This window comes from Cinclus cinclus, chromosome 22 (assembly GCF_963662255.1).
Source record: "Cinclus cinclus chromosome 22, bCinCin1.1, whole genome shotgun sequence".
Lineage (NCBI taxonomy): Eukaryota > Metazoa > Chordata > Aves > Passeriformes > Cinclidae > Cinclus > Cinclus cinclus.
The window spans coordinates 1886697-2028670 of record NC_085067.1 but is presented as its reverse complement, the minus strand read 5'-3'; the positions used below and the strand labels follow the sequence as shown (position 1 = coordinate 2028670).

General features: G+C 43.6%; 4 protein-coding genes across 5 annotated transcripts in view; 2 read left to right on the top strand and 2 right to left on the bottom strand.

Moving 5' to 3' along the window:
* Nucleotides 1-6461, bottom strand: part of BCAS3 (BCAS3 microtubule associated cell migration factor) — a 298217-nt gene extending 291756 nt beyond the window's left edge. Inside the window, exons 1-4 of the mRNA XM_062507332.1 lie at nt 6297-6461; nt 4807-4894; nt 2110-2164; nt 691-763 (exon numbers count right to left, since the gene is read on the bottom strand). Coding sequence (XP_062363316.1) covers nt 691-763; nt 2110-2164; nt 4807-4877 — 199 coding nt within the window. The 5' untranslated portion in view covers nt 4878-4894; nt 6297-6461. The remainder of the gene's footprint in view (nt 1-690; nt 764-2109; nt 2165-4806; nt 4895-6296) is intronic.
* A 1984-nt stretch (nt 6462-8445) lies between these two features.
* PPM1D (protein phosphatase, Mg2+/Mn2+ dependent 1D) lies at nt 8446-28208 on the bottom strand. The gene is made up of 6 exons (XM_062506851.1): nt 27664-28208; nt 23363-23591; nt 21105-21229; nt 14890-15080; nt 12955-13194; nt 8446-9858 (listed from the first exon to the last, which is right to left on the bottom strand). The coding sequence occupies exons 1-6, from the start codon at nt 28106-28108 to the stop codon at nt 9313-9315; spliced, it is 1776 nt and encodes a 591-aa protein (XP_062362835.1). The 5' UTR covers nt 28109-28208; the 3' UTR covers nt 8446-9312.
* An 8609-nt stretch (nt 28209-36817) lies between these two features.
* APPBP2 (amyloid beta precursor protein binding protein 2) lies at nt 36818-55328 on the top strand. Its single transcript, XM_062506952.1, has 13 exons — nt 36818-36958; nt 45687-45775; nt 46407-46558; nt 47083-47206; nt 51320-51488; nt 52168-52257; nt 52684-52751; nt 52830-52935; nt 53245-53369; nt 53509-53594; nt 53929-54119; nt 54498-54663; nt 54859-55328. The coding sequence occupies exons 1-13, from the start codon at nt 36818-36820 to the stop codon at nt 55110-55112; spliced, it is 1761 nt and encodes a 586-aa protein (XP_062362936.1). The 3' UTR covers nt 55113-55328.
* Nucleotides 55329-78830: 23502 nt separating this feature from the next.
* On the top strand, nt 78831-141746 carry USP32 (ubiquitin specific peptidase 32). Of its 2 annotated transcripts, none has more exons than XM_062507340.1 (34): nt 78831-78906; nt 98170-98297; nt 101979-102084; nt 102610-102728; nt 105579-105738; nt 113005-113136; nt 114389-114496; nt 115267-115382; nt 116817-116879; nt 118409-118492; nt 120741-120802; nt 120913-121015; nt 122309-122354; nt 123584-123759; nt 124464-124604; nt 126261-126420; nt 128594-128748; nt 128999-129080; nt 129560-129634; nt 130126-130264; nt 130523-130628; nt 131067-131240; nt 131730-131904; nt 132528-132679; nt 133269-133380; nt 133562-133773; nt 134100-134284; nt 134640-134726; nt 135640-135760; nt 136436-136627; nt 137158-137449; nt 137881-138284; nt 138576-138668; nt 139391-141746. In XM_062507340.1, the coding sequence occupies exons 1-34, from the start codon at nt 78849-78851 to the stop codon at nt 139562-139564; spliced, it is 4692 nt and encodes a 1563-aa protein (XP_062363324.1). In that variant the 5' UTR covers nt 78831-78848; the 3' UTR covers nt 139565-141746. The 2 variants fall into 2 exon arrangements, with proteins under 2 accessions (XP_062363324.1, XP_062363323.1); XM_062507339.1 differs by having other exon boundaries at nt 122309-122501; nt 126261-126378.
* Nucleotides 141747-141974: the final 228 nt, after the last annotated feature.

Sequence of the window (141974 nt, the reverse complement as noted above, 5' to 3'; positions counted from 1 at the left end):
ACTAAAGAGCAACCAAAGTGCTCTGCATTGTCATGCTGGAACAATACTGAAATATATTCTTTCATGCAAACTCCCCTGTTAGAGCTTCACAAAGAGAAAAACTTTAAAATTTAAAATGATGGAGAAAACTTTTCTGGATAACAACACGGTCTAAGAGAAAATGGTGATTGATTCCCCATTCAGACCTGAGCTTTTCCACCTGTTTATCCCTGCTCCCTTTTTTTTAAAGGAAGGTTAGGGATGGAATGAGAGAGCACCTGAATCAGGGTTATTGGAACTAGAAATTACCTCTGATCTCTACGTGGCTTTATGGCCATCTTTGGCCAGTTAAGGTTTTTTTGCTTGTAGGTTTGTTTTTCTTTTATTTTTTAAAAATCTCAGGTATTCCCTTTTTAGGTTCATATAACAGAACTCTTTAGAATATTCTTTAGAATCCTAGATGCTGTGTTTCAATTTATTTTATACAGTCTGCTCTGACTGGGCCTGAAAACATTCTCTTTCTGTCTCTGATGCTTCCATGCTTTCAGTGAGCTTTGTTCATTCTCTCATGGTTGAAAATGTCATTTAAGAGGGGTTTTACTCAAGAAAATCACAATCTTTATGATTATTCTACTACAGAGAAAGCTGACTGGAATTACTGCACATGCACCCACAACTCACAAGAACAAGTGAGAGAAAATGAAGCCATACCATTTAAATCTGCATTTTCAAATCTGACCCAGACGATTTTCTCTTTTTCTTCTGGTGGGGTTCCACTGTAGGCCTGAACAAAAAGCAAAAGGGTTGAAATAAGGAACATGAACAGTGTTTTTTCTCCCCCTGTAAGAAGGAACTTAATTAAAAACCATAAACATGATTCATGGAGCTTATTGTCACCAGTACTCAACATAACCATGCTGAGCATCACTCACTGATGGAGGAATGACAAAATATTTATAACAATCAATCTTCTGGGGCAGGTAAGAAATGCCACGTGTCTTAGAGTGAGTTAATAAAATTAAACACTGTGGCTTCCACAATCTTTAACTTCAGCAGTGTTGGAGGTTCTCACCTGAGGTGTTTTATCATTAAAATTCTCTTTAATTCACTTAAAAGCTGTGCAAGCCAGACTGAGGAAAGAAAGAGACCTTTACTCCACAGTTTATATTACTGACACCTTTCAGTTGTTTGTGACAACTTTAATACAGCCATTTAAAAGAGAATAAACTGCAATTCCAGCAGAACAGATCCATGTTTCAGTCCTGTGTTCTACAGATTCCCATAAAAAGATGAGATACAAAAAGAAATTGTGGAGTGAGACTTGCAGTGTTTCCAAATTGGAGGTTTTACAGTCCTCAGGAGAAGCTGTGGTAGCAGGAACGTGAGCAGCAGCAGAAATGCCATCACTTCCAAATGAATTATAACAAAATACTGAGCACTATTTGGGATTAAATATGAACACGTCTTGTATAATCACTTTATACATGCCAGAAAAGCAGTAACATGAACTAAAAATACAAATGTGAAAAATAAGTGTGGGGTTTGCTTCTCAAAACAAATCACATTCCACACTTCCAAGGCAAACTGATTTGTCAAATAAAACACAGACTGTGTCCTTTAACCAGAGAGGGGGAATGGGAGGCTGTGGATTGCAGCAGTCTCTTAACTGAAACTTTAAATATGTTAAATTTAACCCTGAGTTCAAAATGCATTTCATAAATTGATATTACTGAGGGAATTGTTTTTGTATTATCAGGGAATAAATGCACTGGGAATTCCTAAGAGGAAATTCCTGAGGAAACAAGACACTGAGTAACCAAGATAATCCTTGGAATCAGAATCAGGATCATTTCCTGAAGATACAGTCAGTGTTCCCCCACCATGGACTACAGCTTTCCCAAAGAGTAAAACAAAATTAGTTCCCTTCTGCTACTGGGAGGCCCACGGGCAACCAGGAAGGGACCATTCCAGTGCCATATTTATTATATATAAATATATTAAAATATATAAATATCATTTATTTATTTGCTTATTAGATTAAATAATAAATTTATAAAACAGAGTGAGGATTCCTGACACTGCTTTTTGTGCACTGAAAAAAAGAAGTAGTTTTAAAGATTCACACCCTACCTGTGGCACAACATCTTGGAGGAAGGTAACAACACTTTCCATGTACGACTGTTCCCTGGAAAAAAAGGAGAATTTTAGCAAAAGGAGTTCAGAAATGGTCATGAATATATTAATTTAACTCAGCAAAAGGAAGCATGGGCAACCTTCAGCACGTAGGAGAGTGCTAAGCATGCAATGCAGGCACTTAATTTTACTGCCAAATTCTGATAATATAAATTGTGACCTGTAGGAGTGAAAGCACTAAGTAAGAGTAATAAAAGTCTGTGAAAAAGCCAAGTGGTACCTGCTGATGGAGTAACTGCTTGGGGGGAAAGCATAAAATCTAAATTCAAGGAATAAGCCATGCTCTCCACATCAGAGGGGCCTGAAGTGGTACAGGGATTTGGAAATGATTCCTCAGGATTTTCTCTACTTGATTAGGCTCCTACAACATGAAAATGAGGATTCAAACCACGACTGGAGCTCTCCTGGTGGCACAAACAAACTTCCAGAGCTCCTGTGCACGATGGACAATGCTGCAGTACAATGGCAGTGCTCAGGGGCAGGGGAGGGAACAAAACCCTCCCTAATATTTTCAGGTAAGATTTGATAGCTTGGGAAGCTTTACTCTTTGGAATTTCACCAGCAGCATCGACTGGGGGTGGTTTATAGTGCAGGGTACATTTGCTGGGGCAGATTTGAAGAAATGCTTTGAGTAGCCTGTCCCTGCAGGAGCAGTGAGCCCCCGGTGTAACTGCTGAGTAACCACAGCGTGGGCTGAGAGCAGCACACAGATGGTGCTGGAACAGGGCACAAAGTTGGTGCTTTGTGCCATGAGGAACACTTGAGACACGCTGGCAACAAGAGCTACCTTCAGAAAGTCTGAGATTATTTAAGAAAAGCTTTGGGGTTTGCTTTAGGCAACAGCTCTGAAATTAACTTCTATGCTGTCGCAATTTTTCCTGTGCTAACTCAAGATTTCTCATAGCAACAAAAGAGAACTGTAAATTAGGAACTCTGGATAGGCAGAAGTGCTTTTTTTCTGAAGCTGTGTGAGATTGTTTTAATGAAAAGAGGAGTGTTCAGCACCAAAAAATGAAGCAGTCCAGAGAATTTAGAACTATACAGAAGATACTTGAACCCAAATGATGCAACAGAGAGAAATCTAAAATATGAAGATTTACATTGCAGAAAGCCTAGTCCAGCCCATGACCAAACCAGCAATGCCAGGATTTCTGCATCCCAGATTGTCCCACTCAGCTTTAGGCTGAGGCTTTACAAATGAGCTGTGGTTTCTTCTGTGCTGATTCCTCTCTGATTTATGTAGGTCACCCAAGCTGCCTCTGCACACCTGTATGCAAATGCCTGGCCACAGGTAGAGTATTAAACACAGTGTCTGAAACTGTCCTGGGAATGCCAACCAGCCAGAGTCATGCTGCCTTCATGGCTCAGCTCATGGAATACACTTTTCTCCCCTCTCCCCAAGTACATCTGATGTTTGGGAGGTGTTTTATTCAGAGTGTGTGCTCTTAAATCTCTCCTGAAGTTGAAAAAATTCCAGGGAGATGTCTTTAAAGTGGTTAAAAAAAAAAAAACAACCCACATAAAAAAGCCCAATCTTCCTTTAATAATGATGTAGAAACTTAACATGAGCAGCAGAATGCTGCTGAGTGCTCAGCACACACAGATTCATTTTTGAGGCACGAACAGATACCTCAAGAACAAAACACCATGTTTAAAAAAAGAACAGATAATCACCTTCAGAACAGATCATCAACTTCTTACAGTGTTTTTCTATTATAACACTTTTAAAGCACATTTTGAAAATCGTGTTACAGAGAAGAAATGCATTTGTTGAGGAATTCTGCCACATTAAAAAAATGGCTGCAAGACAAAGCTCTAACACAACTTTTTGTGCTACAACAATTAGTTTCTTGTGCTCTTCAATAAAAATGAAGTGAATCTTATTTCTGGACGTACACAGTTATCTCCAAGGGCACAGTAACACCCCCTGAAGTGGACATTTCCATACAGTGCCATTTTGTAGCAGAACAAGCATCCCAAGGAAAAAGAAAAATTGCTACAAAACTCCTTTAACAGACAAAGAAAAGACCATAAAACCTCCAGGCTGTCTTACAGCCAAAAAGCTCTTTTGCCATGAAAGCATCCCCATGTGAACACAGTGAAAATCAGGATGCCCAGGCACAAAAAGTGGCTGTCAGGTGCTCTGACCAGAAGGATGGAGCTTCTTCCTTTTTTCTTGGTTTTGTTCTTTTAAGTAAAATAATTTCTCCTTCCTGGAAGACTTTAGTGACAGGCTTTGTATGGTTTAATATTTCCACTCCTGGCACAAGGTGTTGTTGAAAAGAACAGCAAGAAAGGATCACATGTAGCACATCCCTCTGGCCTAAGGAAGAAGTTGGCATCACTTTTCTACATTTCAATGTTTGTACAGCAAAATGGTGCAAACAAGAACAAAACTTTGCAGTAATTAGCATTTAAATATACAGCTTTGATATGCAATTGCAAAGGATCCCATTTAGGGAGACAAATGCCATGTGTTGACTTTATTGGACAACGCTCAACGCAACAAAACTGCAGCGTCAACACAAGCTGGCTTTGGGGGGGGGAAAAAAAACCAAACCAGCTCAGGTTGGGTTCTTCCACAAGAAAATCAAACCCTTTTCAGCAAGGGCTGTTCTTCTAGAAGGTTCTTACGTGGCAGCTTGAGGGCGAACCACCACTCCTCCAGTGCAGCGACTGGGGCGGCGCGGGGACTCTGTCGCCATCGTTCCTGGGCACACACCTGCAACGAACACAAAAAATTTTTTACTCAAATTTCCACAGGATTATTTCTTACACAGGTTCTTGTTGGTGTATTCTTCAAGGTGGTAAGAGAGAAACTTGGCGTACACAGACCTGTAGAGCTCTTTACAGCACTTTTGTTAATGAAAGACAATCACGCACCAAGCGGGCAACTTCTTCAATCACTACAGCTCCTGGAATGTTTGTGAAAACAACATAACTAACCCCAAAGACCTGCATGATAAAGTGCAAAGTTATCTCACACTGTGCTAGGTGATCTTTAAGGAGCTCCCCAACCCAAACGTTTCATTCTATGATTCCATGATTAAAGATAGTGGTACAGGTATGCAGTTGTCATCACCATTACACAAACCCACTATTTACTAGTGGGCTGCTGTCTTGGAAAATAATTATATAAAAATAATGTGCAATCACAATTGCAGTGTACTGTACTCCTGCAAATATGGGTTACACTGCAGCTCACACATTCTACTGATTTATGTCAGCTCTTTGCGGTATTCCCAAACTTTCCTTCACACTTCTGTTCTCCGGGGGGAAAATTCTGTGTAACATTCCTAAAGGCAGAAAGCACCTGAGGAGCACCACAGATCTTCAGAGAACCCCCTCAGCTGCTCTGTTGTGTCCCCCCACCTCAAACCACTTCATAAAGTAAAAGAAAAAGCCAAATCTCCAACGTGTGTCAGTTATCAGCATCATTTCACATCGGGCCAGACTTTGTAAGGGCCAGCTCATTAAGGGAGGCAAGATAACCACTTAGAAATTAGTAGCAAAATAGTAATTAGTAACAAAACGTTCAGCAACACAACAGCAGCCTGACACACACGCCGAGGAACCTTGAACGGCCAAGTGTTACGGCAAGGATGAAATCACCGCACGGACACCTGCGCCTGCCGTGCCTTGAGTGCCAACACCTTGTGCCGCCCCACCCTGAGGGGAAGGGAGCACCGGGACAGATTCCAGCTCCTGGTCCGGGCCTGGGCACAGCCGCGCCTCAGCTCGGGGCACCTGAGGAGCCGCAGGACCTGAGGGGACCGCCCGACCCCTCAGGAGCCCGACAGCGGCCGGGCCGGCCTGGGCACCCTCCGCCGCCGCTATTGAGCAACTCCACACCCAAACACCGCGACCTGCCCGGCCTCTCTCCCGCCGCCGCCCGCTGAGCGGGGCCGCGGCCTCCCGGAGCGCGCCCATCCCGCCGGCCGCCCCTCACTTTATGCGCCGGCAGCTGCCGGGGGTCTCCCAGGCCTCACCGGCGGGCCTGCCCTGCCCGCCTTTCGCCGCCCCCCGCCCCGGCCGCTGCCCGGCCTGGCCTGGTCTCCCCGCGGGACCGCTCCCAGCCGCCGCAGCGCTGCCCCGAGCGCGCCCCCGGTGCGGGCCGCCCTCACCTGCCGGGCTCCCGGCGCCACTGACACTGTTTGGGACCCCCGGGCAATGACACCAAGCGCACCGTGCCCGCAGCCAATCGCGGCGCGCACAGGGCGGGCCGCGCCTCGCTCTCAGCCAATCGTCGACAGCGCTGCCCGGCGGTGGGCGGGGCGCGGCGGGACGCGGCCGGGGCGGCGAAAGGCGGGCGGCGCTGCCCCCCCCGGCGCGCGCCCCGCGGCTTTGTTTACATCGGGGATCTCGCGAGAGCCGCCGCGCGCCGGGGCCGGCCCCGCGCACGTGGGGTAGGGAGGGGAGGGGGAGGCGGGACCGGAATGGGCGGGGAGGGGCGTGGTCTGCCGTGCGATGTGACGTCACTGGAGGGTGTGGCCTGATGGGAGGGGCCGTAAGGAGCTGTGAGGGGCCGTGAGGGACAGCGAGGGGCGGTGGGCGGCCATGAGGGGCTATGGGGGGCCGTGAGGGGCCATAAGGAGAAGTGAGGGGCCATGAGGGGCCGTGAGTGACTGGACACAGGGAACGGCTTCACAGTGCCAGAGGGCGGATTTTGATTATCCCTGTGAGGGTGGGCAGGCCCTGGCAGCTGTCGGTGCCCCTGGATCCATGGAAGTGTCCAAGGCCAGCTTGGACTGGCTTGGAGCCGTCTGGGACACTGGATGGTGTCCCTACCCGTGGGTGACATTTAAGTTTTCCTCCAGCCCAGCCCAGCCCAGCGTGTGATTTATGTTTACAGGTGTCCAGCGCTGCCCGGATCCCGCAGGGTGACACATGGGGCCCTGGCTCAGGTTTCCAGACAGTGGCACCAGGTCAGGAGGGTCACCTGCTCCGGGAATGCACCTGACTTCTGGGACAACATCATCATCCACATACCAAACGAATGAAACAGTGACTGAAGAGTAACCCAGCGAACACGAAGTGCCCACGAGCAGGTTTGCACAGATCGGAGCTTTATTTCGCAAGAAAAAGTTGTAACTCGGGTTTGATCTTGCCAAAGGAGCCCCTGTTAACTTATCAAGTGTAAATTCCCTGTCTTAGCTTTGAATATTAATTTCAGAGAAGTCAAATGATAGAAGAGGTGGGCAAAGTATACCCAGGAATAAACTGCTGTCAGTTTCCGTCAGCGGGGAAGTTTCTGTCCAGTACAGAGGAGCTCTGTTTAATTCTGACCATCATCCAGCAGCTTCCCCAGGAAAAATGGTAGGGTTAGGTTAACTTATTATGAGTAAAAAAATAAAAAAAGCCAAAAAGTGGAGAAGCCCACGTGTACAACTGCTTGAGGAAACATCAGTGAGGCTCACATTCTACAACATAATTTCATGGAAACTTAAATTTTGTTTCAGTGTAAAGCAAAACGCTTGGGAAATTCAGTACAATCTTTTTTTTCTTTTGCATATTTCCCTCATAAGGTAGCAATAGAGTCATCTAACCAAGGTGCTACACTCACTCTTTAGAAGGTTCAATGCAAATTAATTGAAAACAGGTAATTATTACCTTAGTTTGTTGCAAAGGTTGTTGCCAGGCAGTTGCCACACACAGCTGTGGCCTCTGCAGCCTTTCCTCCCCATCTGGGGTAGAATTTCAACATCACAGCAAAACTTTATGAACTGAAGTTACTTCCCACATCCACAGAAATAAATCCTTGCATGATCCAGTTTGGACAGGCTGTTTTCTTTCACCTCCTAAGGCAGTGCTGTGTTCCCAGCATGGATGAAAGGAAACATTTTCAGGAATAAAATCCCCTGGGATTTCTGTAACCATGGAAACACATATAGATAGCAGGCCTGGTTCCAGCCCCTGTTTTATTGTTCCAGCAGTAAAGAACTGGGTTCTATAAATAACCATCCTGGCCCCTGGAATAAAGTACTGGCCTTTTGCTTTCCCATCAAAATAAAATTTTAAAAATTATTATATTCCTACAGTTAAACATTCAGGATAAAGTGCCAAGATCAGTTCTGTGATAAATCTAAAGTGGGGTGTCTTGTTTCCTAAGCCACAGTGAAAAAGGGGAGAGTATTCAGATATTTAATGAATACCAGATAAATATTAATATTTGTTGTAATAATAAATTCATACTTCATTGCTGAATAAATAAAAACTTAAGCTTGAAATAATTTAAAAATAAAAAGCATCCCCATCAAATTTTCATGTGTTTTATTGAGGTGAACATACACATGGTCCACATAGTCGATGAAAATAGTCATAAAATAATTTAAGAACTTGTGTTGAAAGGTATTAGCAGCACCATTGGTATTGGAATAGCAGAAAACACATCTCTGTGGGGCAGTGATGCCTGGATAAAATGCCATCATTTGGAACAGGGCATGGGAATGGCTTTGTTGGATGTTCTGGGGAGTTAAAGGTTCTTAAAACACACATTTTTTGCTAAATACTTTTGACGATTATTGTTACAAAAAATACAACTAAATAAGATACTGCATAGTATTTTAATTAACATGAAATCAACATTGAGGTGTGTAAAGCAAGACTCAAATCTCTGCTTCCACATACATTTCATTTCTGAGTAGAGAAATCTAAAATTTAAAACCAAAATATAGACCTAGTGTATTCTCTAAAAGACACACTTTAGGTGGAACGTATCAGACTACGAAAATACATATCTTCCATTCTGTTTAATAATTTACTTTCGTTAAAAAGTTGTGAAATTCTCCTCACAAGAAGCATATACAAATTTGATGACTTTAGTAAATTAAGAAAAAGGATTATTTTACTTTTTGTTTTTGTTTTGATTTTTTTTTAAACAAGGCTTAGCCCCGCCATAACAATTATACAAGGAAGAAAAGAGACTACATTTATATGAAGGAATACAAATTTACACACATTTTACAGTGACTTATACCCTACACATCTACAAAATTCACAGTTATAATACAAGCAAGTACAAGGCCGGGATAAAGCTGTCGGATACCAAAAAAAGTTCCTACTTTAAAAAAAGATCAACGGGAAGAGCTTCAAACTTGTGCACCCACTGGCAGAACCGGGGATGGAGGAAGAGGAGGAGGCTCAGCAGACGCACACGGCTTTCCTGGGCGGGTGGAACAGCGAGCTGCCGAGCTTCTTCTGCCCGCGGAGGCTGCGCCGCATCGCCAGCTTGGACGGGGTCCTGCGCTGCGGGGTGGAGGCTGCGCCCTCGCCCGGAGCCCGGCCCAGCCCCCGCCGCGGCTTCTTCACCGCCGGGCCCGAGTTGGATTCCTCCAATGTCCGCTTAAAGCTGGCCGGGGGCGTCCTCTCCGCGTCCTGCGCCTTGCTCGGGCCGTTAGGGGACACCTTGAAGCCTTTTTGGTCCGTGCCTGAGTTGGCAGAGTTGGAAGGGGAGAGGCTGACTGACAAACCATTGCTGTAGGATTCCTGTAGCCTCAAAGCCAGGGCTTTGCTGCACTTCTCCTCCTGCGGGGCCGAATCCTTCGGGGTTCCTCCGGAGGAAGGTGAACTGCTTTTGGCAATATCGTTTGGCAGCTCCAGGTATTTTTCTGAGAGCATGCTGCTGTGCAGGAGGGGAGGAATGGGCTCAGCAGAGTTCAGTCGTGGCCAGGGGTCATCTTCTAGGAGCTGAAGGAAAAGGAAACATAAATATAGCGTAAATATAGTGATAGAATCACAAAATTATTTCGGAAGAAACCTTCAAGATCACTTATTCCAAACTCTGCCATGGGCACACACACCTCCATTATTCCCAGCTTGCTCCAAGCCCTGTCCCACCCAGCCTTGGACACTTCCAGGGACAGAGTTTATCCTATGAGGGTGGAGACAGTGTGTGGCATTTACAGAATTCCCCTCAACCTTATTAAAGGCAGGAAAAACCTACTCCAAAGCAGACTTATCTTCCCTCCCTGTTAAGAGGTAGAAACAGTTCTGACTGGGGATGTGAAGTGCAGCTGCAGAACACCGAGGGATCTGCAGGCAGCTGCTGGGAATTCAGGGGAACAAACGGTGCCTGTAACCTCTGCAATTCTCAGCAGCAGCATTTCCAACACTCAGACAGGATTTCCCCTCCATCACGGCAAACAGCAGCAAGAGGCTCCTGACCTTTGTCACGTTCAGCACTCTCAGTTAGTGCACACCAGGTTATCAGGGGCTGGACAAACTGCTCACAACTCCCCACAGAGAGGGGCAGTGACAGACACAGCCATCTGAAAATATTCCTGTTCGCTGTGCAAAGTTACACTTTGTATTGCTTATCATTAAAGTTACACTTTTTACTGCCCCTGGATCCCTCACATCACATCCAGCCAGCCCCTGGGAAGCAGAGTCAGTGAGGTCTCAAGAACCAGGCACTTCCTGAACTCTGACCTCACCTCTTCTGCAGCCTCTAAGAAGTGGTTTTTTGCCTCATTCTCACTTTTACCAACAGGAAAATGGGGACAATACTTGCTCTCACTATGCACAAGGGGATTATGAAAATTAGTGTTTATGCAGTGCCCTGAAGATAGGAATTCTGACCTTATTAAAGATTTAATTGCGAAGAAGTCCCTGGTTACTGGGTGAGTCCTTCAAAAGTAAATTTAAAGGCCACACTACACACCCTCAGTGGAAGGCAAATGGCAGCTATTATTTTAAGAAAATCATGTGCTGGAAACCAAAATGCACACAGCTGAATCAATCAGGGACACATCTCAGGCAAATAAACAGATGCTTCTGAAGCCATAACCCAGAACAACTCCAGCTTTAATAAAATGCACTCCAAGTGAAAAGATAATCAGGATTGTTCCCACCATGCACACTGCTTTTCCACTCCTCCCTGCTCCTCCGTAGCTCCCCACGTGCAGACAATAACCATTTAGGTAACATTCCTTTAGGTAACATTTAGCAACACAAGAGGCAAGACCTTTAGGAATGGAATTTTAAAGGTTAGTCTTCATCTCAGTAGCTGCAGAACCCAGAAGGACACCAGATCACACACAGAGAGCAGCTCTGGCAACACTGCTTCAGCTGCTCCATTTAATTTCTGACATTGTGTCACATAAAACTTAAGTTTTATGTTTTTTATTGTGCAAGACATTTAATGTTGTGGCTCTTTTTCCCAACATCTCCTGCTGGTGCAAACAGCTGAGACTGAACAAGGCTTTGGGAAGCCAAGGAAAGGCAGAGGATGGAGAGTGGTGTAACAAAACAGGAAAAAAACAAACCACAAATCACCAGCTGAATTTCTCAACAATCCAATCAATCTTCCTCACTGGCCTCAGGAATATTGGAATTAATTTGGTATTAATAATAACTGCCAGAAGGACAAGCAATTAAGAAATACTTTTGTTTAATTAAGAAACTTTGGTCTCCATCTATTTCCAAACTAATTGTTTTGGCAGGTAGCAGCTGTCAGGCGTCAAGGCCATCCCTGCTTCCCTCACAGAAACTGTGACTGAAAAATTTCAGGAACACTTACAATTTAATTCTTTTCCTCAAGATTTTGCTAGGTTTAAAGCTCTTTCCATGGATTTTGCTCCACTAGATGAAAGGGGAGGAGACAAAGTTGAAGCTTGCCATTTTATTAGCAGCTTGTTTCTCCCAAGGGAATGTTTAAAACTCCCTTTCTAATTTCTGCTTTCTTTTCCTTTGCCCAAAGGACAATTATCTGAAGATTCTGCAGAACATCAAAGGACAGTGACTTAAATCAGGAGCAGCTGGTAATTACTGAAACAAACAGCCACTCATAACTACACTCCAGTTCTTAGATGGGGGGAGGAAGAAAAGCCACAAAACAACAAAACAAAAACCCTCTGAAGAGCTCTGCTTTATGTTAACAACTCAAACTGGCAGCCTCCAGAAAGACCTTATGTTATGATGTCTGTGCCTCCAACAAAGAACATCAAATCAACCAAAGAAGATAATGAGACCTCCCAGCCCAGAAAGAAAATGTTCTTTACAGCAACATGTGTTGGAACAAAATAACCTTAAAAAAATAAAAGCCCAACACCACCACCACAACAACAAAAAAAGAAAAAAAAAAATCAAAGCACACCCTGTCAGGAACAGGTTCACAATCTGCAATCCCTGGGCTGGGCAAGCTACACAAGCACCTGGCAAGGAGGAAGAGAAACTGCAGCCCAGGTTTAATTTCTAAGAAGGTGTATTGGATGGTTTCCTTTTTTTACACCTCTGATCCCCACCCTGGTTCCTCTCTGCTCTCAAAAGGCTGCCTTGAATTTTGGGGAGGATGTCAGAAAATTTACTTTAAGAAACAAGGAATGTCAAGGTTTGCAAAGCAACAGAACTAATTTCTTCCACATTAGGGAGGGAACACAGATCAACAGCTACCAATAAACAACCAGCAGCAATTCTGAAAATTCATACATTGGAACACCAAAGACAGAGTGTTAAAAGTATTTTAGTAAACATTGTTAAAAGTTGGTCCAGTCCTCCAAACCTTTGCAGGTGAAACTATTGAGGACAGAACTGTAGCTTTCACAGAACATCCAGAGCTGGAAGAGACCCACAAGGGTCATGGAATAGCAACACCACATTTTAACCAACTGAGCCGACCTCAGTCATAATTACCTATACATACCCAGCAAAAATCCAAAATTAAAACCAGCAACATTAAATAATGATGCAAACCGACAGATCAGGAGCTTCTCCGAGGATTACCGCATCTCTGGTCGCCCCGGGGAGCCGGGGGAGGCAGAAGGGGGACACAGGGAGAGCCCTTACCTTGAGGGGGGGTGTGCAGCAGCGGGAGGGGGTGAGGCTGTTGGCATCGGGGCTGCTGTAGCTGGGCCCCTCGGCCAGGTTGAGCACCAGCTCCTCGTCACCGTCCCAGCGGCCGCGCTCCCGCAGGGGCGCGATGCAGATGACGATGGCGCTCGTGTTGTCCGCCCGCAGCATCCGCTGCCTCCAGCGGCCCAGAGCCCGCCCCACCAGCATCCGGGCACAGGACTGCCGAGCCTCGCCCTGGGGACACAGGGGGACAGGGATGTCACACAGGGCATCGCACAGAACCATCACACAGAGCATGGCCCTGGGGACACAGGGGGGACAGGGATGTCACACAGGGCATCGCACAGAGCATGGCCCTGGGGACACAGGGGGGACAGGGATGTCACACAGGGCATCGCACAGAACCATCACACAGAGCATGGCCCTGGGGACACAGGGGGACAGGGATGTCACACAGGGCATCGCACAGAACCATCACACAGAGCATGGCCCTGGGGACACAGGGGGACAGGGATGTCACACAGGGCATCACCCTGGGGACACACGGGGGACAGGGATGTCACACAGGGCATCGCACAGAACCATCACACAGAGCATGGCCCTGGGGACACAGGGGGGACAGGGATGTCACACAGGGCATCACACAGAGCATGGCCCTGGGGACACACGGGGGACAGGGATGTCACACAGGGCATCGCACAGAGCATGGCCCTGGGGACACAGGGGGACAGGGATGTCACACAGGGCATCACACAGAGCATGGCCCTGGGGACACACGAGGGACAGGGATATCACACAGGGCATCGCACAGAACCATCACACAGAGCATGGCCCTGGGGACACAGGGGGACAGGGATGTCACACAGGGCATCACCCTGGGGACACACGGGGGACAGGGATGTCACACAGGGCATCACACAGAGCATGGCCCTGGGGACACAGGGGGACAGGGATGTCACACAGGGCATCACACAGAGCCTCACCCTGGGGACAGGGATGTCACACAGAGCATCACACAGAGCCATCACCCTGGGGACACACAGGGGACAGGGATGTCACACAGAGCATCACACAGAGCCATCACCCTGGGGACAGGGATGTCACACAGGGCATCACACAGAGCCATCACCCTGGGGACACACAGGGGACAGGGATGTCACACAGAGCATCACACAGCCACCAGCATCTGGGCACACTCACCCTGGGGACATGGGGGACATGCAGGGGACAAGGGTGTCACACAGGGCATCACACAGAGCCACCATCTCACAGAGCCACTGCAAGGCACCTCATGTCACACACATTCCTACAAACCATGCCCCAAAGTGCCTCCAGAAATACTAACTAAACACATCTTCCTTCTTAACTCCACCTTTAAATCAGTTTGTGGTATATTCCATATATACAGTGCTTCAAACAGCATCAATAGTTTGTAACACAGCAGTAGCTTTTAATAGGTTGGAATAAAACCTACAGCCTTTCCAAAGTACCTCGTGGGGTTTGCAGAGTGTTTACTCTCTGATGCTCCAATATAAGTTCTCAACTGTTTTGTAAAATAAATCAGAGAGTGATTTAATTCAGTCTAAACAGTCTGCATTATAACATGCACCTTAATGTGAAATAAATTTAATGTTCAGACAGCATTTTGCATAACTTCCTTACAGAAAAACTCATTATCTCCTTTATTACCAACAGACAACACCCTGCTAGTCAAATTTCCCCAAAACATAAAGCAAGTAATTGAAACTATGTTAAGACCCATGGTATTTAACACAGCCACACTGTACCAACTTCTAGGTTGTGGCAAAACCATCCATCTGCCTAAACTCCACCAGCTCTGTGGGGAGTTTTGCATCCCGACCAGACCGAACAATTTTTAGAGGTAACAAGGATGACATTTCCACACTGACTTCTGGCCACTGCTCTCACCATGAAATACTTCTTCTCCTCGTGATCCTGGCACATGGAGATGGCATCCTGAGGGGGGATCATGTTCCAGAGCCCATCACTGCCAAGGATGATGTACTTGTGCTTCTGGGGATCGATCGTGTGCACGCTGGTGTCGGGCTCGGGGGACACCACAAACTCCCCACTGTAGAAGTCATAGCTCCAGAGATCACCTGGCAAAGCAGAAAATGGGTTGGAATTGTTACACAGCACGTGAGAAATCTCACTCTTGGAAAATAGAGAAAAATGTTCCTTCCCAGGAAAACCAACTTCATCAGCTTTGAGTCACCAGCAGGAGCATAAAGAAATTCCAGCCCAGTCACTGCTCAGCTGCTGTCATCTTCTAATCATATTTAAACTAAACCAAGCTGTAATCAGAGGTCTTCTACTCTCCTAAAACAAGTATTTGTAGGAAAAGGAAAAATGAAACAGATTAATACCTAGAAAATGGTGAAACTTCAACCACTCTCCAAACTAAAACCTGTCTAAATAAACCAAGTTCTCCTTAAACAGAAGTTAAATCTTACTTTGTTGATCCCACACCAAATGTGCAAATATTTGTGCGTGCAGGTGCCACAGGGAAGGGACAAAGGAAAAAGCAAAGGAGGAGACTGAAGCCTTTTCCCTGTTAAATTCCCTTTGCCATCCCTTTTCCTCCCACAGCTTGAGCATCACTTGCAAAGCCACACGGGGCTCTCTGCAGCTCAGCACCTCGTGCCAAGTTTGGGAGCTGGAGAGGAGCCACAGGAACACGGGCACTGCCTGAGCTCCAGCAGGAAGGCAGCAAATAAGAGCTCAAGCCTCTCCCTAGGATGGCCTCATGCAGGGAACATTGCTATTTTAAAATCTCTCTCACTGTGTGAATGAGTTTGGGGTCACCTCACCAGAATAATACATCTGAGTCAAATCATCCCCTGCTTCAAGAGCTCCCTTCAAACCATCCTCAAATAAAAACTACTCCAGCAGAAAAATCCATTTCCATATCAATTTATTTCAATTCTATTTATCAAGTATACTTGAAAAAGTTAAAAACCTTTTCTAAGGCTAGGCCTTCAAATCAAGAATAATAATAATTTGCCCTAACATCTCTTTTTAAAATGTATTTCCGTGTTCACAAACAGCTTCCTGTAGTGGTAAGCAACAAAAAAATTAACATTATTATTATTATTATTTGCAAGCATTGGCTACCAGTGCTTGCTTTTTTTGTGCAGAACACACAGCTTTAAAAGCAGACATTAATTAAGATGTCAGAACTCAGCAGCAAACAGAAGCTCAATGACTCAAGGGTAAGGTTTTGTCAGGCTCTTCCTTTGCTTTTTGCTGGACAAAGCCCGGAGCTTCTTCCACATCCATCAGCACCCTTTTAAAGACAATAAATAAGCTTTTTGTCTTCCTCCTTGTCTCCATTAGCTTTGCCTTAAGCTATCAACCAGTTGAAAAGACTTTTCCAGAAGCAGGAAAGAGAATATTTCAACTCAATTACCGCACTCCACCGCAGCCCACCCTCATTAAAGCCCCGATTCTCCCTGGCCTGGCCGCAGCAGCCCCACAAGCACATGCTGCTAATGAGAGCTAATTAAAAGCCAAGCCTGCTCCTCCAGAGGTGCACTCGGCTGCCACGGGCTCCCGACAAAGCCAGCTGGCAGTGAAATCAAAATAAATACTGTAACACGAGAGCTGAGCAATTATTGGATGTGAATTGCCACGGAAAGTCTTCCTGCACTCAGAGTTTCTCACATTGCTGTGTCACGGCCACGGCAGGTAAAACAAAAACAGCATCCATTTCCAATATACAGAATATTTTTACACGGCTGTTTGCCAGTTTGTTCATACTCATGTAGGAGAATGGACAAAAAAATGTTATTAGCTGAATCGGTTTTTTGTAATTAAAAATACTGTGCTGGGTGATAAAAATAACCTGATGTTCATTAATTTGGGTTCTTTAACACACGTGTCATGGTGTCCATCTGCTGCCCTTCCCGAGGAAACGGCCAAAATCATCACACTGCTTCCAGGGGATCTGCTCCAAGAGGAAGGAGGTTCCTCACAGGACAACTGGGAATATCACAGTGCTCACAAGGCCAGCTACAAGGATTATAAATTTGCTGAAGGGCACAGAGTGACTTTCACAGACCCTCCCACCTCTGAGCCCAGCAAGGCCAACCCATCTCACAGGGTGGGGGACATTTATATTTTTATTTAGGTTTTTTTTAACCCTGCAGGGCAAAGCCAAGTCTAAGGCAAAGCTTTGTGGAGCTGCTGCCCAGCTGTGCCCCCTCAGCCTTCCAGGAACACAAGAGATTCCTGCAGAGGTTCCTTCCACGGCAGCCTCTGTCACAGCTGTGGGAAGGGAAAAGGGAGAGGAGAGCAGCCAGAAAGCAGAGAACATTTCCCTGAGCATTTCCAAGTGCTCTGAAGTCTTTCATAGTGCTCCAAAGCAAGCAGACAGAGCAGTGACCCTCTGGCAGCCTGGGAAGCTGGGCTGTGCCAGAGGCTGGTGCTACAGGCATGCAATGCCAGGCTCTCAGGCTTCCATCTGAGAGCCAGACTATTTTAGTTCTGAATTAAAACCCAAACATTTACAAAACTCTGGACAATCTTGCTCTTTAAAAACTAACACGCTGGGAGTGTATTTCTTTCAGTGTGAGGTTTGCATATTTCTTTTCCAAACAAAACAAAAGAAAAAGATATTAATGTAGTTCCTGCCATATCTTCCAGAAAAACCTGTTTTAGTCCTGACTCAAACCAGAACAATATACAGAGATCTACACTGCATCTTACTAAATGAAATAAATGTTTGAAATCAGATATTAAAGGAGCAGGAAACTAATTTAGCTGCCTGTAAGAATATTTTAAACTATGCAGTCTCTTATCTGCTTACTGTTAGCTTATAAAATACAACAACAAACCTACTTCTAAGTGCTGCCAGGGAGGTAATGGAAGTTACAAACAAAAATACCCATCATGTAAGTGGGCTGCACTGAATTAATCCCAAAGCCTTCTTAGAAGCAAAAGCATGTCCAGAAATCACATAAATCAAGTCTTTAATTTCAGTTTCTGGAGAGGCTGTTTTGCATATAAAAAGGGCTTTTGGTTTTAACAGAGGAAAGAAAAGTTTACTTTCATAAATCAATCCAAAATAAAACCCCAGTTTGATTAATCCCAGAGCTTTTTAAAGTTTTTCTCCACAACGAGCCACAGGTGCCCTCACATGATGTGTGCAACACACAGATCCCCAGAGCAGAGCACATTTATTATTTTGTCTCTGGGCTGAACAAAATTGTACAACCTACAGCAAGATATCCTGATATGAGGACAAGAAAAGAACCCCAAATGCACCCCAAATTTGTCTGGTTTTATAGAGATAAAACAGAAGAGCAATTATCAAGAGAAGCTGGAAATCGATGTAAATACAACTTATACAATTCTATGTGATTCAGAATCATGGCCTATAATGGAGCAGGAAAGAAAAACTGAGTGGCAGCTGTGCCCATTCTGTTTGGTAATTTAATTTTAAAAACAGCTAAATGCATGTAAACAACCCTAACATCTTACAGAGGAATTTCCTCAGATCATTTGAGGTCAGCCATAGCCTCTTCTCCAGGATTTCATGGTATGTGCATTCAGAGAGCTTCACAAAACAGTTCTGGCATCCAGTCAGTTGTTCTGGAAAACAGCTTCTCTATCCCTGTCAGAGATTCCTGCAGCAGGTCCATGTGGATTCCGTGTTCTGGTTCAGAACTGCTCCTAGAGGGCAGCAGGACATTCCTGTCCTTGGGAAGAGTCAAACCTTTAAGGTGGAGGCTGCTCCACCTGAAATACAGGGGTGAGTCTTTTATAATCCTACATTAAAAAAACAAACAGGGGAAGCAGAGTTCATGTTCCCACAGGAGGGAGTGGTTGAACTAACGGGCTCCTGGCTCAGGCTTCATCATTTCATTCATTTAAACACCTCCCAAACAGCTCCAGCAGTGCCAGGCAATCCCTCACCACAGATTCAGGAGTATCTATTTCAAGGCAAATCAGAATTAAAAACAAAAGATGCTCTCATCGCCCAGAAAATGTTAGCAGAAGTAGCTGTGAAAACAGAATTCTACTACAGCTTAAAATGGTTTATTAGAAGACACAGAAGCCTGCTGTGTACATTAAAACAGTCTACAGACTCTTTACAGGGACAGCACAAAACCCAAATATTTCTGACTGTTATGGTGCTATAAATAAATTAAACATCATTTAAATACTTAAACACAGCCACTGTGCATACCACAAATACTTATTTTGGGGCAGAAGGGCACTTCTGACAACCAGAACAGGAAAGGGTATGTTAACAAAAATAATCTGGCCACAAGAATTCCTTCTGCACCAGGATTTTCTGCTGGTTGGATGCAAGTTTTCCACAGTGCTTTATTCCTGCAATTTCCAAAACCTTTCCTGAATTCCTTAAGAGTGCACTAAACCTAAAGACTGGGGGATAAGACTACACCAAAATATTTTAAAGTGTTGTAAGAGAGAGACACTTAAAACACCATGTGATCTATATTTTAGAGATTAATCTCCCCCATTCTAAATACAATAAATTCCCAACTCTGAGTTTCTCTGTTGAGAGATTCTTCTTGTCCCATTATAAAATTTTTATCCAGGTTGGGACCTGGCAGGAGGGGAGGCTGATCCCAGCATGGGGTTTCAGCTTTCAAACCAAGAATTGATAATAAGAGATAGGTATTCCCATTTTTTGCACCTGAAAACTCTCCAGTAATAATCTCTCCATGCACTTGCTGGGAAAGAATGCACTGGGGGCTAACAAATGCATGGTTCCTTGAATTCCCATCTGCACACAAACCCCAGCCAAATCCTTTGGTTCAGCTTGCTGGCAGCAATCAGATCAAAAGGCAGAGAGCTCCTTAGGCAACAAACTTGCAATCACAGGAACAAAAGATGCATCAAAATTAAGTGTCCACATTTTGCAATCCAGGAGGAACACCTCCCCTGTCCTGCAGGAGGGACCAGGGATGTGCTGCTCAGGGGATGAAGGTTTTTTTGCTATTCATCTATTAACTGCAAAGGATTTACTCAAATTCTCAAGTCACTTCTCCTAAGCACAAAATAAACTCTTATCCTACCTGAAATATGACACACAAAGACTTTCAGATACTGAGAAAAGGTCCTCAAAATTAAAATTTTTAATTTTCAGGCACCTGTGACTTCTTGCTTGACACACAGCTGACTTTTCCATGTTCACTATCACTGCAAAATTCTCTGGACAAATCCCTGTGGCACAGCTATTCCCTGCCTGTGAAATGAGACACAGCAAGGCTCTGGAATGATCCAGACCTTGGTCCCAGAACAGCCTGTCCCCATGGGCACTGCCAGCTGACCCAGGAGCACTGACAGCACTGCCATGGGCCTGCCAAACTGCCAGCAAGGAACTACAGCACAGCTCTTCCAGGTACAAACCACAATCCCATCAAATCCAACCTATTCTGGGCATGCATGCATAGAAGATTCTTCACTGCACAAGGGAAAAAAAGCATGAACAGCCAAAGATTGGCATTCTACAATGGAATTTAAGGAGAAAAATTACCAGAAACCCTAACACCCATGAGTAAAAGATACCAAATAATTCAATTAAGAAGTACTTCCCAAAAAAACATTCATCATAAATTTTCTAGTCCTGCAATATCCCTTTCTGTCCTTGGAATGAGGCATTTCTCATAGACAGCTTCTCATTTCCAGTGCTGCCAAAAAGGCAAGTTACAGTTAAAAATATTTGACTTTCATCTCATTCTATGCCAAGTATAAAAAAAAAAAACCAAAAAGATTCTCCACAAAAGAAAGAATGAAGCAATTCATACACCTCTCAGAAAAACTTCACTTCTGGTGCAAATGAAAATGTGCAAGCCCCGTGTGTCTCCAGGAGGGAGAGCACATTTGTCTCTTTATCACTGAGATAATGGGAGTATAATTTTTGATTAGTTGCTGGTAAAATTAAATCCCATCCTTTCAGGGCTGACAACAAAAACCCCGCAAGTTACAAGCCACGTTCTCCTCTCCTTAATTACAGCATTGCTCAAAAAATGCAGTATGATTGTATTAAAAACACACTCTAAAGGCCCAGATTTTGAGAAGGCAAGTGAGAAGAACCCTCTCAATGGTGTGCTTTGGCAAAGCCAGGGGAGGAGCTGAGCTCAGGGACTCACCAAGGGCTCTGGCCACAGCCAGGAAGGGGATCTGGTCGATGACGGTGCTGCGGCGCACGGGGCCGTTGTGGGTCAGCCGGGGCCTCTTCCACACCACACGGTTCACACCAGACTTATTGATCACACTGAAACACCAGAGAGGCCCAGAGGTTAGCAGCAGGAACCAGGAAGTTGGTGTCAAGGAGGTAAAAGCAGTTAAATATGCAAATGTGGAGGTAATAATAACTCCCTCAGGGAAGTTCATCAGCACAATGAAGTATTTTGAAATCGTGATAGCATTTAAATAGTTCCGTATAAAGCCAAGGGGAAAACTGAGAAATGAAGGGCAGAAAAAAATAAAAAGCAAGGTAATGAAGACCTAGAAGAAATTCTGGCTGGTGACAACATAAGCAAGAGTGTCTTTTTAATCTGTCAGAGACAGAGCAGAAGTGGGTTTGCCCCCCATCAACATCAGCTTGTTCACGTTTAAATTCCACACAGTTCCTCCTTCAGCCTTCTCCATCTCCCAAAGTTTGGCTGCACAGAGCAGCATGGCACAATTGAAACCACAGAACAGAAAGGAGCAGCCTCCTGGAAGGATCTGCTTAATGGAAGGAACAGGAGGCTGACACAAAAGAGAAATTGTCCCACGCTGGTGTCTGCAGGAAGCAGGAGACAGGAAGAACAGCTCTGCATTTGCATGTGAACACCTGCTCTGAGGCACTGAGCACTGGTTTAGCTCTCCCAGATGGCACTGGAGGGTCAAAGGAGCTACAGAGCAAATAACTGGGGCAGCTGTGTCAGGCAGAGAAGAAAGAAGACCAAGTATGAACCATCAAGGAATAAGAGCTAATGAAACCAGGAGCTAGCAAAGCTTGGTCCCAACCAAGTTAGGAACTGGATACTTGAAAGTTCCTTTCATCCAAGGAACAGCCATTGGTAATTAGAAACTGAGCAGCTCTGGAACAGCCTCAAGATTCCTCATGCTGAAGCCATTCAAGATGCACTTCCTAACACTTCAAAGGCTTTAACAACAAGGGCATGTTCAACTCCATCCAGAGCACAGCAAAGTCACAAACACCACATCCTAAAACTTGACCTCATCCACTTGTACAACTAACGATCACACAGAGCTCACTTCAGTCACTCTTGGAAAGAAAACCTCATTCCACACTCAGACTGTTACTGGGAAAAGAGCATTCTGATGGAAGATTCCCTCATGGTCTCTTATTAACTGTTCCCAGTTTGCTCTCATGGAAGACAAGGCACAGTTCCACCTCACTCCCACCACATGCCTCACAGCCAGCCTGGGAAAAACAGGATGAGTCTCAGTAAAAACAGAAAAAATTAACCATTCATGTAGATACTAAGTTTCAGGGGATGCATCTTTGAAGCACCAGAGACTTCCAATCTCTGAGATAAACCTTGGAAACCTACAGCAAAATTGCAGGTTATCCCTCCTGCAAAACAGCCCTTGATCACCTCCCTCCCACCTGCCAGAGACACAAATACCTGAGGGTTAATGGGCTGCCAGGGCTCCCAGATGAATGATGTCAGCAGGAAAACCTCCAGTGATCCCTGCTCCGAGGAGGGAAACCTGCCCATCCATCTGGTGAGGCCCTGGGGGTTGTCTCCAAACATTTGTGCCACCTGACAGAGCCCTGCCTGCTTCCCCTCCCTTCCAGGGAACACACACCCAAGCCCAGCTTGGATGTGCCAACATCTGCCAGCTCCTGCCAGGAAAGGCATGGCTCCTGAAAAGACAGGTGCTAAATTGTGGTGTTCAAACAGCAAAGGTAGGGTTTTGTTTCAAACCCAGGATTCTTTTTCTCATGTTCCCCAAGCAGAAGCTTTGGGGAACCTATTCAACAGCTGCCACTGTCATCTCAGGGACAATGCAGAATGCCTGTGACAAACTGGATATTTCAGACCTTGTATCATTTTACCTATGTGAAAAGGCAATTTGCCCAACTTGCAGGTTCCTCAGAATTTAAAGGAAAATAGGCCAAAAATTAACATCTCTGCTTGCAAGAAGTCGGTGAACATTTAGGACTGCAACCATCCCTCAGCTGTGTGATCTACCAGGAAATTAAAATTCTGGATATACCATAAACCACTAGCAAAAACCACAACCGTGTAACAATGGATACCTGCAATTTATTCCCCAATTAACTGTAAGAAAAATAAAAAGGACAAAAGAGAAATGGCTGAGATTCAGCTCCTTGTGTGTCCTCCCACAACAAGCTCAAGCTTAGCTCAGTAAAAGCAAACAAACCTACCTGCCCCCAAGGCCTTCAATTCTCTCCCTTTCTTTGGGAAGTTCTGGCTTGTGGTCCTGTGTCACCTCCACAGCTCTCACAAAGTCATCCTTGGGGTCATCCTGGACCCCCAGCACCACTCCTGAGTCACCCACGTGGGCCACGTACATCTTGGAGCCACGGATGATCACCACGCTGGCCGTGGTCCCCGACGTGCTGGGCAGGCCTGTCATGGTCTTGGGCCACTCTGCTGCAAGGAGAAACGAGGCAAAACACAGACAAAAAACACAGGTTTAGGTCTGGGGAGCTGGGAATGTCTTGAAGGGCATCTCGGAGGCTTGTGGGATGTGACAACAACAGCCAGGCCAAGTGGTGTCCCCATGTCCTTTAACATCCTTCCCAAGCCTCAGCTTAAACTGACTTAAACTTAGCTTAAACAGGACCAAAGCACCACAACAGGGTTCCAAAAAATGTCTCTGGTTTGATCTTCCAAGCATCACTAGAAGAACACAGGGGAAGATGTGTTCCCTGGGGGCTCAGTCAAGTCTTTCATTGAGATTTTACTCTTCGCTTCCCTGTCTGAAGTAGTAGAAACATCCTAAATTCAGTTTTGTCTGGATATTTGACAGGCAATGAGGACTTGTGGACATTCCTGATCCCCTTGGAAGGGAGAAAAACTGCTATTTGACTTTCATAGGCTGAACAGCAACATTTTGTACTGAATGACATCTCAGATGTTTTACTCACATTTCCCTTTGGAGGACTGAATAATTCAGACTCAGTATGCTGTCCTTCAATTCTACAGGAGATATCCCTGGAATTCAGAGTAATAACACAGCTACACCCAGTTAGGGAAATCTCTTTCCTCAACTGCTTTGCCCTCAAACCACTTCTACAAATTTGCTGTTACACCACTCTCTCCAGTTACATCCAATCCAAATTCCTCTTTCATGCCTTTTTGTGTCTACACACACAAGTCCATCTTCTCCCAAACATGCACAAATTGACTGAGGCAACACCCCCATGGAGCCAGGCCAGCCACAACATCCTCCTCCCCAGCCCAGCACCCACGAAGAGTAGGCTCAGCTCCCAGTTATCAGTTGATTCCAACTGTCAACAGCAACCTCATGTTTCTTCTTCGCTGCACCCACTCACGTCTTCAGACAAACTCCAAAGGGAGCCTCATCTCCCTGTCACATTCTATCTCCTGCCCTTCACAAGTCAGGCTCACACAGCACAACACAACAACTCTGCTGTGACACAAGCTGTTTGCAGGAAATACCCAGCTCAGGCTGCCAAAGCACTGCATTCTCTGTTTGTGCCTGTGGCACAACAAACACACTGCAAGTAAACACACGAGGAAAGAAAAGGAAAATGCAGTTACACCTTAGCCTCTGTGAAAACATATTTTAATATTCTAAAGCTTTAAACAGAATTAAAAAAAAATGAGGAACTTAAGTTCTAGTGCCACTGAATGATGTTCAGGTGCCTGAGAGAAGACATGGAAGAGAGCTGATGGAAAAGGAGAATTTGGAGAAGTAGAATTCACAGGCAGCATGAAGAGAAAAGCTGTATTTCCTCTGTGTGAACTACCAAGACATCCAGCACAATTGAAACATTTAAGTTCCAACAGTTATAGCTTTGTGTTCTAAATACTAAAACACACTTTCTCCCTAGGAGCAGCTTTATTTCAAGAACACAAACATTCAATCAGCTTACTGGAAGTACTTTGTCTGGCAGTTTTAACTGTGGATATTAAATCTAACACATTCCAAATGGAAAGCAAACAAAGGAGGGAGCCAAGTGGCAATGAGGACTTCAACCATGCACTTAACAGAAAACAAGCTGCAACTAATGAGTTTCTGTCAATGTAACAACCCCTGAACAGCAATAAAATATATTAGAGTGTCAAATCAGTCTTTATGGGGATGGGGAGCAGGGAGAAGGAAATCACCCACTTGTGGGAGAAAGAATGATGCAGCAGCCTCAGATTTTAGGCTCAGCAGAACCAGGAATTATCTGCCTGTCATCCAGAGACTGCAGTTCATGCCTTGCTCCTGTTCAGAGATAAGTATTAGATACAGCCCAGTTCTCTCTGTAGAGATTTTGTCTCACCAGGAACCAGAAAAAGTGTCAAAACTGCTGGGTTTTCTTCTGAGCTTAAGTACCAAAACCAAATCCATGGACCCAACTCCTCCACGGATCAGGAGCATCAACAGCACATCTTGCTAAGACATTTTTCCCCCCTCTCCTTGAAAACCACTGCCCTTCACACCCAGCGCCGTAACTTTGAACTCATAAACTCATTCTGCAGCTTCCAAAATGAACTCTTACTCCAGAAGACCTTTGGCATTCGGAGAATTTTATTACCACAGAATTAACGCCAAAAACGATCACCAGTGACAAATGGGAGTTTTTCTGGTTTCATTTTTCTGGTACTGCCAACTGGAAGCAATAAAGACTCCATCCTCCACCCCAAATTCTAAACCACTCTCCCACACACTTCAGGATCCCAACAAACCCAGTCTCCATTTCACGTCCACAGTGTCACCAACACACAGTTAAAAAGCTGCTTTACACGTGATAATATGGAAAATTATTGCCTGCCACCAGAATTTGCACTGGGACTCCGTAACAGGATGAAGTTATAAACTAGAGATAATGATGGGTTTGTCCCACAAAGCTCGGGCTGTTAAGCACGTGCAGCAGGAATCAGGAGGAGCAAACAAGCTCTGGAGTTTACTAAACAGCCAACCTGGAAGCGCCATCAAAGGCTCCCAGCCAGAGCTGTGCTGTTTCTCACAACAATTTAAATTGCTTCCACAGCCCCGGTGCTGTTTGCTAAACACCCATTACTGAATAGAGTTTCCTGCACTTCTCTCCTCCCTGCCTTCGGTGCTCGCACAGAGTTACAGTGACAAACACCACACCAGGGACTCAACAGCCAGAAAACTGAGCTCCTTATCTTCCGCACCCCCCACCCCGTGCCATCTCCCCCTGTTCACACATTTCGCTCCTTATCACCCTGCCCTCAGCCCATGAGGCCGCACACCCCATTGCCAAGGCCGTGGTCAAGTTCTGGTGCTTCTAAAATTCACACCCTTCCCTCTGTGCCCCCAAACTCACGGTTCCTTCCCTGTTATCTCCTCAAGTATCTGACATTTGCACTTCTCTATTTTGCTATTGAAGAAAAAGGAAAATGAAACTCTTTTGAAACTGCATTTCCACCCCCCCCCCCCCCCCCCGCCCCTCCCATCGCTTCGTTGAAAGCCCGGGGTGCTCTGAGAGCAATTCTCGCTTTTCAGGTTTCCCTCCCAAGTCAAACTGTCACTGTCACGATCTTGGATCGAGTTTTACTGTGTTCCACACCTCCCTTCACACTCTGTACGCTGCTTCTGCTTTTTCTATGATGCTTGTGAACGCCTAAATGCATAAGCAATACACATTCATTCTATACATTCTCTATAAAGAATCACCCTTTAAATCAGGACCTTAGTCTTAAATAAAAAAAAAGCCTTTCAGAAACTCGACCTGCAGCCTCACAAGACCTCGGTGAGAAGGATGAGCACAGGAATAATGACTGTCACTTGTCTGGGCATGTTCTTCTCCTAAACATTGACTCATTCACGACCTCAACTTCTATGCTACTGCAATTAAATAACTAAAACATACAATATATATATTTACGTCTACCAAAATCATCAAGACGCTAAGCGTGTTTTCTGTTTTGTCAGGGACACTGTGTGTTCCCCCCACGCTCGCACATGAGCAAGTTATAAGCCATGAACATTTCAATCCTTCCACCAGGACTCACAAAAACAGTCGGAAGCACCATTAGGGAAAAAAAAAAAAAAAACACCGTTTCCAACTCATTTCGGTTTGCTAAAACTACTTTTTTTGTTCCTTTTCATGATGCAAGGGGGAATTCAGTGCGGTTAGCCAAGGCAACAAAATGAAGACCTTCCCAACGAATCGAATTTGGAAATCTATGCCTAACACCCTGAAAACAAACTGCAGCCCTACCATCGCACCATTCCCAGCTACGTAACACAGCAGCGTGTCCTCACCCCGTGTTTACATCTCTCTTCTCCCAGCGTGCCCTCCAGTTTTTCTCGTTTTCCCGAATCACTCGGCTCAGCGGGCGGGATGCGCTCCCGCGCCCTGCGATTCCCAGCGCGGGGATGGCAGCGATGGAGGAAGGGCAGGAGGGAGGGCAGCACTCACAATAGTGCGGGAAAGGGGGAGGAAAAGGCGGCTGGGAAGCGGAACGCAGGCGGACAGAGCAGCGGAACCCGCGGAGGGTCCGAGAGCTGGGCACTTACGCAGCTTTTTCCACATGGCGCGGTGGCAGGCGATGAAACCCTTGCGCAGGGCCGCGCACACCTCGGCCGGCTCCGCCGAGCAGAAACCCTTCTGCTTCTTGATGAAACCCCACAGGTTCTCCCGGGCGAACTGGGCCGCCTCCCGCCCGCCGTGCCCGTCGCACACGGCGAAGAAAGCGACGGAGCGGCGCGGCCGCCGCCCGGGGCCGGGGCCGGTACCGGGGGAACGCGCCCCGTCCTCGGCAGCCCGCGGGGTCCCTCCCCGCCGCCGCCCGCTCTCGGCCGGGGGCTCGGCCGCGTTGGGGCCTGCGGGCGCCGCTCCGCCTTTGTGCGCCCCGGCCGGCGGCGGCTCGGGCTCCACCACGATGTGGGTCACGTCCTCCATGTATTTCCTGCCGCCCTGGTCGGAGAACACGCTCACCCCGAGCGCGTACGGCCCCTCCATGGGGAGAAGGGGAGGGCGGCTCCGCGCGGCGTCGCCCGCCCGCCGAGGATTATTGCAGGAGGCGGCAGCGGCGGCGGCGCTCGGGCATGTCCGCGGCGGCCCCGGCCGCTCCCGCTCCCTGCGCCCGCCGGAACGGGAACGGAACGGAACGGGAACGGGCCCGCCCAGCGCCCCCTGCCGGCCCCGCCGCGGCGGAAGGGGCGGCGGGCGCGGCCCGGGCTCCGCGGCGCCCCCTGCGGCCGCCCGGTGGGAGCGCAGCGGCAGAGCCCGGGCGGGACCCAGCGGGACCGCTCCGGTTCTGTCCCTGCGCCTGTCCCGGCACAGGCACCCCGACAATCGCTCCTGCGCATCCCCGGAGCGCTGTCCGAGCGCTCCTGGAGCTCTGGCAAACCACGGGGCGGTGCCCGTTCCCTGGGGAGCCTGGGCAGTGCCCGGCACTCTCGGCGGGGAGAGCCTTTCCCGGATCTCCAAACCTGCCTTGGCACAAGCTCAGCCGTTCCCTCGGGTGCTGTCGCTGCTCAGCAGAGAGGTCGGGGTCTGCCGCTCCTGTCGCCCTCACGAGAAAGGTGTGGAGAGCGTTGAGCGTCCCCCGGGACCCTCCCGCTTCACGCAGACCTCAGCACCGCAAGTAGGACGCAGAACTGGAAGCACAAGATTCCCCCCTTGGCTCCAGGAGCCCCCGTGGTTCTTACTCAGCCCTCCCGTGCTTCCCTGCTCCAGGTACCCCCCACTGTTACTCAGACACCCGCATCTTCCCCTGCGCCTTGCTTTCATCCCTGTTTTCCCGCTTGATTCCCTTCAACGACACCTCCGGAATTATGCATCCCTGCGCCGTTTTATGCTTACGACCATTTAAGATTTTTCTTTCACTCTGGAGGGGTTTGTGCGTTTCGTTTTTATAGCTGAAATTCCAGACATTGTTTTACTCCCAGCTCCCAGAGCCCCTTCTCACTACAGTGAAAACCACCACGGAATTTTGCAAAAATACTTCCCTGGAGATAATTGTTTGGCCTAAGGACTGCAAGCCTTTTGGATTTCCTTCCATCAACCGCATTAAAGGCATCAGTATTTAAAAAAAAAAAAAAAATCAACAAAGCTTTGGATTCCTGGAGCCCTGAGGCATTTGCAAACCTGTTACAATCATTAATGAATTAATCTACACTAATCCAATCAGGTAATGATCCCTTCCTACTTTACAGGTGTTTATACCCGCAGATCAATCACCAGATCATCAACCCCAATATAGATTGCTTTCAAAAATCTGACCATGAAGTTCCATAAGAGTATTTTATGTAAGTCTGTTGGGCATTTCAACAGTGTGTAAAGAAGACAAAGACTAATTTGAGTTTTTTGCAATCCCAAACATCACAATGTATCACCATTTCCCTCTTAATTAACCTAAAAACCATGGACATGACACATCAATTGTCAGGCCTGTACTGCCACCCATATTGCAGCACATTTTAAATTGCAAAGTAACCAGAAAACAAACAAACTGACTTAAAACTGTCAACAAAAAAAAAAAAAGGACAAAATAACATTGTCAGACCCACGTCATCACAGGGACAGCTAAAGCCCATTACTTCCAAAAAAAGTGTCATATTCCTATTTCATTGCTGGATGAATGTAGCCAGAGATATTGTCATGTGAGGAATAGTCTCATTCAATACAGACAATGTTTTCCTAGATAATTTTGAGTGGAAAATTCCAAGCTACTCCAGGAACAGAACCACACACATTGGCTCCTACCCCTATACTTCACATAAACATATTTTAGGTAGTCTGGTAAAAAAGAAGGAAACAAAGGGGGGAAAAAACCCACAATTGTGATAGAAAAAAACTCCTTTGCAAACCCTAAGGTATTTCTGTCTTTTTATATCCAAGTATTGCTTCTTTATCAGAGTGAAAAAGTGCCTCATTTCTATCAATACTTCTATAATCAAGACAACTGCCCATATAAATCATACCTACACTCACAAATTCTATTAAATTACAATATATTAAAGGTGGTTTTGCCTGAAACAACTACATTCTCCAAACTGCTGTTGGAAAAGCAAAGTGCTTCAAGATTTACAGGGCACACAACCAGCAGATCCTACAGCAATTCAAACCACATTTCCTCATTTTCTTCTGAAGTCCTTCAGCTCACAAAAAAACCCCTCTCAACTAAACCAGACCCTCACAGAAACAGGAATGTAAAAAAGTTGAAGATGCAGAGAGAAAAATTTCTAATAAAGATGGAGTTTGGTGCCGGGAAAAAAAACTTTGAATAAAGAGGAAGCTTGACAGAAAGTACCACTGCCATTCCCAAACCCCAGGACCTAAGGAACAGGCAATAAGTGAAGGGCAATTCAGCAATTTTTATGCACCCTTGATGCATTTATAAAAATGGGGAGTGCCTTTCTTGGTTGATGCTTAAAGGAAGTAAATGCTAAGCAGAAACTGCTCATGATTTCTCCATCATTTATTTCAGATGCAGAAGTCAGGTTAAACCACTCACAGTTAAAAGCTTTTTTTTTTACGCAAGAATTAAATTCATTTCACATAAAGTGCTTCTAAGCCAAACACAATCAGATATTTACTTGACTTTAATGATAGCTTATCCTCATTTTGTCTAACAGCTGCTGAAATAAATCCACCTCTGAATGCTCTGGTTCAACTCACTTAAATCATTTCTCAAAATTAAGAGCCATGATTCCTTTTGTGATGAAAAGTTCAGTTTTCCCTTTAACCGAGGCTTAACAGATCTCAAACAGGCTTAAACTAAATTAGTTACTTTTTTTTTTACAGCAGAACTCCTTCCCCTCAGCTACATCAGACAATCAAAAGAAACAAGAGAGGTACATTTAAATTCTTCCTAATTCCCCATCACAGTGTAGTGCTGGGTGAGCAGCATCCTGCCCTCTTCTCCCTAGCAGCTTTAAAGATACTCCAAGTTATAATTTACAAAAGCCACTCATTTTGTCTGGCAGATGAAGTTGTTAAATTATCAAAACATGAAAATTCACATCAGCCCTAAGCCAGATATAGAAAATCTAATCATTTAGGTACAAATTTATTCATTATAGGACAACAGAAAGCAGCAGTGCTCGCCTGGTTTTGGCAAACCCAGTACTTAAAGCCTTCTTCACCCGAGAATAATCTCTGCATTTGGGGACTCACCTTCATGTCTTAGTGCTTACAGACACCTCAAAATGTTTCTCATTCCTCCAGCCCCTAATTAAGCCTCAAATTAAGCTTCAACAGCCCAGCTGACACTGTAACAAGGCTGTTACACCTCTTGCATAGCCCACGTGAAATGTGCCAATCATCTCAGCAAGGGGCTCAGATAAAGCATGAAATTCTCACGTGAAAGAGGAAACTAAAAGTGAACAATATCCACATTTTTAAAGGCTTTTTGCAGTCAGTGAAGGAAGATAGGACCTGACCCCACAAGGATTAACACCCCTGGTTCTGCTGGATAATTAAATTTCTCCATTTGCCCTGAGGTCAGACCATCAGGGCCCTGGTTTCACAACTCATTTAGAATGGGATTCTGAACTGGGTGTATATGAAAAACAGAAATGAAAATGTATTTATCTGGGTTGCAGTAAACATGAAAGGAAAGGAAAAAAACCTTTAAAAAGATCTGACAAGTTCATGTGGATGCTCTGCATTTAGCTCTTGTTTTAGAGCAACAGTCTGTTATGTTGGCTCCTCTACAGTTTAATGATTTCCTGTTAAGAATTTAAAATTAGAAGCCTCCAACAACTTCCCCATAAACTATTTTCAAGGTTCCTTTAATATCCACATCAAGGAGATATAGTAGGTTCATATGTTATCCATGTCAGTTCGCTTCCTTCCCACTTCAAAATAAGCATATTGTAAGGAAATTCAGCAGGTTTTTATTGTTTTCTTAGAAGCTCTTTTTCCACTAACTATACCCAGCTACAGTAATTTAAAAAATTAAGCTGTTCACATAAACAAGCTCAACCTTTAACCCATGACAGAACAAGAACTGCTGGTCCAATCTGAAAATCCTAAACTGTGCCAAATAATGATCCAAATCTTAATTTCCCATTGATGAGTTAGCTCAAATTTCCAGCTCCATCCATACTGAACTTCCTCTTTGTTACCACGTGAATTTTACATTTATTTTTCTCTCTGACAAGTATCTTACCTTTGAGGAAAGCGAGTGAACAACATTCTTTCACTGGCAGCACATTAAACAGATTCCATGTTTTTCATCCACGATTTCTTGAACTATATTCCTGGGGAAAAAAAAAATATATATAGTACTTATTTATTTACAAAAATCATTTGAGACAGGCAAATAAAAGGCAGAGCATCTACAGGCCTCCCCTCTCTGTTCCTCACTGGGTCAGTGAGAGGGCCCCCAAATACAAATCACCATTTCCCTGACAAAAATCACCTCCCAAATCTATCCAGCAGAAATGCTCCTGATGTGAGCACTTCCTAATTGGTTTCAGCAACAAATGAGTCAGGTGAAGCTGCAGGTGATTTAACATGACCTGAGGACACAGAATTGAGGAAAAAAAGCAGCAGCAGGAGAGAAAATTCTGTTGCTTCCTGTGTGAGCTTTAATGGATATACAGCTTCTAATTTGGCTGAAATATAACTCTATGAGCACAACAAGAAAAAAAATAAAAACCCCTATTTTCAGTTTGAGGCACAGTTACAGATTCAAAAATTGTGGGATAAAAACAACACTGCTACTTTCTGCAGTAATTTTCAGACCAAACAGACTCGTTAATCATCCAGCTCTGGTTTCACACGTAAATTTGGAAAGGAACCATGGAATGGTTTGGGTTGGAAGGGACCTTAAAACTCATCTCATTCCACCCCTGCCATGGCAGGGACACCTTCCACTGTCCCAGGCTGCTCCCAGCCCTGTCCAGCCTGTCCTGGGACACTTGCAGGGATCCAGGGGAAGCCACAGCACCTCACTGCCCTTCCAGGGAGGAATTTCTTCCTAAAATCTAATCAAACTCCATCCTCTGTCATTATGAAAGCCATTCCTTATGCTGTGTGGAAATAATCTCTCTTCCTTGCAGGCCCCTTCAGGTGCAGGAAGGGTGAAGTTGGGTCACCCTGAAGCTTCTCTTCTCTAGGCTGAGCAATCCCAGCTCTCAGCCTTTCACTGGAACAACCTCTTCTAACTGAGGGCTTCAGCCATTCACTAGTGTCCAAAAACAGTAACTCAATACCAATACCTAGTTGGAATTTGGATTTTTTAAAGGGTTTTGAACCTTTTTTGCAAGGCAGAACATCACCAGGCTTCATTCCCACTCTCCTAAAATCACACAACCACATTTGCAGATGTAAAATCAAATCTCTTCCACACGAACTCCTTCCACACAGGGAGCTCTGACAACCCAGAGGCTGTTTGATCTCCGGGGGCAGTTTGGTTTGTTTTTACAATGACCACGATTAGATTTTCTTTCTACATTTACCCCTTGTGAGCTTTGTCTGCATGCCCTTCCCCTGCAATAACACCCAGATGTCCCACACTCCAGATTCTGTGCATGTGAGGGGCTCAGATACCCAGCTGCATCTTCAAAAGCTCAAATTGCAGCAGCCAGACCCACGGAAGGCTTTTCCCCAAACAACATCCATCCCCATTCTGCTTTCAGGCACTAGCAGTGTGTGTAAAAGTCCTTAAACTAGTTCTCCACATAGAAAAAAAAAAAAATTAAAAAAAGACAAAAGGAAAAAGGAAGATACCAACAAAGATAAGAATATCCATCAGAAGCTCTGCCAACAAGCACTGGAGTCAGAAGGATTTTCCAACATCTGCAATGATTAATAAATGATTGCATTAAAATAATTTACGGATATGAAAAGCACATTTTTTGAATAGAGTTATTGTGTTAATTAACTCCCAATATGGTATAAGAAAAAAAAAATAAAATAAACATTATGACAAAGAAGTAACTAATTATTCAATAAAACAGTCAGTTTTAAGACAGTTTTGTTGCTAAATAAGTTATTTTAATACTTACTATCTCAACAAGGTGACTGAGAGCTCCAACTCTGTGTAACACCTTTAACAATAAAATATCTTTTTATGATCAAAGAGAACCAAATTGTTCAATGTACAAATATATCAAACCACACTGTACTAATAAAAATCAATTTCTTGCATACTTAAATAAACTATTCTACCTTGAGATTAAATTGCTTTTGCCATGAAGATTATTTTTCAGGCTCCACCAAGATGAGTTACAGAGTGAATACATAATATGCTCCAGAGAGGCTTTAGACAACATTCTTCCTTCACAGATATACTTATTTCTGAATAAGTGAATAGGCACACTCTAGTTTTGTCTATAAAAAATTGCCAGGCAAAAGAAGGCACAGCCTGACTCACATTTTAAAGCATAGTAATTTATCAAGAAGATAAAGCCCATTACTATAGTGCTTAAAAAGTATATTTACCTTCACTTTTTTTTTCTCCTTCTTGGAAAATTTAGTAGCTATTTTACTTGAAAGCAAAATAAAAAGCATTACAAGCTAAAAACATACTTTTTTAAAGTAAATTATCAATATTTCTTTCTTCCTTAACAGACCTCCAACCTTCCCAAACCAGGCCTCTAAAAGTAACTGAGCTAAATAGCCTCGATGTGCTTAATTGCCAACAGGAATCAGCTGTATTGCCTAAGGTGAAACAAATCCTCATTACTTCAGAAAATAAAAGAAAAATCTGAAGGCACTAGTACCAAAAGGAAAAAAAAAAAAAAAAAGGAAGAAAAAAAAAAAGGACAAAACAATCCATGGTCTGTTGATGTGACATTCCTCTCTTCCCACCCCATAACATTCCAACAACCTGGGTTTTAGAAATAATGTGCCCAAAGGAAAGCAGCAGGAGCTCTGCCTCCTATAATTTTTAAAATAAAAAAGAACAGTAGCAGCCCTACATAAGCTAAGAGAACACCAGCGACAGGAATTTCATACAATGATGAAAATGAAATTTCTTTCACATTTATGATTACGATGTCCTGTTGCAGCAGACTCTGGGTGCCTAAATAGTGCTCACATGAGCTGCCAACACACCTGGAGATCATGGAAAGCCCAGCATTAGCTGAGTGTTAGCCCAGGTGAGCTGTAAACTATATTTATTTCAGAAGTTTGGGCTGGGTGGGGCTCAGCTCCACGAGATAAAGGCTCTCAGGCTGCGGTGGGCTCTGGGGCCATGGTAGTCAAGCCCACCTCCTTCCCTGTGGCTGCCTGCAGGGATATATAGAATTATTTATGGAATCCTTGTAGTTTGGAAAGAACTTTAAACTCTATCTGGTCCAAGGTAGGGCCACCTGGAGCAGGAATGTGTTCAGGGGGGTTTGGGATTGAGAAGAATATCAGATTTGTCTTTACAAATGAGGTGTAGGTCTGCTGGTAGGTAAGACCAGCACTGAGAGATAAGGGGATGGATTCCACTGATTGATGAATGGAAAAAGATATTTGCCTTTACAAACGGTAGGTTTGCTGATAAGTGAAATTGGATATTGAAAGATGAAAGAAGCAAAGGGGAAAACATATGAATTCTATAACAAATAAAAAATTAAAAGGGGGGTTATACATTAGAGGGGAATCTCAGGTGTTCTGGCAAGTCTGTGCCTCAGCCCATGGGGAAAGAGAGAGGGAAATGCAGATTGGAAATTAAGATAAAAAGGAGGCTGAGTCCTCCAAAAACTTGAGAGATCCCAGGGGAATGGCCTATGGGCTCTCCCTTTATTTGCATAAAGCAAAAAGGACTCCTCTATTTCCTTTTTTTTTTTTTTTTTTTTTTTTTTTTTTTTGGCATAAATCTCTGGTATTTGTGCATTGATTTTTTTTCCAGACAGGATGTCTCCAACGAGGGAGATTCCACTCCCTGGGCAGCTGTTCCAGGGCTTTACCTCCTTCACTCAAAGCTCTTCCTCGTGTTGGGATGAAACTTCTCGTGTTTTAGTTCAGGGCCACTGCTCGTCGTCCTGCCGCTGGGCATCACCGGAGAGAGTGTGGTACCATCGTCTGACACCTTTGAGAGGTTTACTGTGCGTTAGATCCCCTCTCGCTCTTCTCCAGACTAACCAGGCCCAGCTGCCGCAGTCCGCCTGATCACGGAGATGTTCCAGACCCTCCATAAAATCCCACCCCAGAGCACTGCCCTGTTTCCCCCTAAGCCGCTTCGTTCGTGCGTCCCTCACAATGCCCAGCCCGGGCAGGGCTGCGGGACCCCGGGGAGCTGCGGGGTGTGAGGGGAGCGGGGGGGGAGAGAGAGCCCCCGGGCGCGATGGAGAGCGGGCGGGCAGAGGGACGAGAGCCGCGGGGCGTGAGGGGGAGAGAGAGAGCCGGGCCGGGGGAGCTCCGTGAGGGGGAGAGAGGGAGAGCCGGGCTGGGGGAGCTCCGTGAGGGGGAGAGAGGGAGAGCCGGGCTGGGGGAGCTCCGTGAGGGGGAGAGAGGGAGAGCCGGGCTGGGGGAGCTCCGTGAGGGAGAGAGAGAGAGCCGGGCTGGGGGAGCTCCGTGAGGGAGAGAGAGAGAGCCGGGCCGGGGGAGCTCCGTGAGGGAGAGAGCTCCGGACCGTCAGGCGGAGCGGGCAGAGCGGCGGAAGCCGCGGTAGCCCCGGGGCGCGAGGCGGAGCGGCCAGGGCGGTGGGAGCCCCGCGAGGCGGAGAGGGCGGGAGGCGGAGGGTGGGAGGGAGGGAGGGGAAGGCGGCTCCACACAGCCAAGATGGCGGCGGTGGAGCTGGAGTGGGTGCCCGAGACGCTCTACAACACGGCCATCTCGGCCGTCGTGGACAGCTACGGGCGGGCGCGGCGCCGCGACATCCGCTCGCTGCCCGAGAACATCCAGTTCGATGTGTACTACAAGGTACCGGCGGTGGCCGAGCGGGGCCGGGCCCGGCCGGGCCTGCGGGATGTGGAAGGAGAAGCGGCCCGGGCCTGGCCTGGCCGTGGGGCTGAGGGGTCTCTCCGGTTCTGGGCACGGCCCGAAGGGCGGGCCGGGGGCTCAGGGCCTGCGGGGCCGGAGGAGCCGCGGCTCCGGGCTCGGGCCGTGCCAGGGCCTTGTGGCTGCCCCCGGGAGCCGCCCCGAGGCCGCGGTGAGGGGCTGGGAGCCCTCGGTGGGAGCACGGAGACGGGTCCTGGCCTTGGGGGTCGCGGGGGGGATGGTGCCTCTGCCCATTGGGGAGTGGTGCGGGCAGGATGAGGCCAAGCTGCTGTGCTGGAAGATTTTTTTTTTCCTTTTTTTTTTTTAAATAATGTATTGGACACGGTGATGTCGATGGTTGAGGGAGCAGTTTCTCGTGGTCTAGTATATGTGATCTGGTAGGAACCAGATGGGAAGAACCGACAGTTGTTTAATGCTGTAGTTTATTAGCATTAAATTATTCCTTCGTGAGAGGGCTGTTCCTCGTTCAGCTGCCCCTGGAATATACAGATTTGGTGTAAAAGGTGCACTGAGATGGTCCATTAATTTCTTATTGTCCACTGAACAGGCTCTTCATTCATGTGCAGGAACAGCTGGAAATGAGCATCCATCAGGGGAGAAACAATGTCTATAAAAACCTCCAAATATCTAAGATGAAGAATAACTCTCCTTTCCTCTGCCAGGAAATTGCTAAAAATTTTGGAGTTTTCAAATGAGATAGTTCTTTAGACTAATCTTTATGAACCAGGGGTAATGACCCATCACATACATGGAGAGTAGTAGCATTTACTGGAGACAGGGAAATTGCTTCTCTGCATTGAAACAGGCATGTGCATTTTCTGTGTCCTGGTTATTTCATGTCTGACTTGGGTGCTGAGAAGGATGGAAACCCATCTTTATGACATGTGAGCATGCTCACAGATAATGATGTGATTGACACACCAGCTAAAGCCTAAAGATACAAAAATCACAATCTGGAAGAATATTTTGGGGGTTACTTTGAGCTGTTAATCAGTATGACTGCTGGTAAATAAACTTCCTTGGCATTGCTCGTTCTCATGTTCATTCAGGTGACAGGATGGTGCTCTGTGGCTTTTAAAAACATGAAACAAAATCTTCTGAGGATAGGAATATCCAAGGATGTTATTGCCAGCTGTTTAAAAACTCGTCTGTAGGTGAGCTTGATAGATCATTGACTTTTCATGCTTTTATTAGCACTCTTGAGTGGTTGCTTTGAATCAGGTTCACGTGGAGTTGTTCCATGCTGAAGAAGATGCAGCAGCATATCTGATTTCTGAGGAGACTCTAGCACGTTTCTTCTGCTTGGGTGCCTGGGTTTGTCATCTTGCTGGGCAGATGATAATAAAGGTGATAAGTGCCTCTTCCCAAAACAGTGTGGTGTATGGGCAGTGCAACTGTTAAAGACAGTGATTACATGGAGTCACAGACTGGTTTGGGTTGGAAGGGACCTTTCTGCACATCTCATCCCACCCTTGCCAGGGACACCTTCCCCTATCCCAGGCTGTTCCAAGCCCTGTCCAGCCTGCCCTTGGACACTTGCAGGGATCCAGGGGCAGCCACAGCTTCTCTGGGCACCCTGGGCCAGGGCCTTACCCACCTGAGACATCTTTTTCTAATCTCTAATCTAAACCTGTTCTCTGTCAGTTTGAAGCCATTCCCCCTTGCTTTTCCTATAATATTTCTGTGTTTCACAACTGGAGTTTTTGAACTATGTAAGGTGCACTGATACTCCTCTTACCAACAAACATCTGTGGGATGTTCTGATACAGAATAAACCAAACTGGGCCGTGCCTGCAGTGAGTGTTCTGTGGCTGTCAGAGTAGGCTGGGCTTCCATGTCCTTAGTGTCATCTTTCCTGTGTAGGACAACCAGCTTGGATGGGGCCTGGAGTGACCTGGTCTAGAGCATGGCATCCCTGCCCTTGGCAGGGGTTGGAACTACTTCAAGGTCCCTTCCCTCCCAAACCATCCTGTGGTTCTCTGTAGAACATGTGGTAACTGGTTCTTGAATCTGTTTGGATGATAGCAGTATCAAAAGTATCATTCAGGGGTAGCTGAATGAGGTTAGGCTGGGGACAGCATCCCTCTCATGGGGTGCGTGGTGCTTGTTCTGCTGTTTTGGTTCTGGGTAGTTATTTGGAGTATCAGGTGGGTATTAAATCCCAGTTCATCGTGGTGAGCCATATTCCATATGTCCTGACTGGTGAATTCCTTAAAGCCAAGTAGAATTTCCAAAGTTATTAACAGTCTTTGGAGTAAGAGAGACTAGAAGACCTCTAAATATGTTCAACTATATGGTGTTTGTTGCTGCTATGTTTGAAGGTGTCAATTATTTGTTAGTATCCTGTATTACTTTAAATCTGTGGTGGTTAAAAGGAATAAAAAATGATTCCAATCTTTCACATATAACTTGTAAGCAATAATTTTTTTATCTAGGTGTTAGTCATGGTTTGTGGTACTTGAGAAACTGCCCCTGATTTTTGCAGAAATTAAGGGTGGTACCAGTCAGATTTTATTTTGACCTATGTTAATTGTTTGTGGCCATACAGAAATGTTTTTATCATATTTGTTGGCATGAACACTCAAACTCAACGTTTGCCAGGCTTGCCCAGGTTTACCAGCATGTCCAGGTAGATTCAGAAGCTGAAGGTGAGATACAGCAGCAGGGACAGTCCATGTGCTGCTATTTAAAAGGAAGAAAATGCCAGCAGTGTCTTGGTGTTGTTCCCCAGGGCACCCTCTAACCCAGTGTTTGGCTCTATTGTCATAACTTACTGCCTGTATTTCCCACTCCTTAACAAATCCAATTTGTTTTACCTCTACATCTCCCAGAATTGTGAACTTCTGGGACATGCCTTCTGCATCTGAGTGAGGAATGCATCTGGGATAGCTGCAGGATGTTCTTGTGGCTTGGATGAGGAGTGGGTTCTGCTGCAAGGTGACAGGAGCAGGCAGGTTCCTCATACTGAGCATATTTATCTTTCTGGAGCTTTCTTAAACAGTGACTAAAGCTCGGAACAAGGCACTATCAAATAATCATGATTGTGGTAAAACAACAACCCTGCTCTGCTTCAGCAGGGTATCACTGTATATCTCCTTTTCCAAGCACTGTTTGACTTTTCCTTGCAACCATTAGAAAAATAAGAGGCAGAGCAGGATGCTTGTGAGGATATCCTGGAAATTTCCAAGCCTACATTTGAGCTAAAAAATATTTAAATGTCTTATTAATCACAGCTGTATTTTGAGGACCTTAATACCTCGTATTGTTACAAGTAACACCTGCCTCTGGGGGGGGAAAAATAAAAATGTGCACACATATTGTACTTTGTTTCCTTTGGGTGTTTGCCAGGTTTGTGTCTATTCTGGTTGGGGTTTTTCCTAGTTAAACTAGTTAGGTTCTCTTGTGTTTTTTTTGGTTTTTTTTTTGTTTTTTTTTTTTTTTTTTTTTTTTTTTTTTTTGTTTTTTTTTTTGTTGTTTTTTTTAGGGGAGGGGGGAGGATGAGAGAGAGGGTGTGTAGGCTTTAGAAGCCAAAGAAATGTGCTGCATCTCATATAACTGAGATTCAGCATATGAGCAAAATGCCAAAATTATATATTAAAAAGTAGCGACAGCGGGAATAAACTGCAAGTCAAAAAAATCCAAAAACAACCCAACCAACAAAAAAAAAACCACCCAAAACCTGAAAAAAAATCAACTTCTTGTATTCTGTAGTTTGTTGGGGTGAGGGTACTGTTTTGAGGAAGGATGTTCTGTAAAGAATGAAGTTTGTTGGCAGAAGTCAGGTTTTGAACTCTCTAGTCAGAGTCTTGTACAGATTTCAGTTCTTCCCCCTTGTGCCTCTGCTTTATACTCTATTTTGCATGATTATCTCATGACTTCGGTTCTCAAGGTGTTTTGTGTTCTTCTACACACTGCTTTAGTGTTCTCTGTCCCAGGTATTTGTTGCAGTTACACAGTGCCAGCCTCAGCCTGGACTTGTGCTGGTTAGCAAGGAGTTTCATCCCGTGTTCATTTTCCTTTTGGAGTGTCTTTTCTGGATTGTCTGTTTCTCTTTTCTTCCAATTGATTTTTCTTGAAAATAATTTGTTCTTGGAACGTTTTCTGGTGAGCTCATTAACCACAGGAGCAGTTGGAGATGACATTAATTTGGTTTCTGTCACTTTTAGGTATTCTTTGAACCAAAGAAAATGAACAAACAGCTATTTGCTGACTGTTGACAACAAGCAGCACAACGTCCGACCTCTGCATTGCAGCAGAGGTTGAGTTTACTGATGGAGAATCATTAATGCATCATTTCTGTCCATTACACTGTAACAAGTTTGTCCCAAGGCTTTGGTCTCCGGGGGTTTGATGAGAGTGAGAAGGATGAACTCCCCCTGAAATAAAGTGTGGCTGTGCTGCTGCTTCAGTTCTGAGCTTCCCTGCCTGGGAAGTACAACCAAGGTCAGCAGCACAGTGTGAGGGAGGCAGAGCATCCCAGAGCTCTCTGAGGGGCTTCTGCTGTGACCCCAGGGTGAGCTCAGACACTGAGCTCCCCTCATTCTGCTGAGTTTGGGGTCAGAAATGAAATGTGTGTGGGGGAAGCAGTGATGGTTTCACACACGTGTACAACCTCTGTCACCTGGCAGGAGCAGAGTGTGCACTGAATGCTGGGCTTGAATCAGATCCTTGTAGCACCTCTGCAAATTAAAGCCTCAGTGAAGGAGGATCATTACCTCATGAATTTTTGCTGGTACTTATTATTAACACATGCTGTATTTCTGTAGTCTAAATTTAGATGTGAACTGAACTGTCTTTTCTTGTTATGTCTCTACTGGTTTGAAACTTCTTGCCTTCGTACTTGCACTACACAGGCTGGCTTTTTTAACCTCTAACTATGGGTTGTGTTTCCTCATCCTGATGTCTCCCAACTTCCCTACCTTTTCAGTATCCTTGTTGAGTCTGAAACACCAGAACTCATCATAATTGAGATAATGAGGTCGCATCATGAACAGAGATGTTGAGTTCCTGCTGAACAGTAATTCCTATTTCCACTTCATTTCCTCTGAGCTGATTGAGCTCCAAGTAGGCTGGGTTTTTCCCAGTTCCAGAAGAGAATCATGTGTGAGGCTCAGACTTTTGTATCTTTTGTTCTGAACTCTGTGGAACACAAACTCTGATGCTCTGGCCCAGAGAGCAGAGCAGGAGGGAACGTTTGGGGTGTGCAAGCACTGGGCTCTAAAAGTTGTCTCTGAATTCACACTAGTTCAATAACACTGGGTTTTTTTTTTCTTGGTTTTTTATTTGATTGAGGTTTGTACACATCAGCCTGGTAGCTGGCATTGTGCTTTCCAAGGAGAGCTGGGATTTCTTTTTTTATGCCTGAAACATTATCCAGTAGAAGCAGTCCTTGTCCAGAGTGTTTGTAGATGATTTTGAAATTGATTTAAAAGCATGGACTGTACCTAAATTTCAAACTGATTATTTTTAGTAATGAGTCATTTGTCAACAGATGGATTCAGTGAACTGTTGACTCAGGAAAACTTTTTCCTTCCTTGTGAAGTGGGGAAGGAAGATGATGGTTTCAGCCCAACTTTTTTCCCAAAATCTGCTGTTTGTTAGATACACTGCCCTTCCCCAGTCTAGCCTGATACTCCATATTACATTATTAAGCATTACAAAACATGCTGAGGATCTTCTTGGATTTCCTCTGTAATTCTTAGTGAAATATCCTTGTTTTTCAATCCTCTCCCAAACTAGAGCAACAGGAGCATATTTTTCAAATTGCGTCTTCTTCAGTTCCTCTTCTAGAGGATCCTTGTACAGCTGGCTGGAATTAAGCCCCATCTGCTTTTAAAAATATTTTTTAAAAATATTTTTATTATATTTAGAGAGGTTTTTTTGTGTGTGTTTTTGTTTTTTTTTTTTTTTTTTTTAGCTTAATCTGCCCAGGGAGAGAGAGACAAGAACTTTTAATAGAATTATGATATAATAATGAAGCTACAAGTTAAAGTCATTAATGTGTTTAATTTGGGACACCACAATGTGCAGCTTTTCTCACACACCCACCTGGACACACAATTCAACAATCAGCATTGGATCCTAAGATCTAAGTTGTGGTGGGTTTCTCACAGCTGTGCACAACAGCTGGATTTGGCATGTGTGTGATAATCCACCTGTATGTTAAATTTACCTGTCCTCAGTGCCAGAAGTCATGTGTGAGCTGATGGAGTTGGGAGTCGTCTTGCAGCTTTGAGTCATTTTTCTGTCGTTAAAGAAAAATAAATCCCTGGTGGGTTCCAAATAGATTGAGCTGGTGTCTAAAAGACATTTCTTTCTTCAGAACAGAATAGTTCTCTAGAAGTCCAAAGCTCTGTGTTCGTGTCAGGGCATGTTTTCGTTGAATCAGTGTTTTGTTTTCATGTTATGTAGCAAGGCTGTGGTCAGGAATTCTGTCTCTCTGGAGCTTTTAACAAGAGAAGAATTTCTTCAGTCCTCCCAGCTGCTTCTCAATGAGTGTTACTGGATCTCCTGGAATTACTTCTCAATTTGACATATACTCACTATTTCCATGTCAAATTTTGTTTGAAAATGTTGCTGTAACAGCCACAAGAGTTTCAAGAGACTTTCAGCTGAGTTAATTGCTCAGAATGTTTGCCAGTATGTCGAGGGAGGGGGTTAAAGGGATAGTAGAAGTCCCAAAGATGTTGTATTTCAAGTTAGAGCACTGAAAAATTGCAACTTGGTCTTTGAGGCCTGAGCCAATCTTGACATGTGCCCAAAATTATTGATGTTCCAAATCTGAGGGTCCTGTGGGACCTTCCCCTCCCTCCCAGCCCACCAGGCCTTTACTCCTTGGCAGATTCAGAATCTCAAGTAAGAGGGATTCTCTCCTTACAAGAAGTGTTTATGTAACCTCATAAATATATAAATTTTTAAAAGTCTTACTACGGTTAATTTTTGATAAACCAGGAATCTCTGGGATTGTGCAAGGTGATAGGAGGGAGTAATACTGTGCTTGAGCTTTGTAAAATGTGATAGTATTTTTGGTTGCCTTAAATCCTGCTACAGTGCTTTGGAGATGTGTCTAAGCTTCCTCCAGAAACGTTCTCATCAATTATTGATCTATGCCCACCTTCACTTTGGGCATGAAATACCAGGCAATTTAAACAGCCCTTTTTTTTTTTTTTTTTTTCTGCAGAAAATGCATTTTAGGCTTTATAGAACATTCACTACAAGACAGCTGTGCTGAAGGAATGAGAACATTTAACCATGACTGTAGCTTTTAAATACAGCAGACTGGCTGTTCCTTCAGTGCCAGAGAGAATCCAGCTCCAGCAGGAGCTCTGATCCCTTTGAAGTGCAGGGACACACTGCTTTATCTGAGCAGTAACTTTGCATGCAAACTTGTTCTGTTTTTCTGGGGTTTTTTTTAATATTTTCTTTTTTTTTTTTATGCTCCACTAGCAAAATAGATAACGAAAAGAAGAGCATTCATTTCTGGCAATTGACATTATTAGGTCAGAGTATTTTTGAAGTTATTTTGTAAGTTGTGTTGTTAAAAAACCAAATTTGCTGTGCTCTAGAGCTAGTGTGTGTTTTTATAAGAGTTAACTAGAACTAAATTTCTGGCTGGAGATGTTTTCATGTGCTGTGTTTGGAATATTAATTCATCAGCTCCCAGTGTTTGTGGAGAAGAAGGTGAACCAGGCACCAGATGCTTATCACTGAAAGCATTTTAAGGCTTTATTAAATCTGGGAGGAATATGAATGTTCTCATTTAAGCACTGCTGGTGCCTGTGGCAGGTGTGGAGTGGTGCTTCCTTAGGTCATCTTCCCTCCTGTGCTCATCTGTGGGTCAGGGCCTTTAAGATAATGGGAATTAAGAGTTCACAGTGGATTTCTCTGGCATTTATTTGCACAGTCCCTTTGTACCTGTGTAAATCCATAGCACTTATAGTCTGATGTGGCAGAATTTAACCATGCACTGCATGGACAGCTGTCTGTGGTTTATTGTGAGTAACTCAGCTGATAAATTTGTTATCTGCAGGCACAAATCCCTGTGGGTGTAGAACAAGCCAGTGCTTTTAATAAATGCATGACCAGACTCTGGTTTTCCCATTTAGTGGTGGGGGAATCACCTGTGGAAGCTCAGGTGTCAATGAGGACAGGGCTGGTGCCTGTCTGTAGTGCTGGTTTTGGTGAGGGACCCTTTGCAGAACTTGTGGGTTTGGGTTTATTTATATCTGACATATTTGCATTGCTGCATCCTAGGTTGTGTTATTTCAATATGTTCTGAAAGCATTCGACATCTAAACTGTCAACTGTAATTTTTGCTGTCTTCAGTAGTTTCTTGGTTTTGTCTTGTACTTGTAGCTTTCACGTGGCAATGTTTTGGTGATGCAGGGGGGCACAAACAGCTGGAAATACATCCATAGATTAAAAAATCCAAAATTTTGAAACCACCTATCACCTCTCATAACTCAGTTTTTAACACTGAAACTGTGCTCCTGAGGTGAAATCTTCTGATACAGGAACTTACTTTTTAGCCTGCTGAATTTCAATGCTTTAAAGTCTAGATTTAATCATAAACTATCTCTGCTAGTAAACGGAATTTCCCAAAAGCCTCAATCCTAATTTTTAAGCTTAATTTACTTACTTTTTTTTTCAGCTTTACCAACAGGGCCGCTTGTGCCAGCTGGGTAGTGAATTTTGTGAACTAGAAGTTTTTGCAAAGGTGCTACGAGCTTTAGATAAAAGGTGAGTATCTCAATAGATCAGTAATTCTCATTTCAACCCTTAATCTGTCTATCTAGGAAGAGATATTTATAAAAAAGGCACAATCAAGAAAAACAAATGCTGCACCCCCCTACCGAGAGGTCGGTGCCCAGAGTCCCTGGGAGTGGCAGTCACAGCACCCATTTCCTGCTGATTTAGCAAATCCTGAGGGAAGCTGGCAGGATTGCCCCAGTTTGAAGAGTTTCTCTGTCATGAAATATTCCAATTTGTGGTGTTAGAGAACTTGACTGGTTTAGATCAGATTCTTTGTGACCGGGTTGTGCTTGGAGTCTTCAGGCAGCGTGTGATGTTAATGGAGCCATCACTGCTCCTTTGTCTGCGAGTGCTGGGGGAGGGGGGATCTGGGGCCTCCTCCCTGCTGAGTTCGAGTCTCCCAGTTGTAATCCTGTGTGGGCAGCTTGTGTTTGGCTTCCAGCAGAGTGTCCCTGCAGAGCTTTGTGTGCCCTCACTTTGTGTTGGATCACCCAGCCCCTGGGATCCATCAGCCGCAGCCTCACAGCAGCGCTGGCTTTCTGTCCTTGGAGTTCATGAGAGCCGGCTGACTGCTTTCAGACCTTCGTGTGTACCCAAATTCTGCTTCTCTTTGTTGCAGACATCTGCTCCATCACTGTTTCCAGGCTCTGATGGATCATGGAGTCAAGGTTGCTTCTGTGCTGGCCTATTCCTTCAGCAGACGGTGCTCCTACATTGCAGAGTCAGATGCTGCTGTGAAAGAAAAAGCAATCCAGATTGGCTTTGTTTTAGGTAACTGTTGCTCATGGGCTCTTTGCTTTCTCTCTTGCAAGCTTCAGTTAATGTAACATTAATTTTTTTCCTCTTAAAGATAGGCCTTTTAAAGACCTGTGTGTTTTGTAATGGAATTATTAGAAAGCTACTTGGTGTCTCAAAAGAAATGGATTTGATTTTAATACCTAAGAACGTACCAACATTTTAGTTCAAACAATTTAGGTTTAAAATTGGTTTGTAGATGTGATGATGAATTTGCATGATTTTGGTGTAGGTAAGTTTTGGGGTTTTCTTGACAGAAATCTCCAGGAAAACTGTAATACCACAAAAACATCCTAAACCAAAGTATTGTTTCCTTCATCTGCAGGAGAATTCTCCTCTTACATTACATCCTTCCAGGTCAGGAGGGTTGACCTTGACAGGATTTCTGTCTGTAGAAGCAGGTCTCTGAAATAAGTGATCATTTGTAAGAGCTGAGCAAACCCTTTTTATCTTGAAAATGTTTTTCTCTTCAAATGGCTGTTTGTTGCTGATTTTTGCAGGGGGGTTCCTGTCAGATGCAGGCTGGTATAGTGATGCTGAGAAGGTTTTCCTTTCCTGCCTTCAGCTGTGCACCCTCCACGATGAAATCCTTCACTGGTTCCGTGCCGTGGAGTGTTGTGTGAGGTGAGCTCACCTTGTATTCCTGGGAAACCTTGGAGCCATCCAGCTCCAGATGCTCCTTTAGTGTTCTGCTGCACCAAAACACTTTCCTTGCTAGAGCTGAAGATCAGGAGGTGCTTGTTTTACACTAATCCCTGGATTTTCAGCTTCTAAGTTGGCAGCCCAGTACAATGGATTAAAAAAGCCCCCATGTTTTGCTGTCCTGTGTAATCTCTCATGGGTAACACTGCTGGGTGATAAGAGTGGTCCAGCAGTTCTTGTTTTCCCAAGCATTTTTGCATGTGAAGGAATGTTCTATGTTGGACTTTGCTGAAGCTCTATTTACTACAAAGAGAATTTGGCAAATCCAAGTGCAAACAATATAGATAGTTGAGCAGAAATTAAGGAAAAGCTTACCTTTCTTGATTCCAGATCCAGCAAGAGAACTTGCTTCATGCTGAGTGCTTAGCTCTGGGCCTGGGTAAAGATCTGGATGTCCAATTCTTGTGGGCACCTCCAGTCACAGCTGAAAACATTTGGAAAAGGTTTTTTTTTGTTGTTGTTGTTTTGGGTTTTTGTTTTGGTTTTTTTTGAGGTTTTTTTTGCTGTTAAGAGTTTTGAAGCTGCCTTGTTTTCCTCAGGGCCTGCAGAGGTTCACATTTCATTGACAGAGGTGTCTGTTCTTCCCCTTGTGTGTTGTGGTGTGATGAACTGCAGGCAGGAGCTGGCTGGGTTTTGTTGCTCTCACCATGTTTTTGCACATTCCAGCTGTGCCCATGGGCACCTGGACTCTGCTGGGCAGAGTTAAAGTACGACTTTTATTTTTCTTAGCTGCTGTAACAAAGAACAAAGCATGTGCTGTATTTATCTGAATATAGAGCAAAACTTGTTTGGGAAGCTGCTCCAGAAAAAGCCCTGCATCTTGTTTATGGCTGGGCTAGCACGAAGAGTAAAGAGGCTTTGCCAAGAGCTGCTGATGTCCTGTGCCAGCCCCAGGGCCATGGCAACACTGCTCTGCTTGGTTCTGCTGGCTGGCATTCCAGAAATGATGCCAGCAGCCTGGGCACACATATCCAGCTTCCTAGAACTGGGGAGTGATGGATATAGAGCCACAGTTACTGCTTGGTCCTTTGCCTTCTAATTAATCTAAAAAAAGTTTTCTCGTTGTATGAGGCTCTTTGGCAAGCTGGAGAAGTTGCTTAAAAATAACTCTTGTCACCTTCTCCAAATAGAAATGAAAAGAAGGGAAAGAAAGGGAAGGGAAAAAAGGGAACTGTCTCTGCTGGGCAATAGTGTGGAAAGGAGATTGTCATTCTGTGCCAGAAGAAAGCATCCTGCGTTAGAATGAGCCCTTCTGACCTGAGGTGTTGGCTCTGTTTGGTAGAGACATCCATTGTCCCCCAGGGAACTCTGCTGGGACATCACCCCTCTGGGCAGCAGGGGAATGGGAAATGTTCTGGCGTCTCCCATACACCCAGCGTCGTTGGTTTGGAGTTCTATCAACCTGGAAGAATGTCAGACACTTTGAGAAGGGCTGAATCTGTAAAATCTAAACACCTTTGTGTGGCAGAGAGCAGTCCTTATATTCAGTTTATTGCCTTTCAGCTTGAGAATTAACTGCGTTGTTTACAACCTGATCCCCACTGCAGGAGGCTCTTGCACTGGCTTTGGAGGGAGTTTTAAAGAAATAAAATTCAACCCCAGCTTTTGAAAGTACACACTTTTTACAAGTGGCAGCCCTTGCTCTGAAGCTAACAAGTCAAATCTCTGGGAGATGAATTAATGCATTGCAGTGTTAATTGAATACAATTTAAAAAGTGTGGAGTTTTGTGTTATTTAAGCACATCTTGGTGTTTCCTTGTCCTGGCACTAGTGAATTCTGTGGAGAAGCTGGGAAGGTGTGAGGTTTCTCTGAGCTTGTACCCTGCTTTCCTGGGGGTGTGGTGCTCCTTTTGGTTTGCCTTACTCTGAGTTAAACAATAAGGTACAAATGCATAACACAAGTATGTGGTTCTCCCTCTTCGTTGTTGCACATGTGGCTGATTCTTGGGTTGCTTTCTTCTGCTGGTTTTAGACTTCCTGAGCTGCTCTGTTGGCTCTGCGAGACTGAGTTTGTTGGGGGAGGTTAGTCCCCAAAAGCTGTTATTGCAGACATCAAAGGAGGTTCAGAGCCATTACCATAAACGTCCCCGAGGCCTTTTCTCTTCTTCTTGGTTTTATCTCCTAAGATTCCTTTGGATTAATAAAGGATTTTTTCTTACTCAGAACTGGATCACATAAACTCTTTTTATCCTAGAGGATTGGCTTAGGTTTAGCTTGGTTTTTTGGGAGATTTCTTTGTTTCTAGACACCATCACTGAAGCATCCAGACACTGGATATGATCTTTCCCAGGAGCTTATCTCAATTGCAGTGCTATCCCCACTGGCTTATTCCATTACATGGGATTTGGGCTCCGTGGTTTTGACGTTGCAGGGCAGCTCCCAACTGAATGGTGTTGGCAAAATGTTTTTTTCTCTTTTAGGAAAACTGTTTATTTAATTCATCTCTCATGTTTTTTTATAACTCCTGTCTCTTGTTGCTGGAATGTTCCTGTGACCAGGCACACAATGGACCATCATGTTTGGTTCTGAGGCTTTATTTAAGGAAAAATGTGGGTGTTGCTTTTTGCTGTCTGTTGTTGAGCCATGGTGCTGTTTCCCACTGGAGAGCTGGAGTTGTTGTAGCTTTTTCAGGGTTTTGAAGGGCTTTTCTTTTGATGTTCTCATTGTGCAGCAAATACTCATCTGTTGTGTGCTCGCCTTCACACGCTGCTTAGGAAAATGGGAACTTCATTTCCTTTCTTGTTACTGTGAGTTTGGTGATGCATTTGGGTGTGAAACAGAAGGACAGTGTTGGACAGGCTGAGTTTTTAGGATGAGCTGAGGAGAATGACTGCAGTAGCTTAAATCTCTACTTGGAGCAAGTGGAAACAGGTTTAGAAAAGAAACTGAGCAAAGCTTCACTGTTCACTCCTTCCCCTTTAACAACTGATTGGAATTTTTATCCTAATGTGTTATATCAAGACTAAAATGCTGTTCCTGCACATTAACCCACGCAGTCAGAGTTTGAGCCTCTTTGCAATGCAGCTTCACATTCTGCTTCCCTTCCCTCTGTACAGTTCTCTCCCTGTGCTGTTGCCCTGATTTCCCAAGCCCTGCCTGGTGTTTTCAGTCTCTGTTACTCACTGTCTAATGACACATTTCCAGCGGGGACAGTGGAGCTTAATTCACTAAAATTTCATGTCTGCTCCCTGGCAGGTGTTTGCAATGGAGCAGGAGCAGCTGCCCTGGCTGGGAATTCAGCTCTGCCCTTGGGGCTTGGAATATCAAAACACACCCATTGCAAATGTACCTGGTTAAAGCCAGTGAGCATCAGCCTGCACTAATACACAAATTCTTTACTTTTATTTATAATGAGTGCCACAAGCTGGGACTATTAGCTCTCTGGAAGAACAGGAGCAGGTTTCACCAGTGCTGGGTGCTACTGGCTGTATTTGGGTGTTGATCCTTCAGATGGGAAGGCAGCAGGATAGGAAAGGGAAGAGCAGGGGGTGTTTTAGCTGTGGTCAATAAAATGGTCTCTCTTGGGGGAGCTGCATCTCATGTGGAATGGATGTGACTAAATCTTATGTGAAGACCTCCCCCAAGCCCCCAGCACAAAAATGCCCACTTGGACCTGTTCAGGGTTTGGGGGAAAAGTGTAGGGATGCAGGAAAATGAGCTGCGTTGATTTACTAGGGCTGTTTGAGGTTCCACCCTTTGGGAAGGAGGTGGAAGGGATTTCAGACTCTGTAGGGCAGGGCTTTGGGAGAAGAATTGCATCAGCATTGGGAAGAATGGACTTAGTAGAAAATAACACAGAGAGGCAGCACACCAGAGTGGTTCAGTGCCAAATTGCATCAACAGGTAAAATCCTGTGACATCTCCAGCAGGAAGCATTCCTGCCCTGTGCCCAGCTGAGTGTGACTGACCCCAGGCAGGGCAGTTCTGCTGGGCTGGCAGAGCTCCACCCCGTGACTGTCCCCTGAGAGATCCCCGGTGCTGCTGCGCGCAGAGGCTTCTCCAGCTCCCTCAGCAGCTCTCTCTGCCTCCCCCAAGGTTGCTGCACGTTCGGAACGGGAACTGCAAGTACCACCTGGGAGAGGAGACCTTCAAGCTGGCCCAGTCCTACATGGACAAGCTGGCCAAGCACGGGCAGCAGGCCAACAAGGCAGCGCTGTACGGGGAGCTCTGCGCGCTGCTCTTTGCCAAGAGCCACTACGACGAGGTGAGTGAGGCCTGGGGGGCTCTCCTGGCACTGGCACCTCCTGGGTGTGCCTCACATAAGGCTGGTTCTGCTCTCCTGGGCACTGTGTGGCATTGCCAGAGCAATAATTCATTTCCCTGCTGTTGTTTCCATGTAGTGTTCTGTGGTAGTCTGTGAGCTCTTCGCAGCACTTGGAGCAGCGTGGCGTGTGTAACCTTGCCCGTGTGCGTTGGCCACCTGTAAATGAAATGTTATAAAAGCTTATTAAAATAATTGAACATGAATAGCAGAACGTGGTCTTTGCACTCAGTTTCTTAAACTGTTTGAACTGGAACTACTCCATAAACTGGTTTGCCTTTAACCCCTAAGTTCACTGACATGGTGTTGTTCTGCACAGTAGGAGTTGTGAGGATTGCTTAAAGACTGTAAAATACGTGTTCTGTCTGTAAAAATCATTGTAATATTATAAACCTTAAATTAATATAGAATACTTACATATTCACTATTAACCTTAAAAGTGGTTTTTAAGTCTGTCTTTTAAGACATAATGGGACAGTTAATTACACATAAGCAATCTAACTGTATCTTTTAAATTTTGGAATGTAAATGACCAGCTTTTCAGAGGGAGGTAATATTTTTTCTTAATGTTACAGTGCTGTGAAGTTCCAGCTTCATTGTGTTGTGCCTCTCTGTCCCACAGGCCTATAAGTGGTGCATAGAAGCCATGAAGGAGATCACGGTTGGGCTGCCTGTAAAAGTAGTGGTGGATGTGCTACGACAAGCATCAAAGGTGAATCTAAAATCTCCCCCTTGCTTTGGGTACTATATTGCTGCCAAGAACAGCTGAGGAGAGGCTGTTACTTCCAGAATTCTCAGGGGCCCTAAGGGTTATTGTTTGTGTTTGTCACAGAGTGGGTGAGGGGGTTTTGTTTCTATTTATGTCTTAAACTGAGTTGGAGCTGCACAAGTGACCATTGTGACAATGCTAACCTTCCCTGGAAGGGCTCTGATCCTGCTTCAGTCTGGACTGGGTACAGCACAGTCCCTTCAGTCAGCAGCATAAAATAAGTTCAGTAATGCTGAGCTCCTTTTCTTAAATAACCAAAAAGTTCTTTAATAATCACAATGCTATTTTGAAATTAAAAACAACAGTAAGTGTGGCAGTGTCTGGAGGGGTTGAGCTGTGAGTGCTCATGTGCTTCCCTTCCCTGCCCAGGCCTGTGTGGTGAAACGGGAGTTCAAGAAGGCTGAGCAGCTCATAAAGCACGCCGTGTACCTTGCCAGGTAAGGGCCCTTCCAAAAAAGCCCTTCTAAAATGATACTCAGCTTGCCCCAGTTTGTAATGGGAGTGTGTTTGTGCAGGGAACATTTTGGAGCCAAGCACCCCAAATACTCTGACACGCTACTAGACTACGGATTTTACTTGCTCAACGTAGACAATATCTGCCAGTCTGTTGCCATCTATCAGGTAGGCAGCAGGACTTGTTTCTCTTGATGTTTTTCATCTCTCAGATGTTGTAGTTAATTCATATGTTGTAGTTAGTGGAGATAGAGAATAGTTGATTTAATTACTGCAATCATGATGTTTAAAAAAAAACCCAAACACCGCCAGCTATGGGGTTTTTCTTTGTCTTCCTCTGACTCATGTCTTTTATATAATTAGTGTCTCAAATATGTAGAGAATTTCAGAGCCAGTATATTCATCATAGAGGTGAATCTGGGATATTTTTTTTTTTCAGTATTAACTGATGAAATTGTATTTTTGGACCCCTTGCAGACAGCGCTCGATATCCGGCAGTCAGTATTTGGAGGTAAAAACATCCACGTAGCTACAGCTCATGAAGACTTGGCTTATTCCTCATATGTTCACCAGTACAGCTCTGGGAAATTTGACAATGCACTGTGAGTACAGCACACAGCAGCACAGTTACTACTGTACATGAAGAAAAAATGCTAATTGCATTAATATTGCTAATTTTTTTATCAGTCAACTGCTGGCGTACATAAAGGTATCCTGAATTTTTTATTTCCACTCTCTCAGATTCCATGCTGAACGTGCTATTGGCATTATCACTCACATTCTCCCAGAAGACCATCTCCTTTTGGCCTCTTCAAAGAGAGTCAAAGGTAGTTCCCTTTGTTGTTGATATAATTTAGGTGTGTTCATCTGGTCGCTCCCAGGCAGTGTGGCTTGAGTTGTCTTTCTCAGTGGAGGTGTTTGTAGTCCTTGGTGTTTACACTTGTAAAATACAAAAAAAACCCCAAAAAACAAAGACTTAGCCTGATGAGTTGGAGCGGGGGGATGAAATGACAGAATATCAAAGTGTTGGGAGCTTGACAGAGCAGTGTGGAGCAGTTTGTGACAGACACCAAGCCTGGTGAGCTGTGTCCCTCCATGTCTGGGGTCCCTGGCTCTGAGCTGGGTGTGGGCACAGTAACAGTTCCCGTCTCCTGCCCCCAGCACTTATCCTGGAGGAGATTGCCATAGACTGTCACAACAAGGAGACAGAGCAGAGGCTGCTCCAGGAGGCTCATGACCTGCACCTCTCCTCGCTCCAGTTGGCTAAAAAAGCCTTTGGGGAGTTCAACGTGCAGACAGCAAAACACTACGGCAACCTGGGCAGACTGTATCAGTCCATGAGGAAGTTCAAGGTAAGGCTTTACTCCTGGCCTAAAATCTGCAAGGAGCTGAAATCTGTCACTGTAAATGAGGGGTTTCAATGTCCACAATCCCTGTTGGTAGTTCTGTGCTTGGAAAACTTGTGCTGTATCATTCACCCCAAAAGCTTTGTGCTAAAGTAATCTGGGGAGATGGAGGATGCGCTCAGAGAGTGACAGAGCTAGGTGCTGCAATCTGCTGATAACTAAAGAATTTGGAGAAATTGGTTTATGTTTGGCTTTGTTACTTTTTTGCCTGTTATAAAATGCTACTGTCTGAGCTAGTACATAGCTAAGTTTCTTTAACTTTCTCCTCTTTTTCTGGGGTGGGGAGTGGTGTCTGACTGAGGTGTGTCAATCTGGCCCTGACAGGAAGCAGAGGAAATGCACATCAAGGCCATCCAGATCAAGGAGCAGCTCCTTGGGCAGGAGGATTATGAAGTTGCCCTCTCCGTGGGCCATCTCGCCTCCCTCTACAACTATGACATGAACCAGTATGAAAATGCTGAAAAGCTTTATCTGAGATCCATAGCAATTGGTAAGTGACTACAGGAAACTTCAGTTCAAGTTGTTAGAAAATAACTTGGCTGTTAGTCTCTAGACAACGCTGTGTGCCTAGGACATTAAGTGGAGAATGTAGGCAAATTTTGTTGGCAAAAATAACCTGAGGAACTCAGATCCCATGGATATTTTACCTCTCAATTTAGATTTTTTTTCTCTTGGGTTTCTCTAGGAAAGAAGCTTTTTGGTGAAGGATACAGTGGACTTGAATACGATTACAGAGGTCTCATTAAACTGTACAATTCCATTGGCAATTATGAGAAGGTGTTTGAGTACCACAACATTTTGGCCAATTGGAACCGGTTGCGGGACCGGCAGTTCTCGGTCACGGATGCGCTGGAGGACGTCAGCACCAGCCCCCAGTCCACGGAAGAAGTGGTCCAGTCTTTTCTGATGTCTCAGAACCTCGATGGACAGAGCAGCTAAGAACTTGGTCAATTAACCAGTTAAGGTTTTTTCCCTCAGGTTACAGGGGGAAAAGTCATACTGTGAAATCTAAACCTTGTAGTTCTCTGGGGGCTGGAATTTGCATTGAAACACTGGTCCAGTCTACTGAAGAGTGCCCATACGGATGAATGTGTGTTAAATTCCTCTCAGCATGTGTATGGCATGTTTAGTTCGGCTCACATTTTTAACTTGGTATTCCCAAAAAAAAACCCTTCTTTCTCTCTTCTTTCAAAAGAAGCTACTTTGCAGAAAGTCTGCAAGAAAACATTAAATAAAACTGTTTGAGTTTAAAAGAGTTGCATTCTTATTACAGATGGAAGGTTTCATCAAGAGCTTGCTGCTGATTCACAGAGAGAACAAAAGCTGTACTCTGAGGAGCTGTAGGAGCAAGGTCTTGCTGCTGTATCACTGTAGCAAAGTTCATGGTAAATAGCCAGCAAAGGGAGGATGTGCTGGCCTTGGCTGCTGCCTTACCAAGAGAAGTGGCAAAGACCCACTCTGGAGAGCACCACCTGCTCGCCGAGTGCCACCTGTGCTCTTGTGGATGCCCTGAACTGGACCAGTGCAGATCCCATAGACCAGCAACCACAGTGTCCTCGGTGCCACACCAGTGCTCCCCCTGAGCAGGACCAGGACACCACAGTGGACCAGCCTGCTAGAAACCGCTTTTGGACCAGTGGCTTTAATTTAATATTTCTGCCCCTGCATTCACTTTGACAGTAGAACTCTCTCATTTAGGTGTCTGATCAGTGCAAATGGTATCCATGTGATAGATCCAGAGCTAGGAAGTGAATTGATGATTTGTCTGTACCCAGTGAGCTTCTGCAGAGATTTCTGGCAGTGCCACAGCTCCACACGCTCAGCTCTGCTGCAGCCTCTCCTCCTTTCCTCTCCCGTGGGCTCTTTCTCTGCAAACGGAGGCCATACCTTGTTTATACCAGTGAAGAGTTTTGTATTCCAATCCAGTTCCATTTTCTGTTTCTGGAGAACACAACTTACTGTACAGTTTGCAGGGGTCAGTGGAAAATGCCAAAAAGCACAACAGGTTTTTTTTGTTTTTTTTTTTTTTGTTTTTTTTTTGTGATGCTTCATTTCTACATTAAACAAGAGTACAAACCAGAAACGATTTCTTACATTAATTTCTGAAGCAGAGCTCAGCTGTACAGGCTCTCTGAGAATGCCTCTCTCACTAGCTTGTCTTAATTCTTCTGTTGGGGCTGTGTGCTTGTGTTGTTTTGGGGTTTGTTTTGTTCCTGGTGTCAGGTAATATTTGCAAGTCTGTGTAACACAAACCAGAATGGACTCGCTGCTGTTACCTCAGCTCTGCCAGTGGCACCAGCAGTGCCCTGGGTCTGGGATTCTGTGGGTTCTGTCCCTCTGGGGGTTTCTCTCCCCCTCTTTTCAGGGTTTGTTCCTTGGCCAGTCACAGCTGGGGCTCGCTGGTTCTTCCCACAGGACTGGGACTGGATGTTCTGTCTGGGGTCTGGTTTTTCATTGGTTTATGGGGTTTGTGGCAGGGAAAGATGCTGGATGATCTTCAGAGAAAAAATAGGGGTTTTGGACATGACTTGGAGCTTAATGGCTCTTTAGAAGTGAAAATTTTACAGGCCAATAGTTCATGTTTCTGGTGCCTTCAAGTGTTTTTTTTGGGTTTTTGATTTTTTTTTTTTTGGGGTGGGGGGAAGGCTGAGTAGTATCAACTTTAAAATGCAATGTGACATGATTAGCAAATGCAGATTATTGATTGCATACTTAGAATATCTTCACTGAGGTGAAAAGAAGTTATTTACATAAAACCCCCTGTGGAATTAGGACTTAACTGCAGTGTGTCTGCAGCAGCTGCTCAGTGAAAATCCAACTCAGTTATGTGTGGATTTAAAATGTAATTTATTTATAGCAGGTTTTGTTTTGACTGTGTAGGGGCTACAGACTAATTCAGCTATACAAGGTAAAACTTTCTTCTCCCTGAATGCCCGTGGCACTGACAAGTTATAAAGTTCTTAGGAGTTCTTAAGTCCTATTAAAAGTTATTTAAAGTTTAACAGAGTATGTACCAGTGTCAGAACCTGGGCAGGAAAGTGGCTGAAAGCTGTTCTGAAGAACCCGGGTGAGGGTGTACTGCAGAAGTGTTAAAGCTGCCAGCTGGGCGCTGACACGGGCTGGAGATCTTTTATCCACTCCGTGTTCCCCATCTCGGCTCTCCAGCTGTGGGCAAAGGAATCCCAAAGCTCTGAGGTTGTGTTTGGGCTGCCAGCAGCCAGGGGCCTGCAGGAACCACTGCTCCTGCTCCAGCCCCGCTTGTGTCCCTGTGCAGGTCAGGGCAGCTTCTGCCGTGGGCAGCCTGGGGAGGAGCTGTGCTTCCAGAACCAAACACATCCCCGCAGTTTTTGTTGGTGGCTTCAGTCGCAGCTCTTTGTCCTTTCCCAGAGCTGCTTCAGCTCCCTGCCTTAGCTGGGCTGGGAAGGAAGGTCCTGAAGCTCCCTGGGAATCCCTTTGGTACAGGAACTCGGCCAAGGGCTCTTGTGGTGATCCTCGAGGGCTCCAGCGTGTTCCTCCTGTGCCTGCAGGGAATCCTGGCAGGGGCTGAGCTGCTCCTGCAGCATCCCTGTGCCAGGGCAGGTCCCTTCTGCAGCGGGGTGGCTGTGGCTGACTGCTGGCACTGCTGGAGCGTGGGGGGCTGGCAGGATGACGCTGCAGCTGCAGGAACGGCTCTGCTGCTCCTGGGACGGCCCTGGGGCTGCGTTTGTGGCTGGGGCTGCACAGCAGTGACCCCGTGGGGGTTTGGTTCTGTGTTGGCACCTGGAGCCTGTCTGGGATGCTGTGCTGCCGCTGTTTGTGCTGCTCTCTCTGCTCTACAGCTTGTTTGATGCTTTTGAGGAGCGGGAAGCTGCTGGGATGGTGCCAGATGCTGTAAAGGACTCGCTGGGGTGGATCTTGCAGCATGGCTCCAGTCCTGCCCCACTCCGGCCGGGGCAGAGCTGAAAGCAGGGGCTGCAGTTCCCGCTGTTCTCCTCCCGAGGGCTTCTCACTGCCCCGTGGCTCCTCTCTCCCTTCCTGCCCTAGCCCAGGGCAGGTTCTCCATGCACAGCTGGGTCAGTACCGGGGTGGGGCCTGGCACGGTGGAACAGTGATCCAGGAATGAATGAGTGGCGTTTCTAGATGCACATCATGCCCACGCAGGGGCTCTTTGGTGCTGGCAGTGAAAGGGCAGACCTGGGAGTGGAAATCCTGTGAAATGCATCTTTTCCTCGAAGGTGAGTAAAGGAATCACCCTAGAGTCACTGGGTCCAAGTGGTGAGCATGGGTGTCACATTAAGGTAAATGACTTTCACTATTGACAAAGTCAACCCCTCAGTATTTTACTTTCAGTGTGAGGTTGTTTGGATCAGCGAGGTGGGAGTTTGCTCGAGGTGCCATTGCTGCTTTTCATGGTACAAAATGCATATTGAAGTTCATTCCCTTTTTCAGTCCTAAGTGTTGGAGAGCACAGGAAGGAAACTCACTGTGCCTGGGGCAGGGGGAAGCTGTTGGCAGAGATGGTGGGGCTGTGCTGGACTCAGGCTGGCAGCAGGCTGTGCAGGGCAGGTGCTGCTGGTACCATTTCAGCACATCCTTCCTTCTGCTGCCTGTGCCAGAACCTGATTTTATCTGCAAGTCCTTGTTCCCTCATCAGAAAATTCCTGGCCAGTGTCAGTTCAAAGCTGCCTCTGACTGTGGGGTGTGTTTGACACTCTTGCCCTGGGGCCTTTGTGCCGCTGGGCCCTGGGAGGGCTTCGGGGAGAAGTGGGGAAAACTTCCTTTATTTAGAAATAAACTCCAATACCTACAGATAACTGGCAGGACTGGGAATGCTTTTGTCCCTAAATCTCAGGAACGTTTTGGGCAGTGACACAGGTGTCCCTGGGTGGTGTAAAGTGTGCTCTAGGGTCTCATATTCCACTACTCTTTGCAGTCCTCGGTATCTATAGCATGAGTGGCCTTAGTGAGTTTGTTGAAGTGCACATTTTTTTTTTTTGTTTCTTTTCAAAAGTAAATTTTAAGATGAAAAAGATATATACTATATAAATATATAGAGATATTTAGAAACTTGGTTTGTGGTGCACAAGTTCAGTGTTGGATCGCTAAATGCTCGTCGCAGGTACCATATGTGTAACTTTTCTTTTCTGTGTATTCCTTTCTGGGAAGCAATGTTGCCATGGTAACTACAACTTTACAATTTCTTTACTACTTAATGATGTGAATGAATTCTACATTTTATTGAATATTACCAGGTTCAGTACTATTTTTATACTTTATTGAACTACAGGGGATTTTAATTTAATAGCATTAAAAAAAATGTTGCTTGAACTGTATAACTGTATAAATTGAACTACTTACACAAACCCACCTCTAAACCACAATCTCCACCTGTAGTGCCACGTTCATTTATACAAAAGTATCTTGCTTATAACTAGACCTTGCAGCCCCCCTCCCTGTGGTGTCAGGACAAAGGTTTCATACCCCACCTCTCCCCTCGTGCCCACGGAGCCATCCTATGTTTGTAACCAGCATTGTGATATTCTGTAACTGTATTGCTCAAATGAAATCTTGACCTAATAAACAGAGTGTTCCCGCAGCCTGGAGTATCTGCAGTGAATTGGTTACAACTTCCCACAGTGCCTGTCCTTGCCGGGAGAAAGTGAAATCCCTGCATTTGGGGTAAATCCTTATGGATGGGGCTTGTTTTGGTACCTGTGGAATGTGGACAAAGGGAGGGGGGAGCTCGTGGTACTTGCAAGTTGTGGATCCTTGCCCGATCCTTCCTGAATCCGTCCTTACTTCTTGGTTTTTTTGCCCCCCTAAAGCATCCATGGGAACACAAATTCTGTCCTGTAGCACCAAAGCATCTCGTGTGCCTGCCTGAGCACAGGGTGGCTTAAAAATCAGCATTTCTGGGGGCTTTTATTTTTAAACCATCAAGTCTGTGTCATTTGAGTGACCTGTAGCTCCCCAGCTGTGTGTGCAGCTGAGGCAGAGACCTCCCCTTGTGTCACAGGGCTGAGATTTCCATTTTTAAAGGCAAAATGCCCTCGAACACTGCCCTGGCCCTGAGAGTCCAGGTCAGGCTCACAAGGGTGACCCCAGAGTCCCTGGGGCTGTGGCAGTGGCAGCTCTGCTCCTGGAGCCTGAATCCCTGAAGGGAAATGGAAATGCCTGGTGTCTGTGTGTGCTCCTGCAGCTTTCTCAATTCTTCCCCTTTCCTCAGGGAAATGACAACTGGGAGTGCTGGATCCAGACTGCCAAGAACAAGCTTAACAACAGGAGACTCCAAAATAATTCTGTTTGCTGGTGTGAAGGAAGAATTAACAGCAGCAATTAACCCTGAAACTTTGGCCCAGGTGAAGGGAAAACAAAGGTATGAACAAGGCTGTTCTGCTGATTTTTGGGGAGAGCAGGTCCAGCTGCCTCTGTCATCTTCTAAAATCCAGTAGCAGGAAAGGCAATCCCTGTAACATTGTGTCCTGTAGTTTATTCCAGAGATTTTCTGATCTTGCCTGAAGCAGGAACCCTTGAAGGTGAAATCTTTCCTCTTTGCCCATGTCACCTGGTCAAGAAACTGAGTTTATTTCTGGTAGAGCTCAGTTTTCCTTGAGAGCTCTCCTGTCACTTCTAAGTCACCTCAAGTCCTGCTGGAAAAATTGTGGGCAAATCCAAGTCCTGAGCAGCCTTTAATCTTGCTCAGTTCCCTCTTAAACCAGTGTGACACTTTGAGGGCAGACAGCGTTTTCCTAAAGCAGCCACAGGCCCTCCTACATTGGGTTTACCTTTAGCTGGAGGAATTATTCTGTTATCCAGAGAAAATTCCTCATGATCCAGGTCTGCACCACACAAGTGTCTGCTCTGCTGCCCTGGGAGGGTAAGACATAACATCCTCCCACAGCCTCTCAAGGACAGGGCTGTGTCCAGGGCCAGCACAGACAGGAATCCCAGGCCCTTGTCCCAGTTTGGGGATGGGATCCACATTTTAAAAGGAAGTCTGTTGTCCTGATTCTAAGAATGGTTCCCCAAAGGGGTCTAGGAGGGATTTTTCTTGCTTGGGTTCAGAGCTAGAAGGCATTAACTGAGCTCCCACCCAGCTGTCTCATTCCAGCACATGGGAGTGAAGGATCTTTGGGGTTTTTACTGGTCAGACTGAAAGATTTTTGGGCCAAATAATTGATATTTCTGGTGTTTCCTTAAAGCCTGGATTGAACCATGAATCAAATGTGGCCAACCCCAAAGCCCAGCCAGAGTCATTCAGAATCCCAGAACCATTCAGGTTGGAAAAAACCTTTGGTATCATCGAGCCCAATGGTGATCCAGCCCTGCCAACTCCCTGGAAGAGGAGTTTCTGCCCCAGCAATGAAAGGAGCAGCTGCTGCTTGCTCCAAAAGCTGCTTCTCTGTGGTTGGGGTTTACACAAGAGAAATGATGTGCTGAAGGTAGGTCTGGTACTTCCAGAGCCTTAATCCAGTTTTGGTGCTGATGCAGAACTCTCAGGGATCTCCAGGATCACCATCTACAAGATGCCATGGTTTAAAATAACAGGATTTTCATTTGGCTGGGCTGGAGCTTGTTGCTATGACGCTGCAAGTATTGCAGGACTTTGTGGTTCTGGGAAACCATGGAGACAAGTCTGGATTCGCTGCTTTTGTTCAGGTGAGGATGCTGCACTGCTCAGTTTCCATTGACCTCTCTGATGGTGTCTGGGAACTTTAAAAACCCCTTAAAGTAACTGGAAAGCAGAAGTGATCCTGGTGAGCCGGTCTGTCCTCTGGGTGGTTTCTGTGTGTGGCTGCATCCCACACATAGCTTGGCGCTAGGAATACACGGGAGCAGCAGGAACTGCAGGCTGCTCTGCTGGCCCATCCCCGGGCTCCGGGCAGTGAGCATTCCCAAGCCCTTGGGATGTTCCTTGCATTTCAATTGCACAGATTTGGGGCGTTTGACACGTTTTGTGTCTCTGGTGCCTTTGTCTCAGTAGGAATTGGCTGGCTGGTGTTTCCCCCGGCCCTGCGGGAAGCAGCCAGGCGGGGGAGGATCGCCTGGAGCCGCGCAGCCGGCAGGGCACGGAGGGACTCCTACTCAGCCTCCCGGATCACGTTGTCTGGCAGCTCTTGGGTTTTGGCTTTTAGTTGACCGATTTAGATTTGAAGCGCTCCCTCGGAGCTGTTACAGACCAGATTGGACATTTCAGAGGTAAAGAAAGAGAGACTGGGGAGAAAAGAGATGAGAAACCAGCTGCTTTTGAGTGGCTGAGAACTCCCACAGGACATGTGGCTGTGTTTTAGCAGCTTGAAAATAGGTTTATGTGGGACAAATCCTCCTTCCAGGGCAGCCTGTGGCACCTGTCTGTGGCAGAGCCGGTGCTGTCAGCAGTTTGCCTCTCCTGTTCTTGTCTCATTCCACCTTTGGGGTGTGCAGGTGCTGGAGTAACCAGTGCAGGACTGGGAAGCACAAACACCCCTGCCACAGGTCGGGCTGCATTTTTGCTTGGGAAGACAAATGTGTGGCTGGGCTGGGGTGGGCCCAGAGCAAACCACAACTATGTTGGAGCATCCAGATTGCAAAGTAGGGACACCCTAATTACCAGCAGCTGACAACAAAGCGATGGCTCATTCCTCACTCCCTCCCCGGCTGGAGGAGCTTCTCCAGCTGCTCTTTTCCCTGCTCCCACGTCTGGGACAGCAGCTCAACCTGCCCGGCTCTTCCAGCACGGATCACATCTTCACCTGCTCATCCTTCTGTAAAAATTCCAGATGGAAAGGCTCTGTGTGAGCAGGAGAATGTTCTCCCTGCTCGGTGGCAGTGGCTGTGAGTGCCTCACCTGTCACTGCTGGGCAGTGACCTTGCAGGTGTTGGAGGGGGCAGTCTCTTTGACCAGGCTGTTCCTGAAGGTACAACTGATTTAAAGCTGCTTCAGAGTCTTTCCTGTGAGTCCTGGACCCGGCTCGGGGTTTTTCTGAAGGACAGCAGAACTGCTTAAAGGAAAGAAAAGAGACAGAAGGCCGCTTTTAGAGGTGTTTATGTGAGCGAGCACCGCGGGTTGACTCATGCAAGGGCAGTAACTCTTGCTTAACCTCGGCCCTGTGGGGTGGCAGCAGCAAGGAGCCGAGGGATGGCTGGTCCTGTCCTCACTTGTGCTGTTTGTCCCTGCAGGGGGACCCGGGGCTCCAGCCGTGCTGCCAGTGCCAGCCGTGTGTCCGTGCTGTCCCTGCTCCCTGCGTGCCGCCCAGCCCGCTCTGCCCGAGCATCTCCCCCGCGTTTTCAGTCCAGCCCTTTCCCGGCACAGGAATTGGCATTTTCCGGGCTCTGCGGGAGCTGCTCGGTGGCTGCGGTTGAGCGGGGGGATGCGGATGGGTGTGCGCTGCCACTGGATGTCACTGTCGCCGTGTGGCACCGGGAGCACGGCGGGAGTGGCGCTGGGTCCCTGCGCATCCCTTGGGCAATCCCTGGGGAAAAAGAACCTTCCTGATGCCGGAGGTCACGCTGCTTGGATTTTTTTTTTTTGTTTTGTTTTGTTTTTTTTACCGAAGTCTTTCAGGGTCTCAGAGAGCCTGGGAACCTAATTTCTTTCTCAAAGCAAGACCTGAGGCTGATTTCTGCAGCTTTCAGCCACTACCGGAGCCAGGAGAGGCCAGAGGGTTCTCTGTTCTAGCTCGAAGCTGAGAATTTGGTCTAGAATTTTCAACGAGTGTGAAAACAATAATTGGGGCCACTGCTTAAATTCAGATGCGTGTGGCTTTTTGGTTTATTAATTTTATTATGAAATTATATCAATACCAATTTAAAACTCTAATTTTAGTAAAACCTAGAACCACAAATGCTGAGCAAAAGGGATGTAGACCCCTCATTTTTGATGACTGATGAGCAATGCTGGTGGATGGCTGCTCACTGGCCTCTATTCTAACAAAACCCCCAAAATTATCAAATTACCGTGCTGACAACCTCGATGCCTTAAAATTAAATATTGATTCTGTATTTTTCTGTTGACTCATCCGAATCAGGAGGCGTTTCCAAGGCATCTATTTCTGCTGCTCTGAGTGTGCCGCTGCTCCCCGGAGCCGCAGCCTGTTTGTGCTCCAGCAGGGAGTAGCAAAATACAGATTTTTCTCCCACTTGTCTTGCATAACAAAAGGCATTTGTCACCCGTTACATAAGGCGGGGTTTGTCACCTCTCCCGGCCGGCACAGCCTGGCTGGATCCCCACAGCTCCCGGTGTGATCGATGCCTGCACCCAGCACCCTCCTTGGACGGGAAGATGTGGAGCTCTGTGGTTTGCTGATGGTTTTTTAGGGGTGCAAAAGGATGGGACAGTGTTTGGGGCTTTTTTTTTTTTTTTTTGCTTCTTAATACTTGTTTGAGGGAGCAGTGAGGTTGTCCCAGGCCTGTGGGAAGGGCTGTGCTGGAAATGGAGCTGAATTTGCTCTCTGCAGCCCTCACAAGTTTCAGGGAGCAGGAGCTCTGTCACCATCTGCCTTCCTGGGCTGCCAGTTGCTTTTTTAATGTCTCTCTGTTCATCTGGGTAGCACTGTTACCAGCAAGAATTCAGGTCTGGGTTTTTCTTTATAATAGGTTTGGTTCCCTCCTGGGTGGAATATCTTCTTGGAGCCTTAAAATGAAATAAATGGCTTTGTTTCCCCAGGGACTAAAAGCAAAAGCTGACTGGTTTCCCCTTTCTCTCTTCTTGGAGGAGAGAGCTGTTTACCTGTGGCCTCACACTTCTTTGTGGCTTTATCACTGCCAGCTATCAAAAGACCACAGCACCCTTCTCAAGTGAAGCAGGCAAATGCATGTCCCAGATGTCCCAGTAACCCAACAAAGCTGTCTCTGTTTCCTGATTTCCCCAAAACAATTTAATAGTTGACTTTTTTTATCTGACTGTAATTATTTTTTAATTAACTCCCTGAAGTCCATATTTCTTGTGGACCTTTGAACTTCCTGGTGCACCCAGCCTTTACTCAGGAGATATGTTTATGGTTGGCTCTGAGTTAACCCTTTGGAGTTTGTCTTCTCAGGAAACTTGATGCACTTTGCTTCCCTTGCTCAGGTGATGCTCAGGCACAGAGATCACTGCTGGCAAACCCAGGCTGCACCTGAACTTGTGCCCTGTTCCAAAGTTGAATTCCTATAGAGTCAGATAAAGCTATGGATCACACTGGATCTGTAAAGTGTGACTGGAAGCATGGGATAAGCAAACAGCTCCAAAGACTGTAAACAGCACTCAGCCACCCAGAGCAGCAGGAAAAGTACTGCTGATAAACAGATTTCTCAGTAACAGCCTTCTCCTTTGACATGGATGCTGCAGGGTATGGTTATGCCCTTAAATCAGTACAGCAGGAACACCTTTTGGGGATTAAATTTCCTATTTTTTCACCAGGCACTTATCCACTGGCTTGTTCTCGATGTGCTTTTACAGACTGTGCAGTTGCTTCAAGTCCACCCTGAGAAGAGGGAGACAAAGTCCCCCCAAGGAGCAGAAGGCAAGATGTGGATTGTGCACCCGAGTACAAGCCATCCTCCTCCTCATTCTGCTCCCCAGGTCTGCCTTGGGAGTGTAACCACTCACAGACCCTTTGCACAGCTTTTATTCTGATGGGGAACGGGGACTTTGTGCTGTTGTGTTGTTGTACCTTGGGTGTTCTTAGGGAGCTGGCTGGAGCTGAGACCTCAATCCTCATCTCAGTGTAATGGGAAGGCAGGGTTAACTCCTTCCCAGGTGATGGTGAAAGCCAACAGCAGTGAGATTTCTCTCTCCTGCATGACCTCTCTCAGTAAACTGCCCTTGCCAGGGAGAAGCCTGGAAAGGCTTGGAGTTAAAGGGATTTTGTTTTGGAAATCGACTTCCAGGCAAAATGCTTTCATAAAGAGAACTGCACTGTGCTGCCATCATGTCCTGACCAGTCAGACAAGTGCAATTGTTGTGTCCCTGGGACAATTGGTGCAATTGCTGCAGCTGTGACTCAGCTGTGCTCCTGTGCCAGGTTGCTTCTGGCACCCGCAGTCACCCCAGGCTGCACAAAGGCCTCTCTCTCTCCCTCTCTCTGAGGTCCCTGTGCCGAGGGCCCGGCGCTGCTCTTGGCAGCAGTTGGGATGATCTCGGTCAGGAATTCCTCGTGCAGCCTGTGGTGCTGAGCTCCTGCTGAGCCAAATCCCCAGAGCAGCCATCACCTCGGGAGGGTGGGTCTTGAATCAGAGGCAGGTCCTTGTTCCCAGGCTGTCTAATGAAAGTTTGGCTTTACCCATGGCTGAATTCAATGACAAAAATCCATTAAGACAAGCCCTCCCCTTAAGATGTCCGTGGCATTTTCCCTCCTGTGTCTGCTTTCTTCCTCCCCCTTGTCTGAATTTCACTGTCATCTCTGGATGCAGGAGCCTTTCACAGGCAGGTGCTGAGTGGATTTTGCAAAGGCAATTTCTTGCTAACTTTGCAGTGAGGTTTGCTTGGACCATCTGAGGTACATTTCAATTGTTTAACCCACGCTAGGATTTTACAGTGTTAGGTGTTATTTTACACAAGATAAACTTTGCAGAGGGAGGCAGAGGTGATAGTTGTGAGTGTAGCTGTGCTGCCTCAGCCTGGTTGTTGTGAGGACTCAGAAGTGGTTTGGTTGAAGAGGGTGTTGAAAATGCAGCTGGTTTCTCAGTGCCTGTTCCCAGCTGCACTCTCGTTGTGCCTGCTGCCTGCAGTCATGTCACCTGTCCCCACTGTGACAGGCAGCTCCTCTCCTCCTCACCTGCAAAGACTGAAACCAAGGAGTAGCCAGCTTATGTCCTCACCTCTCCAGGCAAGGTGCCAAAGGGTAGCATGTTCCTGGCTGATCAGAGCCAGGAGAAATGAAGCTTCTCCAGCACAAGCCTTCACCTACATTAGCAGCCAGATTAAAGCCATTTGGGAGCTCCAAGGACGTGAGCTGGTTATTAGCACAGGCATAACCCATATTTGCATGACCATATCTGTGTCCTTGTGAGATTACAGCTTCCACATGGCATGTGACTGCAGCATGGAATGGCTCTCCTGGCTTATCATGTGTACACTTTGCTTTGCAGAGGACTGAGAGGGCCTTGAGTTCCCCTTGCAAATCCAAGTCTTTGTTCTCCCTTTCAGTGTTGGCTGCACTCACAGCTCAGCCAAAGCCAGGGATATGCAAGTGGGAGGCACAGATGGACTTCTCTGGCCAGCCTTCATCTGAGGCTCTTGCTGTATTTAGAAGTTGTCCATCACCCTGGTTCACTCCTGTGAGATTAGGCACAAGAGAAGCCTTTGGCTGTGTCCTTCCCCCTCTTCTGGGAGACAACGCTGTTTTTTCCTTGAAAGCCTCTCCTGCTGGAATGTGGTATAAGACAAACCACATTTCTGGAAATCTATCAGACTATCTTGCCTACCTACAACAGGAATGCTTTAAAAGGATGTTCTAATTGGATGGGAAAACTCAGAGTACAAACAGATTATTCCTCTCCTGTTTCTCCCCGTGAAGGAAAGGAGCCCAAGTGCCAATCAAACACGCAGTACTGAAACAGTGCACCTTAGGGAAAACTCTTGCTTTTCCCCTGACAGCTCTCCTGTGAATATTAATTTCTCTATTTGAGTGCCTTCATCTTCCAGGAGTTGTGCAAGTGCAAACATTAACCAACACCTCTGGTGCAGCAGCTCTTGCAGTGCAGAGCAGGCATGGAGCCAAAAAGGAAGCAGTTGTGAAGATGTTCTGTGTCTGCTGCTGGTTGTTATTTTCTGCTTTGGGCAGATTTAACATGATTACCACGTGTAATGTGATGAGTCTGGTGTATATAATATATGCAGGCATCTGATATAGTATTTATGTACTGATAGGTCACAGGAAGGAGAGCTGATAAACACAGATAAATGTACAGGTATTTTGCATTGTACTTAAACCAGCTGCCTGTACCTGTGGTTTAGTGAAACATCAACCCCAAACACTGTTGCCAGATGTATTGCAGTGTAATGCTAACTAGGAACTGTAATGAGGAAAGTTTTGCAGCAACCTGTTCTTACCAGGAGGGTGGTGAATGTTCCTTTTGATGGAATGATTAACGATACTCAGCAACTGCTCAGACTGTAGGGGTGAAAGCTGGGCTAATTCCATCTGGAAATTCCTTTCCTGGTGCTTAGGTTCGATGAAGATGATCTCCTCCCTGCAGCTGGGTGCCTATTGGCTCCAGTTAACAAATCTTGTGTCAGGGGAAGGATCTGAAAGAGAATTTGGAACAGTTATTGTTTCTGTGTGGCATCATTAGAGGTACCTGAACTGCCAGAGGAGTTCCATTCTGGTACCTGTAGGGAGTTGCTCATTTAACCACTTGTTTCCAATTAATGTGGTTTAAACACAAGTGTGATTGGTGACCAGTGGCATGGGGAAACCATGAACACATCTGCATCTCTTTTATCAACCTCTGGCAAAATCAGGTGTGTTCCAAGTGATCCCAGACTGGAGACACAGGCAGCCAACCCTTACAGAGTGCCCAAAGGTACCCGTGACCAACTTCTGGTGCTGGTGTTCCTTCTCCTTGTTGTGTTTTCAGGTTTTCCTGCACTGTTTTATGCTTCAGCAGTTCTGTAGATGTTTGTCTTCAGCTTCTCAGCCAGCTGTTTGTGAGCTGACTGTTGGTGTTTGCTAATGTCCTGTAACTTTTATTGCTGCTTCAAGTCCTCAGGAACTGAAAGAGCATTATCAGCTTCCTCCACACTTCTTCAACTTGTACCCTTTGAGAAACAGGATAGTTAAAGGCTTTTCTTTTTATTGTGCTTCATAAGTTTTCAGGGGTTTATGCAAATTAAAATAGGCATTATTAATGAGATGTTAATGAGCCCATCCCTTAGGTGCTACTTACAAAATCAAATCTGTAACAAGCTGGGTATCTCTTTGTTTTGAAAATAATTTGACTTTTTTTGTTAATCTTTTGGATGATGAAATATGAACTCTAGGTGCTACTAGCCTTGGTCACTTCCTCTCCCCAGTGAATCAGAAAAGCCTGTAAAATGATAAGCCTGGTACACATTTTCCAGTTGGTGGTGCCTGGGGAATGGGGCAGGGGATGGCATCTCCCCTCTCTGAGCCATGGCACCCCCAATTTCACAGCCTCCCTTGGTGGCAGAGGCTCTCAGTTCTGTATCTTTTCCCTCTCCTTTAGAAGATTTTGGTGCCTGTCCCCAGAGATGTTCTTTGCACGGGAATGTCCAGCTGGCTGCAGTTCCAGGGAGCACGTGGTAGGATGAGGCTTCTGGGCACTGATGTGTCCTGAGGTTCCACGGAGTGGTGAAGTTCAGGCTCGTGGCAGCGTTCAGGTCTCGTCCCTGTGCTGTCACCGCTGCCCTTTGCGTGCTCATCCTGCCTCTCCTCTTGTCCCTGTGCCTCCCATCACACTGCCCCGTGCCTGACCCTGCTTGCACAGAGGTTGCCTTCTGCTTGGAGTGCTTCTAAATTCCCACTTAACACTCACTTCAGCTCATGGATTTTCTAGAGGAAGTCAGGTTTTGGTTTTTGTTGTATTTTGGTTCTATTCAAAGGGAGAAGCAAGGAAGTTCTCCAGCCTGCAGAATGTAGCTGTCAAGAGAAGAGGCTTCATTTCTCTTTCTTAAAGCCTTGAGTAGCCTGTTATTCTTAAAATAAGCCCAAAAAAGTGCAGTCTTCTTTGTTATGCTTTGGGTCTCTTATATGGTGGTGCAGGGGAGTAGCTGTAGTGAAATGTAGGCTCTGCTCAGATTGGCAGGAGGAAAAAAAAGCAGGGCATGGATTTCATTTCTGTGATGTTCTGATTCCCTCCTACCAGCCTGGAAATGCTGAATGTGAGCCTTTGTCTGGCATATGGGGATTTGGAGAGCTGTTGCTAATTACAGCAGTTGTGCTATCTCGCTTAAATGGCTTAAATAATATATTAAGTGCCTTTATGATCTCCCACAACATGCTGGAATGCAAAGAAGTGCATTTTCTGCTGTTTATAGTTTATGGCAGGAGTAACTTGGAGAACATTAATCTGCACAAAAAAATGGGGTTTGACGATTTATTGCTTGTGTAACTCCCGGTGGGGCCTCTAGATGCTCAGATCCTGTTGTGCAGGGCGTTACCCAGAGGCAGGGCAGGAGTTTCTATCGTGGAAGGTGAAGTTTAATCAAAAGGAAAGACAATGTGGATGGTTGTAGGGATGACAGGGAAGGGTCATGGCATGCTGCTGGTCAAGCATTGTGGAGTTAGTCTCCTGGTAGAGGTAAAAAATGTGGGACCTGGAGGAAGACCACAGGAAATTACATTCTAACTTATTTAAGGAGTATTTCCATTATTTTCATTAAAACTTAATTTGAAATTAGGAACAGGTTACTAATCATCATATCTAGAAGTGAGAGTGTTCTAGAGCCTAGATTAGTGCTTATCCATAAAAAGAAAGGTATTATGTCTGCTCAGAAATCTTTTTTTTTTTACCCCTTTTCGTGTTTTTATTTAGCATAAATTCTGTTAGTCATCTGTTTCCACCCAGACTCCTGTGTCTCTTGCTTCTAAATCTCCAATTTCTATTTCTGCTGTTGTACCTAATGTTTAGAGAAAATGTGAGAAGAGCGTGCTGTGAATGTCTTGCTGGATGTGGTGTGAGGAATAACTGTGGAGCAGCTGAGCAGTGCTAGCCAAGGGCTCCAAGAACCTGGGAGGGCACGTGTTGAAGGGGGTACATAAATCACAAAGCGACAACAACGAAAAGATTGGCACATCCTGACCCTTCATCTGGTTTAGTTTGACGTAGCTCTCTGTAAAATCAAGTTCTGTCAGAATATGCTACTAATTAGCAATATTTCACCTATCTGAAATTAACAGGCTCTGCAGAGTAGGAAAAAAAAAAGAAGACGTTTTGTCTGGTTTTGCTTGCTAGTAAGTTGAAAATAAGGAGGTGAGAAACTTGTGTCAAATCTTGAAGCATAATTTTGCAATTAAAAGACTGAGGAGAAAGTGTGATCTGAAGACCTTCGCTTACTTGCCATGACATAAAATTAACAGCTCTCTTCATTCTCATTCTGGTTTAATATTCCTGCAGAGAAGGAAGCAGAAAGAACTCCCTGGGCTGGCTCCAGTGGAATGGAGGAGCTGTTACTTAGGCAATAACAGGGTACAGGCTGGGAGGGGTTTGGGCTGGCATTGACTGGGTAATGTCTGCACAATGCTCTGGATGTTATAATATGATATATATCTAAAGCTAAAAACAGAGAGATGCTCTCTGGGAGATAGGAAACTGTGTAAAAGCATCTCCCAGAAATTTTCAAGGTCGTACGTGCACCAGCTTGCAGGGATGCACAGCTGGCACCTCATCACTAAAGCCAGAAGAATCTCAACTCGAAGGCTGTTAGTGAACTGTGTGGGTAAAAATAGAAGGATAAATTGAACCTACCTGAAAGTGGAAGAAACAGCTGGGAAGTGATAAGAGAAAGCGAAATGAGTGAAGAAACTCTTGCCCATCATTGTGGTGTCCAAGTGCTTTATAAGAACTTCAAATTGCTCCTTCCTTGAATGTACCAATTTTCTTTTTCAAACTGTGACAATTTGGCAACCTCCATCTACTGTGAACTTGTCTTCTGTTGCTAAGAATCTGCTCAAGAGTCTACTCCATACTCCAGGCCTAAATTTGATTACAATTGCTGGGTCAAAAGCTCTTCTAGGAGTAGCTGGACTTCTACCCAGAGGCTGAGTGAGTGCCAAAAGCTTTTATTGATCAATTAACTATATGTTTTACAAAATAAATATACATGTAAATACTCAATATGGTGGGCAAAATTCTGTTTAACCCCTAAAGCTTTACCTTGCTGCATGGGCACAATCAATCCACAAAAGTGGCAAGGCAAAATGTTGTCGGAGCTACGTGTCCAGCAGTGATCTGGTCATGTTTGGGCTTGGGAGTCCTCAGGAGCACATCAACAGGCACTGAGGGTTCAGCTGAAATGACAGGAAAACAACCTGGTTGTCAGTGTCCTGCAGTGGCTCACTGCTGGATTCAGGGGGTGGGTGGCTTGAGCAGATGGCAACTCATCAGACTGTTTTAGTTGCCTTCTTGGCTTGATCAAACAGTTTTTCATTGACTCTGATTACAGGCATGATGCCATCTTAGATAATGCCTCTTGATAAAGGACTTTAAGATCCTTAATTACTATTATTAGCCATATGACACCATAAAATAGAGGTCTGCTGTTTTAATGCCTGTTTCATCCCTGTCTGTAGGGTGTCTGGAGTGTCCTTAACAAAAACAGGGAGGTGGAACTTTTGGAACCCAATCAGAGGTAATGTGTGCATGCCAGCATGAAAATGTGTGTGTGTACATTTGGATATGCCGCTGTCCAGAGCTCTTTCGCTCTGTGTTGGGAGAGCACAGAACTGAGACATCAGCCTGCTGGCAGGGGCATGAAGGCTGGCAGGTTTCTCTGTTTGGGGATGTCCTTTGTTCAATGTTTGAATCGTGTGAAACCTTAATTAGCAAATAAGAAGCTTTGGCCTTCCCTTGCAAGTTCTGAAGCAGAATTAAGGGAAGTGCCAGGATGTGCCAAATGACACAACAGTCCTGGCTCTGTGGCTTTTGTTTTGCTCTGCTGCCCTGCTGTTTTGAGATGCACTTCCCACTGTATCAGCTGCTGGCAAAATGCTCCCCGAGTTGGTCCGTGTTTGATGCTTTGGTGTTGCTTTCTCTGCACACAACAATCAAACTGCTGCAGTGCTGGGGACCCTGTGAGCAGCAGCCTTTGAGCTGTGAAGAAAGCAGCTCTTTCTTTGCAGGGGAGAGGTGTCCCGTGGTGCCACCGTGGCGAGTCCCTGCCCGCTGTGCTCTGGGGCCATGCAAGCTCCTCTTTCCACGATGCAATCTGGGCCTTCCTGGAGCAGAGTCAACATTAGTCACTTTGTGCAAAGCCACTCCTTTCATTTGATCTTCTGGTATTAATTACTTGCACTTCCTCTTGTCACAATGCTGTTGTTTTTTTTTTTTTTTTTCTTTACTGCCCTGGATGGAACTGCAGAGAAATCTTTTACCTCCATTTCAACACCACTATGGTTTTTGTCTACAGGAGAGCACACGATTACTTTTATCAAACATATTTCTTTTCCCATTGTGTCCTGATGACAGATACTACTCTTAATCTACACAGAGACAACACTTTGAAACAGGAGATCTCTCTTCCCATCAATTGTTGGTACGTTGATAAATCATAGCATGTCTCATTTTCTGAATGACATGCGTCTGGATTGCAGTCTGCCTCTTTTTTGTCACAGTTTTTCAGTGCTAACAACAGCCTTGCCAAAGCTCATCTGCTCCCTTAGTGTGCACTCCAGCAGGCTGATTAATTCTGTCACACTTTCCCTGTATAAGGCTTAATCAAACAGGTTGATAGAAAATCGGGAAGGACGTGATATTTTTATAAATATCCATTACATTTATCTCGTGACTGCCATTAGCTGTGGCACCTCATCACTCCTGGGTTGGAGGAGCATCAGCAAAGTCTGCCAGGAAAAAAGTTTGTCACTGTTCTTTGTGGACCTAGAGTGTGATTGTGCCACTCTTCCACACACAGGGAAGCCTTGCTTAGGAGAATATCAAGAGTGGAGGGTGCCTTATGTTGTTTTCTTCTCTGTCTTTCAAAGGCAACTGCAGGAAAAGTGGGGGACTGCTTACCCACAAGCCTTAAAATAGCTGTGAGTGCGTGTGACGTGCCTTGCTTTCCTGGGTTGTGGAGATGCCACTATTAATAACAGGAGCTGAAATTATGGATTGAGCAGTAATGTGAGCAGCACTTCTCAGCAGCTTTAAACCTGTCACGGGCTCCCTGAACACAAACATCCAGGGTAAGTGGTGGCTCAGCAGAAACATCCATTAATTCTCTCATAAAGGGGTGCCAGAATTAAACAGAGGTAAGCCCACTGCTCAGATGAGGTCTGAGGGATGCTCCCACTTCCCCTGCTGCCTTTTCCAGAGCCTGGGCAGTGCTGTCCAAGCCCTGTTCCCGTATCTGCCACAACCTGATGTACAGGAGGAAGTTTGGCACGTGTGGGTGTGCAGAGCAGGGCTGTCACCCCCGCACCTCACTGTCACCGGAGCTCAGCCCTCTGGGACAGAAGGACGCGTTGTTCTCTCCCGTGTCCCCGCCCCGCTTGGAACTCACCAGGAAAAAGGAGGGGATGAGGTGTCTGCTGCTGCTGGGAAGCAGCAGGGTGTGATGCCAGGGCAACGGCCTGGCTGTTGGGGCAGGGGCAGCTGTGTCGGGGGATGGACATGGGCAGCTGCTCCAGAAAGTCAGGAGAGTGCTGGGAAGAGGGGATCTCTAGGGCAGGTGTGAAAAGAGAAGTGCCCTCAAACTGGAAATGAGGGAAAAAATCCCAGTCATCTCATTCTGAGAGTCCCCTGGCTGCTGCCTTCATTAACATGTCCCTTCAACAAGGGGGATGATTTTAACTTCATTTAATTTTTTTTTTTAATTTTCCCCTGCAGTATTCCACTACAAAGTTCATGCTGGCAATAGTGCGGGAGTACAGCTGACGTGATAACAATAGGAGGGACTTGGTAAGAACCTGTTCCTTTTATTTCCCTCAGAGTTCATATAAATCTGACACCCTCTGCCACCACTCTAAGCCACTTGTTTCCTAGAAAATGTGAGATGTGATAGAAGTTTCAATTTTAATATTTTTCTGTTGTTCTTTGAGGAAGCCTTTTGTATTTCCTCTCTTGCTGATAACTTCAGAATCAAACTGGAAGATAATGATTCAGGGTATTTTTCTCATTTACCAGTTCACTGTAATTAGATATGAAACTATTTAGCTCTGACCATTGCAGATTTGATTGAATCCTCTTACTGCATCTTGATCTCTCTTCTCAGGTACTTGGGATGTGCTCTGCCACACTATCAGGGCTGTCTGAAGTAGGAAGGGGGAAAAGTTGTCCTGTGTTTGTCCAGTGCCAAGAACAATCCTTAAAAAATTAACAATATCCCAGGGTAGGGAGACAGATATTGGGGAAAGAGGCACAGATTTAGAGGCCAACAGCAAAGTTGCATTTCTGTCTTCTGTTTTAGTGAATGTGAATCAGGAAATCCTAAGGCCTTACGGTGCTCTTGTCAGAAGTGTTTTTGAGCCGCTGCAGCAGTTCCTCTGTTGTTTGGCTCATCCCTTTTGACTTCAGGCACTGCAGCTGCAAGCCCTTTCTCCTTGCAGATGCCTGCTGCAGGCTGAGCTGGAGCTGGAGGGTGGGGATTTTTCCCTGCTCTGTAGCCTTGGACGGCAGCAGCCCCCGTGCAGCCCGAGAGCCGCTGTGCTGCCAGGCTCTCCCACAGCTCCTGTGCAGCAGTGAGCACCTGCTTTGCCTCCCATCCTTGACAGTGATGCAGAGACACTTAAAGGTATTTGCTAAGTGCTTGTGAATTAGTTTTTGATTAGCGAATAATTAAATAAATCCCAGCAATCCAAAGGACACGTGTCCAGTTCGATTTGCATACATAGCACTTCTCTGTGACACGACAGGAGCTCAATTCATCTAATGCAAGTCTAAATTCGAGGTATCTTAATTTGATTTACCTTTGACACAGCATTTAAAGAGCAGCAGCATCTATAATCTTGTGCTCCCCAATAGGACTTGAGTAAAAACTTACTGCCAGATCTAATCCAGAGTTAGCACACACAGCCTTATCTCTGGGTTCCTGCTTCAGTGCCTTTGAGAACATGCTTAATTTAATCTGAACAAAGCCACTGCCATCGGGAGACTCCAGCCTGGCTTTCCAATCCAGAGTATCTTTGTGATTAAATTTGGTGCAGGCCGTGGTGTGTACAATGGATCCAGTAGATGATTTTGAAGTGTTCTTCAAACAAAATTCTGCTGCCTCTTGGACACCCTCTGTACCTCTGGGACATGAGGGGTGCCACTTTAGTTGGGTTTTCCTTGAAGTGTCATACATTTTCTTTGGAAGAGGTCTGGGTTTTTTGGTTAATAGGAAATGTTAGCCATCATTATGAACCATCACTCCTATCCCTTTTCCTGCCCAGAGTAGAAGGAACTCCTCACTAGAGGGTTCTGCTTCCTTATTTGCACTGAATACCCAGTCAGCTGTTTGTGACTATAAGCTATTGGCAGGATCCGATTCGTAATTATAATTTCAGTCATCCATTTTTTTCATGATTTAGCTGTCACTAGACCCCCTATACTGCCTGATAATCTCTGCTGCCTGAGAGCAGGGTTTGTATGAACTACAAGCAGAGGTTCTGACATCAGAGATAAAAATGGAATAATTTTACCAACTGTGGTGGCTGCAGAGACATCGGGTCAGAGCTGTCCTGGCAGGGTCCCTCGTGCTGGGTGTAGACAAAACATGCCTGGCAGTGTCAGGTCAGGTCTCTGGTGAGCCTTGGAACTCAGGGGTTGGCTGTTGCTCTCTAGTAAGAGCCTGAGGATAAACAGTCATGGAGAAATTGGCCTGAAAACCAGCAGGAATTGGTGTGAGCTGCCTTACCCCACCACTGAAGCTGCTTCCTGCTCTAATTGCTTTCTCTAACTGCTCTGCCAGTTTGGGGCTGGCTGTGTCCCAGCGCTGCTTGTTCCAGGCAAAATGGGACTCTGTCATTATCTTTGTAATTCAGAGGAGAAACCAAAACATTAAAATATTATTACTGGATGTAAGGTCACACAGGAACAAGACAGAGAAGTCAGGAATTAAAGCCCATCTCCTCAGGTGATAATTAATACTTTTAAGAGAGGGATCCATCACAAACAGAGCATGGCTCTAGGAATGCCATGGAATATTTCACTTAATCACAAAATAAAAAAGATTTCTCCAGCTGCTTCTGGTATTGCCAGCTTAGGCTTTTGTTTGACACGTCACGTTTCTTGAATTCATCCTCAGATGTTTTAAAGAGTTTATTTTGTATCTAAACTGAGAGCTGCTTGGTGAGGAACTATGTTGTGAAGAAATATCGAGCAGGAATAAGAGGATATATATGCCCAGGGAGATATATATCCTCTTATTCCTCTGCTACCTTTACATTTACTTTTTAAATGATAAATACATAACCGGTGGCTGATGGGTGAAGTATATTTCCACCAATTTATATTTTTAAAAAATGACTTAAGTTCTCCCCCTCATCCTCATGGCCTATATTCCAGAGAGGTAAAAGGTGCCTTTGTGGCAGATTCTATGCTTGAAAATGATATGGTTTTTGATATGCCACAAATCTAAGATTAAAAAAAAAAAAAATCAGAAAAGATAGAAGGAGGGTTTATGGAGCTTATTCCATTTGTAGTGTGTTTGTAGCTGAGGAAAAATTTGGCCTTGGAGCCTGTGTCTCTGTAAGCAGCATTCCTGGCTTTGCATATCAGATATGAAATTTGTTTGGAATGTTTGCTATAAAAATACCTACGCATGAACTTACATCAGCGAGAAAGCAACTCGGGCTTGACCTTTCTGCAGCTCCGATGTGGCAAGATCAGTCCGTGCAGAAACAGTAACTTCAGGAATGACTCGCAACCCGTGTTTTCACAGGCTTTGTTTCAGCGAAGGAACAATCCTTGGAACAAGCTGCCCTTAGAAATCGGTGTTTTCTTTCAAACTCCTTATTTTCTGCTCGGGAGTGACCCTGGGTAGGTTACCAGGCTCAATGTTGTAACAAGGCCATTTGGGAAATCCTCCCATTCTGTGTCAGTCCTGGGCTGAATACTAAAAGCAAACATGCTGGAGAGCAGCAAAGGGCAGGGGTGGTTTTAATCCTTTTACAATTCGGCCCGTGTTTCTGTTTCAGACAGAGAAAAGACATTTTAATGGAACAGGAACCTCCTACTGTCACTCCATGCCTGCAGCCCTGCAACTTAGAGGACTTTTTGAGGAGAACCACCGTGCCCTGAGAGGTTTGAGGGGGCTGAGGGGCTGCTCCCCCTGAGAGCTTTGAGGGGGCTGAGAGGTGGTCCTCTAAGGTTTGAGAGGCTGATCCCCTATGAATTTTTGGGGGGTCGAGGAGCTGATTCCCTGTGAGGTTTGAGGGGGCGATCCCTGTGAGGTTTTGGGGGACTGAGGGGCTGTTCCCCGTGAGGACCGAGGGGATTGAGGGGGCCGTTCCCTGTGCGGCGTTGAGGGCATCGAGGGGGTGATCGTTGTGAGGTTTGAGGGGGTTGAGGGCTGATCCCCTGTGAAGATCAAGGGGATTGAGGGGCCGTTCCCTCTGCGCTTTGAGGGTACTGCGGCTCTCACCCTCCCACAGGAGCCTGGGGCCGTTCCGCCGGGGGCCCAATCGCACCGCAGCCTTTATCCTCTCTCCGGTGCACGCTACGGGAAGCGCTGACAGCTTTCGCAAGCGACACCTTCCGAAAAGCTTGTGCCGGGGCAGAGCCAGCTCCTTCCTCGTCACATCTCCTTCCTCTGCGGCCGAGGAGCGAACCCCAAGAAGCACCAGCGAGGCCGCAGCCCCGCAGAACCCCGGACCGTTTGCTGCGGCTCCCCCTGAGGGGAGCTGGGGGGGTATCGGCGGTAACCAATCGCAGCCCCGCCCCGTCCCGCCCGCGCCCCACGTGACGCGGCGCGAGCGCCCCACGTGACCCCGCGATGGAGGCTGCGGCGGGGCGGGCGCGCGGCCACCGCCTCCTCCTCCTCCCCCCCCCGCCCCCCCCGGGCGGCCCCGCCCCCCCTCCCCCGTCGGTAGCGGCTCCGCCGGGCGCCGCCGCGGCCATGGACTGAGCGGCACCATGGGCGCCAAGGAGTCCCGCATCGGCTTCCTCGGCTACGACGAGGCCCTGCGGAGGGGTGAGAGGAGGGCGGCGGGGAAGGACGGACGGGAGGGGTGGGTGGAGGTTGGGCCCCCGAGGTGCCCCCCGCCAGCGGGCGGTGAGGCGGCACCTCCATGACGGACCCCGCGCGGAGGCACTTGCGCCGTTCGGGCGCTCCTTCCCCGCACCCTTCTCCCTTCCCCCGTAGCCCGTCGTTTATTTATTTCCCTTATCTATTTATTTCTCTCTCTTCCCCCCCCCCTCCTTTAACGCGGCCCCGGCAGGGCCCGGTCTCCGCCGCCGGTGCCGTTCTCGGCCGGGCCTTCGGCCGTGCGAGGGCAGCCCGGATGAACCGGGCAGCGCTGCCATCCCGGGGTGACAGGGCTGTCACACAGCTCCGCCGTCCCTCCCGCTCCTCGTGTTTACTTCCCCGTGCTCGGGGATCACGCATCCGCAGCTCCGCATGGAAAGATGGATGTGGCGTGCGTGGCTCGGGGCTGATGTCGCTGTTTTAGCCCGGTTTAGGGTCCTCCCGGAGGATTTAAAGAGGAACTAGCGAAGGGAAGACATAAACAAGCTGAATGGTGAATGCTTGCAGCTGCAGGGCTCCGAGGCGACAGCAAGCTACACCCTGGAAGCTCCGTGGCTCTGGAACTGATAGCCAAGTCCAAGGACAAAGAGGGACAGGAATTTTCAGCAGTAGATGGTTTGCAGGGAGGACAGGTGTCTGTAATTGTTGCCCTATTGTGAGTTCACGTGATGCAGTGCAGGTAAAGCAGCTCACCTGTTTGATATTGAAAGCCCTGATAAAATTCATAAGCTCAAGCCAATTTATGGCTGCCCTTTTTATTCCTGCTTGCATGTGAGAGGCATGTCAGGAGTGATAAGGGAGAACTGGGAGGAACCACTGGGTGTTAACTGAAAAAGAAGCAAATTGACCTGAAATGGGGTTTTTGTTAAATATTTCCTAGTTTTCTTTTTTCTGGTGGAGCCTCCGAGGGATGCCGTGTCAGATGGGAAATGGAGCAACGTAGTGTCGAGCAGGAGAAACAAACGTATGATTCAAAGTCACTCGTGTTACAGATTCTAAACATAACAGCCCTGAAGAATTTTCACTGCTAGTGAAAGTATGGGAAGTCTTTGAAAGCTTTGGTGCACGTATTTTTAGAAGAGCTGGAGTTATAAATGCAGCTTGGTAGAGGTGTGAAGTTAAATATATCAGAAAGTGTTTGAAATAAGCTGTTTGGTGGAAAATACAGTCATTTGGTCACGATGTATATTCCAAAGTTCCTAAATAAGGAAAAACAATTGTTTTTGAATTTTAAAGTTAGATTTAAACTCTTACACTGCTTCAAAATCAAGGAAGCTTATCAGGATGCTTCACAATTAGGACGATTGATTTCTTCTTAAAAAGAAATTATTTTTGTGCAGTGAATATAATACTTTTTTTTTTAATGTTTTTCTTCTCTATATGAGACCTTCAATACTGTTTTTCTGTAGGAGACCAGAAAGGTTGTTTTAGGCACTCTGTTATAAATTGGTGTTTTGCTAAATAACTCTGTTGTTTACTTAACCAGTGAATCACTGTATGTATAAAACAGGCCAGTTATCAAAACATTATTTGTTAGACCATTCTTACTTCCCCAGAACCTTGCTGGTACTTGTGACATTTCAGTGGACACAAACAGAAATAATGGATAAATGTACATATTAAAAAAAGAAAGCCAAATACATTTATCTCAAATTAGATCCACCTTCTCTAACGTTGTTAAATGCTGAGAAAGTTTTATGCTAGGTGATATTTGTGCAAATTTTTCTACTGGGAATTCTTCATGAGTAATCAGTAGTGGTTACCTGTACTTGTGGCAATCATTCAGAATGCTGTGATCATATTTTTGAGTCACCCCTTTGAATTTCACTTGTTCAGAATATCTGGAAAAAAACCCTCTGCTTCTGTCAGCTTCAGAAAATAAGGCTGACTTTTAAGCAATTTCATTTACTGCAATTCCATTTTGATAGTAACCAAAGGTTGTGAAGATGAGGGGAGTTGTGGTTAAAGGCTCACAATATAAGCAACTGTAGCTAAAATGTAACTTCTGCTCAGGGAGATGAAAGTGCTGGTGCTGATGGCCTTTTCCACCCTTGAAGAGGAGACAGTCGTGCTGTTTTATTTTCCTCCTTTTCCGTGGCACAGGCAGCTGACACCGCTGTGGTGACGTGGCCGTGTGGATGGGCATGGTGAGGTTGTCCTGTGGCCACCAGTGCAGGTCACAGGAGTCACTTCAACCTCCCTGAGATCTGTCTCTGCCTGTGCTGCCTGGCAGTGGAAAGCAAGGGATGCTATTTTAGACATCTCTTTTTATGAATTTTGCCAGTTGTGGTCATCTTATTTATGGTAGCCAGAGGCACAAAGCAGTGTTGCTGTGGGAAAGGTATGAAATGAGAACTGGGGAGAGCTATTCCTGACCCCACAGACCTCCTTTTGAGGATGGATTCTCTGTGAGGAGGTGAAATCCTTGGGCAGGTCATTGGAGGTGAAGTCAGGAGTGCTTTGTTCCAGACTGAGCATAAAATTGTCAGTTATTTTATCAAACTAAATTTGTGGTGGCATGAACTGGTACTGTGGCTCTTGAGCTTGTTGCTTTTTTCTTAGGCCTCAGCTCCAACAGCAATTTTCTTTCTAGGGCAGTGCTGTAAGTCAGCCAGGGTCCTGTTTTGGTGGGTTTTCCAGTGTTTGTCTTGGATTTCCCACTCCTCTCCCACCCCTGTGTCCATCAGGCTCTGGGTACTCTGGCCTTGCCAAGGAGATGGTGCTCTTAAAGCCTGACTTATCTTTTAGTTCTGCTGCTAATCTTGACACCCAATTCCTCAAAGGGCTGTCTTTGGGCCAATAAGACTTTATAAAAAGAACTTTTTATCACTTCCAGCATAGCAGCTCCTGCACTGCCCTGTGTTGTATATGAAATATTTTAATAATTCTAGGAAAGAGCTTCCTGTGTGTTATTGGTGGCCAGTTTATTTCAGATCCCTATGGACTGTATTTTCCAGTGGCTGTTAATGTGTTCTGCTTCAGTAACTTTGAGAAGGTAACTGTAGACTGAGCAGAAATTTATGTAGATACTTTTGAATTATGAAGCTGTAGAATCTGTAGTCAAAGCTTCTATCAATTCTACTTGGAGCAGATGTAATTCAGGCTGTTTCCAGCTAAATTTTCTCTGCTAAATATTGAGTTGGGGAAACACTTAAAAGAAATGTTGTTGAATAGTCATGGATCTGTCAAATTTGGGCCAGAGGGAAAGGCAGAGTTTTCCTTCTACTCAAAGCAAGGTAAAATTTTTGTTCCATGAGTGCAGGGTGGAAGAAGGGGAACTGCCACAACATCAGCATGGTCAGTGAGCTTTGAATTTGGAGAAATGAGTGACTGCTGATAAATCCATTTAATTGTGTTTGGTCCTGTGCTCAGTGATCTCTGAGAAAAAGAGCAAAATGAAAGCACAGAAGCAGTGCTGTTGTTGGAAAATGTACATGCTGTTAAAAAGCCAGCTAACAGCGAGGCAAAACTTGCAGGTGTATCAATCCCACCGGTTTTGCCTCTGGAGAGCTTATGGAATAATGGTTTTTAAAGGCAGTTTTCTTCCTTGGTTGTGTGTCTCTGAGATGGTAGCAACTGGAGAACACCAAGCCCATCAAAGTAACAAAATCCTGCTCTAACCCACGAGGAGGTTGATGAGTGTGTGCCAGTAGTGACTAATGTTGTGTGATGGGCAGAGGATAAATCTTGCTAATGACCTTTTGTGTCTTGATTGAATTTGAAAAATAGCTGCATTTGTTTTATTTAAATCAAGGCAAATATATCTGGTGTCTGATCATTAACATCCTCAAGCGTACAGATGTCATAAATCTGACAAAAGGATGAAGAACTTGTGCAAATATATAATCATCTAGTTGAGGCTGTCAATCTCAGCCTGGTGACAAATCCATGGACTCAGCCCTTCAGCCCATGGAAAACTGCTTTTTATTACTCCAGATTATGAAATGAACTTTTAAAATCCCAGACATCATTTTAGGAAAAACAATCAGGGAACCATTTCAGTGGTTTATTCTCTTCTTTCTGTATTCCACGAAAGGCATTGTTCTGCTTTATTTTCTGAAAACCAGAGCTTGACCATGATAGGGAGGTGAAGGTTCTTCAGGATATGTTATTTTCTATGGGTACAAACCTGTGCTTTTCTGAATCTTGAGTTTCAGAGGCGTGTGGTGAAAATGCCTAGAAGTCTCTCTCGGCCTTTTTTTTTTTTTTTTTTTAGCTATCAGAATGAATAGAATCCACAGTGGAGACAGTCTAGATTCTACAGTGAGGCTTGTTATGTCAGCCAGTATTTGATGGCTTCAGGGCTCTGTCATATGATGAAAGCAGGTATGAAGGCAGAGCTTCACACTTCCTGTTTATAAAGCTGCAGAGCTGCAAGTGGCTGCTCAAATTCACAGAGCAGTAATTATTTCACAACTCTGGCATTCAGTTGTGGTGCTTGTTTTGGGAGGACACCTCAGTAGTCTCTGCTGAACCTGTACTTCAAAGGCAGGAGTGACTTGGAACTTCCAGTAGAATTCTCCATGAACTGATGACAAGATGCTTCTTAGAATCATGGACTGGTTTGGGTTGAAAGGGACCTCAAAGATCACCTTGTCCCACCCCCCTGCTCTGGACACCTTCCATGAGACCGGGTTGCTCCAGCCTGGCCTTGGACACTTCCAGGGATGGGGCAGCTTCTCTGAGCAGCCTGTGCCAGGACCTCTCCACCCTCACAGGGAGGAATTTCTTCCTAATATCCAGTAGAATCCACTCTTTGTCAGTGTGAAGCTGTTCCCCCTTGTCCTGGCACTCCAGGCCCTTATAAAAAAAATATCTCTCTATGTTTCTTGTCAGCTCCTTCAGGTACTGGAGGGCTGCAGTGAGGTCACCCCAAAGCTTCTCTTCTCCAGACTGAACAATCCCAATTCCCTCACCCTTTCCTCCCAGCAGAGCTGCTCCATCCCTCCTCATCCTGTGCCTCCTCTGGACTCACTCCAGCAGCTCCAAGTCCTTCTGGAGTTGCAGCTCAGGGCTGGGGGTAGCTCTGCAGGTGGGATCTCACCTGAGAGGGCAGAGGGACAGAATCCCCCATTTCCTGCTGCCCATGCTGTGGGGTCAGCCCAGGACCAAGGACATGTCCAGCCTCTCACCCAGCAGCACTCTTAAATGCTTCTCCTACAGCTGCACTTGTCCTGTTACAAGAGAGTTGCTTTTTCACCTGTAATTCTTCAGCTGCTGGATTGCAGCCACCACTTTCTCCTTCACCTCAGGTGCCAAATTTAGGGGAGGGAACTCTGGGGGTTTCAGCCTCTTACTTAGAACTACCCAAGTTATTTCCTATTGGAAATGAGGAACACTGGTAGGGTGAACTTAAGTCACCTAACAACAAATTTCCTTTCCTGAGATACCTTTTGTGGTCTTCAGAGGCTCTTTATGAAATACCAGTTGAGAACTTGGAAATTAGTGGTAAATATTGCCTCCTGCTTAGGCTGCTGCAAGTGCTGTGGTTCTGTGGGAGCTGATTGCATCCTTTTAGTAGGTTTTTAGTAATTCTTAGATGGTTCCCAAACATGGCAGAAACTTGGTCATTGCTCAAGTGTTGAATGTGCAGAGTGATGCAAGTCTGAGAAAAGAGGATTTAGGGACATAGGTGTTTCATCAATAAGAAAAAGTTGATCATCTTAAAGGGAAAAACCCTCAAAAAGTTGAATTATGATTCAGTAAATGTTAGGAATCCTCTGGTTTCTCACTTCTCAGGTGAATCATGTTTCTGTATATGAGGAGGCTCACAATATTAGCTGCATTTCTGTCCTGTCAGTGTGCTACTGGAGACTCCAATCAAAGCAGGCAGGAGAGCTGCCAGGGGAGTTTAAATAGATATCATTCCAGCCATGGGGCTGGAGGTCATGGGATAAGCTGAACAAATCCTCATTTTCAGTGTTAAATATCTTGATATAACTGCAAAGACCATTATCAGGTTATTCTATATGTAATTCATTTTCTTATCTTGATGTAGACTGAAACTGAGTCCTCAACACATTTCTTTAGATTATATGCCTATATATCTCTGAGGTCATAAACCTGAGCTTTATTTCTGGTATTTTCATCAAAGACATCAGCTGTTTTATGGTTTCTCATCAGTTTCTAGTTTTTCCTCCTGTAACACTAGGCTGTTTATAAAATATATATGTCCAGACAAAGTTGTTGAACTTTTATCTTTAGAGATTTCCAAGCTCTGCATGGACAAAACCTTCCAGAAGCTGGTTGAGTTCAGCCTTGACCCAGTTTCAAGCACAAGGGTGAACCAAGTGACCTCCTGAGATATTTTCCAACCTGATAGATTCTATAAAAGATTTCTGTTCAGCTTGAATTTTGTAAAGCCTTGTTTCAATGAAGTCCTAAATCTACCTGACAGTGTCCTACAGAAGGGGGAAAAAAAAAGGAAAAAAATAGAAACTAGGAAGTTGTTCAGTGTGAGATGAAGCATCTGTAATGAAATGTGAAAGAAAAATAATAAGAGGGGACTACTTTGAATCCTGTTTACTTGACTTGTAACAGTTGCAGGCTTTCTGGCTGCTGGCACTATGGCAGGAATGAGTAAAACAACCCTCACCCCTTTGCTCTGCTCAAGGGAACTCTCTGCCCACTGTCTCCTTTCATAAAATAAGTAAGGCATTCAGTTCTTTAGTATTCAAGAAAATGAAATCAGATTCAAGAAATGAGCCTCTGAAGGGATGACAAGCCTGTGAGAGTGAAAAAGAACATAGCATTAACAAGTAATGTGATGAGGTGAGGCATGAAGTGTCTGTTGAATTCTGTAAATTAGGATTATTGTACCACTCCTGCTTTGAGGTAGGAATGGTTAGGCTTTTTCTGTATTTAGAAACCCAGATGTTACTTATATCTGTCATTCAAAAACTGTCACTGTCTTCTGAAAATTGAATGTATCTTTGCTTGGGTTGTGAAGTCATACATTGGTATAAATCATTTGGTATATGAGAGGTCTGATGACTCCTGAGCTCTTATGACATCAGTATGACTTGGTTATTAATTATTATTAAAATAAGCCTGCTCTGTTCTGGTCCAAGAAGAAGTTCCAAACACTGTGAGGATACAGAAAGCTGATAGAGGAAGGGTAGGACAAGTGTTGCATTTTCAAACAGCAGAGTTGCTTCTGTCCACTGACTTTAGTTATTTCCAAGCCTGATGTAAACCAGAACTGCCCAGTTGGGGTTTTTGGGGCCTCCTTTAGGGCTCTTCTTTGCCTGAGGGTTTCCCAGTTTGAGTTTCTGTATAGAAAAGAAAGTTCTGTGGGTTAATTCTAATTAAGACTTTCAATTTTTCGTAATTTAAAAACAAGTTATTTCTTAATTTGTTCCATTCCTTGAAGCAGGTGCTTTTTCTATAAGTTGTACGTAGTCTGAATTATTGTGAATGTCCATGTGATATTTGCAGTATTGAAGAACTACAAAAAGCATCTTTAACATTTAATTTTCATATGAAATGGTCATTTACATAATGAGACAATGAAGCCTTTGGGCAAAGATGAATGTAGAAGAAAAATCCATTAAGGTAGATTCTGCCTAAGAGTTTGAAAGGGCCTAATTCACCAAACTTTGAATGCTGGATTATTGCTAGCACTTACTGGAATAAAATTCCCTGCTTGCATAAAAAGAGTGGCAAAATCCTAATGCACGTTTTCTTTTGTGATTTCTTCAGGGACACCTTACTTTTGTTAGTGATGACTCCATATCTCATAGGCTGTTTGCAGCTGAGCTGTGTAATAGTGTTTTCATTTTTTTTTTGCATAATGAATTTTAACACCTTTGAGAAATGGGGATTTTTTATGGGGTTATATTTACAGCTGAGCAGGGCTGACATGGTCCCTGTAGGTGGGGCTCATTTGGGAAGTGCATCACTTTGAAGTTCTGCTTTATTAAACTGATGTAAAAATCTCTTCTGCATGTGTGATTTCTAATGGCTATAAACTGAGTTCAGATCTTGGTTTGACACTGAATGTGTCTGCATATGGGTTTGGTAGTAATTCACCAAATCTGCTTAAAAACTGATGTGAGTTATAATGAACCAGAATTTTTCTATGTAGCCTATTAATTCATTAATTAGAATGACAATTAAAGGAAATTTCTTAATTATTTGGGTGTATTACTGACATGTGCCTAAATCCTAGAGATGTGAGGCTGTTGGTTTAATAATCTAAAAGTTTAACAAAGCCATTTTTCTTATAAAAATATGGTAACATTGGCAACAGGGCCTTTATTTAGTGTTGAATAAAAGGAGATGGCTGAGAAAGGTTTGGACAAGGGCTAATCGGTCAGTTTGTAGTGACCAGGATTTATTTCCCACTGTAGAAATGCTATTTAACAAGCCCTGAAATAGTTCCTCCCTGAATCACTGCCTCCCCTGGAGTGCTCAGCTGTCCCAGGTAGGGTGACTTGGCAGATGCAGTGACATGTCCTGCTCTCCAGGGTGTTTAAATCCTCCTTTTCACCAGTCACAACCCAGCACGAGCCTCTCCCATCCCATGGAAATGTGCTTTTGAGGTGACCTGTGCTTCCCATGGGGTGTGTTTGGGGCAAAACAAGCCATTAATGATGGTGTTAATGAACTGCACAGGCTCACGTGCCCACCAAAGCAGAGTTCCTGAGCCAGGGATGCTCTTGAAAAGCCAGCAGAGCCACCCCTCCCTCGTGGTGGGACACACTGGACAGGCTGGGATGGACAGAAAGAACGTCTGGCTTTGTCAGACACTGCAGTCCTGACTTTTGGAGTGGTTTTAAATAGCCACTGAGACAGTCAGTGCCTTCAAAAGAGATCTGACTTCCTCCTGCTCAGGCTGTGCAGCCACAGGGCCAGGCAGTGGGAGCTGCTCTGAGCCAGGCACTGCTGCCAGCCAGCAGCTACAAAGGCAAAAGGAATCTCTAACATTTATTTTGATCATTTTTTATTTTTTATTTTTTTTAATGTCCAAATCCTTTGAAACTGTTTCACTTAGTTTAGAGTCTGAATTGGGCCCACAAGCTATGAGAGGCAATGTCACCAGGCCAGAATAAGAGAAAATTGCATTTTGTATAAAAATGTAGGCTTCATCCTTTCAAAACAGAACCTACTACAAGTCCTTTGGAATTCTTCCTGAAAACCAGTGATTTTATTCACATTGTATCTGTCTTTTTGTTAGCTGGTCTTTCAGTTGTCATCCACTCACAGTTTAATTTCATGTTAAGTGTTTAATATAGAATGGATGCTTATATTTCTTTTGAGTTTTGAATGGATGTTCCTTATCTCAAATCTGGTGACAATGGCAGCACTCAGGGTTTGTGACAGATTCCTGAGCTGAAATATTTTAGCAGGAATTTCTATCTGGAAATATCTATATTATATGTAGGAATAGTTATCAAAGCTTGCCCTCTTCCAGTTTGAACCCATTGCTTCCACTGCAGTTCCTGATGAAGATTCCTTCTCCAGCTTCCTTCTAAGCTCCCTTCAGATGCTGGAATTGTTTCAAATGATTAATTTTACTTCATTAGTTTGCAAAATTTGTTCTTTTAAAACTCTGAGACCTTGAATGAAATAAAAAAGTGAAAGAAACACAGAGCCCTAAACAGAACAGGAAGTACCAGATTGAATAAGTCTGTGGATGTGGGGGAAAAAGAACTGAAAGTATTGGGATAGTAATTATGAGAACTTGAGTTTTGCAGATTGAATTTGTTCTAAAAATGAACTTGAATGTGGCATCATGAATGTATTTTGGGCTGAAGAAGCACTTCTTTTCAATCCCTCTTTCTAGCTGTTAGGTGTTATCCAGAAGCAAAATCTTACTCTGGAAATTTCCTAGTCTTGTCAAGATTTCTAGCACGTTTTCCCTCGTGATGTGATACAGTTAAATCCTGGATTTTAGTTTAAAAATTGAACAAGTGCATTTGCACTTGGTGCAGCTGGAGCAGGAGTGCTTTGGGATGAATGAGCAGCAGTCAGAATGGTGCAGTCAGGGCAGCCTGGTCTGTGTTGTGCCAGGGTCTTAGGGAGGGTTGTGAGCAGTGTGAGAACTTTTTGTTTTCTAGTTGTGCAGCCAACAACATGATTTGTCTTTGCCTAAAGAATTAGAATTGATCTCTTTGCCATTAACTAACTCCCCACTTTTTTTTGTTGCCCACCAATTCAGTGTTGTCTTCTGATCACCTTGGTTGAAGAATTGTGTAAATGTGTTATGAGAACTAAAGTTATTTTTAAAATAATGAGTAGATTGCAACGTTGATAGGGCAGAGCAGGAAGAAACTACAACGTGCACTTATCCCAGTGCAGAACACAGGATAAATATCTGCAGAGGCCACAGTGTTACAGGGATAGAGGTTAAAAAGCAGAATAGAAAATATTTGATAAATATAGAATCATTAAATGTTCATAATTTATTATGTAAATGTACTGCTGCTAATAGAGACTGTAATGTCCTTGAGGATATCCTGTGAGTCTCTCCAGGGATTCAGGGAGAGATTCCAGCTGCTGCCTGTGTTCAGGGCACTGGGGCTCTTTGGTGTAAAGTCATTCTGCCACCTTTTCTGTTTCTGTGGAACAATGGGCAGTGTGTTCATGGGAATCTCTGGAATTGGAATCATCCCATCCACCCCAGCTGCTCAGTGGCACTGGAATGACTGGGAGCTGCTTTCCCATGCAGCTGTTCCAGGGTGGATCTAAATTTGCTGTTTCATCCTTCCCGATGGAGGGCCTTAGGAATAATGTTCATCTAATGCTGAACATCTCCAGTGAGAAGTTCTCTAATGTGAAACTGGTGTGGCATCCTTCAGGATAATCCTAAATATCAATCCTGGCATGTTAATTGAGGATTCTCTTAATAAGAGATGCAGCAGTGGGAATGGAGTTTGGAAATAGTAATGCTAATTGTTTGCTATTGTCTGTTTAAAAAATAAAGCTCTGATTCAGTTCTTGGTGTTCTACCAAACGTGAAATGGGGTCCCAGAACTAAGCACATTCTAGTTTTATTTTTATTTTATTTCTTCACTCCCTGGTCCAGGGTCTGTATTTGTGATTGTGCTGGTATTTCTCAGCCTTTCACAGGTTGTATAGCAAATTTGTCATTGTGTGTTTGTAACAGTGCATCAAGAGACACAAATGTGGGACCTGACACAAAAATACTCCCTTTACACCTGAGTTTGAGATGGTATTTTAGCCAGATGTGTCCCCAAGAGCTGGGACTAGGAAGGCTGGAAGCAGAGAGCCTTTTCTTGGCCCTATGAATACACACATGTGGAGTGTTTGTGCCACAGCACTTGACTTACAAGTGAGTCATATTTTTCCTCTGACTTTAGAAATTAAGATGTACTAATGTATAAATACTAACTGAATCTCTTTTTATTCATGTCTTGTACATTCATGTACTTAAATACAGTGCTTTACTAGAGCTGGCTTTCTTAGCTGCCAGAGGCCAAGACTGGAGTGAATATTTGATCAAAACTATGCCAGCAATCCCAAATTAGAACTCCTTCCTTGCCTCTCATCCTCACTGAAGGTGATGGGAAACTCTGCCTTCCTATGTAGCTTCTGTTTAACTTTCAGGCTTAGACTATAATTTTTTATTTAAAGAACAATTCATATTACAGCTGCATTTAGTATATTTGGCACTGTTGGGAAGCAAGATATGAAATATTTGTTATATTACAATTTATTTTGTAGCACAGTTCTTATGTGGTGTTTGCATTTACACAGTTGGCACTTGCCTTTCATTTTAACAGGGTGTTTATTTCTTGGAAATGAGTTCTATATTGTAATTTTGTGAATTTTAACAAGCATAAATGTCTCAATGATTTTCATGGTGGTAATAAAGCAAAACCAGCTTTTTTTGAGTTGTGACAGAAGCTGCTCTGCTCACCTTTAACACCACCAACTTTCAGTGTTTGCCAGGAAAACTGATGAAGGGACAGCTCCAAAAGCAGAATTTAGTTTCTAATCTAAGCATTCATTCCAAATGCTGGAAAGATTGAGAGCTAAAACTTTCACCTGGGAAATCATGGACAAACCACAACTGTGAAGGTGCATCAGAGGAAAATAGCAGTGGAAAGGGAAAGCAGATACTGGGAACTCAGGTCAAGGTGGGCATCCCAGACTCCTGAGTATTTTTTTAGTCCATGGTATCTTTTGGAGGGTAGTTCAGGGTTCTCAGTGCTGCTGCTCAAGATGTCTGCTCTGTTTCAAACCATTTAAAAACCATTTAAAACTTGTCCCCCTTTTCCCAGCCAGCAGAGACCAGGGACCCATGGGTGGGAAAGGTGATCCTGGGGTGATCCAGGCTAGGAATTGCTCCTGGAGAATGAGTTTACCAATTCTTTACTTGATGACAGGAATCACTTTTTGTCCCTAATATATGAAATTGCAGTTTGTGCTTAGATTTGCAGCTGTAAAAATGGTAAAATAGATTTTGTGGAGTTTTGTGAATTTTCATGTTTATCCCATGGTTCATATGGTTGGACCAGGGAGCTCCTTTAATTCCCAAGGATCTAAAATAAGATTTCCATGCTCAGTGGGAGGATTATTATTATTATTATTATTATTATTATTATTATTATTTTAATTTTTTTTTCCCTATTGGCTGTTATGTGCCAGTTCTTCTCCATACTGGGCTTACTGGGAGAGTTAATCCAAACAGAACATGCCCTGCTGGAGATAGAGAGGGATAAAACAGGCTGGGAATGCTGGCATTCTTTTGGGGATGGGGACTGTGAGGACTAAGCTCTCTGAAGATGAAAAACATCACATATAAATGCTAAGTATTCGTGTTAGAGAAAATTGGCAAATCCTATTGTATTGACTAAATCTCCTTGCACTCCCTGCACAGGAGATATTAAACCTTTGACAGACACTGAGGGAAGGTCTGATAGAACCAGGGAAAGCTTTATCCACAGGAAGAGCCACTGCTACCAAAACCAAAGAATAGGTGGGAGGAAAAAAATAAAAAATACAGCTGGATTGAATAATTCTTTTTTTTTTTTTTTTTTTAAATACCCAAACCGTGGCGTTGTTATCCTTAAATTCCTGTTATTGGTAAATGTTGTTTGATGCCTTTGTGGAGGTGCCCTGTGTTGATTGAGTGATGCCATTTCTGATATTCTACTTATGAAAGGTTCCTTAGTAATGCATTCATTTTTCCATTAGGGAAAGCAGGAATTTTTAGTCAGTGTTTTCTCCCATAATATTCCCAAATGGATTCCTTTTTAGCGAGGGTGTGTGGGTGTGAAGTTTGATTTATTTTTTTGGTTTGTTTTTTTTTTTTTTTTTTTTGTCATAGCTGGTTCATTTATCTCAATTGTATTTTGCAATTGGTTCCTCCAATTTGGGGTTGTTCCCAAACACACTTTACTTTCACTTGCACATTTTACCTCTTTGAAGCTTTTTAGTAATTGCTTTGGTTCTTGACAACTTCATAACCACAGCCATTAAGTCACAATAAAGACTAATGAAAAAAGTAATAAAATTTCCATGTATAACTAGGATGAAGATTCCTAAGGGAAATATTGAGCGAGTGATTACAGGGAAGATAATTGTCTGGTTAGAGAATTATATGCCCTGTGAGTTTGATATTGAACCTCCAAAATTGTCACTTAAAAATCAAAATATTAGAATTATGAAAAAAACCTGAGCTGGAAGTGAGGAAAAACTTGAGACAGGTGAATTTTTTTTTTGCTTTCTGAAGGATAAGCAAGTTGTCAGTTTTATTAGAATCCAGGTTTGGTTATTTTTAGTAAAGAATAAATACAGTGTTATGCTGATGGTTGCAAATTATTGCTTGCTTTGGGTACTTGTGATGTGCAGGGCTGGTGGGATTTTGTTTTTTAAGGCACTGACTTAGCAAGCTGCTTTTCACCCAGCAGTGACAGTGGAAATTCAGATTTTTGGGGTGTGTTTGGAAAGTATTGGGGGAATTCTGATGCTTCCATTTCTGGGGGAAATTACCAGTATTTGAGTCAGATGAGCTGGAAAGGTTCTTGACCCTTCACCTTGTCTGACCTTCTTATCCTGTGTTTTCTCTTCCTGTTTGTGCAATATTTGTTTCCTGTTTTGACTTTCAGCATTGTCGATACAATGTGGTTTTCACCCTTGGCTGGGCTGGTTTGGGTTTTGTGCTGGGAACCTGTGAACCAGAATAAATCCTTTTTTTTTTTACATGTAGTCTGATGAAGTATTTCAGGCTTTTGGAACAGAGATCAGCTTTTTGGTGTGGTTACTGCTACTCCTCCTAATGGCACTGATGGTTTGCACGAAGCTTTTGTGATTCTGGAAGTGTTTCTGTGTCCAATTAGTTCTACCTGATGTTAATTGGTCACTTTATAGTAGCCAGGACAGATTAATTCCACTCTCCCTCGGTTAAACACTTGGAGTTCTGCCCTTTTCACTGATTAAATCAGCTTTTTAGCAGTAGCTTGTAGTGCTTTTACACAATATCTTAGCTCATTTATCACACACGTGTGTGATGCAGGCTGGAATTTGTATCCATTTCAGTGCTGAGACAAGACATGGAAAGGTTAAGTGTCTCTTGCCAGGCAGTATTAAGAGTTCAAATGCTTTTATTCATCACCTTTGCTCCATCAGCCAAGTGGCTGCTTTGGGAAGCTGTGTTTTGGGTCTCAGCCTCTATTTCTCAGTGGTTTTTATCAGTGTGCTGTAATTTTGAAGGATGGGGAGAAAAGCATTGTGAGGGAAGGTGTTTTTGTGGCTGGCCTGACTTTGTGAATAAATATTAAATAGGAATTTAAAATACATTTATAGTGTTTGCTCTTGATACATATATCACAGGTAAGGTGTATAATAATTTTTATTTATAATCATTTATAATTTATAATCATTTTCATAAAACCACTAAGCCTGACCAACCACTCCTTTTATTAAGCAGAGGCTGTAATGTGTGGCAGTTCTTATATTCCTTATGTTCAATAGTTACAACATCAAAAATATACATAATTAAGGAAGATTTTAAGTTCCTTCTCACAGTATTTGAATAAAACACTTGACTGAGGTAATTTTTGCAAACCTTAGCTCAGATTCAGAGGCCTCTGAGGAAGTATCACAAAATATACAGTGTTGGTACTTTGATTAGTGAAGAATTGGCTCTGATGTAACCATTTTCTCCTCTCTCTTTTTCCAAAACAAGACATGAACAGGCAAAAAAATATCAACATTACTTGTATTTAGCCATGCAGTTATATTTTTATGATGACTTTTACTAATTTTCTCTAGCAGCCTGGTAACAGCAGAGCAGCTTTTGCTGAGGCAGGTATTTGCTGCCCAGTTTTTGTTGTCAAAAATTGTCCTTTCAGTGTGATTTTTGGAGGGGACAGAGGTGGTGCCATACCCCAAACCCTGAATTGCTCACAGGGTGTTTTAGAACCTTCCCAGATAAAAGTCAAGAAAGTTGGGATGGGCTACAGGATGTGGAAAGGAAAAAAAAAAAAAAAGAAGACTCAAGTGAATAGAGATTGTAAAATGAATGGGGAAATGTGGCAGCAAAATTTGCAAAGCTCCACTGGAAAGATTGATTTCCTCCAGCTTAGTTTGAACAGTTTTATAGGGGTGGCAAAGCAAGGTAGAAGTCCAGAGTTGGACTTGCATAATCTGAATTTTAGATAGAGTTTTAGTCCAAAAGGATGACTTGGTGACAATTATGTGAAAGCAGAGCAGAACGAGATGGTTTCCAGTATGGGCCAGTTTTGGAAGGCACTACACATTTCATTACCCGAATTAGATGGGAATTAAAACAAAACAAAAAAGTGGAATAGTACATCCATATAAACAGCCTGAAGTTTAAGTAACACTGAGAAACTAAAAATACCCTGAGCAGTTGGTGAGCTGAAGGTTTGTTACAATTACTTTAAGCCGGGTGACATTTTTAGCTGAGGTTGCGTGGTTTCATTTAAACTTTATTAAACAAAGTGGAGGTGGAATATTCCCTGGAGAGTTGGATGCAGCACTGATCTCCTGTTAGACTGTGTGCAGCTCTCCTGGAAACCCTCCAGCTGAGGTGGCACAGAGTTTTGTGTTAGCACAGTTCACACACAGCGACAGCCTGGGACTGTGTTTCACTGGTGGTTTTTGGAGACTGGCAGGGAGATTTTAAAGAATTATCGCACAGTATCTAATTATTGAAACTTGGTTTTGTTACCTTGAATCAACCTCACATTCAATAGGTCGCTGCTGTGGTGGGGAGGTGTCAAGAATTAAATGTGCAGTTCCAATGGAGTCGCTTTCCCTGCAATAATTCTGAGGTTGTGGCACCTGTTGTTGGCAGGTGGGATGTGGGGATGGTATTTGCTGTGTTCGCTGCCACAAACTCATCCTGGGGAGTTGTCAGTGTCTGGTTTTCCCTGTCAGGCTGTGAATACGACCAGGGTGCACCCCATAGTGTAGTGTCAGTCTCCTGGGTGTAATAACAGCAGCTTGTGAATGCTCTTCTCAGAGGTGTCTGTAGACAGCTGGCTTCTGCAAGTGTCTGGGCAGTCTGTGCCTTTGGAAAAACTGAATATTCCTAATCAAAGGACTTCAGTCGGGTTTGTTTAAAGGCAGGGTGGAAAACCCCTGTGTGTTCTGTGGTGCTTGGTGTGTGGAATTGAGAGAGAAAAAGGCAGCTTCTGGGGATGTGAGTGTTCTAATTTCTATTATTATTATTATAGTAATAGATGTATTGCTTCTAGAAATGTTCCTTTAATAATTGAACACTTAGTTTTATTTCCTCTCAACACGCCATCATGTTCTATCTCTGTTGAATAATTGGTGCTTTGGTGTTGGGATTTTTGTATTCAAATATTTTGCCTTCCAGACTTGTAGTAAACATTGATAATATCTTTGATTTATACTCTGCTCATTTCAGTTGTACTTTCATGTGCATGGATCTAAATGTATAATGAACTTATCTTTACAAAGCTTTGCAGATGATTTTAAATGGCCAGCATCAGTCATTTTAATGGCTCCTAGGGAAGGAATGGAAGTAATTACCTTTCCTGTTATCCCATGACCTTTTTTTGTAGTTTCTGCATGCAAACAATAATACTGAGTGGGCCCTGGCAGTAATAACTTGCTTTTGAAATGGAACATGGACTGGCAGTATCAACTTATCACTCCTGTTAAATACACTGATAGTACAGTTCCTTTTGAAGATCCTGGGAGTATTGCTTGGCAAGTCTTGTTCCCAACCTTCTCCTCACCTTGGCTGGCACTCCAGTCACTCCTATGGGTTATGGAAAATACCTTTATATGGGATTTCCCTACTCCTGAGCACTGCCTGGACTGCACACTGGGCAGTCAGGGGTGCTGTAAGCATCACCTTAGCAAATGTTGTTGTTTTGTATAGAAACTTTTACCAAATAACCCCAAACCAGATTGAATTAAATGGTGGAGAGATCAAAAAAATAACAGAGGGGGAGAAGAAACCAGAACACAGTGTTTATTTTTGTTAAAAATGTGTGTGTGTGTGTGTGTGTGTGTGTGTGCGCACATATGAAAATGGCAAGAAATGAGAATTTTTTCATCCCAAAACTGTTGTTGGATTTAGTCTTGGTTCCAGGTTGATTCTTTGCTTTGCCAGCAGGTTCCCCTTTGCATGATCCCTGAGCTATCCCAGCACTCATTAAGTGTGGGGAGCTGTCCCTGCTGGCTGAAGATTTGTTGTGCTCAAAGGTGATGGGAGGTGAAGCACTTCTCTTCATTTCCTCCTTGTCTGAGTGTTCATTAAAGCATCACCTGTAAAGGCACACAGTGACTCTGGGTAGATGTTAATGTGAAATAATGGAATTGGAACACCTTATAAGCCAGGTAACAGTATGAGACCAACATTGTTCTGCCATGTAATTAAAGCAGGCTCGTTTTGATACAACAAGATATGTGCTAATGATAATCACCACTGTGCTAATTGATAGCTCTGGTGCTCTGTGGGTCACACTTGAGGTTTATCTCTTGGATACTTTGAAGTTTTTTCTTTATGGTCAGAAGTACTCAGAATCTGTAATAGCATTTGAGGAAGCATAACCCAATTTCTGTTTGTACACAATTGTTAAGTGAAGCCAACATCTGTTTCAGTGTTGACTCGGATTAAAATTAGGGAGGAATGTTTTAATGTGATTTACTTTTAAGGATTGATTTTTGCTTTTGGTGAATGAATTCACTGAAAAGTAGATGTTTTAGTGAGTGCTGGATTAAGCCCTCAAGTGCTCTGTTTTATTTTGGCTGACAAAAAGCTCGACAAGCCTTTGGCCATGGCAGTGTTGTTTCTGTCTGGCTTGTGATAGCAGGGTAAGGAAAATGCCTTGCTATAAACACAGTGACACAGCTCCCTGTGCAGCATCACTTCCCTGGGCTTCTGCATGGCAAATTGCTTTTTCTGCACCACTCAGGAACTTCCAGGGGATCCTCTGCCATTCCCTGCAGCTTGGCTTTGGGCAGAGGGCTTGTTTTGTTCCACGAGATCCTTCCCTTCTTAAATACTTTCTAAGAAAATTGCTTTGTGCTTGTAAAATCTGAAGGCAGCACTGCTTTCCAGGGAGCTCCCAGGCCAGGATGAGTGGGATGTCATCACATTTTCCACCTTTACAGTTGTGAACAAGTTGGAATAGGCGTGGCTGGCAAGCAGATTTTGGCTGTGCAAGGGAATCTTTGGTGAAGAATTGCATGTAGTCCAACATTTGATTCCTGTTACATCACACCACACTGCACTCTCATGAACTTGTAGTGGTGATAAAGTATTTTATTTGTTTTAATATAGAAAAGCAGAATGGTTAATAGATGAAACTGCTTGAAAGTTGCTGTTGGAGCTGCTCTTAATAATATTCACCACTGTTGATTGCAGATAATTTCCCTGGCTTACATGCAATGCAAAATTGATCATAAAGCTGCTTTATTTTCCTTTGTGTGACAAGAATGGTGCTGAATTTAGAACAAATTACAATCCACTATTGTAGTCAGAAAACTTAGGCAGTGAGCTGTTGTTCACATTGCTGGTAACCACAGATCTGCTTCCCTTCTCTCTTTTCAAGCAAGATTAGATTATTAGATCTCATTTTCCCACTCTTTAGGGGAAATAATGTGTTTAATTTCTTCGTGTCTTCTTATTGTAAAGATAAACATAAGGAGTGGAGCATTTTGAGATTCCTTAAACTACTGCCTTTCTGCAACATCTTTATTAACCGATTTTTTTTTTCTTCCCTCTGTTCTCAGTTACAGACATAGAACTGAAGAGGCTCAAAGATGCTTTCAAGAGAACTTGTGGCCTCTCCTATTATATGACCCAGCAGTGCTTCATCAGGGAAGTTCTGGGTGATGGGGTCCCTCCCAAAGTTGCTGAGGTGAGCTGTGAATTGCTGTTTTCCTGGGAAGCCAAAAGCAGTGGATAATGGGCAGCTGGATGGTGCTGGGCACACACAGATATTTATGGAGTTGATTGAATTGCTTCCCATTTTTTATGCAACATCACAATGCAACTTTTCTTTCTGAAAATGGTTTTCCAGACTTGGATTGTGGGTGGTCAGGGATGTGCTGGGCTGAGACCTGCTCCCAACCCTATTAATACCTGGTAGGTGACTTTGAAGTATCCAGATGTAAATTTTGGCAATTAAGAGATTGGGAATTTGTAACAAGAGCATAATAACAGATTTTATTTACTCCAGAGATGCAGTTGCTCTTGGTTTCTTTGCGATTCCATTGACTGTTACTTTGTTTTCTAAAGATGAATCTTTACAAGCTCTTAAAAATAAATGTGTTCATAGTAAATGCATAAATGAGCTGGAAAATAACCAGAATCAAAATTTGCAACATGGATATAAACATATCCACGTGTATACATCTAAAAAAAAAAAAATACCAGCCTACACATGTGCATGTTTGCAAAATAGTTTTATTTTATAGAGTTACCCCTTTCTTGAGAGAGAGATACCATTGGTAGAGACACAAAGATTGGGCAGACCTTTCAAATGATCTTTTACTCCATGTCATTTCTAGTCACAGCTTCTATTTTTGGCATGCTCAGAGCTGTTGACCTCAGAGGCAGCGTGCAAGTCTCCCAGTTTTATTTAGATAATGTGAGTGCTGAAGTGTTGCATTGCTGAAGGTTTTACACTCTGGCAGAGTTCCTTTTCCTGAGCTTAATCTTTTCTCCATTCTTCTTTTCCCCCTGTTTTTCCAAAGAGGATGATACTACTTTAACTCTGTAAACAGTTGGCTTTGTTGTGTGGGTGTTTAAGGCTTAGCAGGAAAATTTGCAGTGCAAAAGGAGGGATCTGATTTGCCCAGAGCTGAAAGCCTGTGTTCAGTATGAATTTTTGGGTGTTTTCTGGGTGCTTTGAGAGTTGATAACCCCTAAGATTAAACAAAAAAAAATATATATTTCACAATGTATGATTGGTTTGAAATAGTATAAAATATTGAGAATTTTATGTTCTGTGTTAACTTGTACTTTTATATCCCTTTTATGTCAGTATTAAGGATTAAATTACTGATTTGGTCACAAACAGAGATTCTGGGGTTTCAAACGTCTGCTGTCTGGTTTTTATTTTTTTTTTTTCAATCTGTCCTTAAAGACACCATTTTGGTGATGATTATCTCTTTTAACACTCATGATGGTTATAGAGCAGTTCTTGGTTTCCAGGTGGTGAAATAAAATTAATGGAAGACTCCTAATTGGTTTTTGATGGCTTCTCATCAGAACTCATCTCAAAATTTGAGTATAAATTATGATGTACTTGTAGCATTCATACTCAGGCAGTGCAGTATCAAATCTATGAGACTGAAAACTGTAAATTGGGCCAAAATTGGGATTTGAGTCAAGGGATGCTTTGTAATTTCTGGCTGCAGGATGGGGAGAGGCAGACAAGTCATTAGGCAGCTAAAAACCCTGAATTTTCAGCCTTTCAGTCACCAAAACAGATCATTTGGAGTCTCAGGTTGTTGGGCTGTGGGCTCTCTATGTTGTGAATAATGTTTTTTCATATCTGAGGAGTGAGGGGCTTTCAGGAATTTGTTAAATTAAAAACACAGGAATTTTAAATGGGACATAAAACAGAGAACTGAAAGCAGTGGGACTTCGATCCAACAATCTGGGTGATTGTCCTGCACACAAAACCTTTTTAAATGTTCAGGACAATAATGTTCTGGGGGAATTTCTTGGGAGAATGGAGTTGAAGATGTTAATAAAAGGAAATTTATAGAGATGTGTCTGTGTTGTTGAACTGCAGGAAAGCTGCTCAAGTGGTGGGATGCATTTTTAAATCTTGTTTTACTCTTCAGTTGCCCATGGAACAAAACATGTCAGGCTTAAATTTTATTTTAAAAAAGTGCTATGTGCCATCTAATGATAGTAAATTTTCCATTCTGAAATGCAAATTGCTGTGGTCCTGCCTGGGTGTGGCTGTTTTAAGTAAAGCTGCAACAGCATTAAGTAATTTTGGAAAACAAAATTGCATCACATTTTGATGGTGCATGCTATTAGAAGTTTTCCAAATGCCACACCAATGTGAAAAATGGTGAAGTTCCTTCCTTAGAAATGATATTTTACATGATTATTCAGTGTTTATAAACTCTTCCCAAGGAATGATTAAGCAGCTAAACTCCAAGCAATGCCAGCTGCCTGTGGTTGTAACTACATATATTAAATACTGATATATTGGACATTATCCACAGAATTCCTTTCTTTATCTCATGAGCAATCCTTGTGTTGTGTTGAAATAATGTATAAATGTAATATATGGTGCTCATCTGGTATTGCAGCTGGGATGTACAAAGTTCAGCAGGAGTGAGTGGATGTTTTAGTTGCATATTTTAAAAAAGTCATGATTCCAGTGTAATATGAAGGTAAATTGCTCACGTGGGCAGTGTAGCCTTGAAGGCATCTGGTGAAGACAGAGGGATTAGACATAAAAAGTGTGGAATTCAAATCTCTGCCTTGAAGCCTGTACCATTGTTGTGTCCAAATAAAGCACAAATTCAGTTTTAATAATTCAGCCCTTCAAGCATTTGTAAATGGATTGAAGTTCAGTAACAGAAGAGGCTGATCTGAGCCCCCTGTGGAAATGAAAGTATTTGGGTAACTCTGTGTCTCAGAGTGGGGTGGAAATGAGATCTGCTCTACAGTGATTGACATTCCCATGCCTGCAGACAGATTTGAGCAGTCTGGAGGGAGGGATGGGTGGATGGATGGATGGATGGAGGGAGGGATGGATGGCAGGATGGACGGATGGAGGGATGGCAGGATGGCTGGATGGAGGGATGGATGGATGGATGGCTGGATGGACGGATGGAGGGATGGCAGGATGGATGGAGGGATGGACGGATGGATGGATGGACGGACGGACGGACAAGGAGAGGATTTCTGCAGGTCCCACAGCCCTGTTGAGGTGTCTGCAGCCAGGCTGCAGCAGTAAATCTGATGTAACCACTCTGTGTCAGGTGTTCCCTTATCACCTTCCTACCACCACAGCCCTGGGTGGCTTGGCCAGATCTAACCTTGCCAGGCCCAGGACTGGTTTTGTTTGGGCACTCCCAGTCCTGGCTTAATTTTGACTCACAGTGGAAACCACCCTGTGGTGATGCAGTGACTCACAGGGCTCTGGTGTTCCCCTCTCTGCTGCCAGCCTGGTTTTGGGGATTCCTGCTGCATCCCCTTGATCCCTTTGAGGTTATCAGAGCCCAGTCTGGAGGAGATTTCAGCCCTGATAAAGAAATTTGTGAAAACAACACCATGAGCAAGTGAGAAGTGTCTTCACTGGAGGGTTCTAAGGTGGAGTTTTTACACTGCTGTTTATGGCTTGTACCTGTGTTTCACTAGATAGAGGCTGTTTATGGGTACCAGAGGAGCTACAAAAAACACAATCAATAACTGAAATGTGTTTAGCTGGATGTGAGGTGATGAGCCTGAAAACCATTTAAGATGGAGCCTCAGTAGAAGCTGCTGCTTTTACTTCTGCCATCTCTTTTTGCCCTGGTTCTGGTTAACTTCTCTATTTTTGGTTAACTTCTCTGTTTTATTCTTCTAGGTTATCTACTGTTCATTTGGAGGAATATCCAAAGGGCTTCACTTCAATAACTTGATAGTTGGATTAGTTCTACTCACAAGAGGCAGAGAGGAGGAGAAAACAAAATGTAAGTGTTGTAACTTATAACAATGAGACAGTGCATTGTGAGTGTAAAATGTGACCATTTTACAGTGAAGACAGGATTTCTTGAAGCATTTTCAGCTGTGCTTTTTGAAATTTACTGCATTTTTGTTTTCTGTATTCATCAAAATTAAATATTTGCCAAGTCATCATGAATGTCAGTGTTGGGATCTTACAGAAAGCCTGATGGTCTCTGTATGTGGGCAGAGGAAGGAGGAAGGCATTGATGTTTTCTGAAAAAAAAAAAAAGAAAGCATCTGCCTACTGACTTCTGTTATTTTGTCTTCTCTGTTAGTCTGACTTGGTAATACTCATTTTCCTTTTGATTACAATGGTAAAAGAAAAGGAAGATCTTGACCTAAACCTTGTGGACCTATATTGAACTTGGATCAACCTAAGTTTTCAGTTCTTTAGTTGTTACACAGCTTTTGACACTCTCAGCCAGTTACAAACTTTAAATTTGAAAAATATCACTGCCATTGATGTTTACACAATATTTTTATTTCCTCAGATATTTTCAGCCTCTTCTCTAATGAATCTGGGAGCTATGTTGTCCGTGAAGAGATGGAGAAGATGCTGCATGTGGTTGATGGGAAAGTCCCTGAGTCACTCAAGAAATGCTTCTCTGAGGTATGTTGTTGCATTTACAAAAAAAAAAGTCAAGATTCCATTAAGTAGCTTCTTTTTCATACCCAAGCACGTATGGGAACAAATTGACCTTGTTTAAATGGGGTAAAAGCTCGTGGTTTTTTGTGTTGTGGTATTATTACATGGAATTTATATTGATGGGAACAGTGTTTGGTGTATAAATGCAGGCATTCTCTGTGCTCCTTGGAAACAGATCATCTCCAGGTGGTAATCATGTCATCAGGTAAATTTAAATACTAATATTGCTGGTGGGAACTTAGTGTGAACATTTTACTGCAATCAGGGAAGAAATCTAGAACACAGAGCTGAAAAGAAAGAAAATCTGCATCCTGGATTTAAAAATGCCTGACAGCAATGGTTGCTTCAAAATAATAGTTTTATATTATTGCTTTTGTATCACTGTTCCTGCCAGGAGCTGCAACATTTAATTATGCTTTAGGTTGTTTGTGAGATTGAATCTTTATGGAGCTTGCTGATGTCCTCCACTAAACCAGGGCATTGGTACTTTGCTGTATTCATAGATGATTCTTTGACTCCAGGGATCCTGATGAATTTTCAGGGTTTTTTGCTTGGTTTGTTATCGGAGGACTAAGACCAGCAAAATGGACACATCTACATTCCTCTGGCAAAAGGATTGACCAGATTGACTGGAAGCATTATTTGTGGCTATCAATTTACTTAATTACTTCAGATTTTATTGTGCTGTGTTGGAGATAACTCTGGTTGTGGGCATTGCCTGAGCCAGACCCTGCTCTGGCCCTGGTGGCAGTGATTGCATTCCTGAGTCCTGGCTGGAATCATAAATCCTGAGTCCACTGCAGTGCAGCTTCTGGAGCTGCCCCACGGTGCCATTTCCTATTTATCATTTCCCATCAGTGTAGTGTGATGAATTGCACCCTACAAGTTAATTGCACCCTGTCCAAGAAATCCAGAAATACTTTATGAAGCCTTGCAGGAAGATGAGTATCAATCTGAACTTCAGAGCATTTTCCTGTTCAAGAAAATGCTGCATATTGATTTTTCTTTTAAAATGAAAATAGTGTAATAACCCACTCAGCAGGATTTACTGGGCTCTTAATCATCCATGGTCATTGCTGGAGAGAGAAAGTTTAATGTTCCTGCTGTGGGCCTTCCTGCCTGCCTTATGGAGAGGATGGGTTTGATTTCAAGGATGATGTTTATAGGTACTTCTGTTCATCAGAATTATTGCATGTACTCAGCTAGAAATAGAAGCTTTTGAATTTATCTGAGTTTTCATTTTGTTTCTGAAATACAGGTTAAAAATTCAATGATAGCTGCATTGCTAAAGTTCCATCACGGTTCAGCTGTAATCATTGCTTGCTTCAAATGCTTTCTTCCTCCTGTCCAAAGTTTTTCTGTCCTCCTCATTGCCCTTCCAGTGAAAACTGGAGTTTTAATGACCCATCTCTTGCTGCTTTTACCAAGAGCAGTGCAAAAACTAGAGGGGAAGGGTGGAACAGGGGTGGGAAAATGTTCTTTTCTCTTGATCCAAAGTTTTGGAGAAATGAAAGAATAGGAAATCCAAGTGAGGGTGGTGAGGCCCTGGCACAGCTGTGGCTGCTCCATCCCTGGAATTGTCCAAGGCCAGGTTGAACAGAGCTTGGAGCAGCCTGGGACAGTGGAAAATGTCCCTGCCATGACAGGGATAGGCTTTATGGATGGGCTTTAATGTCCCTTCCAACCCAAACCAGTCTGTGATTTGTTAGATGAAAATATAAAACTCTTTAGTCTAGAAAAAGAGGCATAAAAAGAATGAGTATCTGGAACTGAAACAACCCCCTGCAGTGGGAATAGGAAGCAAATGTTTCAGCAGGGCTGGTGATGAACCATTGGAGAAGCCTGGCAAAGGCAATATAGTGAATTTTCAATTTTCTGCACTTGGCAGTTGCAGATAGTCCGTGGCCAAATGCAAATTGTTGGATTCTGTAGAGATGTAATTCAGTGAAGTTTAATGGTCTGTGATATGAGGGGAGTTTAAATAATCAATGACTTGAAACCTCTTCCACTTTGCAGACCCCTGTTTGTTTCCCCTGGAGATGAGAATCTCCATATAATGAGTTTGTCTACTGATAATGGGTTTGCTTTTATTTGGGGTAGTTTTGTAGGCCCTGTAGAAATTAGTCTGCTGATCCCTATGGTTTCATGGCTACAGCTTGGCAAGGATTCAAATAAATGGCTTAAACAACACTGAAATTCTGTGAATGTGTAGTTTTTATGTATTCCTGAACAGGGAGCTCCAGGAGTGAGGAGATCCTGGGAATGTCATGTTCACATTTATGCTCCAGTGTGGGTTTTGGTCAGTAGGGGCAAAAAAGTCCACATATTCCTGCAGTATTTAATCACAGCATTAGTTATTCCCAAATCTGATTTTTCTGTGTTGTTTGTGTACCTACACAGATAGAATAGAATGTTTATGATTTTATAGCACCTGTTTTTTGCTGCAGCAGAGCTGGTATCTGTAATAATACATTCAAATTCATCAAAATAACTTCTGCTATTTTGAATTGCAAGTAACCATTTTTCTTTTCATCCCTTTCACCTGAGGTTCAGGGTAAATGAGTTTCCAAAGGCCACATTGAGTAGGTGGCTGAAATGCAGAGAGAACTAAAAGTTAATTTCCCTCCCATTGCTGTTTCAAAAGGAAAGGGAAAAACAGGCATGGCTCCAAGCAGAAAAATTACATTAGCACTTATTTTTCTAGGAGATTGTCCCAATTTTTTTTTTTTTTTTTGTTTGTTCATACAGCTGGATGGTTCCTGTTTACTGGCAGTGAGAAAAAAACAGCTCCCATTTTCTGTTTTTTTCTTGCAGGGTGAGAAGGTGAACTATGAGAAGTTCAGGGTTTGGCTGCTGCACAACAAAGATGCTTTCACCTTCTCGCGGTGGCTGCTCTCAGGAGGGGTGTATGTGACCCTCACTGATGACAGTGACACCCCAACCTTCTACCAGACCCTGGCTGGAGTCACACACTGTGAGTAAAGGTGCTTCTTGTCCTGCACATCTTTAAAAAAAAAACCTGCCTAGAATTCACAGGCACAATCGTTGTTCATTGAACCTCGCTGCTCTGCTATGGCTCAGTGAGGGAAATTCCTTCTCTGAGCTCTCTGTGATGTAAAATGTTGTGTACAAGGACACTGGGTTGTTATTTTTAAGAGATAATAATGCTGAGGCTACAACACTTCTATAGAAGTTTGTTGCCAAGCAAGCTAAAAAAAAAAAAGTATCTTCTGGCTGGTAATATTGGGTTTATTTTTGGTCTTTATAGTGGGTTGTAAAACTACTGAGAGGGTTGAGAAAATAATATTTGTTTCAAGAGTAAGTGTTACCTCTTAATTTGCTTCTCAAGTAAAATAAATAATATTCCTGGCATGTGGTAACTAAAGAGAAGCATCCTCAGGAACTGTCTCCAGAGAAGTGCTTCCTTATGTCTATGTTAATGTAAAAGAAGGAACACCTTGTTTTAAAATGAAATCTAAAAACAAAAAGCTGATAAACAACACTTGATGTATCAGTGTAATGCAAGCATCCATTCCATCCTGGGCATCCCTGGGAGAAGGGATTTCAGCAGTCTGGTTGTGTTTTATGTGCTCTCCTGGGTTTTCCTCTCTGCTGTCAGTGTGGCCTTTAATCCTCCAATGGGTGAGTTACTTCAGTAAAGCAACACACCCTTTTTATCCTCTTGGTTTTAAATAGGGGCATTCAAACTCTTTTCTGACCACCTGAAATGAAAATGCATGATGAAGTCAGGAGTTTATGAGCAGGTAATTTATTTGTGTTACATGAAAGGCTGCAGGAGATACTGAGGTTACAGAAAACCACTGAATATTCTGAGGTCTCATAGACAAGGTAGAGAAAGAGGAATGTGAAAAAAACCTCAACCTTCTGAGTGTTCTGGAGTTCAGCTCTGGGAAAGATCTTGACCTGTGTCAAACTGAGATCTGTTCTTTTTTAAGCTTTGAAATTTCAATTTTCAGAACAGTTTTTACTGGTCTTGTCACAGAAAGTTTATTTATACTGAAACCGAGGTTTGGAATTTAAAAAAAAAATAATTTAAATTTAACAGCTTCTCTTTTAGTAGATTTTATTTCATATTTATTGTTGTTCTCACTTCTGGTTTTGATATCCCTGTCACTGGTACCATCGTGTCAGAGCTGGGATTGAGCTTTTCAGTGAATTCCAGAAATACATGTAGCTGATGTGGTTATTGTCCACTGAATTGGAAAGTTCATGTGGCAATTATGTTTGGACCTCTAGATGAAATGAAATTTTACTGAATTCCCTTGTGATTTACAACAGTGTAGGAATCTCTTCCAACAGATGTAAAACTAAGGAAAATGTAAGTGCTTCAGCACTTGGAAGTAATTTCAGCTTAATCAGGTCACTCCAAAGAGTAAGAAATTCAGTACAGATGTATTTTTAACACAGCTGAATGTGTAAAACACAGAGAGCTTGTTCTTAATATTTTTCCTGGGAGAATGGTTGCCTTTGGAAGGACCAGAAGTGAGATCACGTTTGGTAAACTGAGGCAAGCACCATCATACAGAGAAAGAGGAAAAGTTTTCCACTTTCTTCTGTTGTAAAAGGCAAAGTAATTTGTGCCACTCACTGGTGCAGCGAGGAATTTCTCAGTCCTGCTGGATCTCCTGGCACAAGCCCCAGACCCCCCTCCCCAGCCTTACCTCACTCTCTGCTTCCCATCCAACTTTTTGGACAATATGTCAGAGCCATGAAAAATGGCAGTGGTAAAAACAGGAAAAGTTATTCCCTTTGATTTAGAAACAGCCCCCATTTCACTGCAAAGCATCAGTGACTCCATTTAAATTTGCTTAATGAGCCAGGCTATCAGGGAAACAAAGGAATACTAATTTTTCATTTGTAAATAACATTTGTTTTGGTGTGCAGATGACTTTAATTACATTTCTCAACACATAATTAGAAATGAAATTTTAAAGTTACAGGAAGTTGCACACACTTGCTGCTTTTAATCAAATTTTGTTCCATCTCACTTAAATCAGAAATATGAATAATTTTATTTGAAAGCTGCCAAAATAACTGGCCTCTGTTCCTAAAAAGGCAGTTTCAGGGATATGAATTTGTCTTACACCTGAGGAGTGACTGAGTTGAAGCAGTTTGGATTTTCCCAGTTCTCTAGTATGATCATATGCATTTCAATTTACTTAATATACATGTTTTCTAAGCCATCACATTGAACAGCACCATAGTGGAGCCTGTAAACCCCCCATTTCTGTCACACTGACTCAGGGGACACCTCACTAATTTCCTTCATTTGGCTGGAAATGTTTTTTTTCTGCTCCAACATAGGTGCTGGTTGCCTTTTTATGTGTCATTTTGGTGTGACTCAGTGTCATGCTTAGACACTCGGGTTTTCAGCCCTTTTCCATGGGAGAAATAATTCTGTTCATCAGGTTGCTGGTTTTGAACTGACAGAATGTTTAATTTGTACTTCTTTGTCACCCAGTTCTTGTGTCACTGAGTTCTGATTAAATAACATCCAAATTCCCCTTTGAATGGAAGAGACTCCTCTGTTGTCAGAAAAATTAATCCTGTTCTTTCTGACAGCTCTCACCCACCGAGGTGCAGTTATGACTGCAGTCAGGATAAATAATTCTATTTTAGAATATCCATTTATCACTCATTTAGTACAAGAAACGAGAGAAGGCCTGGATAACCAGGCAGGGTGGTTGAAATGGAAGAGGCAGTTTTTGAAACAGCACAAAATCGAGGCTGAACATTGTGGAAGGAACAACTTGTGTCAGAACTGGGATTGTCAGTGTGGGAGGATGGAAGGAAAGTGCACTGAGGGGATCCCTTCCCTTAAAAAGCATGAAAAGGCTGGGTGTTAAATACATGTTCTGAAGCTGGGGCACCCACTCTGGCTACAGGGATGTGTGGAAGGTGCTCAAGGACAATCCTGAAGAGTTTGGCTTTGTGAAAGCTGCTTTTTAAGGGCTCCTTTCATTGTGTGCTGCCTTTGCCCAGTGTGAACTGTGGTGCTGTGAGAGGAGCTGTGCTGCTGCCACCTCCCTGTTCCCACTTGAGGCTCTGGTAATCCATATTCTGCTGGATGAACACCTGGATGGTCATGTCTGGCACACACCAGGATCTCTCTTGGCTATGGTTTTAAAATTCCCTTCCCTGTGTGTTGGCTTTGAATTAGGAAAAGCACAAAGATGAAAGTCTGACAGCAGCCCAGGCCAATAAGTAAAAGCCTCGGTGTCACTTAATCTGTATTTTGCCACTTGTTATCCTCTTAGTTGCAGGCTATTTTATGTCTTGTAAAGCAGCTCTCAATCCCAGATTCTTCTGGGGGGTTAATTTGAAAGCCACAAAGGAGAGTTTTTAGTGAGAAGAAGTTTTTTGGGGTGAGTTTTTTTGGACTCCTGCCTGGACATGAAGAGCCCTCCCTGGCAGCAGGACCTGGGGTCTGCCTGGAGCACGTCATGGTGAACAGGGAAACCATCCAAGTCCTGGTAAAATGTTGGGAATATGGTATGTTTCTGCTGCTGTGAGCCAGACAGGATTGTACCCATAGGTGGGTAAATACTGAAGTTTTGTCGTAGTGGAATGCTTGGTGAATTCTGGTCGTAGGAAGAATTGTAATAAGCAGTGGATGAAATGAAATAATGCTTTTAAATTTGTTTTCTAATGCAGATTATTCATGGCTTGGTATCTATGGAATATTTTAGAGGGGTATTTTGTGGGAATGGCATTAAAATGTAATGTGGGGGTTTAGGGTTTATCATTGCCATGCACCTACCTGTTGATTAGCATTCTAAATTAACTAATTTTTAGTAGTTTTATGGTTTTAGATGATATTTTGACTGAAAACGTTCATTTGTTCTTCCTTTACAAGAAGAAGACTGTGCTTCAGTTGTACTTATCATCCCTCTGATTATATAGGTCTAATTCTTAGAGAATTGCACCAAAAAAATATGATTCATAATTTCAGGGATTTGAAAGATTTTTGTATTTCTAATGGACAAGTGATGAGGGAGACATAAATCAACATGTGGTAGTCAACTGCTTAAATTTCTCAGGTGCATCAGGTCCATGTGACCTCAAATAATAATTTCATGTATTTAATGACCACAATGAAAGCCTGTGTGTCCTGAGGTTTTGGCCTATATTGTATATATAAAATACATCTTTTTAAGTAATCTGAGTGAAAGCCCAGTTTATACTTTGATGTGATTTGAACAGACATTAAGGGAAAAAAAGTCTATATTTTGAAAAGATAAAATCCTTTATCTGCACAAACCCTGTGTGGAATGTGGTGTTTTGTCATGCACATTGATATGTTTGGGTATTAAGTGCAGTGTGCCTTTCCCATGCTTCATTTCTCTTCAGTAACAAATATGATTATGTGTATAATCACAAATTGCCAGATATTTCTTTCAGTTTGCACTCATGGAGGAATAGATGGTACACTGCATATCCTGAGACTGATTTACAAGATTATGTGCAAAAAATCACTCTGAAGAAATCAAATTATGCAACAGCTGCTGCTCAGCTGCAGTTAAACTTCCCGTGTGCTGCAATCCAATAAATCCTGCTCCCTTTTATTCACTGCAACTGCTGCACTGGGCTACAGTTTGTTATAAGTGTGAATGAGAAATATTCTTTGTCACATTTTTACTCGTGGTTAACCTGATTTGTGTAAGGCTAATCAGTGCTAAGAATGTTATTTACTGCTTGGTTTTACTTTCTAAAGTGCCTGGCTCTTGTGCAGAAAGTCAGCGCACTGGGGCTAGAATAAAAATGTAACATTTGTGCTAACACTTCTCAGCTGTTCTTTGAAAGGTGATTATTTGAAAATTCTCTAAGTGACCATGATGTCAGTTCAACCACTGTGAGCAAAAACACAGACAAGATGCTTTCTGATAACCTTTCTTTTCTGAGATGAAATAATGAAACAAGGGAGTTACTGCTGTAGAAACATCTGTGAAGTACAATCAGAAAAAAATCAGAATACAACTGACTTCTGCTATCGGTATTTGAGAGTGGTTCTCTGGCAAAAAATATAACATTCTTAATTACTAACGATAAATATTGCACCTGCCAGAGAGGTCTCTGCAGATTTACTCTGCAGTGAGGACAGTTTGAGTTTCCTGCTGGCTTTTGATTATTCTCAGTGTTCCATCACTTGAAGAATGAAGTGCAGCTCACACATTTGTTATTCTTCCTACATAGAGAGAGGTGGATTAAAAGGAAGCAAAGTGATTTTACATGGTCATGCACAAGAGAACATAAATAATGCTTTTGTGTTTGCTAATGAGAGCAGTAAGGTGGAAGTGGAATTCCTGTAAACGGCAGCACAACCTCCCCCTCCCATGGTTTGGGAAGGGGAAGAGCTCTGGGATTCTCCTCACCTCTGTGATATTTCTGTGTGCTGATCTTTCAAGAGATAACTCCTCTATTCCTCTTTCTTGATTTCTTGTAGAATAATATTCCTTTATAAATTTGGATTGCTGCTTCTTCATGTACTGGGGACAGACTTTCAGTAGGGCCTGTGCTGATAGGATATGGGATCATGGGTTTAAGGTGAGAGTAGATGTGAGGGAGAAAGTTTTTGTGATGAGGTGCTGGATTCCTCATCCCTGGAAACATTCCAGGCCAGGTTGGATGGAGTCACCTGATCCAGTGCAAAGTGGCCATGGAGGAGGTTGGGGTGACCTTTCAAGGTCCTTTCCAACCCAAAACTCTTGGTGATCGCAGCCCAGCCAAGAGCCAGGGGGTGGGAAAGCAGATCAGGGGATTGATCCATCTGGGAGGGAGGGGGAGAGGAGGAAGGAAAGGAGTTTTTCTTCTGGATCAGCTCCTCTGTCCCTGTGTGAGTGCACAGGAGCTGGGAATGATGTCCTGAGGAATGGGGAGGCAGGGCTGGGGTTGTCACCCCTGTGCCTACCCTGAAGGCACGCAGGAAAGGGACATTTGTCCCTGATGTCACTTCTCCAGCTGGGCTGGCTGAAAACACCTTACAGGAAAATGCAAACCCCTTCCACTCCTCCAGCTCCAGGTATTTTATTCAGGTTTCCCCACTCTTTCTTCTGCTGAGAGGAAGGAGTTGTGTAAGTTTTGGTGCTCACGTGTTGCTCCTGCTGGGTGCTTCCAGCTACTTCATACTCACTGCAGGTCACCTGAGCTACTCTTTTAAGTCAATTACTGCCACTAATGGCAGAAAGGGGGAAAGAAATCAATAAAATTTCAATTTGACACAACTTTTCAGGCGGAACCCTTCTGTTCTTAAGCCTTGCAGGATTATTATTGTTTCTGTGGACTAAAGCAGGCCAAATAGCTCAAGTTAAACCTATTAGAAAACTGGCATGGATTTAAGGGCTCAGAACCATCTGGGAATGAGATCACACGTAGTGCTTCTTAATATAGACAGCTTTGTCATTACAGATCTATTTGAGAACCAATTAATTGGCACTGACCTAAAGCACTGTTGTGACACACTTGCATATGTAAAAAGGTTAGAAGTATTGTTGGGCAGAAATTTAATCTTGTTTTATGTATATATATATATTTAATTTCAAGGATAAAGCATAAAGAGAGCATTTGTATAGAATGTTTTGGAGGAACATACAAGTTCTTCCTCTGGCTATTTTTATCCATCCTTGCTTAGCACCTTGTTTTATTTCTTGGGTTTGGGGTTTTTTTTCCCCCTTTTTAAATTGCTTTTTAAATTCCTCTGCATTGTAAGTTTGTGTAACCACTCCCTAGTGGGATTTTACTGGGATTGTAAATAATTCTGTAGTATAAATAACATGAAACAAACTATTTTATATTTGGAAAAAAAATGCTGACATACAATGTTTGAATGCCACATTCAAGTTTTGCCTTATTAATTTAGCCTTGTTACTGTATCAAAAAGTTCAAAATTTCAAATAGGAGTTAAAGGGCAGCCAGGTACTACGTAATTTTCATAAAAGACCTGTGTTGTTTTTTTTTTTTTAATGCTGCTTCACATCTTTGTTGAGGATTTAAATACTGAATACCTTGGGAAAATAAGACACTGCACATATAATCTGCCTGTTCAAATCACCAAAAAGAAGCAGGTGAAAAATGTAGAGGCTCTAACAGTGGGAAAAGTTATTTTCTGTGTTTCTACACACTTGTGATGATGTTATTGATGGTGAACTCCTCGATGGTGAATAGGGAAGAAGATTCTGTGGACAAAGAAAGTAATTTTGGTTTATTTTTGTTGATTATGCAGTGGAAGAATCCGACATCATTGACCTGGAGAAGAGATACTGGCTGCTAAAAGCTCAATCAAGAACTGGACGCTTTGATTTGGAAACTTTTGCCCCCTTAGTGTCCCCCCCAATCCACCAATCTCTGAGTGAAGGTATGGAGTGAGATCAGTGAGGAGCTCTGGATGCCTTTAGAAGTGTCTGGTCTGAAATGACCTCTAAGCTTGAAGGACAGAATAACTTCACTGAGTTCTGAAAAATGGGAAAAGAGCCCCGAGAAATCTGTTTGTGGGGAAATGTGGAATGCTGAAGGAGATGTTGCATTCTTATCATCTCATCAGATTTTATTAGAAGCCCTGTAGTTGCTTTAATTTTTTTTTTCTTAAGATTATGTAAAGACAAAATAAACTGCTGGCCCTGAATAAGAGAAAATTGAGCGTTTTTAAACTGACAGTTGGGAGTTTCATCTATTAAATGACAGCTCAGTGCTCAAGTCAGCTGTTGTATCATGAAGCCAATAAAACACTCCTCCTTAACAGTATAAATTAAGGAAGATTTTATTCAGGAGAGTCAGGAGATCTGTAGGTTGTTATTTCTACTGACAGCCAAACTGGTCTGTCCAGTTGGAGCCACTCTGGTAATAATTGGACTTGTGCAATTGCCATTTGCTCCATGACATGAAGACATTCAGGGACATTCCACTTGCACTCCAGTTCTGGAGTGACAGTTTTTTTATCTCCAAAAGGTTGGCTTTACTGTGATAAGTGACAGCAGTAAGTAACAAATGGGAAAATCATCTGCTACGGTAAAAAAATCAGAATTTATGTCCAGTTCTGCAGGGATGTATCCTCACATCCTTTTGTTTCCTTTTGTGTTTTATCTACTTAGTGATTTAAACTTACACAGCTGCTGTGGGGAGACTTGAATGGTTTCTGGTCATTCTTTGCCTTTTGTAGAGTCGTGGTTGCTAAAAAAAAAAACAAAATCTAGGATAAATAATGCTGAATGATTTGAACTCTTAAATGCTTTGAAGGCTGGTAGCTACAGCTTTTAACTCAGGGCTGAGTTTGCAGTGAAATTCAGTGATTTCCATAGGAATTTTTGTTGGAAGTTCTGGCCATACTGGTTCAGCTCCACTCTAAATCAGTCATTCCAAGGAGGGTGTGAGGAGCAGGCAGCTGTTCAGAATTCCTGATTCCCTCCCCACCCCTGGCTGCATCAGCCATCCTTTCTCGATCTCATTCACCTTTAAATGGTCTTAGTAGTGCTTAATTACCTTTCTTACACTTAATGAGACTAAATGAGAGGTGCTTGTACTTCTCCTTGCCCTGTTCCCCATTAACCCCTCGTGGAGGTGCTGCTGGCTCTCCCAGGTGCTGTAACAGGAGATGCTTTTGTGGTTTGCAGGTTTGTTTAATGCTTTTGATGAAAACCGAGACAATCACATAGATTTTAAAGAAATTTCCTGCGGGCTCTCAGCATGTTGCAGGGGACCCTTGGCAGAGAGACAGAAGTGTAAGTATGCAAAATTTAACTGTTAATTTGGGAGGAGTTTTTCAGTTAGACCAATGAGCTTTAGTTGTTTTCACCTTTTGAGATTCTTTTCCCACTGAATAAGTCTGTGAAAGGTGACTTTTGAAGTTAAAAAAAAAGGGAAGAATTTTAAATATCAAGGTTTCCTTTTACAAAGGATGATTAAACCTAATTCCATGTATTTTACAGCTTATCCGTAGTTCCATGTTAATTATCTAACTGGGAAAAACTACATTTCAGTAGTATTTTTGCAGTGCTCTGCATTTTGAGGCAGAAGTGTGTTTCTCAATATAGAAAGTGCAAACACTTAGCTACTCATTATCTTTAATAGAAAACAAATGTCCTATTTGATTGTCTTGTGGTAAAAAGCATGTTGTGGCTTTTCACTGCCCAGTTCCCAGCTGGCTCCCTGCAAGGTTCCTGTGTTTTGAAACACTTTTTGTTCCCTATTTCTCCAAAACCACATTGTTGCAACTTCCAAGCTGTAATTCCCTGGAAATTTCTGGATGCACATATGTTCCCTGCTACGTCCCATCAGCAAGCACAGCAGAGGGACTGCAGGAATCTGGATTTGAGTTTATTAAACACAGCTGCTCCATTTCCTCACCTCCACACGTGCATCCTCCCTGTCAGAACTGTCAGCACTGAATCAGCTGCTCGAGGCTCTGCAGGTTTAGGGGCTGCAAGGAATAAAGAAAAAAAAGAGTTGTGGAATGGTTCTAACAGCAAAGTCTCTTTCCCTTGTCCCTCAGTTTGCTTCAAGGTGTTTGATGTGGACCGGGACGGGGTCTTGTCTCGCACCGAGCTCAAGGACATGGTGGTGGCACTTTTAGAGGTCTGGAAAGACAACAGGACAGACAAAATACCTGTGAGTGCTTCTGGGGGTTGGTTTCTTTCTGTTTCCTGAGCCATCCTTCCAAAGGAGGAATGTTCATGATGTTTGGGTGGGGGTCAGTGAGCTACAGGCTCACCTGAGCCATTCAGCTGGGATTGGGGACAAGTGTGTTGGACACAAGGGTGTCCCTTGCCTTGCAGAGCTGTCACCTGCCCCAGGGACAAGGTTTGGTCAGAATGTGTGTTCTGACCTGTCCCAGGTACAAGGTTTGGTTAGAATGTGTGTTCTGACCTGTCCCAGGTACAAGGTTTGGTCAGAATGTGTGTTCTGACCTGCCCCAGGGACAAGGTTTGGTCAGAATGTGTGTTCTGACCTGTCCCAGGTACAAGGTTTGGTTAGAATGTGTGTTCTGACCTGTCCCAGGCACAAGGTTTGGTCAGAATGTGTGTTCTGACCTGTCCCAGGTACAAGGTTTGGTCAGAATGTGTGTTCTGACCTGTCCCAGGCACAAGGTTTGGTTAGAATGTGTGTTCTGACCTGTCCCAGGTACAAGGTTTGGTTAGAATGTGTGTTCTGACCTGTCCCAGGTACAAGGTTTGGTTAGAATGTGTGTTCTGACCTGTCCCAGGTACAAGGTTTGGTTAGAATGTGTGTTCTGACCTGCCCCAGGGACAAGGTTTGGTCAGAATGTGTGTTCTGACCTGTCCCAGGCACAAGGTTTGGTTAGAATGTGTGTTCTGACCTGTCCCAGGTACAAGGTTTGGTTAGAATGTGTGTTCTGACCTGTCCCAGGTACAAGGTTTGGTCAGAATGTGTGTTCTGACCTGCCCCAGGGACAAGGTTTGGTTAGAATGTGTGTTCTGACCTGTCCCAGGTACAAGGTTTGGTCAGAATGTGTGTTCTGACCTGTCCCAGGTACAAGGTTTGGTTAGAATGTGTGTTCTGACCTGTCCCATGTACAAGGTTTGGTCAGAATGTGTGTTCTGACCTGCCCCAGGGACAAGGTTTGGTCAGAATGTGTGTTCTGACCTGTCCCAGGTACAAGGTTTGGTTAGAATGTGTGTTCTGACCTGTCCCAGGTACAAGGTTTGGTTAGAATGTGTGTTCTGACCTGTCCCAGGTACAAGGTTTGGTCAGAATGTGTGTTCTGACCTGTCCCAGGTACAAGGTTTGGTCAGAATGTGTGTTCTGACCTGTCCCAGGTACAAGGTTTGGTTAGAATGTGTGTTCTGACCTGCCCCAGGGACAAGGTTTGGTCAGAATGTGTGTTCTGACCTGTCCCAGGTACAAGGTTTGGTTAGAATGTGTGTTCTTTCATATAAAGGCAGCTACAAAAGCACAGCTTTTTGTCTGGGTGCCCTTGGTTTGAATTACTGAGAGTTTCCAGCATCTCCTACAGTTTTATTTTTATTCTGAGCACATCCTGCTGGGAGACTTTAACTCTGGTTTCTAATCCTTTTGTTGAAGGAGTTGGACATGGGCTTGTCTGAAATCGTGGAAGATATTTTACATGTGCATGATAACACAAAGGTAGGAATTTGCTGTTCTTTCCTTGTCATTTTTATACCCCACTACCTTCAGTTTATTTATAAGGAAGTGCTTTCTTTAGAGCAGAGATATGTCAATAAAAGAATCTTTTTCAAGAAATGTCAGTTTTCCATTAAAATTTACCACCTTGTTCTGTGAAAGAAAGAACATATTTGAATTTTATAAGCCATTTTAATACATGAAGCTAAACCCAAAATGCATAACCAGATGAAATTAATTGGAAGCCTGCACTGTCTGCAAGGCTCTGCTGTGCATAACTAACACCACTTTTAAATCTGCTGCTTGACTTCTGGTGAAGCTGTTCTTTGTTTCCTGTTAAAATTGATCTTGAGAGAGAGTGCAGAAGTTTATCTTATATTTTATGCTATGTCAAGACACATTATCCTCCTATGGAGGCATCTGTCATGACACAACACAAAATCTTGGGAGTTTATATTGTGCTTTAAGTATAGCTGGGTGTAAATCTGTAATTATCTGTAATTCTCCTCCTTGCTCTTTGGAAATTTGGAGATACCCACAAAAAAATATTGTGGAAGTTGCTTCCATTATTTCTTCCTTTGCTTTAGTAATTGGGAAGAGTGTCTGGAAAGGATAAATAATTTATGAAAAACTATAAAGAATGTCTAGAAATGCTTAATTATGTGTTTGAGTAGTTGTCTTGCCTGCTTGTACTCCAACAAAGTGGTGAGCAAATACTTTACTGTAATTCTTTAATTTTTCAAAAGGGAAATTGTGGCTTCTCTCAGTTTCATCCTTGGAGGTTTTTATAGTTTGGCTTCTTAAAAAAAAAAAGGTAGTTTATAATCAGCAGTCCTGCTTCCTCAAAGAGTTAAAAAAGAAGACTTCAGTCTTCAGAATGTTTTTGTAGTGGCATCATCAGTGTAGTGCTGGAAAGAGCTGATGGTGCAGTAATTACATCAATTATTTAACCTATCTTCGTGTGTTAGCTTTGACCTGGGTTAACTCTGGAGAAAATGGTCTGGAAGGAGAGGCAGAATAACTGCCAGTGCTGTCAAATTGGCTCAGAAACATATTGCCAGATCAAATAAAAAAAAAAAAAAATCAGATTGATCCCTTCACTGAATCCAAGATCCCTCTGACATGGTCAGGGCTCCAGCACTGTGACTTGGCAGGTGATTAAGAATTAATGGGATTTGTGTTGTGAGGTGAGATCACCAGGGTTTGGTGACCCAAAGTGGTTTTCCCAGCCCTCAGAGGAGGGTGCAGGTGATGGACACTGGATGTGAGTGGTGGAGAGGTCCCACACTGAGCCCTGGTCACCCTCTCTACTCTGAGCTCTTCAATTCTCTAGGTTGCCTAATCCAGCTAAAAATGGAATTTTTTTTTTTTCTTTCACTGGATCAAATTTTATTTAAATAGTGCTAGATGCCAATTTTTATGGAATCCCTGGTTTTGTCATGCCTTGCATGAGGCAGGTAATGAGTATTTTACCAGCAGCAGGTTGATGTTTTGATGGTTTTTCCTTCCCCTTTCCTTCTCCTCTCTTGCAGCTTGGACACCTCACTCTGGAGGACTACCAGATATGGAGTGTGAAGAGTGCTCTTGCCAATGAATTTTTAAATCTGCTTTTTCAGGTATGTTTAGGGGAAATCTAAGGTTGTAATTTTCAGTAATTAACTGCTGAGCTTTCTGCATGGCCACGGAGTGCAGCATCAGCATTTGTGTGCACAGGAGGGGATGTGGCTTTGCAGCTCTGGGCTGCCTTGGCAGAATGATTTTCTCTTTGATTATTTTTCCTTGCAGTGCCTGGAGATGCCTAAAGCCTCATCTGTTCAAGAGAACCTGGTGCACTGCTCAGAAAATGAAATTTTGAGTGTATCAGCAATTATATTTTCCATTAGACAAAGGCTGGGTTTGAAATGGGTTCTGTGGCAAATCTTTGCCAAGAAAGCAACCCAGGGAATGAGAAAAAAAATCGAATTCTTTCCCTTTACATTTTACAACCAGTTTCCCTTTAGATTTTCTGTTAAGGCCCTCTAAGGTACCTCTCATTGCTTCCTTAATGAAGCAGTTCTGGAAAGCTGGGCTCTCACCTCACTGTTCACTTGCAGAATCTGAGGATTAAGTAGGTGCTGAATTGGGTTTTAATTGAGCTTGAATTGGATTTTTCTAAATCCTTGAAAGCCATATTTTAGCTCTGGCTTGCTTTGTGCAGAAAATAACCCTCAGAGATATTTTCATCCACTGCAGTTTGTTCCTTACCTGTTTCCCTTTGAGGCTGATATTTGGAGTTTAAAATAATAATAATAATAATTGGCCCATGACTACTTTATAAATTGTATTTTGAATGATGCTTTCCCAAGAGCTTCAGGGTGACTGAGTGAGGGTATCCTGAGGCCACCAGCTACACCACAGCTGGAAAGAATAACACCAGAAAGTTCTTCAAATTCATTTTATCTCTAATTACATCAAGTTTGCTGAAGTTGCAACCTTCTCCAGAAGGGCTGTCTTTATTTTTGGCCTGTCTGGCATCAAGTATCCCCTCATAACTAAATATTGATGAACTAACAAATATCACTGCAATCTTGACAAAGAATGAATGAAGATGTAATAAATCTGTCTTAATGCTGATTACACATCACCAGTGTTGCACATTGCTCATGGGGAGTCTCATTTACAATATTTTTTTTCCTCCTGGCATAGCTGCTGTATTTTCATTTTTGATTTTAATTTTTTTTTTAAACTTTTATCACGTAAAGCACAGGGCAGAATCTGCCTTTGATTTATCTGAGCATTTATTTGAGGTGTCATGTGCCTCATCTGCAGACAGAAAAGCCAAATATTCTGAGTGGAAAGCTTGTCAACAAATGGGTTTGTTTGCAGAGGGGTTGGTTTATCTGAAGAATCTCATTTTAGATCAATGCTACACAAATTTAAAAAGAAACACCAGACCCAGCTGTGTTGTGTGTGCTGGGAAATCTGTTGCTTCCCCCTGGCTAATGGCCTTTGTTTCATTCACAATGTGATATGGTCTCTCTCCCTGTAATAGAAATTTAAATAAGACATCTTAGCAGTGATTAGAAATCTCCAGCTGAGATACAAATTGATAGCCTCAAAAGGGACATAAGGAGGAGACTGTAAATCATGGGGTGAGCAGCCAAACCATCTGGGAAGGTCCTGAGGAGCCCTTCCCTCCCCTCCTTTCTCCCTGTCCAGCTTTACTGGGAAAAGAGGCAAAGAGGAGCCTCTGACACTGGTTTGTACTGGGAATAAAACCCCACCCAGGCCAGGAGATGGGGCCTTGCCCTTCGAGTTCAGTTCAAAACTAGATTTAAAAAAGAGAGAGGAAAAAATAGCAGCAGACATCATGGAATGGCTGCACTTTGCAGAGTGGTTTTGGCTGTGCTTTGGGGTGGTTGCTCTGCTTTGAACTTCTCCCTCAGCCTCTCCAGGGCTTGTTTCCCTTTCAGTCTCATCTAGAACCACTCATTCCCTGCTTTTTCCTTTCAGTTCCCTTTTAACTTTTAGTTCATCCTCTTCCAAGCACTTGCACTCTCCCAGTTCCTCATTCCCTGTCTCCAGCACTCTCAGAAATCCTGATTTGTGTATCTGATCCACATCAGTGCTGTGATCTGTCATGAAAACTGCTTTTCTCTTCACCTTAATACTTACCTTGGTGCATTTGACATTCTTGGTGCTTTTATCTTAACAGGGGGAAACAAGTTGGGAATCTCTCAGCTCAAGTGACTTTTTTATTAGTGATTTATTCAATTTTAAGTAATATTGCTCCATTATTAAATGATGAAAAGTCTCATCTGAGTTGTTTATATTTTTTTTTTTGCTTTTATTTGCCTGTTAATAAGAATTTCTTTCTTTCTCCAGGTGTGTCACATAGTTTTGGGACTGAGACCTGCCACCCCAGAAGAGGAAGGACAGATTATTAGGTGTGTGCTTTGCTCAGAAGCTTAAATGGCTTTCAGATCCACCTTTTAGTATTTTCAAAAGAACTGGAAATTCCCTGTTTGAGCTAAAAATTCCCATTCTCTCTGTACAGAGGCTGGTTGGAAAGAGAAAGCAGGTATGGCCTCCAGCCAGGGCACAACTGGTTTCTCATTGCTATGCCCTGGTGGCACCAGTGGAAAGAATATGTCAAATATGTAAGTAGAATAATAATAATAATTATAATATTCTATATTGCAGAAGTGATTTCTTGTCCTTGTGAATGTGTTGAGGAAGGAAATGACTGCTGAACCAATAATGCTCAGAATTGAGCATCTCCTGTCTCTTGGTGGAAAATAATTGTTCTGCTGAATCATTGTTATGTGGGGAGCTTTGCACTGTAATTTCATTAAACTCTCATCTCTTTTATCGTTCCTGCATCTCAAAATATTTTTTGAATAAAATCCATGCTCACAGGAGCATTTCTTTCAAATCTTCTGATCCATCTGATAATAAAACTGCCCACTTTGGATTTGACTTGGTTTGGGCCACAAATACACTCTGAATTTTCTGGACAAAGGAGGAAATTGGTGTAATTTGCTTTAGAGGCAATGACAAAAACAATCTAATACCCAATCAAAGGATTTTCCAACTAAAACTTTATAGATACAGAGTGCTCTTTAATACCCTTTAGTTAAAATATTTAAGCTGAAGCACCCCTGAGTTGTGCAAAATGCAGAATGTTTAATAAATTTAATAACATTTAATTTGAGATAAATATTATTTGCAGGCTAAACAAATGAAATAAACCCCTCAAAAGAGTTTTTATACCTTCATAAGTAATCATATAAATACTTTATTTGTTTTATAAAAACAAATAGCTGGAAGTACTCAGAAAACTGCAGTGTGTGCATTAACTGTCCTTGTAATGAGCATTATTTTTTGTGCAAGAGAGGGTTGAAATGCCAGAAATGCCTGGTGTGAGTGCTCAGATGTGCACAGGATTTCATCCCTAATCCTTTGCATAATGGCACAAGGCCATTACTGCACTTCTCAAGCAAAAATAAAAAAAACCACCAGAATTTCTGTGAAAATGCTGCAGGTTTGAGGAGCAAATGTGGTTTTTGTTGTGCTTGCTGTTCTCATTTAACCATAAAAACTTCAAGTCTTCAAATATTTACAGTGTGTAATTGCAGCTGTTTAAAACCAGGTGCATTTTTATGTGTCTAAGTAGGGAAGAGAACTTTGGAATTCTGACTCTGTGCAGAATGGTTTATTTGATTGTTTTCACAATTTTGGGAATTTATTTCTGCCTTTTTTATTTGTTTTTGTTTTGTTTTGGTTTTTTTTGTTGTTTTTGTTGTTGATACATGCAGAAAGCAGTTTTCCTTCAGGAAATCTTGTGATGTGCAAAAGTGATTACAGAACTGTGAATTTTTTGGTGGCTGCTTTGACTGACATGCCTTTGATCTTGGCTCATAATTAACTTTTCTATTTCTTCCCAACTCTAGGATGCAAACCCAGTTGTGATAGAGCCTTCATCTGTCTTGAGTGGAGGTAAGAATCCCCTGGTAGCTGCTGCAGCCAATACCCCAGAACAGGGAGAAGACAAAATGGGAGGTCTTAATGACTTCAGTGCACCAGAAGAAAAGTTTTCAGATAATATTTCCACTGCCTCAGAAGCCTCAGAGTCCACCAGCAGCAGTAAGCATCTTATTTCCTTGGAGATTTAATGTAGAACAGCTTTTGGGAAAACTTCACACTGCATGGACCCCTCCAGCCAGAGAGATAACACAGCTTGGATTGCAGGATTTTCAAGATGTTTTTTAGGATTTTTTTAGTCTGTGGTGGCTAAACACAAAGTCTGGTTTAACAGCAGTTCATCTGTTGTGCTGGGACTAATTTCCAGAATTATTTTCAAGGTATTTTTTGTCCTATTGTTTGTTTTCTGAGTGGATTTTTTTTTTCTCCTACTTTCACATGAAATTGTTTTAAGCTGGTTGATCCTATACTCTGCCATGCAATGATAGTAAAAAGAGGGAAGAAACAGCAAAAAGCCATGAGGAAAAATTGCAGTTTTGCAGGGCGTGTGATTTAAATTTGAATGAGTTTGTGCAGATCCTTAGAGCCATCTTTGTGAAAGAAGAGATTTTTGTCCCGATTTTCAATGAGTTCTTGTGAGAATTGGAGATTTTTTTTTTCCTTTTAAGGCAGTTGAAGTTTGCATCTGATATTTTAAAATCATAATTGAAATTAGGTAAATTACTGTGATTTTTTTTTTTTTGCGTATAGGGTTTGGGGGAAACAAAGGGCAGAGAGACACAGGTTCTTTATTTTTATTTATACTGAAATTTCCATTTAGTTCTGCATGACCAAAGCAGCTTCTATAAGAATAAAGCCATTTGCCTTTTCAAGGAAAAATAAAACAAGGCATTATTGGATATATCTCTAGTTCTGTATATGAGTTTTTTAGGAGTTTGATATTCAAACATCAGATAACAACTAAATGCTCACCACATTTGCTCATGCAGAGCTGGTTAGGCTGTTTCAGAGTTGTGTAATCATGATCTAAAATATATAAAATATAATATAAAATCATAAACCCCTTTCTGAGAACAGATTTATCCTTCTGGAGGAGGAAGAGTTGCATGTTGCACTGCAGGATGAAGGACAGCAAACTTAATATTTTTTAAAAGAAGGCTACAAGAGTGTAACTCATTCCTTTGTGGTTTGTGGGATTAGGAACTGAATTCTTTGTGGTTTTTTTTCTCTTGCTCTGTGCTCAGATACTCTGTACCCTGGCACCCCAGGCTCTGAGGTGAGCTTTGCAAGGCAGCACAACACTTCAGACAATAACAACCAGTGTTTCCTTGGATCCAGTGGGAATGCTCTGCTGCAGCTGAACCCCCAGAAACCAGGAGCTATTGATAACCAGCCCCTGGTGACACAGGAGCCAGTGAAGGTAAAGCAGCATGGTGATAGAGAAAAAGCATATTTTAGCTCTCTTTTATCACAGTTTTTTTAAGTTGGTTTTTATTTTCAGCTTAATTCTGAATGAACATCGCTCTGCCATACAGCAAAATTTAGGTTTCTTGCTCTTATTTTAAGAGGGAAAAATTGTGTTCTGCTTCTAAGGCTACTCTTGTTTTTTGTAAGAAAAGAAACATGCAAAATATTCTTACAGTTGGAAAGATATTTGTGGAAAGACAGCTCGCAGCATTAAATGTAAAATACTCTGACAATCAAACACTTCAGTGCTTCCATCTAAATATGAATTTACTGCTGTTGCATAAGACTCTAGTAAAACAAAACTGATAGTTTTTGCACTATGAGTGCCAATAGAACATGGAACACAGACCAGCAGCATCAGTGCTGAGCAGAGATGGGATTTTTCTGTTCAAAGTTGTTGGAGTAGGTGACACAAGAGCAAAACACATGAATTTTGTACTGCACAAGCTTTTAGAGAAATAGTAAATAATGAGACTTGAACGTTAATTACTGTTACATTTAACTGCCATCTCTCAGTGTGAAAAGCAGCTGCTAATTGTTACTTAGAAGTCTTTTAATAATTAAAGAGTGTTCTGTGTTCATGAACTGAAATCATTGTGGCCATGTACTAATTTCTCCTCTGGAGATATGACAAAACCCCTTTTTTTTTTTTTAAAGGCTGCATCATTAACTATGGAAGGTGGAAGGTTAAAGAGATCTCCCCAGCTGGTGGAAGGAAAGGACTATGTCATGGTGCCAGAACCAGTTTGGAGAGCACTTTACCACTGGTATGGAGCAAACCTGTCCTTGCCCAGGCCGGTGAGTTGTGATTTTAGACACTTTTTAACAACCAAATTTGTCCAGTGGCATCAGGTAACCTCTTCCAGTCATCTCCAACTTCATCCTGTGTCTTGAAGAGCAAACTGGGAAAAAGCAGCCTCCAGACTGGTCCTGGCTGGAGATTTATGGCTGTTTTAGCTGGAGGTTTGCAGCACAGTGCCAGGGGGTCTTGCAGCAGGGCAGATGTGCTGCTGCTGTTTGCTAAAGCACACAAAAGGAAACCTGAGGTCACTTTAAAAGGCTTGGCATCAAAAGTCTCATCTTTGAAAGCTGAGACACAGTTAAAAAGCTGTAAAATGGGAACCTGCAGATCTGAGAACCTGTTTTTTCTCTCTGACAATTTCATAAAGCAGGGGAAAGGCAGCAATTGCTCCTTCAGGTTCAGCATCACACAAACACAGTGTGCCAAGTTTGGGGAAGAGCTCCAAAGGTGAGTCCAGGAAAGAGAGCAGGCCAAGACTCTTCTCTGTCAGAATGGCTGCTCAGGAGCACCTGGGAGCTGCAGCTGCAGGATTCTGCTCGCTTGGAAACGTTGGGAACCTTTTCTTCCATTTCTCTTGAGTGTATTTATTCCACAGAGTGATTGGTTTGTGCTCTGTCAGGTAGTCCCTTCTAGGAGATGCACCCAAAAAAAGGATATGAGGGGATTTTTGTGCTGGTAGAAATAGATTTTTGGTGGTTGGTGTCACAAACATTCAGTGTCACAGATGGGAAAGGATTATCTCTATGATTTTTGACAATTTGGTCTGTTGGCTCTAGTGCATACAATTATTTTACAGGGAAAAAAATCACTGGCTTCTTACCTCCTCCCACACTTTCTCCATGGAAACAAACACCTTTCATGATCCAGAAAAGGCCACATCACTTTATACACAAAGTAATGTGCTTTTTTCCCCCTCAGAAAATGTCACACCATTGTTTTTGTTGTAGCTGAAGTTGAGTACTGTGGCATGTTCCTTCTCACAGCTTGAGCTGTTTTCTTCTGCTTCACATGGTCACAAAAAAGACTGAACATTCCTTCCGTTTCTGGTTGTATATTTGGGCAGATCTAGGTGGCAAAATCCTTGTAGAAATGGTGGCTGGAAAGCTGCAAAATCTGTTTTGGGGTAATTTCAGCTTTTTCTGTCAATGCAGCAAAATGCAACTAAAGTAGGTTGCAGCCAGTTTGTACATTATGAAGGTTTTAAGTCAATCCTGTGGTTCACAAAGTTCAAACCAAATGTCTTATCCTGCATTTGTGTCAGTTCTTTCAACAGCTGTGAAACTTTTATGTGAAGTATTACACTGAGTGGAATTAATGAGGTTCATTGTGGATTCACATATATCCCAGGAATTATAAAAATATTCTTTCCGTGGTGTGGTGCAGAGAGTGATGCTGCACTAAATAAGTTGTTTGCTTTTGACAACCTGCAGCTAATAAGCTCCAAAAAAGTGCTTAGGAATCAGGAAATTGTCATTCCTGGGGATATTTACCTAAAACCCCACGAGAAGTGTGGATTTTTTATCTCCTCATAAAAGAGTTTCATTTTTAAATAACTTAATCACTTTTTCATGATTGAATCACTCCTGTTGCTATTGCTCTTCTCTCCACACTTGCAAAGTGAGTCTCTGAAATATTGCAAACCTGTTTTGCAGGTGATCAAGAACAGCAAGACCAACGTGCCCGAGCTGGAGCTGTTCCCTCGGTACCTGCTGTTCCTGCGGCAGCAGCCGGCCACGCGCACCCAGCAGTCCAACGTCTGGGTCAATATGGGTATGATGAGCCTCAGAATGTTCCCTCAGCATTTGCCCAGAGGTAACTTAAGAATGCAGCAAGAACCATCCACCCACCCCTTGTGCAGTTTCTAGGCCGGTCCAGGCCGGGGGAGCTTCCTGCGCTGCGCTCGTGCTCCGGCTCGATCGCCCTGCGGCGCGGTCGGGAGCACCGGGGGCTTCCCCTGTGCTCTCTGCTCCGAGGAAAAGGCAGCAGGGAGCATTTGCAGGCTTTTCCCCTGCCCTCTCCTCAAGGGAAGAGGCAGCAGGGAAATCACTTGATTGCCATTGTTGTGGCTGAGTTGGGAGTGAGAAATGAGCGCTGCGGAAGCTGAAGTGATCCGGGGAGCCAGAGCTGGGCATTCCCATTTTGGGAGTGATTCCTGTAGCCGTGGAATAGGTGCCTCTGTGCCTCTCTGATAGTGCAGTGGCACAATAAATTCAATTAATGCTTAGCCAACTGCTTCTGAGTTACTTAGGCAGCTGGGCTTTGATGCCTAAAATTATTTAATGCTCTTTAGAGAGCGGTGAAATGAATGGAATATGAAGACTATTATTTGATGCAGTTCAAAAAGACAATTAAAAACAAAGTATAAACACCCAGCTAAAAATCTATTTGTCATAATTGTGGTGGTAATGCTCACCAAAAGATTGTACAAGAGTAATCTTCAGGTTGTGGCTTCACGTTTCAGCTGAGGTGTTGCAGGATTTGTCTCTGGTTCCCAGTTTGCCTCACACAAGAGGCTGGAAGGAATCTCTGCTGTTCACATTTGGACACACATTTGCATCCACAGTAACATGTCCAAAAATGGGCTCACCTGACTGCTGCAAATTCAATCCTTCAGCCTTGCCTAGTGGCAGAATGGGGGTAAGACCCTGCTGCAGATGCTCAGTTTTTCACTGCTTTGGTAGGATCTCACTCTCTGTGTAGTCAGCAGCTGCCTGTGCCATCGAGTTGTGCTGCACAAACTGCTCTGCCCAAATTCAGCTTTCCTGCCTGACCCAGTCCAATGGAAACTGCTTTGTTTGGACATCCTAAATTCCAATGAAAAGAGTCCTCTCACGTGCCAAATTTGATCTTGATTTGGAATTACTTTGCACTGCACTAATTTGATTGTCCAATCTGTTATTAATCTTGTGGAGTTCTCAGATGTGCTTTCTTGCTGTAATCTTACAACTAATCCTCTGATCCCTAATCTCAGAAAATGTTGTTTTCTTTTAAAAAAACTGAGTACTTTGCTTGGTACACTGAAGCCAGACTGCTTTGCTGATTTATAAGGTATCATTTACTCTCTTGTTAAATTGCATGTGATAATGTAATACTGCACCTTTTCATGTTGCACTGTTCATTTTATTGTAATCTTTTAACAGTGAAAATAGAGTTGTGTCACTTCTCAGGCTACTTAAATATTGCAGTCATCCACTTTGGGTTTGGCTGGATAATGAAAGCTTCTCACATTTGTAAGGAATATGGAACCTTTGAATTTTAAACCAAAAAAGCTCCAAAAAAAAACCCTCTTTAAAGTTGGTCTCATCTCTAGTGCAAATGTTTTATATAAAGATGAGCTCCCATTAGAAAGAGCAACAATCTTGACCAAATAATTTGTTGCTGCAAATGTGAGCTTGTTGAGCAATTTTGGTGGAAATCCCAGGTGTCTTCACAGAATGTTTTGAGGAATTTAGTCTTTAAGAAATTTAGTTATTGAGAGTACTTCTACTGTGAGCTGCCAGGCTGATTTCATGGGCACAGATCAGCATTCATCCCCACAGAAGAGCTGAAGCAAAGTCATGCTACTCCCAAAATTAGTTAAATTGGGTTTTTTTTACCTTACATTTTACTTACAACATACTCTCAAAAAGAAAATCCTTATGAAATGTTGAAGTCCTTTATTTTTAAAATTCCCTTTTCCTCTCACACTGTATTTTTAAGAGACAAAAAGACTTGTGAAAACTTGTAAAACTCCATTGAGTTTTTTTTATTTCCTGTGAGAATCTCAGAGAAGCAGTTTTCTAATCGGTTTTGCTAAGAAGGGAGGTATTTTATCTGCTTTGTGACAGCAAATTTGCTGTCCCAAAGGGTCAGTACCAACTGGATTTCCACCTAACTCATAAACACAAGCGCTACAAGTGTATAATCCTTTTTTTTGCAGAGTATATTCAGTGTGTAATTATTGATCTGACCTCTGGGTAAATCCATTCTCTCACTGTGAATCCAGGGAATGTCCCTTCCCCAAATGCTCCTTTAAAGAGGGTGTTGGCTTACACTGGCTGCTTCAGTAGGATGCAAACCATCAAAGAGATCCACGAGTACCTGTCCCAGAGGCTGAGGATAAAGGAGGAGGACATGCGCCTCTGGCTCTACAACAGTGAGGTAACCTTGCTCCTTTTCCTTCCTTTTTGTATTATTTTATATTTATATTATGTGCTTTATTCCTTTCCATCATCTATTAGCTACACGTGCAAAGAAAAATGAGATTGGTCATAAATATCTTTTCCAGCTGCTGTTTATTTTTTTGGAGTTTTTTGGGCTTTTATTTCTGTTTGAGGTGAAAGGGTCTTCAGTGTTGTACATGTAAAACTGTAATTCTGTGATGTGGGGTTTTTTTATTTTTCTCCTGCAGAACTATCTCACTTTGCTGGATGATGAAGATCACAGATTGGAATACCTGAAAATCCAAGATGAGCAGCATTTAGTAATAGAAGGTATAAAAAGTATAATTTGCTATACCTCTAAAAATAGAGGTTTACTAAGGGGAAGTGGTGGCAAAGCTAATTTAGGAAAGTTTGCATGTATTTTGTCCCTGTTTTGAAATGGACTTGGATCTTTTGTTGGTTTGCAACAAGACAAATAATAATGGTATGTCATGAACTGATTTATTCAGACCTGGTGGGTCTTTATTGAGAATTAGAATAAGCACTGAAAAATTTGCTATTCAACAGCAAAAGCAATCCCAAGGCTGCTTCCTAAAGATGTTACTGGTGTGGTTGGAGGGATGCCAGCATCAGAATGAGTTCCACTAATGATTAGGAACATTGAAATGAAAACTAGCAAAAATAATAGCTAGAAGTAAGCACACTTCTAATCCCAAATATTAGAATTTTTTAATTAAGCCTCTTCAGCTGTGTAAGCTCTCTGGAGTAAGTAACACTTTTTAAAAGTCCCTTTTCATGTCCTTTTCTAGTTCGAAACAAAGACATGAGCTGGCCAGAAGAGATGTCTTTTATAGCAAACAGCAGTAAAATAGACAGACACAAAGGTGAGTCTTGCACAGAGTCCCTGCATTATGACGAGGAGAAAAATCCAAGAAAGCAATTGAAATGTTGAAACAATTCTTTTAAACACAGGTCCAGTTAATATTGGGTGAGGTCTTTTATGCTGCTTTGCTTGGCCTTTATATTAACTTAAATGCTGGAAATGAAGGAGCGTGGGATTTTTTGTTTATTACCTTGGATTTTGTTAAAGCAAGGAATAATTAATGAACCCAGAATTTTCAGTACCATAATTGCCTATAAATATTCTGTCTGGATTGCACTGCTGTCTGTGGTGGATCAGATCAACAAAATGCCTCAATTTCTGGGAAGCAGAGTTGAGAGAGCAGATACTTTCAACATCTGCATGCCTGTAGTGTCATCATTTGGGAGCAGGTTCAGTTAAATTGGTTACTGAGAGAAGATGCTGCTACAGCATTCTGAATTTTCTCATCTGCACAACTTGCTAAAGTGATGGTTTGTTTTTTTTTTTTCTCAGTCCCCACTGAGAAGGGTGCTACAGGCCTGAGCAATTTGGGGAACACGTGTTTCATGAACTCCAGCATCCAGTGTGTGAGCAACACCCAGCCCCTGACACGTTACTTCATCTCAGGGAGGCATCTCTACGAGCTCAACAGGTAATTCCTGGGGGAGAGCAGTGGCTTTTTGGGTGCTGGAACATTTCTTCAGGGCTGTCTGCTTCTGCAGGCTGCAATTCAGTGGAAAGGAATGATTGAAATTCAGTGTTACCAGCTCTGCAGTAGATGCTATGTTAGAAGCATGGAAATACAGCCTCTTGTTTGTGAGAGCAGGAAGCTTTTCTGCTTCCTTCTTCATCTCCAGGCTAGAGCTGTGGGGAAATTTTCATCTGGTATTAATTCCTTTGTGATTTCTAGGACAAATCCCATAGGAATGAAAGGACACATGGCCAAGTGCTATGGAGATTTGGTCCAGGAGCTGTGGAGTGGCACCCAGAAGAACATAGCCCCCTTAAAGCTGAGGGTGAGTTTTTCTGGGGTGGAAAACAAGCATTTCTTGGAAAAGCAGAATTTCAGTACAGTTTTCCCTGGTGTTGCCTGTATTGTAGCAGTTTGGAGACTCAGAGTTTTCCCTAGAAGGAGCCAGTGTTCATCAGACCTGGTGGAATTTGTGGTTATAAGGCCAAAGGAGTTACATGGTCTGAAGAAGTGGCTTTTATAGCCCTTTTTAGGTACAAAAGATGATGCATTTACCTGTAAATGAGCTTTTGTTCTGAAAGCAAAAGGGCTCCCCTCAGCTCTTGGTAGTTGAATTTGTGTGTTCATTGACAGCACATGTCTCCTCTGCAATATTTTGATTTATTTTTTACATTTTTTACATGATATTAAATAAGTTTCTGCTGGTTTTGTTTTTTTTTGTTTTGTTTTTTTTTTTTTTTGTTTGTTTTGTTTTGTTTTATAGTGGACAATAGCAAAATATGCTCCAAGATTTAATGGCTTTCAACAGCAAGACTCACAGGAGCTTCTGGCTTTTCTTCTGGATGGGCTTCATGAGGATTTGAACAGAGTTCATGATAAGCCATATGTGGAACTGAAGGACAGTGATGGTCGGCCAGACTGGGAAGTGGCAGCAGAGGTAGGGCTTCAAATCTTTGCCTTTGGGTTTTTTTCTGTGTTTTTTCTTTTCCTTACACTACTAAGCTGAGCAAATGTTGATGAGGCTGCCTGTGGCAACACTTTTGTGATTGTAGCACTTTTGGGATCTTGTCAGAGCTGTGATTTTCAGAGATAATTTCAGCTTTGAGCTGAAAATGAATTTTAATTGTTGTAATAAAATTATGAAGATGATACTTCATGACAATTTTGAACAACTCAAAATTAATGAGTATCAAAATATTTCAAGATGCCTGATGATCCCCTCAGAAGTACTTTATGTGGTGTCACACCTTGATTATTGTTTTGAGAACTTCACTTGTGCTGTAACTAAATACTTCCTATTCATTAGAAATTAGGAAATAACTTTTGTGGAAATAATTTGACTCCCATAGGCCAATGAAACTTTGGAGACCAATGAAGTAGTTTCCAGTTTCTAACTTTGTATTCTGTTTTTTGTGCTTCATTTCAGGCCTGGGAAAACCATCTGAGAAGAAACAGATCCATTGTTGTAGATTTATTTCATGGGCAGCTGAAGTCACAAGTGAAATGTAAAACTTGTGGGCATATAAGTGTTAGGTTTGACCCTTTTAATTTTTTATCCTTGCCTTTGCCAATGGACAGCTACATGCACCTAGAAATTACAGGTGAGTGGTGTAAATGTGTCATTCCTAAAATAAAATCTGTGGAAGTGGAACAGCTAGAAAACAGCACATTTTGTTTGTTACTACTTATTAAGAATAATGCAGTCATTTTAATATAACAAAGTGCAAGAATTTTCATTGGAACGCAGTTAAACCCAGATAAAATGTTTAGAAGCAAAAGGATGGCCCATTTTTAGTCTTGATTGAAGGATTTAATACAAAACCTTTTTAAAATGGAGATTTTTTGAGAACTTTCCTTCTGTTCCCTCTTTTGTGGAGGTTGTCCTAAATCTGCCCAGAGGAAAAACAGTAGCTGGGGGAAAAAATACAATATGGGTCATGAACTGTGCTCTGAAGGAGCTGTGGATTGCTGGAAAAGAGGCAAAAGGAAAGATGGTAAAAAAGTGAAAGAAATTTTGGAAACATTTTCTACTGCCTATGCAACAAGAAATTTTCTGACACTGTGACATTGCCTGCAGTCCTTGAAAATTGACTGGGAAAATAAAATAAATCAGCCATTCAAGTTGGGGAAAAAGTATTTTCCAATAAGTGAGGAGCTGTAATGTATTATTGTCATTAAGACTTGCCTGGGTTGCTGAGCAGGGTGTTTCTTTTCCCCTTTAAAGTAATAAAATTAGATGGTACCACTCCTGTTCGATATGGGCTGAGATTGAACATGGATGAGAAGTACACAGGCTTGAAAAAACAGCTGAGTGAACTCTGTGGCCTCAAACCAGAGCAGATTCTGCTTGCAGAGGTGCACAGCTCCAATATCAAGGTAAAAAGAAAAAAAATAAATTATTGCTGCAACATGCTTTGGTTGTTTTTGTTACTCGTTTATTATTTTTAACATTTAAACTTTGCTTACAAGAACTGGGAAATAATTTAACTAAAAGTATGATGAGATAACTGAACTGATTTTTTTCTATATGAACTTTTATTTTGTTCTTAAACAGCAACTTGGCTTGCTGTAAATAGATTAAAATTGATTGCTAATGATACTTTTAGGGGGAAAAAAATCATCTTGAGGTAATAAATCTCAAGTTAAGGTGCCGTGATGAGTTTCAACACTCTCAAGACATCAGGACTATAAGTAATTAGTACTGTAGTAGTATTAAATACTAAAAGGCTTACAGTGTGTATGGATATTTCCAGGTGGATTTTTTTGCTGTAGATTAAAAGTGTGTTTAGAGAACCACTGATAACTCCTGCAGAGGGCTTGGGCTCTTTATTCTTCTGGAAAGGTGTGAGGAGGCAGGTGGGAGGGAGAGAGGAGCTGATGAATGCAGTTTGCAGAAGAACAGAACACCTTTTGGTCACAGATAAAGGTATCCAAGTGCCTGAGCAGCTTTCCCTCTCTCCTGAAGAACTTCCCTCAGGACAACCAGAAGGTGCGGCTGTCCGTGAGCGGATTCCTGTGTGCGTTTGAGATCCCCATCCCAGGCTCTCCCACATCAGCATCCAGCCCTGTGCAGACAGGTGAGAGAAAATTCTGCTTTTCTTGCTTATTTGAACTGCACAGAGTTGAGAAGCTCAGCACTGAACTCGATCCTTAAGTGAGGATTCAAGAAAGGACAAGCGCGGGTTGCGCTCGGTATCCCCGCGGAACGGAAGGGATAAAAAATGGGGAGAATTGATCATCGAATTGTCTTGCCTGCAGAGATCTCCACTGGGCCATCAGCCAATGGAGCTGCCACCATCCTGATGAACGGGGACGTGCCCAAGCCGAGCCTCATTCCCAATGGGATGCCAAACACCGTGGTGCCATGTGGGACGGAGCGCAGCCCGCCCAGCTGGAGCCTCAACGGCCACGTGCCCTCTCTGTGTGACAGCCCCTGCACAGGCTACATCATTGCAGTGCACAGGAAAATGGTCAGTGGTCCTGCACACCCATCAGCTCCTTGTGCTGCACGCTTGGGAAGAAATGTTAAAAAAGCAAAGGGTTTTTTTTTTTTTTTTAATGTCCACGTGGTATTTATACACGTTTGTGTTTGATGTGCTCAGATAGCCTCGCCTTAATTTCATAATATAGAAATGCTTTTCAAGTCAGTGAGGAAAATTTACTGTATTTAATATTGGAATTAGAGTCATTTTAATTGCCAAGGCCTGAAATAAGTCACAAAGCCAGCAATCCAGGTGATTACTGTAGTGTGAGTTCATGCACCTTCACATGTGACTTGTCCTTTTGCTTCCCACAGATGAGGACAGAGCTGTATTTTCTCTCATCTCAGAAGAACAGGCCCAGTCTCTTTGGAATGCCCCTGATTGTTCCCTGCACAGTTCACACACGGAAAAGGGACCTCTATGATGCTGTGTGGATCCAGGTTTCCAGGCTGGCCAGCCCCCTCCCTCCTCAGGAAGCCAGTAACCATGCACAGGACTGGTGAGTTGGGCACCTCAGCCTTGGATCTGAGCTACAAAACAGTGCCTTACACTTGCTTGCAAGATTTAAAGTTGTGTTCATTCAATTTCTCATAATAATGGCAGTAATTAAAATTAAATCCTTTTTAGGACAGTTAAATGTAGCTGCACTTAAAGGTTGCCTTCATTCTTATCCAGTGATTGATAATTATTTTTATCTGATGAATTGAAGCCATTGAAAGGCAGCTTTTAATAGTAAATTGTAGCCAAAATTATCATTTTGAGGGTTTTCTTTAAGTAATCATAACAAGCCCAGTGAAGGGAGGTAATTGCAGTGAGAGTGCTGCTGTTTGATGTTGTGTTCTCCTCTGTTTCAGTGATGACAGCATGGGGTATCAGTACCCCTTCACCCTCAGGGTAGTTCAGAAGGATGGAAATTCTTGTGCTTGGTGTCCATGGTACAGGTAAATTGTCCTTTTTTCCATTTACAGCAGGGAATCACTCCAGCAGAAAGGTAATTTATGGTAATGGGTCTGTGGTACAGTTCAGACTTCAGAGGTAATATCAAACAATAAGAATCTGCAATGTAATTTCACCAGAACTCTCTCCAGGCAGACTTGCACTGCAGCACAGCTTTTATGACTTGCAGAGCTGAAAGTTCTGCTGCCACGGAAATTTTAAATTAGGAGTCAGAAATGAGATTATCCAAAACCTGTTAACCCCTTACACTACTTTGTGTCTGTGTGCAGCATTGTATGTCCACAGACTTGCATGGTTTTGGGGGATTCACACAACCCCAAATTTTTAGATATAATTCATCTACCACTGTGAGTTCCTTGCCATTTGAAAGGTAAGATCTAAAATGGGCAATAAGAAATTCACCCTGGAAGGATGACAAACAAAGACTTGCTAATGAAAATTTCAGACCCTTGCTAGAAGGCATTCAGGCCATAAACTAGTTTTTTGAAAAGTGCTTTATAGCTCTTAGAACCAGTTATGGGGAAAATGACTTGTGGAGACAGAGCAGTGGAGTTTTTGAGGTCGTAGCTGCGTTTGCTCAGCACTGGATCATCATGGAATGGAAGGGACCTTAAAGATCATCCCATTCCAACCTCCTTCCATGGGCAGGGACACCTTCCACTGGATCGTGTGCAGGCAGATGGTGGAGCTCACCCAGCTGCTTGCATTTCTCGCTCTGGTAAAGTTTTGCAGTAAAAACACAAAAAAAACCCTGAGCATTGCTGCAGAAAAATGTCTCACACTGACAGCGAGGCCTGGAGCTTGCAGGGTGCAGATGATACAAAACAAAGAGCAGAACTGAAATCATGTAGAAGTGATTGGGCACTTCCCTGACCACATCCAACCTTTTTGATCCAGGTTCTGCCGTGGCTGTAAGATTGAGTGCACAGAGGACAGGGCTTGTGTGGGCAATGCCTACATTGCTGTGGACTGGGACCCCACCGCGCTGCACCTGCGCTACCAGACCTCGCAGGAACGGGTAAAATCCCAACAGGAACCCTTTGTTCTCTGTCAGCACCTCTGAAACAACACCCACTGCAGCCTTCTTTTTGTTCACTTGATGCTGCTTTTTGTCCATTCTCTGTTAAACCAAAGGCAGCGATCATGGGGCGGTGTGTTCTGGATAAATCGATGTCTTGATGTTAGACCTCTTATGTGGTCTACTGGTGTGGAAGGGAAGCTTTTAAAGAACCACAGCAGTGCATTTGCTGTCTATTGGGAATTGCTTTTAAGCTAGTCAAGATATCTAATAGTATATTGCATAGTACATTACAAAATAATTTGATAAACTTTCTGTAACTGTAAACAGTTATGCACGTGAGTAAACCTGTTTTCTCATTGAGTCAACAAAACACATCTGAAGGCAAGCCTGTAGCTGGTTTAACCTGGAATAACTTCCAATTTGTGAGTTTTATCTATGAAGTTATGCTTTATGGATAATTTATAAGCAAAGCCCAAGTATAAGAACACCGAATTATTTTTATCTGCCTCTTCATAACTGAAATAAAATTCCTGCCAGAACTTATCACATCTCATTTTTATCTTTAATTCTGAACAACCCAATGAAGTTACTTGTGTGATAGAGCGAGGAGAGCCTTCCTCTGAGCAGTGTGGGTTACATTTCCAAGTCAGAGACAGTTTTCTCTCCCTTCAGATCGTGGAAGAACATGAAAGTGTTGAACAAAGCCGCCGAGCCCAGGCAGAGCCCATCAACCTGGACAGTTGTCTGAGAGCCTTCACCAGCGAGGAGGAGCTGGGGGAGGATGAGATGTACTACTGCTCCAAGTGCAAGACCCACTGTCTGGCCACCAAAAAGCTGGATCTTTGGAGACTTCCCCCTATTTTGGTAGGATCTTGTGTCGTTTTCCTCCTCAGCAGCAAACCCAAAGCACGGTGTTCACAAATCTGCCATCACCTTGCTCTGAATAAGACTGTTTGCTTTGTTCATGCTCTCAGGTGGGGGGCACTGACTGAGCTTGCAGGCAAATAAAGCAAACCTCAAGTCCCTTGGAATATTTTTAGCTGCTGCCTTGCAGGAAATGGTGGTGGTTTGTGCTCTGACACAGCTCATGCTCAGATGGTGACACCGTCTCCTGTCTGGTTGTGGAACACCTGCAGTTCTTATTTTTCCTACTTCATAGCTTATTCAGAATTGATCACTGAACTGAAGCAACCTTTCCCATCATTTCCACGTGAAAATATTCATATTTTACCAGCTTGATCCCAAAATCCCAATTGTCACACAGAGCATTATTTTTACTAGCAAAGAATAAAATGTGTATTTTTTTTTGGAAAAAGTCTCTTTGAACGGTGAAATTAAAGGGGGATGTCATTGCCCTCCCCTTTAATAATTTTCTCTACCATGTTTCCCCTTAGATCATTCACCTGAAAAGATTTCAGTTCGTTAACGGCCGCTGGATAAAATCCCAGAAAATCGTTAAATTTCCCAGAGAAAATTTTGACCCAAGTGCCTTTTTGGTACAAAGGGATCCGAGTCATTTCCAAAGGAAGCAGCTCACCCTGCAGGTTGAGAACCTTCCTGAAGCACGGGCTGGCCAAGGGGACGCCAGGAAAACAGATGTGCAGATCACTGGCACAGCAGCAGAAGGGGACACCCTGAACAGGAGCCCATCCTCCCTAAACACTACTGTCCTCAATAATGTCAAAGGTAGGAAATTACTGAGGACAATTCCACTCAGTGCTGGCGTTTGGAGGGGAAAAATGTTGTTATGTACAAAATTTTAATGTTTGGGAGTTTTTTTGCCCAAGCACTAGACTTAGAGACATTTCTTAGGGAAGCTTTAGTGTGAAAAATGAAAGAAAATTTAAGAAGTTGCTCAGTGACAAGAGATATTGGTACTTGTGTAAGTGGGCTGGAGTTAGAGTGAGGGATGTGTTCCTGCATAAAAGAATTCAATTTTGTTTTTTAGGTGTATGGATGTGTGTGAACAAAGATGGACTTTTATTTCTATGTATTACTCACGAGCTGCAGTGAAACAGTGGTGTTTGATGTTTGGTTATTCGAAAAAAAACCTCTTTAAAAAGAAATCTAGTCTGTGTTTGTAGTCATCTTAGTCATCTCTGTGCTTTCTGTCCTAGCATCTCCATCCTTGGGGAGGAAAAGTGGAACCAGCTGCCCTTCCAGTAAGAACAGCAGCCCCAACAGCAGCCCAAGGACTTTGGGGAGAGGCAAAGGGCGCCTGCGGCTGCCCCAGCTGGGGAAAAACAAACTGTCCAACAGCAAGGAAAACCTGGCTGCAAACAGGGAGAACGGTGCTGAGCACGAGCAGGGGGATGCTCTGACTAAAGGACAGGCTTTGGGGGGCAGCCAGAGCGAGCTGTACCCCGGGCAGGACAGCGAGGGGGCTCTGGCCAACGGGTACCTGTGGGAGCAGAGCTCGCTCAGCAACGGGCAGGGGGAGAACCACAGCGAGGACGACACGGCCGACGACCAAAGAGACGACGTCTGGGTCAGCCCCATCTACAACCTATATGCAATCTCGGTAGGTGGCTGCTCCTGTGCCACAACTGCCCCACTGGGACACTGCTTTAACCAAATGCCTTTGTTGGGTTCGTGCCAGCACAGGGATGTGTGGGGTAGGAGAGCAAAAGTCAGCACCATAAATTCGCTGTAAAACTGGGTGTGAATTAAGTCTCTCATTTGTTCCCCTCGTGTGTGTAAAGTTAGCTCCAGCTGTCTAGATTGTCATGATGGCTCACTCACACATGATGAACTCGGGAATTGTTTATTGGATGTTTGATCCAGGATTGCTTTTCTTCTTCGTTTTCCTCAGTGCCATTCAGGAATTATGGGAGGGGGTCATTACGTCACTTATGCCAAAAACCCGAACAACAAGTGGTACTGCTACAATGACAGCAGCTGCAAGGTAAAGCATTTCTTTTCCTCATTATTTCACATCATTATTCTAATTATTTCAAGTAATTCTTGCCTTGGTTACCCAGAGCTAAAGAAAGAATCCTAAATTCTAGCTGAAGTAATTTTAGAATCACGGAATGGTTTGGGTTGGAAGGAACCTTTAAGTTCATCCCATTACCACCCCTCTGCCATGGGCAGGGACATCTTCCACTAAATCAAACATGTATGGAGAGGTGCTGTTTGAAATCAGGAGCTTCTCCAAAGCTGCATCAGATAAATATTAAAATTATTAACTGAAATTGTACGTGAGGTTTTTCCCAAGGTAACATCTGTTCATCAGCTGCTCCCGCAGTTAAGCAAAGATGCTTATTTCATACAAAGATGGAAAAACGACTAAGAATGGAAAGCCAGGAATACATTTCCATGATGGCAGCAGTTTGCATTCAGTTGGTGAATAACTCAGCTCTGACACTTCTAAGTATTTGCATTCATCGCTAGAAAATTGTCAGAGTTCCCAAGTAATTCATGGAGTGAGGTAACAAGGAGGGGAGACAGAAAACGGGATTCCTTGTGTTACAGCCAGTTAAAAATACACTTTTTGGGGCAGTGTGTGTGCCCCACGTGTTGGAGCGTGTGCACTTCTTTTGGTTGTTGTGCACACTTTTTGGGGTGTGTGTTTGAAGTGCAGCAGTTATCCCATAGGGCTTTTCCCGGTGTTTTCCCCTGTGTCAGGAGTTACACCCGGACGAGATCGACACGGACTCTGCCTACATTCTGTTCTACGAGCAGCAGGGGGTGGACTATGCCCAGTTCCTGCCCAAGATCGATGGCAAGAAGATGGCAGACACGAGCAGCATGGACGAGGACTTCGAGTCCGACTACAAGAAGTACTGCGTGCTGCAGTGAGCCTGAGCTGCCACGGGCGAGGCACGAACCCTGGGATGTGCCCTTGGGCAAGGCGTGGCTGAGACAGAGAACAGCTTGTGGTTGTCATTGTCCCCTGTGAGCTGAAAGCACAAAAAGAGCCCCCTGGTTAAGCAGTTAATATCCAGTAGTATTGTTTTGTTCTGTTTTCTCACTACGTGCTCGAAAAGTTGCTGATGTTGGACATCTGAGACTGCCACTGGCCTTTAAATCCAATGGTTTGAGAAAAGCCAGCTAGGACCAAATAAGAGCTAAAATTAAACATCCAAATAAGAGCTAAACAGAGTAGTGTAGAGTTTACCAACTGTTCTAACAACCCCCCAAGGCTCTCGTTAGGTTTAAGGTAACGGGGAAAAACAATTTGTAGTGTTGTCTTTGGACAACATGATATTGCTACCTCCTTTTTCCTGCAGTTTTATTGCATTTTATTGGCAAAACGGGGAAGGCAAGAGAAGGAAGTGTGCACAAATGGAAACAAATTATTGTCACGGGGAAGAGAAGTTTCCAGTTTTGCCACCACCGATGTGTGTCAGTTGCTTTCTTTCTGTGTGTTGGGAGCACAACCAAATCATCATTTGGGAAGAGATTTAATTTCTACACTTGAATGGTTTGTTATACTTGTGTTTTCTCCACGTGTTGGCTGTGCAGATCAACATGTTTCAGGAATGGCTTTTCTGCCTGAGGAGTGCCGGCTCAAACTTTTTTGAGCTGCCTCAAGAAGAAACTTCAGGTTGGAGAGAGTAGTTGTGATTACACTCACGGTGTCTTAAAACGTGCACATTGCACAAAACGTTCCCAGCTTTTGGAAGGAGAGATGCTTGAGCTTACGTTTCATGACTGGTGTTGCTTTTGAAATTTGCACTTTTGAAAATGCGTCTGATTCAATTGAAACCCACAGTTTGTTTGGTTTTGTTGTTGTTGTAAGGGCTCTGGAGTGAGTGGCTGTGAATATCTCACTGTGTATTTCAAAGAAAGAAGCTGTGGCTGTCAGGTAGCTGTCGTAGCATTCATGGATGGAGGTTTTTTTTATTGGTTTCCTAACTCAGTTTCTTGTTTCCCAGATTTGATTGCCTTTTCAAATTAATTTTTTTTTGTCTGTTTGTTACACCAGGTTATGCAAATACTGGCAATTAAACCAGACTTGCTTTCCATGCCCTTGCAACATGCTCTGTAATTCAAGGGGCTTCTTGCATGAGGGGAAGTGTGACTGAATCTTAGCAGAGACTGGAAAAAAAAAAAGTGAGTTGGTTTTTTTGAGCAGGCATTTCTTTAAACATTTTCAGTGTTAAATTGTTTGCATATCTGAATGAAGATAAAATTTTTCACTCTTTTGGCCTTTTGTTCTTCAGCTGAGCTTAAGCAGCTTATTGATTTTGTTGTACATCTTCTTCCCAGTTCTCTAGATTTTTGTACCTTCACTAACAAAACTGTTACTGACGTGGTTCTCTGCAACTAATGTTTGGATTCATTTTGGGGTGTTTGACAAGAATGCCATACCTTCAGTGAGTTGATCATTTCCAGGAGGATCTGGGGTTTATCCTTTGAAGAAATGATATCAGCTGGTCTGGCTGTCTTTGGAGGTTGTGCCTCTTTGGGGACAGCAGATCTGCTCCAAAAATGAGTCTTGTCTTACCTGTCAGATGTTTCTCCTTATCCTCTGTGGTCTTTTATCTTTGAAGTGGTCTGAACATTGAGCCTAAAGAAAAGCAAACATGACTTGTGAATTTCTAGGTTAGAAGCTTTTTCAACACCCACTTGTCTACTCCTCCCTCCGCAAACTCCATGAAAAGTGAAAGATTTTCAACTGATTTACTTTAAAATGTTTTATTTAAGCAGGTAGCACAATCTACTAATGTTATTTGATCCTCTGTGTTTGTTACATTGGTTGTAATTAATTTTTTAAATTAAATTAATTCAAGAATTAGTAGTAAATTTATTAAGTTAACTATTAACTACATTCACTTTGTAAATTATTGTATAAAACTTATTGACAATGCACTGACTTTAGAAAGATGTTAATGTACATAAATGCCTTGTAAATAAAATAGTGTTGATGTACTGGAATATGAGCTGTATTAAAAACAAAGGTATTGGTAATTGTATATGGAGTGAACCTGTTTATCTGTAACTATATTATTCAAACAAATTAAATACTGTGGATGCAGATGAAGTGTCACTTCTTGTCAGATAATTTTTAATAACTGTTTTCCTGCTTTGGAAGTGTCTGTGCTGCTTCCACGAAGCTTAAATACCTTTGTCAATCCAAAAGCTGAAGTGTGGGCGTGCATCCAGCAATTCTTTGCAGCTTCTTCATTGTTTACAAAAGGTAAGTTGGGTATTTTGTTGATGACAAATAACACTTATTACTTGAAAACAATCGATGTCAGCGGTG

Coding starts and splice junctions, on each gene's coding strand:
- APPBP2 (XM_062506952.1), top strand. CDS start 36,818: ATGGCGGCGGTGGAGCTGGAGTGGGTGCCCGAGACGCTCTACAACACG. Junction 53,595..53,928: donor CTCTTCAAAGAGAGTCAAAG/GTAGTTCCCTTT, acceptor TCCTGCCCCCAG/CACTTATCCTGGAGGAGATT. Junction 54,120..54,497: donor AGTCCATGAGGAAGTTCAAG/GTAAGGCTTTAC, acceptor TGGCCCTGACAG/GAAGCAGAGGAAATGCACAT.
- PPM1D (XM_062506851.1), bottom strand. CDS start 28,108: ATGGAGGGGCCGTACGCGCTCGGGGTGAGCGTGTTCTCCGACCAGGGC. Junction 23,592..27,663: donor CGCCATGTGGAAAAAGCTGC/GTAAGTGCCCAG, acceptor TTCTCCTTGCAG/CAGAGTGGCCCAAGACCATG. Junction 21,230..23,362: donor ATTGAAGGCCTTGGGGGCAG/GTAGGTTTGTTT, acceptor CTGGTGTTTCAG/TGTGATCAATAAGTCTGGTG.
- USP32 (XM_062507339.1), top strand. CDS start 78,849: ATGGGCGCCAAGGAGTCCCGCATCGGCTTCCTCGGCTACGACGAGGCC. Junction 102,729..105,578: donor TCAAGAAATGCTTCTCTGAG/GTATGTTGTTGC, acceptor TTTTTCTTGCAG/GGTGAGAAGGTGAACTATGA. Junction 105,739..113,004: donor CCTGGCTGGAGTCACACACT/GTGAGTAAAGGT, acceptor TTGATTATGCAG/TGGAAGAATCCGACATCATT.